At 65.8% G+C, this 136,906-nt stretch overlaps 4 protein-coding genes across 4 annotated transcripts; 3 read left to right on the top strand and 1 right to left on the bottom strand.

The window, feature by feature from the left end:
- The first annotated feature begins 15,252 nt into the window (after positions 1–15,252).
- LOC140596772 (uncharacterized) lies at positions 15,253–18,839 on the top strand. The gene is made up of 6 exons (XM_072745261.1): positions 15,253–15,418; positions 16,087–16,181; positions 16,402–16,467; positions 17,026–17,125; positions 17,396–17,548; positions 17,847–18,839. Exons 1-6 carry the CDS (start codon positions 15,319–15,321, stop codon positions 18,761–18,763), a joined length of 1,431 nt encoding a protein of 476 aa, XP_072601362.1. The 5' UTR covers positions 15,253–15,318; the 3' UTR covers positions 18,764–18,839.
- Positions 18,840–31,281: 12,442 nt separating this feature from the next.
- Positions 31,282–35,637, top strand: LOC140596771 (uncharacterized). Its single transcript, XM_072745260.1, has 7 exons — positions 31,282–31,321; positions 32,096–32,216; positions 32,885–32,979; positions 33,200–33,265; positions 33,824–33,923; positions 34,194–34,346; positions 34,645–35,637. The coding sequence occupies exons 2-7, from the start codon at positions 32,117–32,119 to the stop codon at positions 35,559–35,561; spliced, it is 1,431 nt and encodes a 476-aa protein (XP_072601361.1). The 5' UTR covers positions 31,282–31,321; positions 32,096–32,116; the 3' UTR covers positions 35,562–35,637.
- Positions 35,638–48,876: 13,239 nt separating this feature from the next.
- LOC140596773 (uncharacterized) lies at positions 48,877–118,087 on the top strand. Its single transcript, XM_072745262.1, has 31 exons — positions 48,877–49,042; positions 49,711–49,805; positions 50,026–50,091; positions 50,648–50,747; positions 51,018–51,170; positions 51,468–51,666; positions 64,915–64,963; positions 65,738–65,858; positions 66,527–66,621; positions 66,842–66,907; positions 67,457–67,556; positions 67,827–67,979; positions 68,277–68,513; positions 82,508–82,726; positions 83,395–83,489; positions 83,710–83,775; positions 84,332–84,431; positions 84,702–84,854; positions 85,153–85,351; positions 98,595–98,643; positions 99,418–99,538; positions 100,207–100,301; positions 100,522–100,587; positions 101,144–101,243; positions 101,514–101,666; positions 101,965–102,163; positions 115,431–115,479; positions 116,254–116,374; positions 117,043–117,137; positions 117,358–117,423; positions 117,980–118,087. Exons 1-31 carry the CDS (start codon positions 48,943–48,945, stop codon positions 118,085–118,087), a joined length of 3,588 nt encoding a protein of 1,195 aa, XP_072601363.1. The 5' UTR covers positions 48,877–48,942.
- Positions 118,088–128,310: 10,223 nt separating this feature from the next.
- LOC140596774 (vomeronasal type-1 receptor 1-like) lies at positions 128,311–129,586 on the bottom strand. Its single transcript, XM_072745263.1, has one exon. It carries the CDS (start codon positions 129,359–129,361, stop codon positions 128,444–128,446), a length of 918 nt encoding a protein of 305 aa, XP_072601364.1. The 5' UTR covers positions 129,362–129,586; the 3' UTR covers positions 128,311–128,443.
- Between the last annotated feature and the right edge of the window lie 7,320 nt (positions 129,587–136,906).

Raw genomic sequence — 136,906 nt, 5'->3', positions numbered from 1 at the left:
CGGGGTCGGAACCCGGAGCGGCCGGGAGTCCCTGATCTCCCTGGGAGGAGGGCACGGACGGGGAGGCGGGGGGCGGGGGGCGGGGGGCGGGGGGGGGGCGCTGCGGGGCCTCGTCGCAGGCAGCCGGGGGCCAGATGGCAGGCCTAGCCTAGCCCCAGCCGAGCCCCCCAGGGGCCCTGCTCAGGCCGCTCCTCCCACCCCGCCGTCCCCCTAGACCCCCTTCTCGCTCACCCTGAAGCTGTGGGATGCCTACGTGTTGGATGGGGAGAGGGTGCTCACGGCCATGGCCTATACCATCCTCAAGGTGCACAGGAGTAAGTGAGCCCCCGGGAGCCCAGGTGTGCCGGGGGCGGGGGGCAGGGGCGGTGACCCTGGGCTCTGAGCAGCACCCAGACCTGGGGCGGGGGGACGGCGGGGCAGGCGGGTGCAGCGGGGCTCCCCGAGGGGAGCAGCGGGCAGGGGCCACCCCGGCCAGCGCACTGCCCGCGGCGCTCCTGGGCACAGCGGGACCCCAGCCGCTGGCCTGGGGGCCCCGGGGGCCCCAGGGCGGGGCCCTCTGGGTCTGACTCTCGCCCACCGCCCAGAGCGCCTCCTGAAGCTGCCCCTGGAAGGGCTCCGGGAGTTCCTCCAGGACTCTCTGGCCCAGCCCTGGGCCCTGGAGGACGAGGCCGTGCTGAGACACCTTCGGGCCTCCATGACCCAGCTCCGCAGGATGCGGTGCGACCTGCCCCCGCCAGGTGGGCTCAGGGTCCCGGCCCCTCCCGACTCGGCCTGCTGGGGCCGCCCACAGGGGACAGAGCCCCCGGGGCCCCCGTCCTCATCTCTGGGGCTCTCCTCTTCTGCTCCAGCCTCGGGGACCCCAGGCCAGGGCTGGGCGGGCGGGTACCCACTGCAGGGCCCGGGCAGCAGTGTGGGGGGCTGAGCACAGGGTCAGGCCGGGGGGGTCACGCGGGAGCCGTGAGGACCCCCGGGGCCCCCAGCGGGGGACACACAGCCTGCTGGAGACGCTGACCCCGTCGGCCTCTTTCCAGCGGGACCTGAGGAGTTCCCCACGAGGCCCCTGGGCCTGGAGCCAGTGTCCCCGGCGCCCGGGCCTCTCCTCCCTTCTCCGGCCTCTGAGCCACCGCCCAGGCTGGAGGAGCCGGCCTCCCCGGGCCCAGCCGCCCGGCCTGAGCCGCCCGGACCCCCTCCCGGCCAGGCCATCGTCCAACTTGCCCCCCAGCCCCGGCGGTGGAACTCCCTCCCCACCCTCCCGGGGCAACAAGGCGGTGCAGGCAGGCGGCCCCGGGACACGGCGGGCTTCAAGACCGAAAACGGGGTCTCCTTCCATTTGGCACCTGCCTGGGCCACCCCAGAGGCCCCGCGACGGACCGGGCCCTGGAGCACCCCCGGGACTCCCATCACGCGGTCCCCCCAGCCCCCTAGGGATGACGCTGTCGGGCCCAGGACACCCTTCCTGCCCCGCGGCCACTGCAGCTCGTGCCCCTCGCTGGGCAGTGACGGGCACAGCCAGGGCAGAGCCAGGGCGGCGCTGAGCCCGCTGCCCCGAGGCCCCGCACAGGCCCGGGACCCTCTGCCCCCCGCGTCCACGGGGCAGCTCGATGCTCGCGGGCCTCGGGGGCAGAGCGTGGCGGTGAGGGCGGGGGCCCGGAGGCTCCGGCCCGCCGTCACCGTGCCCTGCCTCGTCTCGCTGTGCCTCCCGGAGGGCGGCACCGCCCGCACGGGACACCAGCCCCTGACCCAGAGGGACCTGGGCTGGCCTGGCCCCGGGCTCTGTGGGGGCAGGGGCGACTCGAGCGCCTGCCCCAGGCCCAGCGCTAATGGGATCCAGCGCCCCGGGGCCCTGGCCAGGCCTGCGTTCTGGCCCCGGGCCGAACGAGCCCTCTCACAGCAGGATGGGGCCTCCTGGGCCCTGGGCGTGCCCCACAGATCCAGGTCGCTGACCTAGGGCAGCCCTGGGGATCCCGGGACACCCCAGGGCAGGGCAGCGGGGGCAGGCCCGTGGGCCCCACCCACACCCCCACCCCCACCCCCACCCCCACCCACACCCACACCAGGAGGCAGGCTCCTCCACGCGCTGGGGCTCCAGCAGTCAGTCACCCGGCCCCAGGGGGCCCGAGGCCGGGGTCCAGCTGCCCTGCGGGGACCCAGCGCAGGAGCCCATGGGCCGCAGGTCCACGTCAGCCCTGCCGCCCCCAGAACCGCCTCTCACCGCCCCGACCTCAGGACACGCGCCCCCACCCGGAGTCGAGTCCGCACAGGCTCCCAGGCGGGGGACTCCAGCACCCGCACCCCTGTGGGATTCCCGCTTTCCTCTAAGGACAGGAAGGTCTCCCAGGGGAAGGCGCGCACCCTCGGCTCTGAGCCCCTGTTTGCTGTTGCAAGTTCAATAAAGTGTTGTTGTGTGAGAGGGCACGGCCGGCTCGTTTCTGCGTCTCCCGGAGCTCTGTGCACGGGGTGCGGAGACACCCCCAGAGAGGAGGAGGGGGCGCCGCCCAGGCCCCGACCAGCCCCTGCGGGGGCGCCGCCAGGCACACACGGCTGACGTCCCCACGTGCCTTCCCGGGGCGGCCAGACGCCAGGGTCAGGACCCCGCAGACTCTACTGCGACTCAGCCTGCGCCCGCGGCCAGGACGGGCCTGGGACAGAGTGACAGCCGGGGAGCCTCAGGTCACCAGGGTCTGTGCTAAGCGCCCTGGGAGGTCTGTGCCCCCTCTGTCCAGGGGGCCTGGGCTGCCCGGGCTCCGGGGCGCTTCCTCCCCTCCCCGCCCCGGGCCTGTGCGCCTGGGGCACAGAGGGCCTGCGGGGCGGTCAGCGTGGCCCCGGAGCGGACGTCAGGACAGCAGGCCCTTGCAGCTCTCACACCTGGGCCACCCTCACCGGGCGGGCTCAGCGTGCACACCCGGTGCTGCTGGATCCCTCGCACCAGAGTGTGGAGGGCACCCTGCACGCCCTGGAGAGTAGGGGCTGGGTGAGCGCGGGGCTCGGCCTGGGGGCAGGCAGCGCAGGGGACCGAGGGACCCCGGCCCCGTCCCCACCCCGACTCCCACACACACACACACACAGGCAGCCCCAGGGCTCCCCCCACGGGCAGCCGGCCCCTCAGGAGCTCCCCCCAGGGCGGCCCCGAGGTCTGGCTCCCCGCTGGAGAGGCATCGGGGAGAAGAGAAGCGGCCGGCGCTCGGCGGGGACCCGCTGCCACCCACGGGAATGTGGCCGAGCCGGACCTTCCAGCTCAGCCGACCCCCCGGCGGGACGGGACGGCACGGGACGGGACGGCACGGGACGGCACGAGGGGGCCCGGGTCGGCCGGGAGAACCCAGCTAGCCGCCCAGCGCCAGCACCGGAAATGATGGTGTTTCAACCGTTTCGGCGTCAGGACGACGCGGCCCGAGGATCAGATCGCGGCACGGCGACAGACAGGCACACACCCCAAACCCAACAAACGTCGGAATCCCCCGACTGTTGTCAGACAGCAGCCGGACGGTTACAGACGGGACGCTGGGGTCCCCGGTAGGACACACGGAGGACGCTCCAGACCACGGCTGCAGAGGCGCTGGAGGCCCGGGGATGCGCCTGCGGGTGCCCACGGGGAGCGCGGGGCGGCGGGAAGCACCCTACAGAGGGGGGCCCCTCCTGGGAAAGGACGCCGGGTCCCCGCGAAGGCTCCCGATGCTGACAGCTGTCCCCCTCTCCTTCAGCTTCTGGTTCCCCCCCGCCCCATTTTGCTCTTCCTGATTCTCCGTCGGCCTCCGCCCTGCATCCGAGCCACTGACCACACGGGCTTCTTTAGGACGTCGGGTCCCAAAAGGAGGCCGAGCTCTGGCTCCCGGGATCGGGAAGGACCATCGCCGAGGTTTATGCTGATCCCCCCGAGCTCGTGCCTTCCCGGCTCTTCTGTCCTGCAGAACGAGGGGAGGCACGGGCCTTACGGGGAAGGAGGCCCACTCCCACTCGGGCGGGACCGTCCCTCGTGGGGGACCCCGTCATCTGGGCCCGGGAGAGCGAGCGGGGCCATCAAGAACAGGTCGCAGGCTAGACATGGTCCGCTCTGAGGTTTGTCCTGAAGCGAGCACTCCCCTTCCACGTCACGCTGTCTTAGTTCATCCATTTATTATTTGTTAAAGGTTTTACGTTTATGTCCTCTCTACACCCAACACGGAGTTCCAGCTCACAGTCCTGACATCAAGGTCCCCCGACCAGGCCGGCCAGGCGCCCCAGGGCCATGTTTCTCATCTCTTTGCTGGCTCGCCTATCTCTGCACCCAGCTGGGACATCGAGTCCACGACGGGGGAGCTTTAGCTACCTCCGAACCCGCAAGAACCCGGAACGTTCTCGCTGTGTCCCCATCCTAGAACGACCTTCGCCGTCGAATAGCAACTCAAATAAATCGGCAGCCAGCCCAATGACTCCTGGCCAAGGAAACGGCCAACTTGTCACGTGTGTGGGCCCCGCTCCCTGGGCTCCCGGGGCTCCCGGGGAGGCTCCGCTTTCTTTAACATCGACCAAGGTCCCAATGACTCCACCGCACCTCGACGCCGGGGCTCAGTTTCTGCCCTGACACGACACAGGCAGCACGTCGGCTTCAGTTACTCCCTGTCAATCAATCAAAGGGAGCCTGGCCGCTCTCGGGGTGGTTGGGGTGGTTGGTAAGAACACGCGACTCTTGTTCTTGGGGCGGAGAGTTCAAGCCCCATGTGGGTGTAGAGATGACAGAAAAATAAAATCTTAAAAAGAAAATCAGTCAGTCGGTCTGGGGGAGACACAGCCCCGGATCCCACAGGGGCAGGGAGCCAGCTGACGGGTCTACGCACACTATTAGAAGCAGCAGAGCACAAAGTCAGAACTTCCAGAAGTCTGCTAGAGGGGGGGACACGCCGGCCTCGACGGTGCTCGGGAGGCGAAGTGGGGGGCGGCCCCTGGAGCGACAGGGTGGGCTCAGGGTCCCCGGGGTCCCAAGGACGGTGGCGCCAACGGTTCCCAGGCCCAGGAGCGGGGACCCCGGCCGAGGGCCGCGGGACTAGGGCCAGCTGTCTGCCCTGTGTGGCCACAAACTGCAAACCCCTGTGCGGTCACGGGGCCGCGTCCCTGGGCCGGGCCAGCAAAGGCCAGAAGTGGGAGGAGACCCTCCCGGGCGGGAGGAGCACGGGTCTCCGCGGGAGGAGCACGGGTCTCCCCCAGGCAGCCCCTAAAACTTGGAGGTTTGAAACTCAGTCACTCGTCCGAGATAAAAGAAAAAAAACAAAACAAAACAAAACTCGGACACAGGCAGGGTGAACGCAGGGTTCTGACAGACAGAAACGGTGGAGACAAGAGGGCTTGATGGCACATCAGAAACTATATGCCAATAGGACAACCTACAAGAAATGGACACCATGACACTATATATAGAAAACTACAAAAATGAACAAACAAAAAATTGTTAGAACCGGTAAATGAATTCAGTAAAGTCACAGGATACATAATTAATGCACAGAATTCTGTTGCATTCCTATACCTCAGTAAGAAGGTAAGAAAAAGAGAAACTAAGACATTAATAAAAATAAATTAAATGAAACAAAAAATAATATTATACTTAAGAAAAAACCTAAGGAAACAGCTATAAAAACTTACTCTGAGACGATGATGGAAAGAAATCGATGACACAAAGAAACGGGAAGAGACGCTCCACACTCGTGGACTGAAAGGGTACGAAGTGTCTTCACAACCGAGAGCAGCCCAGACATTCCTATGAACCCTATCAAAATGCCCCAGCATTTCTCACAGAGCTAAGATAAATGATCTTCACTTTGCATGGAACCTCAAAGACCCCAGACAGGCGAAGCAGCCTTGCAAAAGAAAAGCAAAGTAGGAAGCTTCACATCGCTAGATTTCCAGTTATGTCACAAAACTGTTGTGATGAAGACAGTACGTCCTGGCACGACAACGGACACACAGACCGAGAGCACAGAGCAGACCTCCCAGAAATGAACCCACAACTATGTCGTCGTTTAATCCTTGATAAGCTGGAAAGAATATCAGTGGGGAAAAAAATCTACAAATGGTGTTGGAAAAACTGGATAGACACAAGCCAAAGAATGAAATTTCTAGTTTTTGATTTTACTTTTGTGTGTGGCTAAATTCCTAGAAAATATATAACCTACCAAAACTGACACATAGAGAAATAGAAAATTTGAATAGACCAATTCTCAGCGAAGCTGTTGAGTAATAGGAAAAAAATTCCCAAAACGCAGAAGTCCACGACCAGATGGCTTCATGAGTGAATTCTATGAAACATTTAAAGAAGTATTAAAGCCTAGAAAGAGTATTATGCTAAGCACAATATGCCAACCCTAACCCTAACCCTGACCCTGACCCTGACCCTGACCCTGACCCTGACCCTGACCCGGAAGCCTCCCCGCGGGTCCTGAGGAGGCCGGGCCCCTGTGGGCGTGGACGCGACCCCCACACGGCTGTTTCCCGTCTGTTGACTACGTGGGACTCCCAGCGCTGAGAGGGCACCTCCGTGGCTTGTTCCTGCTCTCGGGGGAGACGATTTCAGGTCGTCACCCTCGGGGATGACGTCAGCTGCGGGCCTTCCTTCGCGGCCTCTCCTCTGTGACAGACCTTTCCTAAAACCCCCTGTGCTTTTCATGCTTTGTTCTGTCAAATGCGTTTTCTGCGACTCTTGAGGGGATCGTCTCCTTTCTCTTTGTTTTTGTTGTTTTTTTAAAGATTTTATTTATATATCCTTGAGAGACACCGAGAGACGAGAGAGAGAGAGAGAGAGAGGCAGAGACACGGGCAGAGGGAGAAGAAGGCTCCGTGCAGGGAGCCCGATGTGGGACTCGATCCCGGGACTCCAGGATCACGCCCTGGGCTGAAGGGAAGGCAGGCGCTGAAGCGCTGAGCCCCGCCGCCCCCCTCCGCCCCGGGCCGCCCATGTCCTTTCTCTGGTTAACGGGATGGATCGTGCTGAGTGATCAGAGGGGCCGCGGGGGGCAGGTGGGCAACGTGGATGAACAAATAGGGAAAGCTACAAGCGTGTGGTTCTAAATAAAGGAATCCCGGAAATTAGAAAGTACGGCCTGGCAATAGAGTCAGGACCGTGGGGACAACTCGGTACGGGGACAGACGGTGACGCCGCTTCTCGCGGGAGAGCTGAGCGAGGCACAGAATTGTCAAGTCGCCAGCTGTAGCCCTGAAACTACTGTCCCCTTGGGTGTCGACGGCACCTCAATAGATACCAAGGAAAAGGGGTTTCGGTGGGAATCCCGGTGGGTCCGTGAAAGGCATTTACACGGTCGTGACGCACACGAAGGCGCCTCTGCAGAGGGGATCCAGATGCTCACGTGTCTTCATGTTAATGTTTAGAAGATGTACTTGGGAGACGGTGCGGGGGCAGGGGCGGAGGGACAGGGGGAACCTGGAGCGGACTCCTCACCCACCGGAGACCGAGCCCCACCCGAGCTCCACGCCACAACCTGGAGATCCTGGCTTGAGCCAAACTCAAGAGTCGACGTGGAACCGACGGACGGAACCACCCAGGAGCCCCTCAAATGCTCCTAACTGCAACCCCACGCTGTGAACCCTGGGGGGCGGAGGGGGCATCTGTGACCCCCAGTCTGCCTTGAAGGGCGGGAGGCCTGCAGGGCCCGAGGATGGGAACTGAGGATGCGGGAGGCTGCCTGCATCGCCTTCCCGCCCGGCGTGGGGACAGGACCCTCCCCCGGGACCCTCGGCCACCAGGGTGAGGGCTGAGTGCTGATTGGACCCCGCCTGCCCACAGTGATGATGCGGGACCCCGCTCTGGGCGGAACTGTGGTGCCCCCGGGTTCCACCGCTGCCTGGTGCCCACTCTGCGTCCGCAGACCTTCGGAGGCACCGGTGCTCCGGATCTGGCTCGCAGCGACCCGACTCTCCTGCTCTCCCCAGTAGCCCAGGACTCGTCTCTCCTCAGTACCCCCACCCTCCCACTCTCCCCAGTACCCCGCTACTCCCACTCTCCCCAGTACCCCCACCCTCCCTCTCTCCCAGTACCCCCACCCTCCCACTCTCCCCAGTACCCCGCTACTCCCACTCTCCCCAGTACCCCCACCCTCCACTCTCCCCAGTACCCCCACCCTCCCACACTCCCCAGTACCCCAGTGCATAAAGAGGAGGCGCCCACACAGCGACAGGTCACAGGTGAGTGGCAGCTGATCCCTGATCCCCGCGGGGGCCACAGTGGGGCCTGTGGATCCGCGTGGGGGCACAGGCCTCCCGCGCTGGGGTCCACAACACCCCGACCCCCATGCGATGACCGTGAGCAGCTCCCACAGCCCTTCCACAGCCCCACGGGGTGAGAGCGGCCACCCTGCTGCCCCCGTCCAGGGAAGGAGGCTGCAGTCGGAACTCAGGCAGCTCCCCCGGGACCCCCGCTCCCCTGTAAGCCCTCTGCTGTGCAGGCACCCAAGCCATGACCTTTCCAGCCTGTCCTAGACGCATGGACCCCGACAGGGGTGACTGTCACCCCCCCATCCCGCCCTGCGCCCGCTGGGTCCCCCTGGCCCGTGAGCAGGCTTGCTCTTCAGGCTCCAAAGAACGTGGAGTCCCTCGTGCTCCCCCAGGGCCCCCCTCAGGCTATTCACACATCGCTGCCCTCAGGGTGGGGAGTTCGGTCGCACTCTTGCTGGCATCAGGTTTTAATTTTGATGAAGTCCAGTCCGTCGCTTTCTCCCCTTGGTCGTGTGCTTGTGGAATCTCGGAGAAACCTTCCATTCCCGCCCCCCCCCCCCCCAAGCCCGCAGGGACACTCGCTGGCCGGCCCACCCACCACCATCTCTGCGCCGGCCCCGGGCTGGGAGACGTCACCCCCGAGCATCAGGTGGGCAGTTCCCCGGAGCCCCTGGGTCCCCCGCCCGTGTGCTCCTGATACCGGGGTGGGAGCGCTCTGTGACCCCAGCGTGACGGCGTGCCCTGGGACAGTGGCTGGGAAGGTGGACTGTCGGTGGGCGACGGACAGACAGGCAGCGAGGGCCCGTGTGTGATGCCTGTGCCCCTCGGGGCTACGGGGTTGTCTCCGGCTCCGGTCAGACAGAGGGGCGCCCGCCCACGGGGAGCACCCGGACGCATGTGTCCTCGGAAGGTTCTCACGCGCCGTCATCCTTGGATGTGTTTGGATTGCAGCACGATGCAGGAGGACCCGGAGACCCTGCTGGCCTTGCAAAGGGCCAATATCGTGGCCCAGTACCATCAGGTGAGGCCCAGAAGGGACCATAGACACTACACACCCACGACAGGGGGGACCGTACCTGCAAGAGCAGGTGAGGCTCAAGAGGGGATCAGAGCCAAGGATGAGCCAGGTCAGCCCAGGCAAGGACCACAGTCACCAGGAACAAGTGAGACCCTGGGGATGGTCCCGGTGTCAGTAGCAACTAAGGGTCCATCCTGGATCCTCGTCATTGGTAGCGGAGGAGCCCAGGCACCAGGTACAGGTGAGGCCCGGGTGGGGACCAGAGTCACCAGGTCCAGATGAAGACCACAGCTACCAGGTCCAGGTGAGCCCAGGTGGGGACCAGAGTCACCAGGTTCAGGTGAGGCCAAGGTGGGGACCACAGTCGCAGATCCACATGAGGCTCAGGTGGAGACCAGAGTCACCTGGGTGAAGCCCACTTGGGGACTAGAGTCACCAGGCCTGGGTGAGGGCCAGGTAGGGATCAGAGTCACCAGGTCAAGTGAGGCCCAGGTGGGGACCACAGTCGCCGGGTCCGGGTGAGGCCCAGGGGGGGATCGTCACTGATAGACAGAAGCAGGTGAGGCTGCCAGGCTGCGCCCACTCTGGCGCCCGGCCAATCTCAGAGGGTCGGCGCTCCCTCAGGATCCAGGGGAGGGAGGAGCCCTTCTGCTCCCTCCTGTCTCTGTCCCCACTCCCCTGCTCTGATCGGTCCCCACCACGGAGCCCCCTCTGTTGCAGGCGCCCCAAGCAGGGTCTCCGCAGGACCTGTCACTGTGCAAGGTCGCCGACCACCAGGGCTTTCTGCAGTGAGTCCCCTGGACACCCCTCATCCATCCCAGGGCGGGTGGCCTTTGCAGGAACACCTCTCTGGAGGCTGACCCCCCCGCCCCCAGGTCGGGACCTGGTCCCCCGGAGCCCTCTGAGGGCCATGTCTGCGCTGGGTTGCAGCTGAGACACCCCGGAGGCCGACCCGGGACGTGGGCAGGAAGGGAGCTGGGCCCGGGGGAGGCCCCTGGACACTCAGAGGAGGGGCCCCCACGCCTGCTTTGGGCAGGCCCAGGTGTCAGCCTGCTGCATCCGGGGGTGGTGGTGGGGTGGGGTGTCCAGTCCCTTCAGCAGGGGATCCCGCCCGTGAGGGGCTCTGGGGCCGGGGCGTGCTCTCCGTAGGGGGACGGCCTGGTCTGGGCCGAGTCCGCAGGGGTGCTCTCGCCCACACCCGAAGGCTTTTGCGGGGCTGCAGGTGGATGCCGGGGACCAGGCCAGCGCAGGGAGGGGGGGGGGCCGCAGAGGGAGGCCCCGACCAGGCAGGAGGAGGCAAGAGGAGGAGGGGGCTGCCCTGGGCGGGAAGGAGGGAGGGGACAGCCCAGTGGCCTAGGTCGCAGGGGACGAGGCTGATGGGTCAACAGCCCCACGAGAACCTGACGGACGCTGGAGACCCCAGGTGGGGCCCCCTCGGCCCTGCTCACGGCCCAGTGTCTGCTGGGATGGCTCAGGGGTGGTCGTGCTCAGGGGCTCCGACAGGACGGGAGGTGAAATGGGCCAGGGTGGCAGAGGGGACAGCAGAGAGGGGAGCCCGGGGACAGCAGGGGGACGGCCAGGGGGCAGGGGGAGGCCGGCTGGACGCTGGGCAGTCAGGCCCTGGGGAGGCGGGGGGACCTCAGCGGGACGGTCACGGGGCACCCGGGCCACGCTGACAGCTCTCGGGCTGGTCCATCGAGGAGGGGGGCAGGTCACCCCCTGGGGGCGCCGAGGGGTCCCCGCCCAGCCCACCACCGGCAAACACCCTCCTCAGACCCCCCAGACGCCGCCCCCGCCCGCCCTCAGGCCGCTGGCAGCCCCTGCCCTCCCCGGGGGAGCCCTGCCCTCCCCAGGACGCTGGGTGCAGACGGGGTGTGTGTGTGTGTGTGTGTGTGTGTGTGTGTGGCTGTGGGGCCGGGGCCTCAGGGCTCTGCGTCTCCTGCCTTCCAGGGACAGGGAGCTGCCCGACCCCAGCCCCCGCGAGGCCAAGGTGAGAGCCCGTCCTGGGCCCCGGGCAGGACGTGGGGGGGAGCTGGGGCCAGCTGTCTGCACCGCGTCCCCCAGGACATCCCCGGGCGTCTCCCCAGTCCCCCGTCCCAGCGCTGCACGGGCCGCCGGGAACGCACCCGAGACCCGGAGCCGCGGTCCGCGGGGGGCCCTGTGCCTTCCTGGCTCCTCCGGGTCCCGCGGGGCACTGGACGCGGCCCGAGCGCCCACCTCCCGCGGCGGGAGCCTCACCTGCGGCCCCCGCCTGTCCTCTCCCAGAAACTCCGCCAGGAGACCCGGCGCGCGGACAAATGGATAAAAATGCTCAAGCGATGGGACCACTACCTCCCCAGCGAGAAGGTGGGGCGCTGGGTGCCCCCGAGGGCTCTCCGTCCTGACGGGGCTGGGGGGCCGCCCTCAGTGTCCTCCTGCCCCGTCCTCGGGGGAGCCCCCTGCCTGGGGAGAGTCTGCTGGGAGCCCGGGCCTCCCTCCCCAGGCCCCGGGACGGCGGTGGGGGAGCGTCAGGTCGGGGCCAGGGTCCCTGCTCCTCGCGGGGGACGGGGGGGGGGGGGGCCCAGATCCAGGGAGACCCAGCCTCTCTGCAGACACCCTGGAGCCGACGCCGGAACCTTCTAGATGCCTCGTGTTCCCTGGGCTCCAAGGGGCCGCCCTGGGCCCCTCTCACCAGCACTGCCTTCCTCCCCGCAGCTGCGACGCAGGGTCTACAAGGGGGTCCCGCCCCAGGTGCGGGGACAGGTGTGGCTGCGATTGCTGAACGTCGACCAGGTTAAGGCCAGCAATGCCGGGAAATACCAGGTGGGACCCGACCCGTCTACTCCCCGTGGACCCTCGGTCCCCTCCCTGCCCAGGGCTGACCCTCCGTGACCCCTCCCCACCCGGGGCTGAACTCCCGTGTCCCCTCCCCACCCGGGCTGATCCTCCACGTCCCCTCCCTGTCCAGGGCTGACCCTCAGTCCCCTCCCCGCCCACGACAGCTGGGCACAGGCCCTCACGCAGGCCCCGCGGGCACGGTGGGCACTCCCGCCGTCCCCGGCCTCCCAGGGGAAGGGTGGAGGTTCCTGCAGGACACACTCCTGTGGTGGCCCCGGGGCTCCCTGCCCAGGACGGCAGCTGCTGACAGGTCGGGGTCTGTGTCCCTGACGCCGGCTCCTCCTCCCGGGGTCTCCCCGCAGGCAATGAAGGAGGCGGCCCTGGTCTCCTCCCGGGACATCGTGCAGATCGACCTGGACGTCAACCGCACGTTCCGCAGTCACACCATGTTCTGGGACCGCTACGGGGTCGGGTGAGGCTGCTGGGCCAGCGGGGTTCGGGGGTCGGGGGCCCGGCCTGGGAGAGGCCCGGGGGCTTCTGTGCCGGGGACACGGGGTCTCCGAGGCCGGGGGGAGCGACGGCAGCAAACAACACACTGCCACGTGGTAGGTGCTGGGGATGACCCCCGTGCCCCCAACCCCAGGGTCTCGGGGATGGGGAGGCCGCAGGACGGGGCCTCCAGGGGTCACCGTCTGAGCTGAACCCCAAGGGGGTGAGGGGCGGCCCCGTGAAGAGCAGGGGGCCGGGGTGGGGGCGTGGGGGGCACGAAGGGGACCTGGGGCCAGGGTGCATGGCCGCGGCTGGACCGGGACACGTGGACCCGACGAGGGTCGGACAGGTCAGGGTGACACCCACCCTCCGGTGCTTTATGTACTTCTGAATTCTGGGCATTTTGTTTTAGACAATTTGCACTTGGTGAGCACACACGGCATGACGCCCCCCCCCCCCCCCCCAGACGCCGCCCCGGTCCAGGCAGGCCCTGCGCGGAGCACACGGGGCCCCAGGGGCAGGGGCAGGGGTCACAGCAAACCCCAGACTGGGGTCGCCTTTATCTGTAGACGTCTCCGTGTGCACCTTAGAGAAGGGGGTGCCCTGTGTCCGCAGCCCCCCACCCCATCCCCTCACCCACCGCCCCCACGCCATCCCCCTGCATCACCCCCCACACCATCCCCCACAACCCCAGACCCCCACCCCTACACTATCGGTCCCGCCCCCACCCCCACCCCACCCCACCCCCACGAGGACGCGGTGCAGCTGCCCCCTGTGGGACATGCTCAGCCTCCCCGGCCACCTTGGGGTTCTCTGGACGGCCTGCTCCCGTCAGAAGCCCGGGTGTCCCGCAGAGTCCCCAGGGGCCGCGGGGAGGTGGGGAAGGCAGGGAGCCCCCCGACAGGGGCTTGCAGGTGGGTGGAGCATAGGGTGCAGCTACCTGTGTGTGCAGCGGGCGGGGTGTGTGGGAGCCCGGGACCCCAGGGGTGACCTGCAGGGGCGCCAGGGGCGGGGCTGGGGATACGCCAGGCATGGGTGGCTGGGCTTCCCGGGCGGGCCGCTCGGACCGTCTCCCCACGAGAACTCGGTGCTCCTCCCTGCAGGGAACCTGCTGCCCCCCGGGGCCCCCGCGGCCCTCAGAGCGCGGCCGGGTCAGGCTGACCTGTGACCCCCGGCCCGCGGGGAGCCGGCCTCCAGCAGCCCGGGCCCGGGGGCCGCGGAGCCGGGGTGCAGACTCAGGCCGCCGTGCGGGGGGGCATCGGGCGGCTCCTGGCAGCGCTGAGGGGGCCGCACCCCGTACCCCCCCGTGCTCACATAGTGACCCCAGGGGTTCGCAGCCTGTATCGGGGTCACACCTGCACGACGTTCCCTGCTCTCCTCACGGCGGCTCAGACCTGGAGCCCCGAGATGCTCTGGGATGGGCGGGCCCGGGGTGCCCCCCACAGAGTCCAGCCCAGGGACACCTGGGAAGACCTGGGGGTGCGCTCAGGGCCACGGATGCCCCGGCTGCGTGGGCTCGGGGCAGGGGTCACGTGGGGCTGGTGGTGTTCCCGGGACACGGGGCCGGGCCAGGCCAGGGCAGCGGAGGAGAGGCGTCAGGGGCTGCGGGGACCGGGGCAGGGGGAGCGCTGGCTCCCATGGGGGCGTGTGGGGGGGGGGGGGGCCGCTCCAGGGCTGGAGGCCCGGGGCGCTGGCGGCGCTGGGGGAGCCCGGAGCTGCACACCCCACGGCGGGAGCCGCTCGGAGGCGTCGGACACCCCAGGGTGCACTGAACCCCCGGCACGCTGCACGTGTGAGGTCGCCGCCTGTCCCTGTGCGCAGACCTGACCCCGGAGATCGGCCCCCGCGGAGGGGCCCTGCGGGCCGCGGGGCCTGCGGGGCGGGTGTCGGCACCTCGGCGGCCTCGCTGGGCGGGGGCTGACTGAGCAGAGCCCCCCACTGTCCCCCCTCCTAGGCAGCGAGCCCTGTTCTGCGTACTGGCAGCCTACTCGCTGTACGACACGGTGAGTGTCCCTGCCCCCGCCTCCTGCCCCGCGGGCGGCCTTGTCCTGAGTGGTGGTGACCAGCGGGACTCACAGTGATGGCCCCGGCTCCACGGCCCCCGAGATGCCGGGGAGGGTCTCTCTCCTCCGGGACGGGCAGGGGGCGGGGTGCAGACCTCCCAGGGGAGGCAGGGCCTGCGTGCCCGAGGGCCGGGGCTGCCCGGGGCCCCCGCGTGCACCGCGGCCGTCCTAGAGCTCGGGTCTGGACCCTGACAGACGGCACTACCGACGAGAGCCCGGGCGGGGAAGGCTCCCACTCCCCCGAAGGGAACGAGGCCGAGGCGCCCAGGAGGCCGCCCCCTTCCACGGCGCATTCCAGAAGGGTCCCCGAGGACCCCAGCTCACACGCTCCCCGGGCCCCGCGGGGTGTCCTGGCCCAGCTCCCCTCGTGGGACCTGCCAGGGGCCACAGTCAGGCCCCCCCACCCCCCCGCCGACCTGCCCTCTGGGGGTTCTCCAGACCTGGCGGGTCCCCTACAGCCTGGCACAGCTCACGGAGGCCCCTCCTGCTGGCCTGAGGACGGGGGTCCTGGCACGGCGGCCGCAGGGCTCGGTAGCGGGGCCCGGGGTGCTCGCGCCCCAGCTGGTCCGGGTGGCCCTCACCTGCTCCCCCGCCCTCTGGGAGCCCCCTCCGGGAGCCCGGGCTGGGAGGGAGCCGGGGGAGCCTGACGCCCGCGGGGAGGGCTCAGAGGGGGCCTCGGGGCGCACGCCCTCCGTGGGGCTCTGGCTCTTGCAGGAGGTGGGCTACTGCCAGGGCATGAGCGAGATCGCGGCCGTCCTCCTCATGTTCCTGCCCGAGGAGGACGCCTTCTGGGCGCTGGCCCAGCTGATGGTGGGCGACCGGCACTCCATGCACGGTAGGGGCCCGCCGGGGAGCTCAGGAGGGCCTCCCTGCAGGCTGCTGCACCGGGGGGCAGGCGGGGACCCCCCAGCTCGCCCCCCCACGGGCAAGGGCCCCGCCTCCCCGGTGGCCTCGGGGTCCCGGAGCCACGGCCACCCGCCCCACCGTCTGCAGGCCAGGCACGCACTCCCGTTGCTCCCCCAGCCTCCCGCCGGGCTGCCGGCTTGTCCCCCAGGCCCCCCTGCCAGCCCACGGCCACACGGGGCCCAGGGGGCAGCGTCTCCCCCTCCCGGGGGCCCCCAGCCTCACTCCCAAGCCCCACAGCAGAGGGCCGTGCACGCCCATCACCCTCCCCGTGGCCTGCACCCGCTGCCCCTCGGGGCTGGGGACCCGCCTGTCCCCGCGGCGGCCCCCGCAGGAGAGAGGGTGCTGGGTCAGCCGGGCCCGGTCCTCAGCCCCCAGCCCACGCCCCGCGGGGTCTCTGTGAGGACGAGGGTCCCCGGGCCCCGCGCCCCCGGCCTGGGAGGCAGGCCCTGCCCTCTGGGAAGAGCGGATCCAGCCAGGGCTCCGAGGGCGGTGGGCGCACGGGGGTCAGGGCGTGGCGGGGAGGCCCCTGCCCCGACACCCCCCACCCCGCCTGGTGCAGGAGGAGGCCCTGACCGTGGGGGCCTGGGGCCTTCTCAGGCTTCTTCGTCCCGGGCTTCCCGAAGCTCCTCAGGTTCCAGAGACATCACGAGCGGGTCCTCCAAAGAGCTCTCCCGGACCTGAGGAAGCACATGGCGAGTGGGGGCGAGTGGGAGCTCCTGAGGCTCCGTCCCCGGAGCCCGGGGCAGGGGGTGGGGGGCATGGCCCTCCCTCCGAGCTGCCCAGAGTTGGGGTCACGTTCCTCCCCCTGGGGCCCGGGGGCGCCCTCGGGGCTGGGCTGGGCCGTGGGGAGCGCGTCCACCCGGCTCCAGGGGCCGCGGCGTGGGGCCTGAGCACCCCCTGCCCTCCCGCCAGGACGAGGAGCAGATGTCCACCGGCATCTACAGCCCCAAATGGTTTCTCCAGTGCTTCCTCGGCCGGGTGAGGCCCGCCCCCGGGACCCCCGCTCCCGGACCTGCCCCCTGCCCCCGGGGAGGGCCCAGCTCAGCCCCACCCTCCAGACGAGCCAGGCCCGACCCCGGGGTCCTGAGGCTGAGGCTGAGGCTCGCAGCCCAGCCCGTCCTGGAGAAGCCCAGAGGGTCCCTGGACGAGGTCCCGGGGGGCGGCCCGTCTCTGCCTCAGCTCCCCCGGGGGAGGCCGGGTCAGCCCGGGGTGTGGACGGGCCCTCGGCCCATCGGGCGGCCAGCCTGGGGTCCTCTCGAGGCGTGGTGTCTGTCGTCAAGTGCGGGCAGAGTCTGTGCCCCCAGGGGTGCGGGAGGTGCTGGCCGGGGTCGGAACCCGGAGCGGCCGGGAGTCCCTGATCTCCCTGGGAGGAGGGCACGGACGGGGAGGCGGGGGGCGGGGGGCGGGGGGCGGGGGGGGGCGCTGCGGGGCCTCGTCGCAGGCAGCCGGGGGCCAGATGGCAGGCCTAGCCTAGCCCCAGCCGAGCCCCCCAGGGGCCCTGCTCAGGCCGCTCCTCCCACCCCGCCGTCCCCCTAGACCCCCTTCTCGCTCACCCTGAAGCTGTGGGATGCCTACGTGTTGGATGGGGAGAGGGTGCTCACGGCCATGGCCTATACCATCCTCAAGGTGCACAGGAGTAAGTGAGCCCCCGGGAGCCCAGGTGTGCCGGGGGCGGGGGGCAGGGGCGGTGACCCTGGGCTCTGAGCAGCACCCAGACCTGGGGCGGGGGGACGGCGGGGCAGGCGGGTGCAGCGGGGCTCCCCGAGTGGAGCAGCGGGCAGGGGCCACCGCGGCCAGCGCACTGCCCGCGGCGCTCCTGGGCACAGCGGGACCCCAGCCGCTGGCCTGGGGGCCCCGGGGGCCCCAGGGCGGGGCCCTCTGGGTCTGACTCTCGCCCACCGCCCAGAGCGCCTCCTGAAGCTGCCCCTGGAAGGGCTCCGGGAGTTCCTCCAGGACTCTCTGGCCCAGCCCTGGGCCCTGGAGGACGAGGCCGTGCTGAGACACCTTCGGGCCTCCATGACCCAGCTCCGCAGGATGCGGTGCGACCTGCCCCCGCCAGGTGGGCTCAGGGCCCCGGCCCCTCCCGACTCGGCCTGCTGGGGCCGCCCACAGGGGACAGAGCCCCCGGGGCCCCCGTCCTCATCTCTGGGGCTCTCCTCTTCTGCTCCAGCCTCGGGGACCCCAGGCCAGGGCTGGGCGGGCGGGTACCCACTGCAGGGCCCGGGCAGCAGTGTGGGGGGCTGAGCACAGGGTCAGGCCGGGGGGGGGGGTCACGCGGGAGCCGTGAGGACCCCCGGGGCCCCCAGCGGGGGACACACAGCCTGCTGGAGACGCTGACCCCGTCGGCCTCTTTCCAGCGGGACCTGAGGAGTTCCCCACGAGGCCCCTGGGCCTGGAGCCAGTGTCCCCGGCGCCCGGGCCTCTCCTCCCTTCTCCGGCCTCTGAGCCACCGCCCAGGGTGGAGGAGCCGGCCTCCCCGGGCCCAGCCGCCCGGCCTGAGCCGCCCGGACCCCCTCCCGGCCAGGCCATCGTCCAACTTGCCCCCCAGCCCCGGCGGTGGAACTCCCTCCCCACCCTCCCGGGGCAACAAGGCGGTGCAGGCAGGCGGCCCCGGGACACGGCGGGCTTCAAGACAGAAAACGGGGTCTCCTTCCATTTGGCACCTGCCTGGGCCACCCCAGAGGCCCCGCGACGGACCGGGCCCTGGAGCACCCCCGGGACTCCCATCACGCGGTCCCCCCAGCCCCCTAGGGATGACGCTGTCGGGCCCAGGACACCCTTCCTGCCCCGCGGCCACTGCAGCTCGTGCCCCTCGCTGGGCAGTGACGGGCACAGCCAGGGCAGAGCCAGGGCGGCGCTGAGCCCGCTGCCCCGAGGCCCCGCACAGGCCCGGGACCCTCTGCCCCCCGCGTCCACGGGGCAGCTCGATGCTCGCGGGCCTCGGGGGCAGAGCGTGGCGGTGAGGGCGGGGGCCCGGAGGCTCCGGCCCGCCGTCACCGTGCCCTGCCTCGTCTCGCTGTGCCTCCCGGAGGGCGGCACCGCCCGCACGGGACACCAGCCCCTGACCCAGAGGGACCTGGGCTGGCCTGGCCCCGGGCTCTGTGGGGGCAGGGGCGACTCGAGCGCCTGCCCCAGGCCCAGCGCTAATGGGATCCAGCGCCCCGGGGCCCTGGCCAGGCCTGCGTTCTGGCCCCGGGCCGAACGAGCCCTCTCACAGCAGGATGGGGCCTCCTGGGCCCTGGGCGTGCCCCACAGATCCAGGTCGCTGACCTAGGGCAGCCCTGGGGATCCCGGGACACCCCAGGGCAGGGCAGCGGGGGCAGGCCCGTGGGCCCCACCCACACCCCCACCCCCACCCCCACCCCCACCCACACCCACACCAGGAGGCAGGCTCCTCCACGCGCTGGGGCTCCAGCAGTCAGTCACCCGGCCCCAGGGGGCCCGAGGCCGGGGTCCAGCTGCCCTGCGGGGACCCAGCGCAGGAGCCCATGGGCCGCAGGTCCACGTCAGCCCTGCCGCCCCCAGAACCGCCTCTCACCGCCCCGACCTCAGGACACGCGCCCCCACCCGGAGTCGAGTCCGCACAGGCTCCCAGGCGGGGGACTCCAGCACCCGCACCCCTGTGGGATTCCCGCTTTCCTCTAAGGACAGGAAGGTCTCCCAGGGGAAGGCGCGCACCCTCGGCTCTGAGCCCCTGTTTGCTGTTGCAAGTTCAATAAAGTGTTGTTGTGTGAGAGGGCACGGCCGGCTCGTTTCTGCGTCTCCCGGAGCTCTGTGCACGGGGTGCGGAGACACCCCCAGAGAGGAGGAGGGGGCGCCGCCCAGGCCCCGACCAGCCCCTGCGGGGGCGCCGCCAGGCACACACGGCTGACGTCCCCACGTGCCTTCCCGGGGCGGCCAGACGCCAGGGTCAGGACCCCGCAGACTCTACTGCGACTCAGCCTGCGCCCGCGGCCAGGACGGGCCTGGGACAGAGTGACAGCCGGGGAGCCTCAGGTCACCAGGGTCTGTGCTAAGCGCCCTGGGAGGTCTGTGCCCCCTCTGTCCAGGGGGCCTGGGCTGCCCGGGCTCCGGGGCGCTTCCTCCCCTCCCCGCCCCGGGCCTGTGCGCCTGGGGCACAGAGGGCCTGCGGGGCGGTCAGCGTGGCCCCGGAGCGGACGTCAGGACAGCAGGCCCTTGCAGCTCTCACACCTGGGCCACCCTCACCGGGCGGGCTCAGCGTGCACACCCGGTGCTGCTGGATCCCTCGCACCAGAGTGTGGAGGGCACCCTGCACGCCCTGGAGAGTAGGGGCTGGGTGAGCGCGGGGCTCGGCCTGGGGGCAGGCAGCGCAGGGGACCGAGGGACCCCGGCCCCGTCCCCACCCCGACTCCCACACACACACACACACAGGCAGCCCCAGGGCTCCCCCCACGGGCAGCCGGCCCCTCAGGAGCTCCCCCCAGGGCGGCCCCGAGGTCTGGCTCCCCGCTGGAGAGGCATCGGGGAGAAGAGAAGCGGCCGGCGCTCGGCGGGGACCCGCTGCCACCCACGGGAATGTGGCCGAGCCGGACCTTCCAGCTCAGCCGACCCCCCGGCGGGACGGGACGGCACGGGACGGGACGGCACGGGACGGCACGAGGGGGCCCGGGTCGGCCGGGAGAACCCAGCTAGCCGCCCAGCGCCAGCACCGGAAATGATGGTGTTTCAACCGTTTCGGCGTCAGGACGACGCGGCCCGAGGATCAGATCGCGGCACGGCGACAGACAGGCACACACCCCAAACCCAACAAACGTCGGAATCCCCCGACTGTTGTCAGACAGCAGCCGGACGGTTACAGACGGGACGCTGGGGTCCCCGGTAGGACACACGGAGGACGCTCCAGACCACGGCTGCAGAGGCGCTGGAGGCCCGGGGATGCGCCTGCGGGTGCCCACGGGGAGCGCGGGGCGGCGGGAAGCACCCTACAGAGGGGGGCCCCTCCTGGGAAAGGACGCCGGGTCCCCGCGAAGGCTCCCGATGCTGACAGCTGTCCCCCTCTCCTTCAGCTTCTGGTTCCCCCCCGCCCCATTTTGCTCTTCCTGATTCTCCGTCGGCCTCCGCCCTGCATCCGAGCCACTGACCACACGGGCTTCTTTAGGACGTCGGGTCCCAAAAGGAGGCCGAGCTCTGGCTCCCGGGATCGGGAAGGACCATCGCCGAGGTTTATGCTGATCCCCCCGAGCTCGTGCCTTCCCGGCTCTTCTGTCCTGCAGAACGAGGGGAGGCACGGGCCTTACGGGGAAGGAGGCCCACTCCCACTCGGGCGGGACCGTCCCTCGTGGGGGACCCCGTCATCTGGGCCCGGGAGAGCGAGCGGGGCCATCAAGAACAGGTCGCAGGCTAGACATGGTCCGCTCTGAGGTTTGTCCTGAAGCGAGCACTCCCCTTCCACGTCACGCTGTCTTAGTTCATCCATTTATTATTTGTTAAAGGTTTTACGTTTATGTCCTCTCTACACCCAACACGGAGTTCCAGCTCACAGTCCTGACATCAAGGTCCCCCGACCAGGCCGGCCAGGCGCCCCAGGGCCATGTTTCTCATCTCTTTGCTGGCTCGCCTATCTCTGCACCCAGCTGGGACATCGAGTCCACGACGGGGGAGCTTTAGCTACCTCCGAACCCGCAAGAACCCGGAACGTTCTCGCTGTGTCCCCATCCTAGAACGACCTTCGCCGTCGAATAGCAACTCAAATAAATCGGCAGCCAGCCCAATGACTCCTGGCCAAGGAAACGGCCAACTTGTCACGTGTGTGGGCCCCGCTCCCTGGGCTCCCGGGGCTCCCGGGGAGGCTCCGCTTTCTTTAACATCGACCAAGGTCCCAATGACTCCACCGCACCTCGACGCCGGGGCTCAGTTTCTGCCCTGACACGACACAGGCAGCACGTCGGCTTCAGTTACTCCCTGTCAATCAATCAAAGGGAGCCTGGCCGCTCTCGGGGTGGTTGGGGTGGTTGGTAAGAACACGCGACTCTTGTTCTTGGGGCGGAGAGTTCAAGCCCCATGTGGGTGTAGAGATGACAGAAAAATAAAATCTTAAAAAGAAAATCAGTCAGTCGGTCTGGGGGAGACACAGCCCCGGATCCCACAGGGGCAGGGAGCCAGCTGACGGGTCTACGCACACTATTAGAAGCAGCAGAGCACAAAGTCAGAACTTCCAGAAGTCTGCTAGAGGGGGGGACACGCCGGCCTCGACGGTGCTCGGGAGGCGAAGTGGGGGGCGGCCCCTGGAGCGACAGGGTGGGCTCAGGGTCCCCGGGGTCCCAAGGACGGTGGCGCCAACGGTTCCCAGGCCCAGGAGCGGGGACCCCGGCCGAGGGCCGCGGGACTAGGGCCAGCTGTCTGCCCTGTGTGGCCACAAACTGCAAACCCCTGTGCGGTCACGGGGCCGCGTCCCTGGGCCGGGCCAGCAAAGGCCAGAAGTGGGAGGAGACCCTCCCGGGCGGGAGGAGCACGGGTCTCCCCCAGGGCAGCCCCTAAAACTTGGAGGTTTGAAACTCAGTCACTCGTCCGAGATAAAAAGAAAAAAAACAAAACAAAACAAAACTCGGACACAGGCAGGGTGAACGCAGGGTTCTGACAGACAGAAACGGTGGAGACAAGAGGGCTTGATGGCACATCAGAAACTATATGCCAATAGGACAACCTACAAGAAATGGACACCATGACACTATATATAGAAAACTACAAAAATGAACAAACAAAAAATTGTTAGAACCGGTAAATGAATTCAGTAAAGTCACAGGATACATAATTAATGCACAGAATTCTGTTGCATTCCTATACCTCAGTAAGAAGGTAAGAAAAAGAGAAACTAAGACATTAATAAAAATAAATTTAAAATGAAACAAAAAATAATATTATACTTAAGAAAAAACCTAAGGAAACAGCTATAAAAACTTACTCTGAAGACGATGATGGAAAGAAATCGATGACACAAAGAAACGGGAAGAGACGCTCCACACTCGTGGACTGAAAGGGTACGAAGTGTCTTCACAACCGAGAGCAGCCCAGACATTCCTATGAACCCTATCAAAATGCCCCCAGCATTTCTCACAGAGCTAAGATAAATGATCTTCAACTTTGCATGGAACCTCAAAAGACCCCAGACAGGCGAAGCAGCCTTGCAAAAGAAAAGCAAAGTAGGAAGCTTCACATCGCTAGATTTCCAGTTATGTCACAAAACTGTTGTGATGAAGACAGTACGGTCCTGGCACGACAACGGACACACAGACCGAGAGCACAGAGCAGACCTCCCAGAAATGAACCCACAACTATGTCGTCGTTTAATCCTTGATAAAGCTGGAAAGAATATCCAGTGGGGAAAAAAATCTACAAATGGTGTTGGAAAAACTGGATAGACACAAGCCAAAGAATGAAATTTCTAGTTTTTGATTTTACTTTTGTGTGTGGCTAAATTCCTAGAAAATATATAACCTACCAAAACTGACACATAGAGAAATAGAAAATTTGAATAGACCAATTCTCAGCGAAGCTGTTGAGTAATAGGAAAAAAATTCCCAAAACGCAGAAGTCCACGACCAGATGGCTTCATGAGTGAATTCTATGAAACATTTAAAGAAGTATTAAAGCCTAGAAAGAGTATTATGCTAAGCACAATATGCCAACCCTAACCCTAACCCTGACCCTGACCCTGACCCTGACCCTGACCCTGACCCTGACCCGGAAGCCTCCCCGCGGGTCCTGAGGAGGCCGGGCCCCTGTGGGCGTGGACGCGACCCCCACACGGCTGTTTCCCGTCTGTTGACTACGTGGGACTCCCAGCGCTGAGAGGGCACCTCCGTGGCTTGTTCCTGCTCTCGGGGGAGACGATTTCAGGTCGTCACCCTCGGGGATGACGTCAGCTGCGGGCCTTCCTTCGCGGCCTCTCCTCTGTTGACAGACCTTTCCTAAAACCCCCTGTGCTTTTCATGCTTTGTTCTGTCAAATGCGTTTTCTGCGACTCTTGAGGGGATCGTCTCCTTTCTCTTTGTTTTTGTTGTTTTTTTAAAGATTTTATTTATATATCCTTGAGAGACACCGAGAGACGAGAGAGAGAGAGAGAGAGAGGCAGAGACACGGGCAGAGGGAGAAGAAGGCTCCGTGCAGGGAGCCCGATGTGGGACTCGATCCCGGGACTCCAGGATCACGCCCTGGGCCGAAGGGAAGGCAGGCGCTGAAGCGCTGAGCCCCGCCGCCCCCCTCCGCCCCGGGCCGCCCCATGTCCTTTCTCTGGTTAACGGGATGGATCGTGCTGAGTGATCAGAGGGGCCGCGGGGGGCAGGTGGGCAACGTGGATGAACAAATAGGGAAAGCTACAAGCGTGTGGTTCTAAATAAAGGAATCCCGGAAATTTAGAAAGTACGGCCTGGCAATAGAGTCAGGACCGTGGGGACAACTCGGTACGGGGACAGACGGTGACGCCGCTTCTCGCGGGGAGAGCTGAGCGAGGCACAGAATTGTCAAGTCGCCAGCTGTAGCCCTGAAACTACTGTCCCCTTGGGTGTCGACGGCACCTCAATAGATACCAAGGAAAAGGGGTTTCCGGTGGGAATCCCGGTGGGTCCGTGAAAGGCATTTACACGGTCGTGACGCACACGAAGGCGCCTCTGCAGAGGGGATCCAGATGCTCACGTGTCTTCATGTTAATGTTTAGAAGATGTACTTGGGAGACGGTGCGGGGGGCAGGGGCGGAGGGACAGGGGGAACCTGGAGCGGACTCCTCACCCACCGGAGACCGAGCCCCACCCGAGGCTCCACGCCACAACCTGGAGATCCTGGCTTGAGCCAAACTCAAGAGTCGACGTGGAACCGACGGACGGAACCACCCAGGAGCCCCTCAAATGCTCCTAACTGCAACCCCACGCTGTGAACCCTGGGGGGCGGAGGGGGGCATCTGTGACCCCCAGTCTGCCTTGAAGGGCGGGAGGCCTGCAGGGCCCGAGGATGGGAACTGAGGATGCGGGAGGCTGCCTGCATCGCCTTCCCGCCCGGCGTGGGGACAGGACCCTCCCCCGGGACCCTCGGCCACCAGGGTGAGGGCTGAGTGCTGATTGGACCCCGCCTGCCCACAGTGATGATGCGGGACCCCGCTCTGGGCGGAACTGTGGTGCCCCCGGGTTCCACCGCTGCCTGGTGCCCACTCTGCGTCCGCAGACCTTCGGAGGCACCGGTGCTCCGGATCTGGCTCGCAGCGACCCGACTCTCCTGCTCTCCCCAGTAGCCCAGGACTCGTCTCTCCTCAGTACCCCCACCCTCCCACTCTCCCCAGTACCCCGCTACTCCCACTCTCCCCAGTACCCCCACCCTCCCACTCTCCCCAGTACCCCCACCCTCCCACTCTCCCCAGTACCCCGCTACTCCCACTCTCCCCAGTACCCCCACCCTCCCACACTCCCCAGTACCCCAGTGCATAAAGAGGAGGCGCCCACACAGCGACAGGTCACAGGTGAGTGGCAGCTGATCCCTGATCCCCGCGGGGGCCACAGTGGGGCCTGTGGATCCGCGTGGGGGCACAGGCCTCCCGCGCTGGGGTCCACAACACCCCGACCCCCATGCGATGACCGTGAGCAGCTCCCACAGCCCTTCCACAGCCCCACGGGGTGAGAGCGGCCACCCTGCTGCCCCCGTCCAGGGAAGGAGGCTGCAGTCGGAACTCAGGCAGCTCCCCCGGGACCCCCGCTCCCCTGTAAGCCCTCTGCTGTGCAGGCACCCAAGCCATGACCTTTCCAGCCTGTCCTAGACGCATGGACCCCGACAGGGGTGACTGTCACCCCCCCATCCCGCCCTGCGCCCGCTGGGTCCCCCTGGCCCGTGAGCAGGCTTGCTCTTCAGGCTCCAAAGAACGTGGAGTCCCTCGTGCTCCCCCAGGGCCCCCCTCAGGCTATTCACACATCGCTGCCCTCAGGGTGGGGAGTTCGGTCGCACTCTTGCTGGCATCAGGTTTTAATTTTGATGAAGTCCAGTCCGTCGCTTTCTCCCCTTGGTCGTGTGCTTGTGGAATCTCGGAGAAACCTTCCATTCCCGCCCCCCCCCCCCCAAGCCCGCAGGGACACTCGCTGGCCGGCCCACCCACCACCATCTCTGCGCCGGCCCCGGGCTGGGAGACGTCACCCCCGAGCATCAGGTGGGCAGTTCCCCGGAGCCCCTGGGTCCCCCGCCCGTGTGCTCCTGATACCGGGGTGGGAGCGCTCTGTGACCCCAGCGTGACGGCGTGCCCTGGGACAGTGGCTGGGAAGGTGGACTGTCGGTGGGCGACGGACAGACAGGCAGCGAGGGCCCGTGTGTGATGCCTGTGCCCCTCGGGGCTACGGGGTTGTCTCCGGCTCCGGTCAGACAGAGGGGCGCCCGCCCACGGGGAGCACCCGGACGCATGTGTCCTCGGAAGGTTCTCACGCGCCGTCATCCTTGGATGTGTTTGGATTGCAGCACGATGCAGGAGGACCCGGAGACCCTGCTGGCCTTGCAAAGGGCCAATATCGTGGCCCAGTACCATCAGGTGAGGCCCAGAAGGGACCATAGACACTACACACCCACGACAGGGGGGACCGTACCTGCAAGAGCAGGTGAGGCTCAAGAGGGGATCAGAGCCAAGGATGAGCCAGGTCAGCCCAGGCAAGGACCACAGTCACCAGGAACAAGTGAGACCCTGGGGATGGTCCCGGTGTCAGTAGCAACTAAGGGTCCATCCTGGATCCTCGTCATTGGTAGCGGAGGAGCCCAGGCACCAGGTACAGGTGAGGCCCGGGTGGGGACCAGAGTCACCAGGTCCAGATGAAGACCACAGCTACCAGGTCCAGGTGAGCCCAGGTGGGGACCAGAGTCACCAGGTTCAGGTGAGGCCAAGGTGGGGACCACAGTCGCAGATCCACATGAGGCTCAGGTGGAGACCAGAGTCACCTGGGTGAAGCCCACTTGGGGACTAGAGTCACCAGGCCTGGGTGAGGGCCAGGTAGGGATCAGAGTCACCAGGTCAAGTGAGGCCCAGGTGGGGACCACAGTCGCCGGGTCCGGGTGAGGCCCAGGGGGGGATCGTCACTGATAGACAGAAGCAGGTGAGGCTGCCAGGCTGCGCCCACTCTGGCGCCCGGCCAATCTCAGAGGGTCGGCGCTCCCTCAGGATCCAGGGGAGGGAGGAGCCCTTCTGCTCCCTCCTGTCTCTGTCCCCACTCCCCTGCTCTGATCGGTCCCCACCACGGAGCCCCCCTCTGTTGCAGGCGCCCCAAGCAGGGTCTCCGCAGGACCTGTCACTGTGCAAGGTCGCCGACCACCAGGGCTTTCTGCAGTGAGTCCCCTGGACACCCCTCATCCATCCCAGGGCGGGTGGCCTTTGCAGGAACACCTCTCTGGAGGCTGACCCCCCCGCCCCCAGGTCGGGACCTGGTCCCCTGGAGCCCTCTGAGGGCCATGTCTGCGCTGGGTTGCAGCTGAGACACCCCGGAGGCCGACCCGGGACGTGGGCAGGAAGGGAGCTGGGCCCGGGGGAGGCCCCTGGACACTCAGAGGAGGGGCCCCCACGCCTGCTTTGGGCAGGCCCAGGTGTCAGCCTGCTGCATCCGGGGGTGGTGGTGGGGTGGGGTGTCCAGTCCCTTCAGCAGGGGATCCCGCCCGTGAGGGGCTCTGGGGCCGGGGCGTGCTCTCCGTAGGGGGACGGCCTGGTCTGGGCCGAGTCCGCAGGGGTGCTCTCGCCCACACCCGAAGGCTTTTGCGGGGCTGCAGGTGGATGCCGGGGACCAGGCCAGCGCAGGGAGGGGGGGGGGGGCCGCAGAGGGAGGCCCCGACCAGGCAGGAGGAGGCAAGAGGAGGAGGGGGCTGCCCTGGGCGGGAAGGAGGGAGGGGACAGCCCAGTGGCCTAGGTCGCAGGGGACGAGGCTGATGGGTCAACAGCCCCACGAGAACCTGACGGACGCTGGAGACCCCAGGTGGGGCCCCCTCGGCCCTGCTCACGGCCCAGTGTCTGCTGGGATGGCTCAGGGGTGGTCGTGCTCAGGGGCTCCGACAGGACGGGAGGTGAAATGGGCCAGGGTGGCAGAGGGGACAGCAGAGAGGGGAGCCCGGGGACAGCAGGGGGACGGCCAGGGGGCAGGGGGAGGCCGGCTGGACGCTGGGCAGTCAGGCCCTGGGGAGGCGGGGGGACCTCAGCGGGACGGTCACGGGGCACCCGGGCCACGCTGACAGCTCTCGGGCTGGTCCATCGAGGAGGGGGGCAGGTCACCCCCTGGGGGCGCCGAGGGGTCCCCGCCCAGCCCACCACCGGCAAACACCCTCCTCAGACCCCCCAGACGCCGCCCCCGCCCGCCCTCAGGCCGCTGGCAGCCCCTGCCCTCCCCGGGGGAGCCCTGCCCTCCCCAGGACGCTGGGTGCAGACGGGGTGTGTGTGTGTGTGTGTGTGTGTGTGTGTGTGTGTGGCTGTGGGGCCGGGGCCTCAGGGCTCTGCGTCTCCTGCCTTCCAGGGACAGGGAGCTGCCCGACCCCAGCCCCCGCGAGGCCAAGGTGAGAGCCCGTCCTGGGCCCCGGGCAGGACGTGGGGGGGAGCTGGGGCCAGCTGTCTGCACCGCGTCCCCCAGGACATCCCCGGGCGTCTCCCCAGTCCCCCGTCCCAGCGCTGCACGGGCCGCCGGGAACGCACCCGAGACCCGGAGCCGCGGTCCGCGGGGGGCCCTGTGCCTTCCTGGCTCCTCCGGGTCCCGCGGGGCACTGGACGCGGCCCGAGCGCCCACCTCCCGCGGCGGGAGCCTCACCTGCGGCCCCCGCCTGTCCTCTCCCAGAAACTCCGCCAGGAGACCCGGCGCGCGGACAAATGGATAAAAATGCTCAAGCGATGGGACCACTACCTCCCCAGCGAGAAGGTGGGGCGCTGGGTGCCCCCGAGGGCTCTCCGTCCCGACGGGGCTGGGGGGCCGCCCTCAGTGTCCTCCTGCCCCGTCCTCGGGGGAGCCCCCTGCCTGGGGAGAGTCTGCTGGGAGCCCGGGCCTCCCTCCCCAGGCCCCGGGACGGCGGTGGGGGAGCGTCAGGTCGGGGCCAGGGTCCCTGCTCCTCGCGGGGGACGGGGGGGGGGCGGGGGCCCAGATCCAGGGAGACCCAGCCTCTCTGCAGACACCCTGGAGCCGACGCCGGAACCTTCTAGATGCCTCGTGTTCCCTGGGCTCCAAGGGGCCGCCCTGGGCCCCTCTCACCAGCACTGCCTTCCTCCCCGCAGCTGCGACGCCGGGTGTACAAGGGGGTCCCGCCCCAGGTGCGGGGACAGGTGTGGCTGCGATTGCTGAACGTCGACCAGGTTAAGGCCAGCAATGCCGGGAAATACCAGGTGGGACCCGACCCGTCTACTCCCCGTGGACCCTCGGTCCCCTCCCTGCCCAGGGCTGACCCTCCGTGACCCCTCCCCCCCCGGGGCTGAACTCCCGTGTCCCCTCCCCACCCGGGCTGATCCTCCACGTCCCCTCCCTGTCCAGGGCTGACCCTCAGTCCCCTCCCCGCCCACGACAGCTGGGCACAGGCCCTCACGCAGGCCCCGCGGGCACGGTGGGCACTCCCGCCGTCCCCGGCCTCCCAGGGGAAGGGTGGAGGTTCCTGCAGGACACACTCCTGTGGTGGCCCCGGGGCTCCCTGCCCAGGACGGCAGCTGCTGACAGGTCGGGGTCTGTGTCCCTGACGCCGGCTCCTCCTCCCGGGGTCTCCCCGCAGGCAATGAAGGAGGCGGCCCTGGTCTCCTCCCGGGACATCGTGCAGATCGACCTGGACGTCAACCGCACGTTCCGCAGTCACACCATGTTCTGGGACCGCTACGGGGTCGGGTGAGGCTGCTGGGCCAGCGGGGTTCGGGGGTCGGGGGCCCGGCCTGGGAGAGGCCCGGGGGCTTCTGTGCCGGGGACACGGGGTCTCCGAGGCCGGGGGGAGCGACGGCAGCAAACAACACACTGCCACGTGGTAGGGTGCTGGGGATGACCCCCGTGCCCCCAACCCCAGGGTCTCGGGGATGGGGAGGCCGCAGGACGGGGCCTCCAGGGGTCACCGTCTGAGCTGAACCCCAAGGGGGTGAGGGGCGGCCCCGTGAAGAGCAGGGGGCCGGGGTGGGGGCGTGGGGGGCACGAAGGGGACCTGGGGCCAGGGTGCATGGCCGCGGCTGGACCGGGACACGTGGACCCGACGAGGGTCGGACAGGTCAGGGTGACACCCACCCTCCGGTGCTTTATGTACTTCTGAATTCTGGGCATTTTGTTTTAGACAATTTGCACTTGGTGAGCACACACGGCATGACGCCCCCCCCCCCCCCCCCCAGACGCCGCCCCGGTCCAGGCAGGCCCTGCGCGGAGCACACGGGGCCCCAGGGGCAGGGGCAGGGGTCACAGCAAACCCCAGACTGGGGTCGCCTTTATCTGTAGACGTCTCCGTGTGCACCTTAGAGAAGGGGGTGCCCTGTGTCCGCAGCCCCCCACCCCATCCCCTCACCCACCGCCCCCACGCCATCCCCCTGCATCACCCCCCACACCATCCCCCACAACCCCAGACCCCCACCCCTACACTATCGGTCCCGCCCCCACCCCCACCCCACCCCACCCCCACGAGGACGCGGTGCAGCTGCCCCCTGTGGGACATGCTCAGCCTCCCCGGCCACCTTGGGGTTCTCTGGACGGCCTGCTCCCGTCAGAAGCCCGGGTGTCCCGCAGAGTCCCCAGGGGCCGCGGGGGGGTGGGGAAGGCAGGGAGCCCCCCGACAGGGGCTTGCAGGTGGGTGGAGCATAGGGTGCAGCTACCTGTGTGTGCAGCGGGCGGGGTGTGTGGGAGCCCGGGACCCCAGGGGTGACCTGCAGGGGCGCCAGGGGCGGGGCTGGGGATACGCCAGGCATGGGTGGCTGGGCTTCCCGGGCGGGCCGCTCGGACCGTCTCCCCACGAGAACTCGGTGCTCCTCCCTGCAGGGAACCTGCTGCCCCCCGGGGCCCCCGCGGCCCTCAGAGCGCGGCCGGGTCAGGCTGACCTGTGACCCCCGGCCCGCGGGGAGCCGGCCTCCAGCAGCCCGGGCCCGGGGGCCGCGGAGCCGGGGTGCAGACTCAGGCCGCCGTGCGGGGGGGCATCGGGCGGCTCCTGGCAGCGCTGAGGGGGCCGCACCCCGTACCCCCCCGTGCTCACATAGTGACCCCAGGGGTTCGCAGCCTGTATCGGGGTCACACCTGCACGACGTTCCCTGCTCTCCTCACGGCGGCTCAGACCTGGAGCCCCGAGATGCTCTGGGATGGGCGGGCCCGGGGTGCCCCCCACAGAGTCCAGCCCAGGGACACCTGGGAAGACCTGGGGGTGCGCTCAGGGCCACGGATGCCCCGGCTGCGTGGGCTCGGGGCAGGGGTCACGTGGGGCTGGTGGTGTTCCCGGGACACGGGGCCGGGCCAGGCCAGGGCAGCGGAGGAGAGGCGTCAGGGGCTGCGGGGACCGGGGCAGGGGGAGCGCTGGCTCCCATGGGGGCGTGCGGGGGGGGGGGGGCCGCTCCAGGGCTGGAGGCCCGGGGCGCTGGCGGCGCTGGGGGAGCCCGGAGCTGCACACCCCACGGCGGGAGCCGCTCGGAGGCGTCGGACACCCCAGGGTGCACTGAACCCCCGGCACGCTGCACGTGTGAGGTCGCCGCCTGTCCCCGTGCGCAGACCTGACCCCGGAGATCGGCCCCCGCGGAGGGGCCCTGCGGGCCGCGGGGCCTGCGGGGCGGGTGTCGGCACCTCGGCGGCCTCGCTGGGCGGGGGCTGACTGAGCAGAGCCCCCCACTGTCCCCCCTCCTAGGCAGCGAGCCCTGTTCTGCGTACTGGCAGCCTACTCGCTGTACGACACGGTGAGTGTCCCTGCCCCCGCCTCCTGCCCCGCGGGCGGCCTTGTCCTGAGTGGTGGTGACCAGCGGGACTCACAGTGATGGCCCCGGCTCCACGGCCCCCGAGATGCCGGGGAGGGTCTCTCTCCTCCGGGACGGGCAGGGGGCGGGGTGCAGACCTCCCAGGGGAGGCAGGGCCTGCGTGCCCGAGGGCCGGGGCTGCCCGGGGCCCCCGCGTGCACCGCGGCCGTCCTAGAGCTCGGGTCTGGACCCTGACAGACGGCACTACCGACGAGAGCCCGGGCGGGGAAGGCTCCCACTCCCCCGAAGGGAACGAGGCCGAGGCGCCCAGGAGGCCGCCCCCTTCCACGGCGCATTCCAGAAGGGTCCCCGAGGACCCCAGCTCACACGCTCCCCGGGCCCCGCGGGGTGTCCTGGCCCAGCTCCCCTCGTGGGACCTGCCAGGGGCCACAGTCAGGCCCCCCCACCCCCCCGCCGACCTGCCCTCTGGGGGGTCTCCAGACCTGGCGGGTCCCCTACAGCCTGGCACAGCTCACGGAGGCCCCTCCTGCTGGCCTGAGGACGGGGGTCCTGGCACGGCGGCCGCAGGGCTCGGTAGCGGGGCCCGGGGTGCTCGCGCCCCAGCTGGTCCGGGTGGCCCTCACCTGCTCCCCCGCCCTCTGGGAGCCCCCTCCGGGAGCCCGGGCTGGGAGGGAGCCGGGGGAGCCTGACGCCCGCGGGGAGGGCTCAGAGGGGGCCTCGGGGCGCACGCCCTCCGTGGGGCTCTGGCTCTTGCAGGAGGTGGGCTACTGCCAGGGCATGAGCGAGATCGCGGCCGTCCTCCTCATGTTCCTGCCCGAGGAGGACGCCTTCTGGGCGCTGGCCCAGCTGATGGTGGGCGACCGGCACTCCATGCACGGTAGGGGCCCGCCGGGGAGCTCAGGAGGGCCTCCCTGCAGGCTGCTGCACCGGGGGGCAGGCGGGGACCCCCCAGCTCGCCCCCCCACGGGCAAGGGCCCCGCCTCCCCGGTGGCCTCGGGGTCCCGGAGCCACGGCCACCCGCCCCACCGTCTGCAGGCCAGGCACGCACTCCCGTTGCTCCCCCAGCCTCCCGCCGGGCTGCCGGCTTGTCCCCCAGGCCCCCCTGCCAGCCCACGGCCACACGGGGCCCAGGGGGCAGCGTCTCCCCCTCCCGGGGGCCCCCAGCCTCACTCCCAAGCCCCACAGCAGAGGGCCGTGCACGCCCATCACCCTCCCCGTGGCCTGCACCCGCTGCCCCTCGGGGCTGGGGACCCGCCTGTCCCCGCGGCGGCCCCCGCAGGAGAGAGGGTGCTGGGTCAGCCGGGCCCGGTCCTCAGCCCCCAGCCCACGCCCCGCGGGGTCTCTGTGAGGACGAGGGTCCCCGGGCCCCGCGCCCCCGGCCTGGGAGGCAGGCCCTGCCCTCTGGGAAGAGCGGATCCAGCCAGGGCTCCGAGGGCGGTGGGCGCACGGGGGTCAGGGCGTGGCGGGGAGGCCCCTGCCCCGACACCCCCCACCCCGCCTGGTGCAGGAGGAGGCCCTGACCGTGGGGGCCTGGGGCCTTCTCAGGCTTCTTCGTCCCGGGCTTCCCGAAGCTCCTCAGGTTCCAGAGACATCACGAGCGGGTCCTCCAAAGAGCTCTCCCGGACCTGAGGAAGCACATGGCGAGTGGGGGCGAGTGGGAGCTCCTGAGGCTCCGTCCCCGGAGCCCGGGGCAGGGGGTGGGGGGCATGGCCCTCCCTCCGAGCTGCCCAGAGTTGGGGTCACGTTCCTCCCCCTGGGGCCCGGGGGCGCCCTCGGGGCTGGGCTGGGCCGTGGGGAGCGCGTCCACCCGGCTCCAGGGGCCGCGGCGTGGGGCCTGAGCACCCCCTGCCCTCCCGCCAGGACGAGGAGCAGATGTCCACCGGCATCTACAGCCCCAAATGGTTTCTCCAGTGCTTCCTCGGCCGGGTGAGGCCCGCCCCCGGGACCCCCGCTCCCGGACCTGCCCCCTGCCCCCGGGGAGGGCCCAGCTCAGCCCCACCCTCCAGACGAGCCAGGCCCGACCCCGGGGTCCTGAGGCTGAGGCTGAGGCTCGCAGCCCAGCCCGTCCTGGAGAAGCCCAGAGGGTCCCTGGACGAGGTCCCGGGGGGCGGCCCGTCTCTGCCTCAGCTCCCCCGGGGGAGGCCGGGTCAGCCCGGGGTGTGGACGGGCCCTCGGCCCATCGGGCGGCCAGCCTGGGGTCCTCTCGAGGCGTGGTGTCTGTCGTCAAGTGCGGGCAGAGTCTGTGCCCCCAGGGGTGCGGGAGGTGCTGGCCGGGGTCGGAACCCGGAGCGGCCGGGAGTCCCTGATCTCCCTGGGAGGAGGGCACGGACGGGGAGGCGGGGGGCGGGGGGCGGGGGGCGGGGGGGGGCGCTGCGGGGCCTCGTCGCAGGCAGCCGGGGGCCAGATGGCAGGCCTAGCCTAGCCCCAGCCGAGCCCCCCAGGGGCCCTGCTCAGGCCGCTCCTCCCACCCCGCCGTCCCCCTAGACCCCCTTCTCGCTCACCCTGAAGCTGTGGGATGCCTACGTGTTGGATGGGGAGAGGGTGCTCACGGCCATGGCCTATACCATCCTCAAGGTGCACAGGAGTAAGTGAGCCCCCGGGAGCCCAGGTGTGCCGGGGGCGGGGGGCAGGGGCGGTGACCCTGGGCTCTGAGCAGCACCCAGACCTGGGGCGGGGGGACGGCGGGGCAGGCGGGTGCAGCGGGGCTCCCCGAGTGGAGCAGCGGGCAGGGGCCACCGCGGCCAGCGCACTGCCCGCGGCGCTCCTGGGCACAGCGGGACCCCAGCCGCTGGCCTGGGGGCCCCGGGGGCCCCAGGGCGGGGCCCTCTGGGTCTGACTCTCGCCCACCGCCCAGAGCGCCTCCTGAAGCTGCCCCTGGAAGGGCTCCGGGAGTTCCTCCAGGACTCTCTGGCCCAGCCCTGGGCCCTGGAGGACGAGGCCGTGCTGAGACACCTTCGGGCCTCCATGACCCAGCTCCGCAGGATGCGGTGCGACCTGCCCCCGCCAGGTGGGCTCAGGGCCCCGGCCCCTCCCGACTCGGCCTGCTGGGGCCGCCCACAGGGGACAGAGCCCCCGGGGCCCCCGTCCTCATCTCTGGGGCTCTCCTCTTCTGCTCCAGCCTCGGGGACCCCAGGCCAGGGCTGGGCGGGCGGGTACCCACTGCAGGGCCCGGGCAGCAGTGTGGGGGGCTGAGCACAGGGTCAGGCCGGGGGGGGGGGTCACGCGGGAGCCGTGAGGACCCCCGGGGCCCCCAGCGGGGGACACACAGCCTGCTGGAGACGCTGACCCCGTCGGCCTCTTTCCAGCGGGACCTGAGGAGTTCCCCACGAGGCCCCTGGGCCTGGAGCCAGTGTCCCCGGCGCCCGGGCCTCTCCTCCCTTCTCCGGCCTCTGAGCCACCGCCCAGGGTGGAGGAGCCGGCCTCCCCGGGCCCAGCCGCCCGGCCTGAGCCGCCCGGACCCCCTCCCGGCCAGGCCATCGTCCAACTTGCCCCCCAGCCCCGGCGGTGGAACTCCCTCCCCACCCTCCCGGGGCAACAAGGCGGTGCAGGCAGGCGGCCCCGGGACACGGCGGGCTTCAAGACAGAAAACGGGGTCTCCTTCCATTTGGCACCTGCCTGGGCCACCCCAGAGGCCCCGCGACGGACCGGGCCCTGGAGCACCCCCGGGACTCCCATCACGCGGTCCCCCCAGCCCCCTAGGGATGACGCTGTCGGGCCCAGGACACCCTTCCTGCCCCGCGGCCACTGCAGCTCGTGCCCCTCGCTGGGCAGTGACGGGCACAGCCAGGGCAGAGCCAGGGCGGCGCTGAGCCCGCTGCCCCGAGGCCCCGCACAGGCCCGGGACCCTCTGCCCCCCGCGTCCACGGGGCAGCTCGATGCTCGCGGGCCTCGGGGGCAGAGCGTGGCGGTGAGGGCGGGGGCCCGGAGGCTCCGGCCCGCCGTCACCGTGCCCTGCCTCGTCTCGCTGTGCCTCCCGGAGGGCGGCACCGCCCGCACGGGACACCAGCCCCTGACCCAGAGGGACCTGGGCTGGCCTGGCCCCGGGCTCTGTGGGGGCAGGGGCGACTCGAGCGCCTGCCCCAGGCCCAGCGCTAATGGGATCCAGCGCCCCGGGGCCCTGGCCAGGCCTGCGTTCTGGCCCCGGGCCGAACGAGCCCTCTCACAGCAGGATGGGGCCTCCTGGGCCCTGGGCGTGCCCCACAGATCCAGGTCGCTGACCTAGGGCAGCCCTGGGGATCCCGGGACACCCCAGGGCAGGGCAGCGGGGGCAGGCCCGTGGGCCCCACCCACACCCCCACCCCCACCCCCACCCCCACCCACACCCACACCAGGAGGCAGGCTCCTCCACGCGCTGGGGCTCCAGCAGTCAGTCACCCGGCCCCAGGGGGCCCGAGGCCGGGGTCCAGCTGCCCTGCGGGGACCCAGCGCAGGAGCCCATGGGCCGCAGGTCCACGTCAGCCCTGCCGCCCCCAGAACCGCCTCTCACCGCCCCGACCTCAGGACACGCGCCCCCACCCGGAGTCGAGTCCGCACAGGCTCCCAGGCGGGGGACTCCAGCACCCGCACCCCTGTGGGATTCCCGCTTTCCTCTAAGGACAGGAAGGTCTCCCAGGGGAAGGCGCGCACCCTCGGCTCTGAGCCCCTGTTTGCTGTTGCAAGTTCAATAAAGTGTTGTTGTGTGAGAGGGCACGGCCGGCTCGTTTCTGCGTCTCCCGGAGCTCTGTGCACGGGGTGCGGAGACACCCCCAGAGAGGAGGAGGGGGCGCCGCCCAGGCCCCGACCAGCCCCTGCGGGGGCGCCGCCAGGCACACACGGCTGACGTCCCCACGTGCCTTCCCGGGGCGGCCAGACGCCAGGGTCAGGACCCCGCAGACTCTACTGCGACTCAGCCTGCGCCCGCGGCCAGGACGGGCCTGGGACAGAGTGACAGCCGGGGAGCCTCAGGTCACCAGGGTCTGTGCTAAGCGCCCTGGGAGGTCTGTGCCCCCTCTGTCCAGGGGGCCTGGGCTGCCCGGGCTCCGGGGCGCTTCCTCCCCTCCCCGCCCCGGGCCTGTGCGCCTGGGGCACAGAGGGCCTGCGGGGCGGTCAGCGTGGCCCCGGAGCGGACGTCAGGACAGCAGGCCCTTGCAGCTCTCACACCTGGGCCACCCTCACCGGGCGGGCTCAGCGTGCACACCCGGTGCTGCTGGATCCCTCGCACCAGAGTGTGGAGGGCACCCTGCACGCCCTGGAGAGTAGGGGCTGGGTGAGCGCGGGGCTCGGCCTGGGGGCAGGCAGCGCAGGGGACCGAGGGACCCCGGCCCCGTCCCCACCCCGACTCCCACACACACACACACACAGGCAGCCCCAGGGCTCCCCCCACGGGCAGCCGGCCCCTCAGGAGCTCCCCCCAGGGCGGCCCCGAGGTCTGGCTCCCCGCTGGAGAGGCATCGGGGAGAAGAGAAGCGGCCGGCGCTCGGCGGGGACCCGCTGCCACCCACGGGAATGTGGCCGAGCCGGACCTTCCAGCTCAGCCGACCCCCCGGCGGGACGGGACGGCACGGGACGGGACGGCACGGGACGGCACGAGGGGGCCCGGGTCGGCCGGGAGAACCCAGCTAGCCGCCCAGCGCCAGCACCGGAAATGATGGTGTTTCAACCGTTTCGGCGTCAGGACGACGCGGCCCGAGGATCAGATCGCGGCACGGCGACAGACAGGCACACACCCCAAACCCAACAAACGTCGGAATCCCCCGACTGTTGTCAGACAGCAGCCGGACGGTTACAGACGGGACGCTGGGGTCCCCGGTAGGACACACGGAGGACGCTCCAGACCACGGCTGCAGAGGCGCTGGAGGCCCGGGGATGCGCCTGCGGGTGCCCACGGGGAGCGCGGGGCGGTGGGAAGCACCCTACAGAGGGGGGCCCCTCCTGGGAAAGGACGCCGGGTCCCCGCGAAGGCTCCCGATGCTGACAGCTGTCCCCCTCTCCTTCAGCTTCTGGTTCCCCCCCGCCCCATTTTGCTCTTCCTGATTCTCCGTCGGCCTCCGCCCTGCATCCGAGCCACTGACCACACGGGCTTCTTTAGGACGTCGGGTCCCAAAAGGAGGCCGAGCTCTGGCTCCCGGGATCGGGAAGGACCATCGCCGAGGTTTATGCTGATCCCCCCGAGCTCGTGCCTTCCCGGCTCTTCTGTCCTGCAGAACGAGGGGAGGCACGGGCCTTACGGGGAAGGAGGCCCACTCCCACTCGGGCGGGACCGTCCCTCGTGGGGGACCCCGTCATCTGGGCCCGGGAGAGCGAGCGGGGCCATCAAGAACAGGTCGCAGGCTAGACATGGTCCGCTCTGAGGTTTGTCCTGAAGCGAGCACTCCCCTTCCACGTCACGCTGTCTTAGTTCATCCATTTATTATTTGTTAAAGGTTTTACGTTTATGTCCTCTCTACACCCAACACGGAGTTCCAGCTCACAGTCCTGACATCAAGGTCCCCCGACCAGGCCGGCCAGGCGCCCCAGGGCCATGTTTCTCATCTCTTTGCTGGCTCGCCTATCTCTGCACCCAGCTGGGACATCGAGTCCACGACGGGGGAGCTTTAGCTACCTCCGAACCCGCAAGAACCCGGAACGTTCTCGCTGTGTCCCCATCCTAGAACGACCTTCGCCGTCGAATAGCAACTCAAATAAATCGGCAGCCAGCCCAATGACTCCTGGCCAAGGAAACGGCCAACTTGTCACGTGTGTGGGCCCCGCTCCCTGGGCTCCCGGGGCTCCCGGGGAGGCTCCGCTTTCTTTAACATCGACCAAGGTCCCAATGACTCCACCGCACCTCGACGCCGGGGCTCAGTTTCTGCCCTGACACGACACAGGCAGCACGTCGGCTTCAGTTACTCCCTGTCAATCAATCAAAGGGAGCCTGGCCGCTCTCGGGGTGGTTGGGGTGGTTGGTAAGAACACGCGACTCTTGTTCTTGGGGCGGAGAGTTCAAGCCCCATGTGGGTGTAGAGATGACAGAAAAATAAAATCTTAAAAAGAAAATCAGTCAGTCGGTCTGGGGGAGACACAGCCCCGGATCCCACAGGGGCAGGGAGCCAGCTGACGGGTCTACGCACACTATTAGAAGCAGCAGAGCACAAAGTCAGAACTTCCAGAAGTCTGCTAGAGGGGGGGACACGCCGGCCTCGACGGTGCTCGGGAGGCGAAGTGGGGGGCGGCCCCTGGAGCGACAGGGTGGGCTCAGGGTCCCCGGGGTCCCAAGGACGGTGGCGCCAACGGTTCCCAGGCCCAGGAGCGGGGACCCCGGCCGAGGGCCGCGGGACTAGGGCCAGCTGTCTGCCCTGTGTGGCCACAAACTGCAAACCCCTGTGCGGTCACGGGGCCGCGTCCCTGGGCCGGGCCAGCAAAGGCCAGAAGTGGGAGGAGACCCTCCCGGGCGGGAGGAGCACGGGTCTCCCCCAGGGCAGCCCCTAAAACTTGGAGGTTTGAAACTCAGTCACTCGTCCGAGATAAAAAGAAAAAAAACAAAACAAAACAAAACTCGGACACAGGCAGGGTGAACGCAGGGTTCTGACAGACAGAAACGGTGGAGACAAGAGGGCTTGATGGCACATCAGAAACTATATGCCAATAGGACAACCTACAAGAAATGGACACCATGACACTATATATAGAAAACTACAAAAATGAACAAACAAAAAATTGTTAGAACCGGTAAATGAATTCAGTAAAGTCACAGGATACATAATTAATGCACAGAATTCTGTTGCATTCCTATACCTCAGTAAGAAGGTAAGAAAAAGAGAAACTAAGACATTAATAAAAATAAATTTAAAATGAAACAAAAAATAATATTATACTTAAGAAAAAACCTAAGGAAACAGCTATAAAAACTTACTCTGAAGACGATGATGGAAAGAAATCGATGACACAAAGAAACGGGAAGAGACGCTCCACACTCGTGGACTGAAAGGGTACGAAGTGTCTTCACAACCGAGAGCAGCCCAGACATTCCTATGAACCCTATCAAAATGCCCCCAGCATTTCTCACAGAGCTAAGATAAATGATCTTCAACTTTGCATGGAACCTCAAAAGACCCCAGACAGGCGAAGCAGCCTTGCAAAAGAAAAGCAAAGTAGGAAGCTTCACATCGCTAGATTTCCAGTTATGTCACAAAACTGTTGTGATGAAGACAGTACGGTCCTGGCACGACAACGGACACACAGACCGAGAGCACAGAGCAGACCTCCCAGAAATGAACCCACAACTATGTCGTCGTTTAATCCTTGATAAAGCTGGAAAGAATATCCAGTGGGGAAAAAAATCTACAAATGGTGTTGGAAAAACTGGATAGACACAAGCCAAAGAATGAAATTTCTAGTTTTTGATTTTACTTTTGTGTGTGGCTAAATTCCTAGAAAATATATAACCTACCAAAACTGACACATAGAGAAATAGAAAATTTGAATAGACCAATTCTCAGCGAAGCTGTTGAGTAATAGGAAAAAAATTCCCAAAACGCAGAAGTCCACGACCAGATGGCTTCATGAGTGAATTCTATGAAACATTTAAAGAAGTATTAAAGCCTAGAAAGAGTATTATGCTAAGCACAATATGCCAACCCTAACCCTAACCCTGACCCTGACCCTGACCCTGACCCTGACCCTGACCCTGACCCGGAAGCCTCCCCGCGGGTCCTGAGGAGGCCGGGCCCCTGTGGGCGTGGACGCGACCCCCACACGGCTGTTTCCCGTCTGTTGACTACGTGGGACTCCCAGCGCTGAGAGGGCACCTCCGTGGCTTGTTCCTGCTCTCGGGGGAGACGATTTCAGGTCGTCACCCTCGGGGATGACGTCAGCTGCGGGCCTTCCTTCGCGGCCTCTCCTCTGTTGACAGACCTTTCCTAAAACCCCCTGTGCTTTTCATGCTTTGTTCTGTCAAATGCGTTTTCTGCGACTCTTGAGGGGATCGTCTCCTTTCTCTTTGTTTTTGTTGTTTTTTTAAAGATTTTATTTATATATCCTTGAGAGACACCGAGAGACGAGAGAGAGAGAGAGAGAGAGAGGCAGAGACACGGGCAGAGGGAGAAGAAGGCTCCGTGCAGGGAGCCCGATGTGGGACTCGATCCCGGGACTCCAGGATCACGCCCTGGGCCGAAGGGAAGGCAGGCGCTGAAGCGCTGAGCCCCGCCGCCCCCCTCCGCCCCGGGCCGCCCCATGTCCTTTCTCTGGTTAACGGGATGGATCGTGCTGAGTGATCAGAGGGGCCGCGGGGGGCAGGTGGGCAACGTGGATGAACAAATAGGGAAAGCTACAAGCGTGTGGTTCTAAATAAAGGAATCCCGGAAATTTAGAAAGTACGGCCTGGCAATAGAGTCAGGACCGTGGGGACAACTCGGTACGGGGACAGACGGTGACGCCGCTTCTCGCGGGGAGAGCTGAGCGAGGCACAGAATTGTCAAGTCGCCAGCTGTAGCCCTGAAACTACTGTCCCCTTGGGTGTCGACGGCACCTCAATAGATACCAAGGAAAAGGGGTTTCCGGTGGGAATCCCGGTGGGTCCGTGAAAGGCATTTACACGGTCGTGACGCACACGAAGGCGCCTCTGCAGAGGGGATCCAGATGCTCACGTGTCTTCATGTTAATGTTTAGAAGATGTACTTGGGAGACGGTGCGGGGGGCAGGGGCGGAGGGACAGGGGGAACCTGGAGCGGACTCCTCACCCACCGGAGACCGAGCCCCACCCGAGGCTCCACGCCACAACCTGGAGATCCTGGCTTGAGCCAAACTCAAGAGTCGACGTGGAACCGACGGACGGAACCACCCAGGAGCCCCTCAAATGCTCCTAACTGCAACCCCACGCTGTGAACCCTGGGGGGCGGAGGGGGGCATCTGTGACCCCCAGTCTGCCTTGAAGGGCGGGAGGCCTGCAGGGCCCGAGGATGGGAACTGAGGATGCGGGAGGCTGCCTGCATCGCCTTCCCGCCCGGCGTGGGGACAGGACCCTCCCCCGGGACCCTCGGCCACCAGGGTGAGGGCTGAGTGCTGATTGGACCCCGCCTGCCCACAGTGATGATGCGGGACCCCGCTCTGGGCGGAACTGTGGTGCCCCCGGGTTCCACCGCTGCCTGGTGCCCACTCTGCGTCCGCAGACCTTCGGAGGCACCGGTGCTCCGGATCTGGCTCGCAGCGACCCGACTCTCCTGCTCTCCCCAGTAGCCCAGGACTCGTCTCTCCTCAGTACCCCCACCCTCCCACTCTCCCCAGTACCCCGCTACTCCCACTCTCCCCAGTACCCCCACCCTCCCACTCTCCCCAGTACCCCCACCCTCCCACTCTCCCCAGTACCCCGCTACTCCCACTCTCCCCAGTACCCCCACCCTCCCACTCTCCCCAGTACCCCCACCCTCCCACACTCCCCAGTACCCCAGTGCATAAAGAGGAGGCGCCCACACAGCGACAGGTCACAGGTGAGTGGCAGCTGATCCCTGATCCCCGCGGGGGCCACAGTGGGGCCTGTGGATCCGCGTGGGGGCACAGGCCTCCCGCGCTGGGGTCCACAACACCCCGACCCCCATGCGATGACCGTGAGCAGCTCCCACAGCCCTTCCACAGCCCCACGGGGTGAGAGCGGCCACCCTGCTGCCCCCGTCCAGGGAAGGAGGCTGCAGTCGGAACTCAGGCAGCTCCCCCGGGACCCCCGCTCCCCTGTAAGCCCTCTGCTGTGCAGGCACCCAAGCCATGACCTTTCCAGCCTGTCCTAGACGCATGGACCCCGACAGGGGTGACTGTCACCCCCCCATCCCGCCCTGCGCCCGCTGGGTCCCCCTGGCCCGTGAGCAGGCTTGCTCTTCAGGCTCCAAAGAACGTGGAGTCCCTCGTGCTCCCCCAGGGCCCCCCTCAGGCTATTCACACATCGCTGCCCTCAGGGTGGGGAGTTCGGTCGCACTCTTGCTGGCATCAGGTTTTAATTTTGATGAAGTCCAGTCCGTCGCTTTCTCCCCTTGGTCGTGTGCTTGTGGAATCTCGGAGAAACCTTCCATTCCCGCCCCCCCCCCCCCAAGCCCGCAGGGACACTCGCTGGCCGGCCCACCCACCACCATCTCTGCGCCGGCCCCGGGCTGGGAGACGTCACCCCCGAGCATCAGGTGGGCAGTTCCCCGGAGCCCCTGGGTCCCCCGCCCGTGTGCTCCTGATACCGGGGTGGGAGCGCTCTGTGACCCCAGCGTGACGGCGTGCCCTGGGACAGTGGCTGGGAAGGTGGACTGTCGGTGGGCGACGGACAGACAGGCAGCGAGGGCCCGTGTGTGATGCCTGTGCCCCTCGGGGCTACGGGGTTGTCTCCGGCTCCGGTCAGACAGAGGGGCGCCCGCCCACGGGGAGCACCCGGACGCATGTGTCCTCGGAAGGTTCTCACGCGCCGTCATCCTTGGATGTGTTTGGATTGCAGCACGATGCAGGAGGACCCGGAGACCCTGCTGGCCTTGCAAAGGGCCAATATCGTGGCCCAGTACCATCAGGTGAGGCCCAGAAGGGACCATAGACACTACACACCCACGACAGGGGGGACCGTACCTGCAAGAGCAGGTGAGGCTCAAGAGGGGATCAGAGCCAAGGATGAGCCAGGTCAGCCCAGGCAAGGACCACAGTCACCAGGAACAAGTGAGACCCTGGGGATGGTCCCGGTGTCAGTAGCAACTAAGGGTCCATCCTGGATCCTCGTCATTGGTAGCGGAGGAGCCCAGGCACCAGGTACAGGTGAGGCCCGGGTGGGGACCAGAGTCACCAGGTCCAGATGAAGACCACAGCTACCAGGTCCAGGTGAGCCCAGGTGGGGACCAGAGTCACCAGGTTCAGGTGAGGCCAAGGTGGGGACCACAGTCGCAGATCCACATGAGGCTCAGGTGGAGACCAGAGTCACCTGGGTGAAGCCCACTTGGGGACTAGAGTCACCAGGCCTGGGTGAGGGCCAGGTAGGGATCAGAGTCACCAGGTCAAGTGAGGCCCAGGTGGGGACCACAGTCGCCGGGTCCGGGTGAGGCCCAGGGGGGGATCGTCACTGATAGACAGAAGCAGGTGAGGCTGCCAGGCTGCGCCCACTCTGGCGCCCGGCCAGTCTCAGAGGGTCGGCGCTCCCTCAGGATCCAGGGGAGGGAGGAGCCCTTCTGCTCCCTCCTGTCTCTGTCCCCACTCCCCTGCTCTGATCGGTCCCCACCACGGAGCCCCCTCTGTTGCAGGCGCCCCAAGCAGGGTCTCCGCAGGACCTGTCACTGTGCAAGGTCGCCGACCACCAGGGCTTTCTGCAGTGAGTCCCCTGGACACCCCTCATCCATCCCAGGGCGGGTGGCCTTTGCAGGAACACCTCTCTGGAGGCTGACCCCCCCGCCCCCAGGTCGGGACCTGGTCCCCTGGAGCCCTCTGAGGGCCATGTCTGCGCTGGGTTGCAGCTGAGACACCCCGGAGGCCGACCCGGGACGTGGGCAGGAAGGGAGCTGGGCCCGGGGGAGGCCCCTGGACACTCAGAGGAGGGGCCCCCACGCCTGCTTTGGGCAGGCCCAGGTGTCAGCCTGCTGCATCCGGGGGTGGTGGTGGGGTGGGGTGTCCAGTCCCTTCAGCAGGGGATCCCGCCCGTGAGGGGCTCTGGGGCCGGGGCGTGCTCTCCGTAGGGGGACGGCCTGGTCTGGGCCGAGTCCGCAGGGGTGCTCTCGCCCACACCCGAAGGCTTTTGCGGGGCTGCAGGTGGATGCCGGGGACCAGGCCAGCGCAGGGAGGGGGGGGGGGGCCGCAGAGGGAGGCCCCGACCAGGCAGGAGGAGGCAAGAGGAGGAGGGGGCTGCCCTGGGCGGGAAGGAGGGAGGGGACAGCCCAGTGGCCTAGGTCGCAGGGGACGAGGCTGATGGGTCAACAGCCCCACGAGAACCTGACGGACGCTGGAGACCCCAGGTGGGGCCCCCTCGGCCCTGCTCACGGCCCAGTGTCTGCTGGGATGGCTCAGGGGTGGTCGTGCTCAGGGGCTCCGACAGGACGGGAGGTGAAATGGGCCAGGGTGGCAGAGGGGACAGCAGAGAGGGGAGCCCGGGGACAGCAGGGGGACGGCCAGGGGGCAGGGGGAGGCCGGCTGGACGCTGGGCAGTCAGGCCCTGGGGAGGCGGGGGGACCTCAGCGGGACGGTCACGGGGCACCCGGGCCACGCTGACAGCTCTCGGGCTGGTCCATCGAGGAGGGGGGCAGGTCACCCCCTGGGGGCGCCGAGGGGTCCCCGCCCAGCCCACCACCGGCAAACACCCTCCTCAGACCCCCCAGACGCCGCCCCCGCCCGCCCTCAGGCCGCTGGCAGCCCCTGCCCTCCCCGGGGGAGCCCTGCCCTCCCCAGGACGCTGGGTGCAGACGGGGTGTGTGTGTGTGTGTGTGTGTGTGTGTGTGTGTGTGGCTGTGGGGCCGGGGCCTCAGGGCTCTGCGTCTCCTGCCTTCCAGGGACAGGGAGCTGCCCGACCCCAGCCCCCGCGAGGCCAAGGTGAGAGCCCGTCCTGGGCCCCGGGCAGGACGTGGGGGGGAGCTGGGGCCAGCTGTCTGCACCGCGTCCCCCAGGACATCCCCGGGCGTCTCCCCAGTCCCCCGTCCCAGCGCTGCACGGGCCGCCGGGAACGCACCCGAGACCCGGAGCCGCGGTCCGCGGGGGGCCCTGTGCCTTCCTGGCTCCTCCGGGTCCCGCGGGGCACTGGACGCGGCCCGAGCGCCCACCTCCCGCGGCGGGAGCCTCACCTGCGGCCCCCGCCTGTCCTCTCCCAGAAACTCCGCCAGGAGACCCGGCGCGCGGACAAATGGATAAAAATGCTCAAGCGATGGGACCACTACCTCCCCAGCGAGAAGGTGGGGCGCTGGGTGCCCCCGAGGGCTCTCCGTCCCGACGGGGCTGGGGGGCCGCCCTCAGTGTCCTCCTGCCCCGTCCTCGGGGGAGCCCCCTGCCTGGGGAGAGTCTGCTGGGAGCCCGGGCCTCCCTCCCCAGGCCCCGGGACGGCGGTGGGGGAGCGTCAGGTCGGGGCCAGGGTCCCTGCTCCTCGCGGGGGACGGGGGGGGGGCGGGGGCCCAGATCCAGGGAGACCCAGCCTCTCTGCAGACACCCTGGAGCCGACGCCGGAACCTTCTAGATGCCTCGTGTTCCCTGGGCTCCAAGGGGCCGCCCTGGGCCCCTCTCACCAGCACTGCCTTCCTCCCCGCAGCTGCGACGCCGGGTGTACAAGGGGGTCCCGCCCCAGGTGCGGGGACAGGTGTGGCTGCGATTGCTGAACGTCGACCAGGTTAAGGCCAGCAATGCCGGGAAATACCAGGTGGGACCCGACCCGTCTACTCCCCGTGGACCCTCGGTCCCCTCCCTGCCCAGGGCTGACCCTCCGTGACCCCTCCCCCCCCGGGGCTGAACTCCCGTGTCCCCTCCCCACCCGGGCTGATCCTCCACGTCCCCTCCCTGTCCAGGGCTGACCCTCAGTCCCCTCCCCGCCCACGACAGCTGGGCACAGGCCCTCACGCAGGCCCCGCGGGCACGGTGGGCACTCCCGCCGTCCCCGGCCTCCCAGGGGAAGGGTGGAGGTTCCTGCAGGACACACTCCTGTGGTGGCCCCGGGGCTCCCTGCCCAGGACGGCAGCTGCTGACAGGTCGGGGTCTGTGTCCCTGACGCCGGCTCCTCCTCCCGGGGTCTCCCCGCAGGCAATGAAGGAGGCGGCCCTGGTCTCCTCCCGGGACATCGTGCAGATCGACCTGGACGTCAACCGCACGTTCCGCAGTCACACCATGTTCTGGGACCGCTACGGGGTCGGGTGAGGCTGCTGGGCCAGCGGGGTTCGGGGGTCGGGGGCCCGGCCTGGGAGAGGCCCGGGGGCTTCTGTGCCGGGGACACGGGGTCTCCGAGGCCGGGGGGAGCGACGGCAGCAAACAACACACTGCCACGTGGTAGGGTGCTGGGGATGACCCCCGTGCCCCCAACCCCAGGGTCTCGGGGATGGGGAGGCCGCAGGACGGGGCCTCCAGGGGTCACCGTCTGAGCTGAACCCCAAGGGGGTGAGGGGCGGCCCCGTGAAGAGCAGGGGGCCGGGGTGGGGGCGTGGGGGGCACGAAGGGGACCTGGGGCCAGGGTGCATGGCCGCGGCTGGACCGGGACACGTGGACCCGACGAGGGTCGGACAGGTCAGGGTGACACCCACCCTCCGGTGCTTTATGTACTTCTGAATTCTGGGCATTTTGTTTTAGACAATTTGCACTTGGTGAGCACACACGGCATGACGCCCCCCCCCCCCCCCCCCAGACGCCGCCCCGGTCCAGGCAGGCCCTGCGCGGAGCACACGGGGCCCCAGGGGCAGGGGCAGGGGTCACAGCAAACCCCAGACTGGGGTCGCCTTTATCTGTAGACGTCTCCGTGTGCACCTTAGAGAAGGGGGTGCCCTGTGTCCGCAGCCCCCCACCCCATCCCCTCACCCACCGCCCCCACGCCATCCCCCTGCATCACCCCCCACACCATCCCCCACAACCCCAGACCCCCACCCCTACACTATCGGTCCCGCCCCCACCCCCACCCCACCCCACCCCCACGAGGACGCGGTGCAGCTGCCCCCTGTGGGACATGCTCAGCCTCCCCGGCCACCTTGGGGTTCTCTGGACGGCCTGCTCCCGTCAGAAGCCCGGGTGTCCCGCAGAGTCCCCAGGGGCCGCGGGGGGGTGGGGAAGGCAGGGAGCCCCCCGACAGGGGCTTGCAGGTGGGTGGAGCATAGGGTGCAGCTACCTGTGTGTGCAGCGGGCGGGGTGTGTGGGAGCCCGGGACCCCAGGGGTGACCTGCAGGGGCGCCAGGGGCGGGGCTGGGGATACGCCAGGCATGGGTGGCTGGGCTTCCCGGGCGGGCCGCTCGGACCGTCTCCCCACGAGAACTCGGTGCTCCTCCCTGCAGGGAACCTGCTGCCCCCCGGGGCCCCCGCGGCCCTCAGAGCGCGGCCGGGTCAGGCTGACCTGTGACCCCCGGCCCGCGGGGAGCCGGCCTCCAGCAGCCCGGGCCCGGGGGCCGCGGAGCCGGGGTGCAGACTCAGGCCGCCGTGCGGGGGGGCATCGGGCGGCTCCTGGCAGCGCTGAGGGGGCCGCACCCCGTACCCCCCCGTGCTCACATAGTGACCCCAGGGGTTCGCAGCCTGTATCGGGGTCACACCTGCACGACGTTCCCTGCTCTCCTCACGGCGGCTCAGACCTGGAGCCCCGAGATGCTCTGGGATGGGCGGGCCCGGGGTGCCCCCCACAGAGTCCAGCCCAGGGACACCTGGGAAGACCTGGGGGTGCGCTCAGGGCCACGGATGCCCCGGCTGCGTGGGCTCGGGGCAGGGGTCACGTGGGGCTGGTGGTGTTCCCGGGACACGGGGCCGGGCCAGGCCAGGGCAGCGGAGGAGAGGCGTCAGGGGCTGCGGGGACCGGGGCAGGGGGAGCGCTGGCTCCCATGGGGGCGTGCGGGGGGGGGGGGGGCCGCTCCAGGGCTGGAGGCCCGGGGCGCTGGCGGCGCTGGGGGAGCCCGGAGCTGCACACCCCACGGCGGGAGCCGCTCGGAGGCGTCGGACACCCCAGGGTGCACTGAACCCCCGGCACGCTGCACGTGTGAGGTCGCCGCCTGTCCCCGTGCGCAGACCTGACCCCGGAGATCGGCCCCCGCGGAGGGGCCCTGCGGGCCGCGGGGCCTGCGGGGCGGGTGTCGGCACCTCGGCGGCCTCGCTGGGCGGGGGCTGACTGAGCAGAGCCCCCCACTGTCCCCCCTCCTAGGCAGCGAGCCCTGTTCTGCGTACTGGCAGCCTACTCGCTGTACGACACGGTGAGTGTCCCTGCCCCCGCCTCCTGCCCCGCGGGCGGCCTTGTCCTGAGTGGTGGTGACCAGCGGGACTCACAGTGATGGCCCCGGCTCCACGGCCCCCGAGATGCCGGGGAGGGTCTCTCTCCTCCGGGACGGGCAGGGGGCGGGGTGCAGACCTCCCAGGGGAGGCAGGGCCTGCGTGCCCGAGGGCCGGGGCTGCCCGGGGCCCCCGCGTGCACCGCGGCCGTCCTAGAGCTCGGGTCTGGACCCTGACAGACGGCACTACCGACGAGAGCCCGGGCGGGGAAGGCTCCCACTCCCCCGAAGGGAACGAGGCCGAGGCGCCCAGGAGGCCGCCCCCTTCCACGGCGCATTCCAGAAGGGTCCCCGAGGACCCCAGCTCACACGCTCCCCGGGCCCCGCGGGGTGTCCTGGCCCAGCTCCCCTCGTGGGACCTGCCAGGGGCCACAGTCAGGCCCCCCCACCCCCCCGCCGACCTGCCCTCTGGGGGGTCTCCAGACCTGGCGGGTCCCCTACAGCCTGGCACAGCTCACGGAGGCCCCTCCTGCTGGCCTGAGGACGGGGGTCCTGGCACGGCGGCCGCAGGGCTCGGTAGCGGGGCCCGGGGTGCTCGCGCCCCAGCTGGTCCGGGTGGCCCTCACCTGCTCCCCCGCCCTCTGGGAGCCCCCTCCGGGAGCCCGGGCTGGGAGGGAGCCGGGGGAGCCTGACGCCCGCGGGGAGGGCTCAGAGGGGGCCTCGGGGCGCACGCCCTCCGTGGGGCTCTGGCTCTTGCAGGAGGTGGGCTACTGCCAGGGCATGAGCGAGATCGCGGCCGTCCTCCTCATGTTCCTGCCCGAGGAGGACGCCTTCTGGGCGCTGGCCCAGCTGATGGTGGGCGACCGGCACTCCATGCACGGTAGGGGCCCGCCGGGGAGCTCAGGAGGGCCTCCCTGCAGGCTGCTGCACCGGGGGGCAGGCGGGGACCCCCCAGCTCGCCCCCCCACGGGCAAGGGCCCCGCCTCCCCGGTGGCCTCGGGGTCCCGGAGCCACGGCCACCCGCCCCACCGTCTGCAGGCCAGGCACGCACTCCCGTTGCTCCCCCAGCCTCCCGCCGGGCTGCCGGCTTGTCCCCCAGGCCCCCCTGCCAGCCCACGGCCACACGGGGCCCAGGGGGCAGCGTCTCCCCCTCCCGGGGGCCCCCAGCCTCACTCCCAAGCCCCACAGCAGAGGGCCGTGCACGCCCATCACCCTCCCCGTGGCCTGCACCCGCTGCCCCTCGGGGCTGGGGACCCGCCTGTCCCCGCGGCGGCCCCCGCAGGAGAGAGGGTGCTGGGTCAGCCGGGCCCGGTCCTCAGCCCCCAGCCCACGCCCCGCGGGGTCTCTGTGAGGACGAGGGTCCCCGGGCCCCGCGCCCCCGGCCTGGGAGGCAGGCCCTGCCCTCTGGGAAGAGCGGATCCAGCCAGGGCTCCGAGGGCGGTGGGCGCACGGGGGTCAGGGCGTGGCGGGGAGGCCCCTGCCCCGACACCCCCCACCCCGCCTGGTGCAGGAGGAGGCCCTGACCGTGGGGGCCTGGGGCCTTCTCAGGCTTCTTCGTCCCGGGCTTCCCGAAGCTCCTCAGGTTCCAGAGACATCACGAGCGGGTCCTCCAAAGAGCTCTCCCGGACCTGAGGAAGCACATGGCGAGTGGGGGCGAGTGGGAGCTCCTGAGGCTCCGTCCCCGGAGCCCGGGGCAGGGGGTGGGGGGCATGGCCCTCCCTCCGAGCTGCCCAGAGTTGGGGTCACGTTCCTCCCCCTGGGGCCCGGGGGCGCCCTCGGGGCTGGGCTGGGCCGTGGGGAGCGCGTCCACCCGGCTCCAGGGGCCGCGGCGTGGGGCCTGAGCACCCCCTGCCCTCCCGCCAGGACGAGGAGCAGATGTCCACCGGCATCTACAGCCCCAAATGGTTTCTCCAGTGCTTCCTCGGCCGGGTGAGGCCCGCCCCCGGGACCCCCGCTCCCGGACCTGCCCCCTGCCCCCGGGGAGGGCCCAGCTCAGCCCCACCCTCCAGACGAGCCAGGCCCGACCCCGGGGTCCTGAGGCTGAGGCTGAGGCTCGCAGCCCAGCCCGTCCTGGAGAAGCCCAGAGGGTCCCTGGACGAGGTCCCGGGGGGCGGCCCGTCTCTGCCTCAGCTCCCCCGGGGGAGGCCGGGTCAGCCCGGGGTGTGGACGGGCCCTCGGCCCATCGGGCGGCCAGCCTGGGGTCCTCTCGAGGCGTGGTGTCGTCAAGTGCGGGCAGAGTCTGTGCCCCCAGGGGTGCGGGAGGTGCTGGCCGGGGTCGGAACCCGGAGCGGCCGGGAGTCCCTGATCTCCCTGGGAGGAGGGCACGCACGGGGAGGCGGGGGGCGGGGGGCGGGGGGCGGGGGGCGGGGCGCTGCGGGGCCTCGTCGCAGGCAGCCGGGGGCCAGATGGCAGGCCTAGCCTAGCCCCAGCCGAGCCCCCCAGGGGCCCTGCTCAGGCCGCTCCTCCCACCCCGCCGTCCCCCTAGACCCCCTTCTCGCTCACCCTGAAGCTGTGGGATGCCTACGTGTTGGATGGGGAGAGGGTGCTCACGGCCATGGCCTATACCATCCTCAAGGTGCACAGGAGTAAGTGAGCCCCCGGGAGCCCAGGTGTGCCGGGGGCGGGGGGCAGGGGCGGTGACCCTGGGCTCTGAGCAGCACCCAGACCTGGGGCGGGGGGACGGCGGGGCAGGCGGGTGCAGCGGGGCTCCCCGAGTGGAGCAGCGGGCAGGGGCCACCGCGGCCAGCGCACTGCCCGCGGCGCTCCTGGGCACAGCGGGACCCCAGCCGCTGGCCTGGGGGCCCCGGGGGCCCCAGGGCGGGGCCCTCTGGGTCTGACTCTCGCCCACCGCCCAGAGCGCCTCCTGAAGCTGCCCCTGGAAGGGCTCCGGGAGTTCCTCCAGGACTCTCTGGCCCAGCCCTGGGCCCTGGAGGACGAGGCCGTGCTGAGACACCTTCGGGCCTCCATGACCCAGCTCCGCAGGATGCGGTGCGACCTGCCCCCGCCAGGTGGGCTCAGGGCCCCGGCCCCTCCCGACTCGGCCTGCTGGGGCCGCCCACAGGGGACAGAGCCCCCGGGGCCCCCGTCCTCATCTCTGGGGCTCTCCTCTTCTGCTCCAGCCTCGGGGACCCCAGGCCAGGGCTGGGCGGGCGGGTACCCACTGCAGGGCCCGGGCAGCAGTGTGGGGGGCTGAGCACAGGGTCAGGCCGGGGGGGGGGTCACGCGGGAGCCGTGAGGACCCCCGGGGCCCCCAGCGGGGGACACACAGCCTGCTGGAGACGCTGACCCCGTCGGCCTCTTTCCAGCGGGACCTGAGGAGTTCCCCACGAGGCCCCTGGGCCTGGAGCCAGTGTCCCCGGCGCCCGGGCCTCTCCTCCCTTCTCCGGCCTCTGAGCCACCGCCCAGGGTGGAGGAGCCGGCCTCCCCGGGCCCAGCCGCCCGGCCTGAGCCGCCCGGACCCCCTCCCGGCCAGGCCATCGTCCAACTTGCCCCCCAGCCCCGGCGGTGGAACTCCCTCCCCACCCTCCCGGGGCAACAAGGCGGTGCAGGCAGGCCGCCCCGGGACACGGCGGGCTTCAAGACAGAAAACGGGGTCTCCTTCCATTTGGCACCTGCCTGGGCCACCCCAGAGGCCCCGCGACGGACCGGGCCCTGGAGCACCCCCGGGACTCCCATCACGCGGTCCCCCCAGCCCCCTAGGGATGACGCTGTCGGGCCCAGGACACCCTTCCTGCCCCGCGGCCACTGCAGCTCGTGCCCCTCGCTGGGCAGTGACGGGCACAGCCAGGGCAGAGCCAGGGCGGCGCTGAGCCCGCTGCCCCGAGGCCCCGCACAGGCCCGGGACCCTCTGCCCCCCGCGTCCACGGGGCAGCTCGATGCTCGCGGGCCTCGGGGGCAGAGCGTGGCGGTGAGGGCGGGGGCCCGGAGGCTCCGGCCCGCCGTCACCGTGCCCTGCCTCGTCTCGCTGTGCCTCCCGGAGGGCGGCACCGCCCGCACGGGACACCAGCCCCTGACCCAGAGGGACCTGGGCTGGCCTGGCCCCGGGCTCTGTGGGGGCAGGGGCGACTCGAGCGCCTGCCCCAGGCCCAGCGCTAATGGGATCCAGCGCCCCGGGGCCCTGGCCAGGCCTGCGTTCTGGCCCCGGGCCGAGCGAGCCCTCTCACAGCAGGATGTGGCCTCCTGGGCCCTGGGCGTGCCCCACAGACCCAGGTCGCTGACCTAGGGCAGCCCTGGGGATCCCGGGACACCCCAGGGCAGGGCAGGGCAGCGGGGAGAGGCCCGTGGGCCCCACCCACACCCCCACCCCCACCCCCACCCACACCCACACCCACACCAGGAGGCAGGCTCCTCCACGCGCTGGGGCTCCAGCAGTCAGTCACCCGGCCCCAGGGGGCCCGAGGCCGGGGTCCAGCTGCCCTGCGGGGACCCAGCGCAGGAGCCCATGGGCCGCAGGTCCACGTCAGCCCTGCCGCCCCCAGAACCGCCTCTCACCGCCCCGACCTCAGGACACGCGCCCCCACCCGGAGTCGAGTCCGCACAGGCTCCCAGGCGGGGGACTCCAGCACCCGCACCCCTGTGGGATTCCCGCTTTCCTCTAAGGACAGGAAGGTCTCCCAGGGGAAGGCGCGCACCCTCGGCTCTGAGCCCCTGTTTGCTGTTGCAAGTTCAATAAAGTGTTGTTGTGTGAGAGGGCACGGCCGGCTCGTTTCTGCGTCTCCCGGAGCTCTGTGCACGGGGTGCGGAGACACCCCCAGAGAGGAGGAGGGGGCGCCGCCCAGGCCCCGACCAGCCCCTGCGGGGGCGCCGCCAGGCACACACGGCTGACGTCCCCACGTGCCTTCCCGGGGCGGCCAGACGCCAGGGTCAGGACCCCGCAGACTCTACTGCGACTCAGCCTGCGCCCGCGGCCAGGACGGGCCTGGGACAGAGTGACAGCCGGGGAGCCTCAGGTCACCAGGGTCTGTGCTAAGCGCCCTGGGAGGTCTGTGCCCCCTCTGTCCAGGGGGCCTGGGCTGCCCGGGCTCCGGGGCGCTTCCTCCCCTCCCCGCCCCGGGCCTGTGCGCCTGGGGCACAGAGGGCCCGCGGGGCGGTCAGCGTGGCCCCGGAGCGGACGTCAGGACAGCAGGCCCTTGCAGCTCTCACACCTGGGCCACCCTCACCGGGCGGGCTCAGCGTGCACACCCGGTGCTGCTGGATCCCTCGCACCAGAGTGTGGAGGGCACCCTGCACGCCCTGGAGAGTAGGGGCTGGGTGAGCGCGGGGCTCGGCCTGGGGGCAGGCAGCGCAGGGGACCGAGGGACCCCGGCCCCGTCCCCACCCCGACTCCCACACACACACACACACACAGGCAGCCCCAGGGCTCCCCCCACGGGCAGCCGGCCCCTCAGGAGCTCCCCCCAGGGCGGCCCCGAGGTCTGGCTCCCCGCTGGAGAGGCATCGGGGAGAAGAGAAGCGGCCGGCGCTCGGCGGGGACCCGCTGCCACCCACGGGAATGTGGCCGAGCCGGACCTTCCAGCTCAGCCGACCCCCCGGCGGGACGGGACGGCACGGGACGGCACGGGACGGCACGAGGGGGCCCGGGTCGGCCGGGAGAACCCAGCTAGCCGCCCAGCGCCAGCACCGGAAATGATGGTGTTTCAACCGTTTCGGCGTCAGGACGACGCGGCCCGAGGATCAGATCGCGGCACGGCGACAGACAGGCACACACCCCAAACCCAACAAACGTCGGAATCCCCCGACTGTTGTCAGACAGCAGCCGGACGGTTACAGACGTGACGCTGGGGTCCCCGGTAGGACACACGGAGGACGCTCCAGACCACGGCTGCGGAGGCGCTGGAGGCCCGGGGATGCGCCTGCGGGTGCCCACGGGGAGCGCGGGGCGGCGGGAAGCACCCTACAGAGGGGGGCCCCTCCTGGGAAAGGACGCCGGGTCCCCGCGAAGGCTCCCGATGCTGACAGCTGTCCCCCTCTCCTTCAGCTTCTGGTTCCCCCCCCCGCCCCATTTTGCTCTTCCTGATTCTCCGTCGGCCTCCGCCCTGCATCCGAGCCACTGACCACACGGGCTTCTTTAGGACGTCGGGTCCCAAAAGGAGGCCGAGCTCTGGCTCCCGGGATCGGGAAGGACCATCGCCGAGGTTTATGCTGATCCCCCCGAGCTCGTGCCTTCCCGGCTCTTCTGTCCTGCAGAACGAGGGGAGGCACGGGCCTTACGGGGAAGGAGGCCCACTCCCACTCGGGCGGGACCGTCCCTCGTGGGGGACCCCGTCATCTGGGCCCGGGAGAGCGAGCGGGGCCATCAAGAACAGGTCGCAGGCTAGACGTGGTCCGCTCTGAGGTTTGTCCTGAAGCGAGCACTCCCCTTCCACGTCACGCTGTCTTAGTTCATCCATTTATTATTTGTTAAAGGTTTTACGTTTATGTCCTCTCTACACCCAACACGGAGTTCCAGCTCACAGTCCTGACATCAAGGTCCCCCGACCAGGCCGGCCAGGCACCCCAGGGCCATGTTTCTCATCTCTTTGCTGGCTCGCCTATCTCTGCACCCAGCTGGGACATCGAGTCCACGACGGGGGAGCTTTAGCTACCTCCGAACCCGCAAGAACCCGGAACGTTCTCGCTGTGTCCCCATCCTAGAACGACCTTCGCCGTCGAATAGCAACTCAAATAAATCGGCAGCCAGCCCAATGACTCCTGGTCAAGGAAACGGCCAACTTGTCACGTGTGTGGGCCCCGCTCCCTGGGCTCCCGGGGCTCCCGGGGAGGCTCCGCTTTCTTTAACATCGACCAAGGTCCCAATGACTCCACCGCACCTCGACGCCGGGGCTCAGTTTCTGCCCTGACACGACACAGGCAGCACGTCGGCTTCAGTTACTCCCTGTCAATCAATCAAAGGGAGCCTGGCCGCTCTCGGGGTGGTTGGGGTGGTTGGTAAGAACACGCGACTCTTGTTCTTGGGGCGGAGAGTTCAAGCCCCATGTGGGTGTAGAGATGACAGAAAAATAAAATCTTAAAAAGAAAATCAGTCAGTCGGTCTGGGGGAGACACAGCCCCGGATCCCACAGGGGCAGGGAGCCAGCTGACGGGTCTACGCACACTATTAGAAGCAGCAGAGCACAAAGTCAGAACTTCCAGAAGTCTGCTAGAGGGGGGGACACGCCGGCCTCGACGGTGCTCGGGAGGCGAAGTGGGGGGCGGCCCCTGGAGCGACAGGGTGGGCTCAGGGTCCCCGGGGTCCCAAGGACGGTGGCGCCAACGGTTCCCAGGCCCAGGAGCGGGGACCCCGGCCGAGGGCCGCGGGACTAGGGCCAGCTGTCTGCCCTGTGTGGCCACAAACTGCAAACCCCTGTGCGGTCACGGGGCCGCGTCCCTGGGCCGGGCCAGCAAAGGCCAGAAGTGGGAGGAGACCCTCCCGGGCGGGAGGAGCACGGGTCTCCCCCAGGGCAGCCCCTAAAACTTGGAGGTTTGAAACTCAGTCACTCGTCCGAGATAAAAAGAAAAAAAACAAAACAAAACAAAACTCGGACACAGGCAGGGTGAACGCAGGGTTCTGACAGACAGAAACGGTGGAGACAAGAGGGCTTGATGGCACATCAGAAACTATATGCCAATAGGACAACCTACAAGAAATGGACACCATGACACTATATATAGAAAACTACAAAAATGAACAAACAAAAAATTGTTAGAACCGGTAAATGAATTCAGTAAAGTCACAGGATACATAATTAATGCACAGAATTCTGTTGCATTCCTATACCTCAGTAAGAAGGTAAGAAAAAGAGAAACTAAGACATTAATAAAAATAAATTTAAAATGAAACAAAAAATAATATTATACTTAAGAAAAAACCTAAGGAAACAGCTATAAAAACTTACTCTGAAGACGATGATGGAAAGAAATCGATGACACAAAGAAACGGGAAGAGACGCTCCACACTCGTGGACTGAAAGGGTACGAAGTGTCTTCACAACCGAGAGCAGCCCAGACATTCCTATGAACCCTATCAAAATGCCCCCAGCATTTCTCACAGAGCTAAGATAAATGATCTTCAACTTTGCATGGAACCTCAAAAGACCCCAGACAGGCGAAGCAGCCTTGCAAAAGAAAAGCAAAGTAGGAAGCTTCACATCGCTAGATTTCCAGTTATGTCACAAAACTGTTGTGATGAAGACAGTACGGTCCTGGCACGACAACGGACACACAGACCGAGAGCACAGAGCAGACCTCCCAGAAATGAACCCACAACTATGTCGTCGTTTAATCCTTGATAAAGCTGGAAAGAATATCCAGTGGGGAAAAAAATCTACAAATGGTGTTGGAAAAACTGGATAGACACAAGCCAAAGAATGAAATTTCTAGTTTTTGATTTTACTTTTGTGTGTGGCTAAATTCCTAGAAAATATATAACCTACCAAAACTGACACATAGAGAAATAGAAAATTTGAATAGACCAATTCTCAGCGAAGCTGTTGAGTAATAGGAAAAAAATTCCCAAAACGCAGAAGTCCACGACCAGATGGCTTCATGAGTGAATTCTATGAAACATTTAAAGAAGTATTAAAGCCTAGAAAGAGTATTATGCTAAGCACAATATGCCAACCCTAACCCTAACCCTGACCCTGACCCTGACCCTGACCCTGACCCTGACCCTGACCCGGAAGCCTCCCCGCGGGTCCTGAGGAGGCCGGGCCCCTGTGGGCGTGGACGCGACCCCCACACGGCTGTTTCCCGTCTGTTGACTACGTGGGACTCCCAGCGCTGAGAGGGCACCTCCGTGGCTTGTTCCTGCTCTCGGGGGAGACGATTTCAGGTCGTCACCCTCGGGGATGACGTCAGCTGCGGGCCTTCCTTCGCGGCCTCTCCTCTGTTGACAGACCTTTCCTAAAACCCCCTGTGCTTTTCATGCTTTGTTCTGTCAAATGCGTTTTCTGCGACTCTTGAGGGGATCGTCTCCTTTCTCTTTGTTTTTGTTGTTTTTTTAAAGATTTTATTTATATATCCTTGAGAGACACCGAGAGACGAGAGAGAGAGAGAGAGAGAGGCAGAGACACGGGCAGAGGGAGAAGAAGGCTCCGTGCAGGGAGCCCGATGTGGGACTCGATCCCGGGACTCCAGGATCACGCCCTGGGCCGAAGGGAAGGCAGGCGCTGAAGCGCTGAGCCCCGCCGCCCCCCTCCGCCCCGGGCCGCCCCATGTCCTTTCTCTGGTTAACGGGATGGATCGTGCTGAGTGATCAGAGGGGCCGCGGGGGGCAGGTGGGCAACGTGGATGAACAAATAGGGAAAGCTACAAGCGTGTGGTTCTAAATAAAGGAATCCCGGAAATTTAGAAAGTACGGCCTGGCAATAGAGTCAGGACCGTGGGGACAACTCGGTACGGGGACAGACGGTGACGCCGCTTCTCGCGGGGAGAGCTGAGCGAGGCACAGAATTGTCAAGTCGCCAGCTGTAGCCCTGAAACTACTGTCCCCTTGGGTGTCGACGGCACCTCAATAGATACCAAGGAAAAGGGGTTTCCGGTGGGAATCCCGGTGGGTCCGTGAAAGGCATTTACACGGTCGTGACGCACACGAAGGCGCCTCTGCAGAGGGGATCCAGATGCTCACGTGTCTTCATGTTAATGTTTAGAAGATGTACTTGGGAGACGGTGCGGGGGGCAGGGGCGGAGGGACAGGGGGAACCTGGAGCGGACTCCTCACCCACCGGAGACCGAGCCCCACCCGAGGCTCCACGCCACAACCTGGAGATCCTGGCTTGAGCCAAACTCAAGAGTCGACGTGGAACCGACGGACGGAACCACCCAGGAGCCCCTCAAATGCTCCTAACTGCAACCCCACGCTGTGAACCCTGGGGGGCGGAGGGGGGCATCTGTGACCCCCAGTCTGCCTTGAAGGGCGGGAGGCCTGCAGGGCCCGAGGATGGGAACTGAGGATGCGGGAGGCTGCCTGCATCGCCTTCCCGCCCGGCGTGGGGACAGGACCCTCCCCCGGGACCCTCGGCCACCAGGGTGAGGGCTGAGTGCTGATTGGACCCCGCCTGCCCACAGTGATGATGCGGGACCCCGCTCTGGGCGGAACTGTGGTGCCCCCGGGTTCCACCGCTGCCTGGTGCCCACTCTGCGTCCGCAGACCTTCGGAGGCACCGGTGCTCCGGATCTGGCTCGCAGCGACCCGACTCTCCTGCTCTCCCCAGTAGCCCAGGACTCGTCTCTCCTCAGTACCCCCACCCTCCCACTCTCCCCAGTACCCCGCTACTCCCACTCTCCCCAGTACCCCCACCCTCCCACTCTCCCCAGTACCCCCACCCTCCCACTCTCCCCAGTACCCCCACCCTCCCACTCTCCCCAGTACCCCGCTACTCCCACTCTCCCCAGTACCCCCACCCTCCCACACTCCCCAGTACCCCAGTGCATAAAGAGGAGGCGCCCACACAGCGACAGGTCACAGGTGAGTGGCAGCTGATCCCTGATCCCCGCGGGGGCCACAGTGGGGCCTGTGGATCCGCGTGGGGGCACAGGCCTCCCGCGCTGGGGTCCACAACACCCCGACCCCCATGCGATGACCGTGAGCAGCTCCCACAGCCCTTCCACAGCCCCACGGGGTGAGAGCGGCCACCCTGCTGCCCCCGTCCAGGGAAGGAGGCTGCAGTCGGAACTCAGGCAGCTCCCCCGGGACCCCCGCTCCCCTGTAAGCCCTCTGCTGTGCAGGCACCCAAGCCATGACCTTTCCAGCCTGTCCTAGACGCATGGACCCCGACAGGGGTGACTGTCACCCCCCCATCCCGCCCTGCGCCCGCTGGGTCCCCCTGGCCCGTGAGCAGGCTTGCTCTTCAGGCTCCAAAGAACGTGGAGTCCCTCGTGCTCCCCCAGGGCCCCCCTCAGGCTATTCACACATCGCTGCCCTCAGGGTGGGGAGTTCGGTCGCACTCTTGCTGGCATCAGGTTTTAATTTTGATGAAGTCCAGTCCGTCGCTTTCTCCCCTTGGTCGTGTGCTTGTGGAATCTCGGAGAAACCTTCCATTCCCGCCCCCCCCCCCCCCCAAGCCCGCAGGGACACTCGCTGGCCGGCCCACCCACCACCATCTCTGCGCCGGCCCCGGGCTGGGAGACGTCACCCCCGAGCATCAGGTGGGCAGTTCCCCGGAGCCCCTGGGTCCCCCGCCCGTGTGCTCCTGATACCGGGGTGGGAGCGCTCTGTGACCCCAGCGTGACGGCGTGCCCTGGGACAGTGGCTGGGAAGGTGGACTGTCGGTGGGCGACGGACAGACAGGCAGCGAGGGCCCGTGTGTGATGCCTGTGCCCCTCGGGGCTACGGGGTTGTCTCCGGCTCCGGTCAGACAGAGGGGCGCCCGCCCACGGGGAGCACCCGGACGCATGTGTCCTCGGAAGGTTCTCACGCGCCGTCATCCTTGGATGTGTTTGGATTGCAGCACGATGCAGGAGGACCCGGAGACCCTGCTGGCCTTGCAAAGGGCCAATATCGTGGCCCAGTACCATCAGGTGAGGCCCAGAAGGGACCATAGACACTACACACCCACGACAGGGGGGACCGTACCTGCAAGAGCAGGTGAGGCTCAAGAGGGGATCAGAGCCAAGGATGAGCCAGGTCAGCCCAGGCAAGGACCACAGTCACCAGGAACAAGTGAGACCCTGGGGATGGTCCCGGTGTCAGTAGCAACTAAGGGTCCATCCTGGATCCTCGTCATTGGTAGCGGAGGAGCCCAGGCACCAGGTACAGGTGAGGCCCGGGTGGGGACCAGAGTCACCAGGTCCAGATGAAGACCACAGCTACCAGGTCCAGGTGAGCCCAGGTGGGGACCAGAGTCACCAGGTTCAGGTGAGGCCAAGGTGGGGACCACAGTCGCAGATCCACATGAGGCTCAGGTGGAGACCAGAGTCACCTGGGTGAAGCCCAGTTGGGGACTAGAGTCACCAGGCCTGGGTGAGGGCCAGGTAGGGATCAGAGTCACCAGGTCAAGTGAGGCCCAGGTGGGGACCACAGTCGCCGGGTCCGGGTGAGGCCCAGGGGGGGATCGTCACTGATAGACAGAAGCAGGTGAGGCTGCCAGGCTGCGCCCACTCTGGCGCCCGGCCAGTCTCAGAGGGTCGGCGCTCCCTCAGGATCCAGGGGAGGGAGGAGCCCTTCTGCTCCCTCCTGTCTCTGTCCCCACTCCCCTGCTCTGATCGGTCCCCACCACGGAGCCCCCTCTGTTGCAGGCGCCCCAAGCAGGGTCTCCGCAGGACCTGTCACTGTGCAAGGTCGCCGACCACCAGGGCTTTCTGCAGTGAGTCCCCTGGACACCCCTCATCCATCCCAGGGCGGGTGGCCTTTGCAGGAACACCTCTCTGGAGGCTGACCCCCCCGCCCCCAGGTCGGGACCTGGTCCCCTGGAGCCCTCTGAGGGCCATGTCTGCGCTGGGTTGCAGCTGAGACACCCCGGAGGCCGACCCGGGACGTGGGCAGGAAGGGAGCTGGGCCCGGGGGAGGCCCCTGGACACTCAGAGGAGGGGCCCCCACGCCTGCTTTGGGCAGGCCCAGGTGTCAGCCTGCTGCATCCGGGGGTGGTGGTGGGGTGGGGTGTCCAGTCCCTTCAGCAGGGGATCCCGCCCGTGAGGGGCTCTGGGGCCGGGGCGTGCTCTCCGTAGGGGGACGGCCTGGTCTGGGCCGAGTCCGCAGGGGTGCTCTCGCCCACACCCGAAGGCTTTTGCGGGGCTGCAGGTGGATGCCGGGGACCAGGCCAGCGCAGGGAGGGGGGGGGGCCGCAGAGGGAGGCCCCGACCAGGCAGGAGGAGGCAAGAGGAGGAGGGGGCTGCCCTGGGCGGGAAGGAGGGAGGGGACAGCCCAGTGGCCTAGGTCGCAGGGGACGAGGCTGATGGGTCAACAGCCCCACGAGAACCTGACGGACGCTGGAGACCCCAGGTGGGGCCCCCTCGGCCCTGCTCACGGCCCAGTGTCTGCTGGGATGGCTCAGGGGTGGTCGTGCTCAGGGGCTCCGACAGGACGGGAGGTGAAATGGGCCAGGGTGGCAGAGGGGACAGCAGAGAGGGGAGCCCGGGGACAGCAGGGGGACGGCCAGGGGGCAGGGGGAGGCCGGCTGGACGCTGGGCAGTCAGGCCCTGGGGAGGCGGGGGGACCTCAGCGGGACGGTCACGGGGCACCCGGGCCACGCTGACAGCTCTCGGGCTGGTCCATCGAGGAGGGGGGCAGGTCACCCCCTGGGGGCGCCGAGGGGTCCCCGCCCAGCCCACCACCGGCAAACACCCTCCTCAGACCCCCCAGACGCCGCCCCCGCCCGCCCTCAGGCCGCTGGCAGCCCCTGCCCTCCCCGGGGGAGCCCTGCCCTCCCCAGGACGCTGGGTGCAGACGGGGTGTGTGTGTGTGTGTGTGTGTGTGTGTGTGTGGCTGTGGGGCCGGGGCCTCAGGGCTCTGCGTCTCCTGCCTTCCAGGGACAGGGAGCTGCCCGACCCCAGCCCCCGCGAGGCCAAGGTGAGAGCCCGTCCTGGGCCCCGGGCAGGACGTGGGGGGGAGCTGGGGCCAGCTGTCTGCACCGCGTCCCCCAGGACATCCCCGGGCGTCTCCCCAGTCCCCCGTCCCAGCGCTGCACGGGCCGCCGGGAACGCACCCGAGACCCGGAGCCGCGGTCCGCGGGGGGCCCTGTGCCTTCCTGGCTCCTCCGGGTCCCGCGGGGCACTGGACGCGGCCCGAGCGCCCACCTCCCGCGGCGGGAGCCTCACCTGCGGCCCCCGCCTGTCCTCTCCCAGAAACTCCGCCAGGAGACCCGGCGCGCGGACAAATGGATAAAAATGCTCAAGCGATGGGACCACTACCTCCCCAGCGAGAAGGTGGGGCGCTGGGTGCCCCCGAGGGCTCTCCGTCCTGACGGGGCTGGGGGGCCGCCCTCAGTGTCCTCCTGCCCCGTCCTCGGGGGAGCCCCCTGCCTGGGGAGAGTCTGCTGGGAGCCCGGGCCTCCCTCCCCAGGCCCCGGGACGGCGGTGGGGGAGCGTCAGGTCGGGGCCAGGGTCCCTGCTCCTCGCGGGGGACGGGGGGGGGGGGGCCCAGATCCAGGGAGACCCAGCCTCTCTGCAGACACCCTGGAGCCGACGCCGGAACCTTCTAGATGCCTCGTGTTCCCTGGGCTCCAAGGGGCCGCCCTGGGCCCCTCTCACCAGCACTGCCTTCCTCCCCGCAGCTGCGACGCCGGGTGTACAAGGGGGTCCCGCCCCAGGTGCGGGGACAGGTGTGGCTGCGATTGCTGAACGTCGACCAGGTTAAGGCCAGCAATGCCGGGAAATACCAGGTGGGACCCGACCCGTCTACTCCCCGTGGACCCTCGGTCCCCTCCCTGCCCAGGGCTGACCCTCCGTGACCCCTCCCCACCCGGGGCTGAACTCCCGTGTCCCCTCCCCACCCGGGCTGATCCTCCACGTCCCCTCCCTGTCCAGGGCTGACCCTCAGTCCCCTCCCCGCCCACGACAGCTGGGCACAGGCCCTCACGCAGGCCCCGCGGGCACGGTGGGCACTCCCGCCGTCCCCGGCCTCCCAGGGGAAGGGTGGAGGTTCCTGCAGGACACACTCCTGTGGTGGCCCCGGGGCTCCCTGCCCAGGACGGCAGCTGCTGACAGGTCGGGGTCTGTGTCCCTGACGCCGGCTCCTCCTCCCGGGGTCTCCCCGCAGGCAATGAAGGAGGCGGCCCTGGTCTCCTCCCGGGACATCGTGCAGATCGACCTGGACGTCAACCGCACGTTCCGCAGTCACACCATGTTCTGGGACCGCTACGGGGTCGGGTGAGGCTGCTGGGCCAGCGGGGTTCGGGGGTCGGGGGCCCGGCCTGGGAGAGGCCCGGGGGCTTCTGTGCCGGGGACACGGGGTCTCCGAGGCCGGGGGGAGCGACGGCAGCAAACAACACACTGCCACGTGGTAGGGTGCTGGGGATGACCCCCGTGCCCCCAACCCCAGGGTCTCGGGGATGGGGAGGCCGCAGGACGGGGCCTCCAGGGGTCACCGTCTGAGCTGAACCCCAAGGGGGTGAGGGGCGGCCCCGTGAAGAGCAGGGGGCCGGGGTGGGGGCGTGGGGGGCACGAAGGGGACCTGGGGCCAGGGTGCATGGCCGCGGCTGGACCGGGACACGTGGACCCGACGAGGGTCGGACAGGTCAGGGTGACACCCACCCTCCGGTGCTTTATGTACTTCTGAATTCTGGGCATTTTGTTTTAGACAATTTGCACTTGGTGAGCACACACGGCATGACGCCCCCCCCCCCCCCCCCAGACGCCGCCCCGGTCCAGGCAGGCCCTGCGCGGAGCACACGGGGCCCCAGGGGCAGGGGCAGGGGTCACAGCAAACCCCAGACTGGGGTCGCCTTTATCTGTAGACGTCTCCGTGTGCACCTTAGAGAAGGGGGTGCCCTGTGTCCGCAGCCCCCCACCCCATCCCCTCACCCACCGCCCCCACGCCATCCCCCTGCATCACCCCCCACACCATCCCCCACAACCCCAGACCCCCACCCCTACACTATCGGTCCCGCCCCCACCCCCACCCCACCCCACCCCCACGAGGACGCGGTGCAGCTGCCCCCTGTGGGACATGCTCAGCCTCCCCGGCCACCTTGGGGTTCTCTGGACGGCCTGCTCCCGTCAGAAGCCCGGGTGTCCCGCAGAGTCCCCAGGGGCCGCGGGGAGGTGGGGAAGGCAGGGAGCCCCCCGACAGGGGCTTGCAGGTGGGTGGAGCATAGGGTGCAGCTACCTGTGTGTGCAGCGGGCGGGGTGTGTGGGAGCCCGGGACCCCAGGGGTGACCTGCAGGGGCGCCAGGGGCGGGGCTGGGGATACGCCAGGCATGGGTGGCTGGGCTTCCCGGGCGGGCCGCTCGGACCGTCTCCCCACGAGAACTCGGTGCTCCTCCCTGCAGGGAACCTGCTGCCCCCCGGGGCCCCCGCGGCCCTCAGAGCGCGGCCGGGTCAGGCTGACCTGTGACCCCCGGCCCGCGGGGAGCCGGCCTCCAGCAGCCCGGGCCCGGGGGCCGCGGAGCCGGGGTGCAGACTCAGGCCGCCGTGCGGGGGGGCATCGGGCGGCTCCTGGCAGCGCTGAGGGGGCCGCACCCCGTACCCCCCCGTGCTCACATAGTGACCCCAGGGGTTCGCAGCCTGTATCGGGGTCACACCTGCACGACGTTCCCTGCTCTCCTCACGGCGGCTCAGACCTGGAGCCCCGAGATGCTCTGGGATGGGCGGGCCCGGGGTGCCCCCCACAGAGTCCAGCCCAGGGACACCTGGGAAGACCTGGGGGTGCGCTCAGGGCCACGGATGCCCCGGCTGCGTGGGCTCGGGGCAGGGGTCACGTGGGGCTGGTGGTGTTCCCGGGACACGGGGCCGGGCCAGGCCAGGGCAGCGGAGGAGAGGCGTCAGGGGCTGCGGGGACCGGGGCAGGGGGAGCGCTGGCTCCCATGGGGGCGTGCGGGGGGGGGGGGGCCGCTCCAGGGCTGGAGGCCCGGGGCGCTGGCGGCGCTGGGGGAGCCCGGAGCTGCACACCCCACGGCGGGAGCCGCTCGGAGGCGTCGGACACCCCAGGGTGCACTGAACCCCCGGCACGCTGCACGTGTGAGGTCGCCGCCTGTCCCCGTGCGCAGACCTGACCCCGGAGATCGGCCCCCGCGGAGGGGCCCTGCGGGCCGCGGGGCCTGCGGGGCGGGTGTCGGCACCTCGGCGGCCTCGCTGGGCGGGGGCTGACTGAGCAGAGCCCCCCACTGTCCCCCCTCCTAGGCAGCGAGCCCTGTTCTGCGTACTGGCAGCCTACTCGCTGTACGACACGGTGAGTGTCCCTGCCCCCGCCTCCTGCCCCGCGGGCGGCCTTGTCCTGAGTGGTGGTGACCAGCGGGACTCACAGTGATGGCCCCGGCTCCACGGCCCCCGAGATGCCGGGGAGGGTCTCTCTCCTCCGGGACGGGCAGGGGGCGGGGTGCAGACCTCCCAGGGGAGGCAGGGCCTGCGTGCCCGAGGGCCGGGGCTGCCCGGGGCCCCCGCGTGCACCGCGGCCGTCCTAGAGCTCGGGTCTGGACCCTGACAGACGGCACTACCGACGAGAGCCCGGGCGGGGAAGGCTCCCACTCCCCCGAAGGGAACGAGGCCGAGGCGCCCAGGAGGCCGCCCCCTTCCACGGCGCATTCCAGAAGGGTCCCCGAGGACCCCAGCTCACACGCTCCCCGGGCCCCGCGGGGTGTCCTGGCCCAGCTCCCCTCGTGGGACCTGCCAGGGGCCACAGTCAGGCCCCCCCACCCCCCCGCCGACCTGCCCTCTGGGGGGTCTCCAGACCTGGCGGGTCCCCTACAGCCTGGCACAGCTCACGGAGGCCCCTCCTGCTGGCCTGAGGACGGGGGTCCTGGCACGGCGGCCGCAGGGCTCGGTAGCGGGGCCCGGGGTGCTCGCGCCCCAGCTGGTCCGGGTGGCCCTCACCTGCTCCCCCGCCCTCTGGGAGCCCCCTCCGGGAGCCCGGGCTGGGAGGGAGCCGGGGGAGCCTGACGCCCGCGGGGAGGGCTCAGAGGGGGCCTCGGGGCGCACGCCCTCCGTGGGGCTCTGGCTCTTGCAGGAGGTGGGCTACTGCCAGGGCATGAGCGAGATCGCGGCCGTCCTCCTCATGTTCCTGCCCGAGGAGGACGCCTTCTGGGCGCTGGCCCAGCTGATGGTGGGCGACCGGCACTCCATGCACGGTAGGGGCCCGCCGGGGAGCTCAGGAGGGCCTCCCTGCAGGCTGCTGCACCGGGGGGCAGGCGGGGACCCCCCAGCTCGCCCCCCCACGGGCAAGGGCCCCGCCTCCCCGGTGGCCTCGGGGTCCCGGAGCCACGGCCACCCGCCCCACCGTCTGCAGGCCAGGCACGCACTCCCGTTGCTCCCCCAGCCTCCCGCCGGGCTGCCGGCTTGTCCCCCAGGCCCCCCTGCCAGCCCACGGCCACACGGGGCCCAGGGGGCAGCGTCTCCCCCTCCCGGGGGCCCCCAGCCTCACTCCCAAGCCCCACAGCAGAGGGCCGTGCACGCCCATCACCCTCCCCGTGGCCTGCACCCGCTGCCCCTCGGGGCTGGGGACCCGCCTGTCCCCGCGGCGGCCCCCGCAGGAGAGAGGGTGCTGGGTCAGCCGGGCCCGGTCCTCAGCCCCCAGCCCACGCCCCGCGGGGTCTCTGTGAGGACGAGGGTCCCCGGGCCCCGCGCCCCCGGCCTGGGAGGCAGGCCCTGCCCTCTGGGAAGAGCGGATCCAGCCAGGGCTCCGAGGGCGGTGGGCGCACGGGGGTCAGGGCGTGGCGGGGAGGCCCCTGCCCCGACACCCCCCACCCCGCCTGGTGCAGGAGGAGGCCCTGACCGTGGGGGCCTGGGGCCTTCTCAGGCTTCTTCGTCCCGGGCTTCCCGAAGCTCCTCAGGTTCCAGAGACATCACGAGCGGGTCCTCCAAAGAGCTCTCCCGGACCTGAGGAAGCACATGGCGAGTGGGGGCGAGTGGGAGCTCCTGAGGCTCCGTCCCCGGAGCCCGGGGCAGGGGGTGGGGGGCATGGCCCTCCCTCCGAGCTGCCCAGAGTTGGGGTCACGTTCCTCCCCCTGGGGCCCGGGGGCGCCCTCGGGGCTGGGCTGGGCCGTGGGGAGCGCGTCCACCCGGCTCCAGGGGCCGCGGCGTGGGGCCTGAGCACCCCCTGCCCTCCCGCCAGGACGAGGAGCAGATGTCCACCGGCATCTACAGCCCCAAATGGTTTCTCCAGTGCTTCCTCGGCCGGGTGAGGCCCGCCCCCGGGACCCCCGCTCCCGGACCTGCCCCCTGCCCCCGGGGAGGGCCCAGCTCAGCCCCACCCTCCAGACGAGCCAGGCCCGACCCCGGGGTCCTGAGGCTGAGGCTGAGGCTCGCAGCCCAGCCCGTCCTGGAGAAGCCCAGAGGGTCCCTGGACGAGGTCCCGGGGGGCGGCCCGTCTCTGCCTCAGCTCCCCCGGGGGAGGCCGGGTCAGCCCGGGGTGTGGACGGGCCCTCGGCCCATCGGGCGGCCAGCCTGGGGTCCTCTCGAGGCGTGGTGTCGTCAAGTGCGGGCAGAGTCTGTGCCCCCAGGGGTGCGGGAGGTGCTGGCCGGGGTCGGAACCCGGAGCGGCCGGGAGTCCCTGATCTCCCTGGGAGGAGGGCACGCACGGGGAGGCGGGGGGCGGGGGGCGGGGGGCGGGGCGCTGCGGGGCCTCGTCGCAGGCAGCCGGGGGCCAGATGGCAGGCCTAGCCTAGCCCCAGCCGAGCCCCCCAGGGGCCCTGCTCAGGCCGCTCCTCCCACCCCGCCGTCCCCCTAGACCCCCTTCTCGCTCACCCTGAAGCTGTGGGATGCCTACGTGTTGGATGGGGAGAGGGTGCTCACGGCCATGGCCTATACCATCCTCAAGGTGCACAGGAGTAAGTGAGCCCCCGGGAGCCCAGGTGTGCCGGGGGCGGGGGGCAGGGGCGGTGACCCTGGGCTCTGAGCAGCACCCAGACCTGGGGCGGGGGGACGGCGGGGCAGGCGGGTGCAGCGGGGCTCCCCGAGTGGAGCAGCGGGCAGGGGCCACCGCGGCCAGCGCACTGCCCGCGGCGCTCCTGGGCACAGCGGGACCCCAGCCGCTGGCCTGGGGGCCCCGGGGGCCCCAGGGCGGGGCCCTCTGGGTCTGACTCTCGCCCACCGCCCAGAGCGCCTCCTGAAGCTGCCCCTGGAAGGGCTCCGGGAGTTCCTCCAGGACTCTCTGGCCCAGCCCTGGGCCCTGGAGGACGAGGCCGTGCTGAGACACCTTCGGGCCTCCATGACCCAGCTCCGCAGGATGCGGTGCGACCTGCCCCCGCCAGGTGGGCTCAGGGCCCCGGCCCCTCCCGACTCGGCCTGCTGGGGCCGCCCACAGGGGACAGAGCCCCCGGGGCCCCCGTCCTCATCTCTGGGGCTCTCCTCTTCTGCTCCAGCCTCGGGGACCCCAGGCCAGGGCTGGGCGGGCGGGTACCCACTGCAGGGCCCGGGCAGCAGTGTGGGGGGCTGAGCACAGGGTCAGGCCGGGGGGGGGGTCACGCGGGAGCCGTGAGGACCCCCGGGGCCCCCAGCGGGGGACACACAGCCTGCTGGAGACGCTGACCCCGTCGGCCTCTTTCCAGCGGGACCTGAGGAGTTCCCCACGAGGCCCCTGGGCCTGGAGCCAGTGTCCCCGGCGCCCGGGCCTCTCCTCCCTTCTCCGGCCTCTGAGCCACCGCCCAGGGTGGAGGAGCCGGCCTCCCCGGGCCCAGCCGCCCGGCCTGAGCCGCCCGGACCCCCTCCCGGCCAGGCCATCGTCCAACTTGCCCCCCAGCCCCGGCGGTGGAACTCCCTCCCCACCCTCCCGGGGCAACAAGGCGGTGCAGGCAGGCCGCCCCGGGACACGGCGGGCTTCAAGACAGAAAACGGGGTCTCCTTCCATTTGGCACCTGCCTGGGCCACCCCAGAGGCCCCGCGACGGACCGGGCCCTGGAGCACCCCCGGGACTCCCATCACGCGGTCCCCCCAGCCCCCTAGGGATGACGCTGTCGGGCCCAGGACACCCTTCCTGCCCCGCGGCCACTGCAGCTCGTGCCCCTCGCTGGGCAGTGACGGGCACAGCCAGGGCAGAGCCAGGGCGGCGCTGAGCCCGCTGCCCCGAGGCCCCGCACAGGCCCGGGACCCTCTGCCCCCCGCGTCCACGGGGCAGCTCGATGCTCGCGGGCCTCGGGGGCAGAGCGTGGCGGTGAGGGCGGGGGCCCGGAGGCTCCGGCCCGCCGTCACCGTGCCCTGCCTCGTCTCGCTGTGCCTCCCGGAGGGCGGCACCGCCCGCACGGGACACCAGCCCCTGACCCAGAGGGACCTGGGCTGGCCTGGCCCCGGGCTCTGTGGGGGCAGGGGCGACTCGAGCGCCTGCCCCAGGCCCAGCGCTAATGGGATCCAGCGCCCCGGGGCCCTGGCCAGGCCTGCGTTCTGGCCCCGGGCCGAGCGAGCCCTCTCACAGCAGGATGTGGCCTCCTGGGCCCTGGGCGTGCCCCACAGACCCAGGTCGCTGACCTAGGGCAGCCCTGGGGATCCCGGGACACCCCAGGGCAGGGCAGGGCAGCGGGGAGAGGCCCGTGGGCCCCACCCACACCCCCACCCCCACCCCCACCCACACCCACACCCACACCAGGAGGCAGGCTCCTCCACGCGCTGGGGCTCCAGCAGTCAGTCACCCGGCCCCAGGGGGCCCGAGGCCGGGGTCCAGCTGCCCTGCGGGGACCCAGCGCAGGAGCCCATGGGCCGCAGGTCCACGTCAGCCCTGCCGCCCCCAGAACCGCCTCTCACCGCCCCGACCTCAGGACACGCGCCCCCACCCGGAGTCGAGTCCGCACAGGCTCCCAGGCGGGGGACTCCAGCACCCGCACCCCTGTGGGATTCCCGCTTTCCTCTAAGGACAGGAAGGTCTCCCAGGGGAAGGCGCGCACCCTCGGCTCTGAGCCCCTGTTTGCTGTTGCAAGTTCAATAAAGTGTTGTTGTGTGAGAGGGCACGGCCGGCTCGTTTCTGCGTCTCCCGGAGCTCTGTGCACGGGGTGCGGAGACACCCCCAGAGAGGAGGAGGGGGCGCCGCCCAGGCCCCGACCAGCCCCTGCGGGGGCGCCGCCAGGCACACACGGCTGACGTCCCCACGTGCCTTCCCGGGGCGGCCAGACGCCAGGGTCAGGACCCCGCAGACTCTACTGCGACTCAGCCTGCGCCCGCGGCCAGGACGGGCCTGGGACAGAGTGACAGCCGGGGAGCCTCAGGTCACCAGGGTCTGTGCTAAGCGCCCTGGGAGGTCTGTGCCCCCTCTGTCCAGGGGGCCTGGGCTGCCCGGGCTCCGGGGCGCTTCCTCCCCTCCCCGCCCCGGGCCTGTGCGCCTGGGGCACAGAGGGCCCGCGGGGCGGTCAGCGTGGCCCCGGAGCGGACGTCAGGACAGCAGGCCCTTGCAGCTCTCACACCTGGGCCACCCTCACCGGGCGGGCTCAGCGTGCACACCCGGTGCTGCTGGATCCCTCGCACCAGAGTGTGGAGGGCACCCTGCACGCCCTGGAGAGTAGGGGCTGGGTGAGCGCGGGGCTCGGCCTGGGGGCAGGCAGCGCAGGGGACCGAGGGACCCCGGCCCCGTCCCCACCCCGACTCCCACACACACACACACACACAGGCAGCCCCAGGGCTCCCCCCACGGGCAGCCGGCCCCTCAGGAGCTCCCCCCAGGGCGGCCCCGAGGTCTGGCTCCCCGCTGGAGAGGCATCGGGGAGAAGAGAAGCGGCCGGCGCTCGGCGGGGACCCGCTGCCACCCACGGGAATGTGGCCGAGCCGGACCTTCCAGCTCAGCCGACCCCCCGGCGGGACGGGACGGCACGGGACGGCACGGGACGGCACGAGGGGGCCCGGGTCGGCCGGGAGAACCCAGCTAGCCGCCCAGCGCCAGCACCGGAAATGATGGTGTTTCAACCGTTTCGGCGTCAGGACGACGCGGCCCGAGGATCAGATCGCGGCACGGCGACAGACAGGCACACACCCCAAACCCAACAAACGTCGGAATCCCCCGACTGTTGTCAGACAGCAGCCGGACGGTTACAGACGTGACGCTGGGGTCCCCGGTAGGACACACGGAGGACGCTCCAGACCACGGCTGCGGAGGCGCTGGAGGCCCGGGGATGCGCCTGCGGGTGCCCACGGGGAGCGCGGGGCGGCGGGAAGCACCCTACAGAGGGGGGCCCCTCCTGGGAAAGGACGCCGGGTCCCCGCGAAGGCTCCCGATGCTGACAGCTGTCCCCCTCTCCTTCAGCTTCTGGTCCCCCCCACCCCCGCCCCATTTTGCTCTTCCTGATTCTCCGTCGGCCTCCGCCCTGCATCCGAGCCACTGACCACACGGGCTTCTTTAGGACGTCGGGTCCCAAAAGGAGGCCGAGCTCTGGCTCCCGGGATCGGGAAGGACCATCGCCGAGGTTTATGCTGATCCCCCCGAGCTCGTGCCTTCCCGGCTCTTCTGTCCTGCAGAACGAGGGGAGGCACGGGCCTTACGGGGAAGGAGGCCCACTCCCACTCGGGCGGGACCGTCCCTCGTGGGGGACCCCGTCATCTGGGCCCGGGAGAGCGAGCGGGGCCATCAAGAACAGGTCGCAGGCTAGACGTGGTCCGCTCTGAGGTTTGTCCTGAAGCGAGCACTCCCCTTCCACGTCACGCTGTCTTAGTTCATCCATTTATTATTTGTTAAAGGTTTTACGTTTATGTCCTCTCTACACCCAACACGGAGTTCCAGCTCACAGTCCTGACATCAAGGTCCCCCGACCAGGCCGGCCAGGCACCCCAGGGCCATGTTTCTCATCTCTTTGCTGGCTCGCCTATCTCTGCACCCAGCTGGGACATCGAGTCCACGACGGGGGAGCTTTAGCTACCTCCGAACCCGCAAGAACCCGGAACGTTCTCGCTGTGTCCCCATCCTAGAACGACCTTCGCCGTCGAATAGCAACTCAAATAAATCGGCAGCCAGCCCAATGACTCCTGGTCAAGGAAACGGCCAACTTGTCACGTGTGTGGGCCCCGCTCCCTGGGCTCCCGGGGCTCCCGGGGAGGCTCCGCTTTCTTTAACATCGACCAAGGTCCCAATGACTCCACCGCACCTCGACGCCGGGGCTCAGTTTCTGCCCTGACACGACACAGGCAGCACGTCGGCTTCAGTTACTCCCTGTCAATCAATCAAAGGGAGCCTGGCCGCTCTCGGGGTGGTTGGGGTGGTTGGTAAGAACACGCGACTCTTGTTCTTGGGGCGGAGAGTTCAAGCCCCATGTGGGTGTAGAGATGACAGAAAAATAAAATCTTAAAAAGAAAATCAGTCAGTCGGTCTGGGGGAGACACAGCCCCGGATCCCACAGGGGCAGGGAGCCAGCTGACGGGTCTACGCACACTATTAGAAGCAGCAGAGCACAAAGTCAGAACTTCCAGAAGTCTGCTAGAGGGGGGGACACGCCGGCCTCGACGGTGCTCGGGAGGCGAAGTGGGGGGCGGCCCCTGGAGCGACAGGGTGGGCTCAGGGTCCCCGGGGTCCCAAGGACGGTGGCGCCAACGGTTCCCAGGCCCAGGAGCGGGGACCCCGGCCGAGGGCCGCGGGACTAGGGCCAGCTGTCTGCCCTGTGTGGCCACAAACTGCAAACCCCTGTGCGGTCACGGGGCCGCGTCCCTGGGCCGGGCCAGCAAAGGCCAGAAGTGGGAGGAGACCCTCCCGGGCGGGAGGAGCACGGGTCTCCCCCAGGGCAGCCCCTAAAACTTGGAGGTTTGAAACTCAGTCACTCGTCCGAGATAAAAAGAAAAAAAACAAAACAAAACAAAACTCGGACACAGGCAGGGTGAACGCAGGGTTCTGACAGACAGAAACGGTGGAGACAAGAGGGCTTGATGGCACATCAGAAACTATATGCCAATAGGACAACCTACAAGAAATGGACACCATGACACTATATATAGAAAACTACAAAAATGAACAAACAAAAAATTGTTAGAACCGGTAAATGAATTCAGTAAAGTCACAGGATACATAATTAATGCACAGAATTCTGTTGCATTCCTATACCTCAGTAAGAAGGTAAGAAAAAGAGAAACTAAGACATTAATAAAAATAAATTTAAAATGAAACAAAAAATAATATTATACTTAAGAAAAAACCTAAGGAAACAGCTATAAAAACTTACTCTGAAGACGATGATGGAAAGAAATCGATGACACAAAGAAACGGGAAGAGACGCTCCACACTCGTGGACTGAAAGGGTACGAAGTGTCTTCACAACCGAGAGCAGCCCAGACATTCCTATGAACCCTATCAAAATGCCCCCAGCATTTCTCACAGAGCTAAGATAAATGATCTTCAACTTTGCATGGAACCTCAAAAGACCCCAGACAGGCGAAGCAGCCTTGCAAAAGAAAAGCAAAGTAGGAAGCTTCACATCGCTAGATTTCCAGTTATGTCACAAAACTGTTGTGATGAAGACAGTACGGTCCTGGCACGACAACGGACACACAGACCGAGAGCACAGAGCAGACCTCCCAGAAATGAACCCACAACTATGTCGTCGTTTAATCCTTGATAAAGCTGGAAAGAATATCCAGTGGGGAAAAAAATCTACAAATGGTGTTGGAAAAACTGGATAGACACAAGCCAAAGAATGAAATTTCTAGTTTTTGATTTTACTTTTGTGTGTGGCTAAATTCCTAGAAAATATATAACCTACCAAAACTGACACATAGAGAAATAGAAAATTTGAATAGACCAATTCTCAGCGAAGCTGTTGAGTAATAGGAAAAAAATTCCCAAAACGCAGAAGTCCACGACCAGATGGCTTCATGAGTGAATTCTATGAAACATTTAAAGAAGTATTAAAGCCTAGAAAGAGTATTATGCTAAGCACAATATGCCAACCCTAACCCTAACCCTGACCCTGACCCTGACCCTGACCCTGACCCTGACCCTGACCCGGAAGCCTCCCCGCGGGTCCTGAGGAGGCCGGGCCCCTGTGGGCGTGGACGCGACCCCCACACGGCTGTTTCCCGTCTGTTGACTACGTGGGACTCCCAGCGCTGAGAGGGCACCTCCGTGGCTTGTTCCTGCTCTCGGGGGAGACGATTTCAGGTCGTCACCCTCGGGGATGACGTCAGCTGCGGGCCTTCCTTCGCGGCCTCTCCTCTGTTGACAGACCTTTCCTAAAACCCCCTGTGCTTTTCATGCTTTGTTCTGTCAAATGCGTTTTCTGCGACTCTTGAGGGGATCGTCTCCTTTCTCTTTGTTTTTGTTGTTTTTTTAAAGATTTTATTTATATATCCTTGAGAGACACCGAGAGACGAGAGAGAGAGAGAGAGAGAGGCAGAGACACGGGCAGAGGGAGAAGAAGGCTCCGTGCAGGGAGCCCGATGTGGGACTCGATCCCGGGACTCCAGGATCACGCCCTGGGCCGAAGGGAAGGCAGGCGCTGAAGCGCTGAGCCCCGCCGCCCCCCTCCGCCCCGGGCCGCCCCATGTCCTTTCTCTGGTTAACGGGATGGATCGTGCTGAGTGATCAGAGGGGCCGCGGGGGGCAGGTGGGCAACGTGGATGAACAAATAGGGAAAGCTACAAGCGTGTGGTTCTAAATAAAGGAATCCCGGAAATTTAGAAAGTACGGCCTGGCAATAGAGTCAGGACCGTGGGGACAACTCGGTACGGGGACAGACGGTGACGCCGCTTCTCGCGGGGAGAGCTGAGCGAGGCACAGAATTGTCAAGTCGCCAGCTGTAGCCCTGAAACTACTGTCCCCTTGGGTGTCGACGGCACCTCAATAGATACCAAGGAAAAGGGGTTTCCGGTGGGAATCCCGGTGGGTCCGTGAAAGGCATTTACACGGTCGTGACGCACACGAAGGCGCCTCTGCAGAGGGGATCCAGATGCTCACGTGTCTTCATGTTAATGTTTAGAAGATGTACTTGGGAGACGGTGCGGGGGGCAGGGGCGGAGGGACAGGGGGAACCTGGAGCGGACTCCTCACCCACCGGAGACCGAGCCCCACCCGAGGCTCCACGCCACAACCTGGAGATCCTGGCTTGAGCCAAACTCAAGAGTCGACGTGGAACCGACGGACGGAACCACCCAGGAGCCCCTCAAATGCTCCTAACTGCAACCCCACGCTGTGAACCCTGGGGGGCGGAGGGGGGCATCTGTGACCCCCAGTCTGCCTTGAAGGGCGGGAGGCCTGCAGGGCCCGAGGATGGGAACTGAGGATGCGGGAGGCTGCCTGCATCGCCTTCCCGCCCGGCGTGGGGACAGGACCCTCCCCCGGGACCCTCGGCCACCAGGGTGAGGGCTGAGTGCTGATTGGACCCCGCCTGCCCACAGTGATGATGCGGGACCCCGCTCTGGGCGGAACTGTGGTGCCCCCGGGTTCCACCGCTGCCTGGTGCCCACTCTGCGTCCGCAGACCTTCGGAGGCACCGGTGCTCCGGATCTGGCTCGCAGCGACCCGACTCTCCTGCTCTCCCCAGTAGCCCAGGACTCGTCTCTCCTCAGTACCCCCACGCTCCCACTCTCCCCAGTACCCCGCTACTCCCACTCTCCCCAGTACCCCGCTACTCCCACTCTCCCCAGTACCCCCACCCTCCCACTCTCCCCAGTACCCCGCTACTCCCACTCTCCCCAGTACCCCCACCCTCCCACTCTCCCCAGTACCCCCACCCTCCCACTCTCCCCAGTACCCCGCTACTCCCACTCTCCCCAGTACCCCCACCCTCCCACTCTCCCCAGTACCCCAGTGCATAAAGAGGAGGCGCCCACACAGCGACAGGTCACAGGTGAGTGGCAGCTGATCCCTGATCCCCGCGGGCCACAGTGGGGCCTGTGGATCCGCGTGGGGGCACAGGCCTCCCGCGCTGGGGTCCACAACACCCCGACACCCATGCGATGACCGTGAGCAGCTCCCACAGCCCTTCCACAGCCCCACGGGGTGAGAGCGGCCACCCTGCTGCCCCCCGTCCAGGGAAGGAGGCTGCAGTCGGAACTCAGGCAGCTCCCCCGGGACCCCCGCTCCCCTGTAAGCCCTCTGCTGTGCAGGCACCCAAGCCATGACCTTTCCAGCCTGTCCTAGACGCATGGACCCCGACAGGGGTGACTGTCACCCCCCCATCCCGCCCTGCGCCCGCTGGGTCCCCCTGGCCCGTGAGCAGGCTTGCTCTTCAGGCTCCAAAGAACGTGGAGTCCCTCGTGCTCCCCCAGGGCCCCCCTCAGGCTATTCACACATCGCTGCCCTCAGGGTGGGGAGTTCGGTCGCACTCTTGCTGGCATCAGGTTTTAATTTTGATGAAGTCCAGTCCGTCGCTTTCTCCCCTTGGTCGTGTGCTTGTGGAATCTCGGAGAAACCTTCCATTCCCGCCCCCCCCCCCCCAAGCCCGCAGGGACACTCGCTGGCCGGCCCACCCACCACCATCTCTGCGCCGGCCCCGGGCTGGGAGACGTCACCCCCGAGCATCAGGTGGGCAGTTCCCCGGAGCCCCTGGGTCCCCCGCCCGTGTGCTCCTGATACCGGGGTGGGAGCGCTCTGTGACCCCAGCGTGACGGCGTGCCCTGGGACAGTGGCTGGGAAGGTGGACTGTCGGTGGGCGACGGACAGACAGACAGGCAGCGAGGGCCCGTGTGTGATGCCTGTGCCCCTCGGGGCTACGGGGTTGTCTCCGGCTCCGGTCAGACAGAGGGGCGCCCGCCCACGGGGAGCACCCGGACGCATGTGTCCTCGGAAGGTTCTCACGCGCCGTCATCCTTGGATGTGTTTGGATTGCAGCACGATGCAGGAGGACCCGGAGACCCTGCTGGCCTTGCAAAGGGCCAATATCGTGGCCCAGTACCATCAGGTGAGGCCCAGAAGGGACCATAGACACTACACACCCACGACAGGGGGGACCGTACCTGCAAGAGCAGGTGAGGCTCAAGAGGGGATCAGAGCCAAGGATGAGCCAGGTCAGCCCAGGCAAGGACCACAGTCACCAGGAACAAGTGAGACCCTGGGGATGGTCCCGGTGTCAGTAGCAACTAAGGGTCCATCCTGGATCCTCGTCATTGGTAGCGGAGGAGCCCAGGCACCAGGTACAGGTGAGGCCCGGGTGGGGACCAGAGTCACCAGGTCCAGATGAAGACCACAGCTACCAGGTCCAGGTGAGCCCAGGTGGGGACCAGAGTCACCAGGTTCAGGTGAGGCCAAGGTGGGGACCACAGTCGCAGATCCACATGAGGCTCAGGTGGAGACCAGAGTCACCTGGGTGAAGCCCACTTGGGGACTAGAGTCACCAGGCCTGGGTGAGGGCCAGGTAGGGATCAGAGTCACCAGGTCAAGTGAGGCCCAGGTGGGGACCACAGTCGCCGGGTCCGGGTGAGGCCCAGGGGGGGATCGTCACTGATAGACAGAAGCAGGTGAGGCTGCCAGGCTGCGCCCACTCTGGCGCCCGGCCAATCTCAGAGGGTCGGCGCTCCCTCAGGATCCAGGGGAGGGAGGAGCCCTTCTGCTCCCTCCTGTCTCTGTCCCCACTCCCCTGCTCTGATCGGTCCCCACCACGGAGCCCCCTCTGTTGCAGGCGCCCCAAGCAGGGTCTCCGCAGGACCTGTCACTGTGCAAGGTCGCCGACCACCAGGGCTTTCTGCAGTGAGTCCCCTGGACACCCCTCATCCATCCCAGGGCGGGTGGCCTTTGCAGGAACACCTCTCTGGAGGCTGACCCCCCCGCCCCCAGGTCGGGACCTGGTCCCCCGGAGCCCTCTGAGGGCCATGTCTGCGCTGGGTTGCAGCTGAGACACCCCGGAGGCCGACCCGGGACGTGGGCAGGAAGGGAGCTGGGCCCGGGGGAGGCCCCTGGACACTCAGAGGAGGGGCCCCCACGCCTGCTTTGGGCAGGCCCAGGTGTCAGCCTGCTGCATCCGGGGGTGGTGGTGGGGTGGGGTGTCCAGTCCCTTCAGCAGGGGATCCCGCCCGTGAGGGGCTCTGGGGCCGGGGCGTGCTCTCCGTAGGGGGACGGCCTGGTCTGGGCCGAGTCCGCAGGGGTGCTCTCGCCCACACCCGAAGGCTTTTGCGGGGCTGCAGGTGGATGCCGGGGACCAGGCCAGCGCAGGGAGGGGGGGGGGGCCGCAGAGGGAGGCCCCGACCAGGCAGGAGGAGGCAAGAGGAGGAGGGGGCTGCCCTGGGCGGGAAGGAGGGAGGGGACAGCCCAGTGGCCTAGGTCGCAGGGGACGAGGCTGATGGGTCAACAGCCCCACGAGAACCTGACGGACGCTGGAGACCCCAGGTGGGGCCCCCTCGGCCCTGCTCACGGCCCAGTGTCTGCTGGGATGGCTCAGGGGTGGTCGTGCTCAGGGGCTCCGACAGGACGGGAGGTGAAATGGGCCAGGGTGGCAGAGGGGACAGCAGAGAGGGGAGCCCGGGGACAGCAGGGGGACGGCCAGGGGGCAGGGGGAGGCCGGCTGGACGCTGGGCAGTCAGGCCCTGGGGAGGCGGGGGGACCTCAGCGGGACGGTCACGGGGCACCCGGGCCACGCTGACAGCTCTCGGGCTGGTCCATCGAGGAGGGGGGCAGGTCACCCCCTGGGGGCGCCGAGGGGTCCCCGCCCAGCCCACCACCGGCAAACACCCTCCTCAGACCCCCCAGACGCCGCCCCCGCCCGCCCTCAGGCCGCTGGCAGCCCCTGCCCTCCCCGGGGGAGCCCTGCCCTCCCCAGGACGCTGGGTGCAGACGGGGTGTGTGTGTGTGTGTGTGTGTGTGTGTGTGTGTGTGGCTGTGGGGCCGGGGCCTCAGGGCTCTGCGTCTCCTGCCTTCCAGGGACAGGGAGCTGCCCGACCCCAGCCCCCGCGAGGCCAAGGTGAGAGCCCGTCCTGGGCCCCGGGCAGGACGTGGGGGGGAGCTGGGGCCAGCTGTCTGCACCGCGTCCCCCAGGACATCCCCGGGCGTCTCCCCAGTCCCCCGTCCCAGCGCTGCACGGGCCGCCGGGAACGCACCCGAGACCCGGAGCCGCGGTCCGCGGGGGGCCCTGTGCCTTCCTGGCTCCTCCGGGTCCCGCGGGGCACTGGACGCGGCCCGAGCGCCCACCTCCCGCGGCGGGAGCCTCACCTGCGGCCCCCGCCTGTCCTCTCCCAGAAACTCCGCCAGGAGACCCGGCGCGCGGACAAATGGATAAAAATGCTCAAGCGATGGGACCACTACCTCCCCAGCGAGAAGGTGGGGCGCTGGGTGCCCCCGAGGGCTCTCCGTCCCGACGGGGCTGGGGGGCCGCCCTCAGTGTCCTCCTGCCCCGTCCTCGGGGGAGCCCCCTGCCTGGGGAGAGTCTGCTGGGAGCCCGGGCCTCCCTCCCCAGGCCCCGGGACGGCGGTGGGGGAGCGTCAGGTCGGGGCCAGGGTCCCTGCTCCTCGCGGGGGACGGGGGGGGGGCGGGGGCCCAGATCCAGGGAGACCCAGCCTCTCTGCAGACACCCTGGAGCCGACGCCGGAACCTTCTAGATGCCTCGTGTTCCCTGGGCTCCAAGGGGCCGCCCTGGGCCCCTCTCACCAGCACTGCCTTCCTCCCCGCAGCTGCGACGCCGGGTGTACAAGGGGGTCCCGCCCCAGGTGCGGGGACAGGTGTGGCTGCGATTGCTGAACGTCGACCAGGTTAAGGCCAGCAATGCCGGGAAATACCAGGTGGGACCCGACCCGTCTACTCCCCGTGGACCCTCGGTCCCCTCCCTGCCCAGGGCTGACCCTCCGTGACCCCTCCCCACCCGGGGCTGAACTCCCGTGTCCCCTCCCCACCCGGGCTGATCCTCCACGTCCCCTCCCTGTCCAGGGCTGACCCTCAGTCCCCTCCCCGCCCACGACAGCTGGGCACAGGCCCTCACGCAGGCCCCGCGGGCACGGTGGGCACTCCCGCCGTCCCCGGCCTCCCAGGGGAAGGGTGGAGGTTCCTGCAGGACACACTCCTGTGGTGGCCCCGGGGCTCCCTGCCCAGGACGGCAGCTGCTGACAGGTCGGGGTCTGTGTCCCTGACGCCGGCTCCTCCTCCCGGGGTCTCCCCGCAGGCAATGAAGGAGGCGGCCCTGGTCTCCTCCCGGGACATCGTGCAGATCGACCTGGACGTCAACCGCACGTTCCGCAGTCACACCATGTTCTGGGACCGCTACGGGGTCGGGTGAGGCTGCTGGGCCAGCGGGGTTCGGGGGTCGGGGGCCCGGCCTGGGAGAGGCCCGGGGGCTTCTGTGCCGGGGACACGGGGTCTCCGAGGCCGGGGGGAGCGACGGCAGCAAACAACACACTGCCACGTGGTAGGGTGCTGGGGATGACCCCCGTGCCCCCAACCCCAGGGTCTCGGGGATGGGGAGGCCGCAGGACGGGGCCTCCAGGGGTCACCGTCTGAGCTGAACCCCAAGGGGGTGAGGGGCGGCCCCGTGAAGAGCAGGGGGCCGGGGTGGGGGCGTGGGGGGCACGAAGGGGACCTGGGGCCAGGGTGCATGGCCGCGGCTGGACCGGGACACGTGGACCCGACGAGGGTCGGACAGGTCAGGGTGACACCCACCCTCCGGTGCTTTATGTACTTCTGAATTCTGGGCATTTTGTTTTAGACAATTTGCACTTGGTGAGCACACACGGCATGACGCCCCCCCCCCCCCCAGACGCCGCCCCGGTCCAGGCAGGCCCTGCGCGGAGCACACGGGGCCCCAGGGGCAGGGGCAGGGGTCACAGCAAACCCCAGACTGGGGTCGCCTTTATCTGTAGACGTCTCCGTGTGCACCTTAGAGAAGGGGGTGCTCTGTGTCCGCAGCCCCCCACCCCATCCCCTCACCCACCGCCCCCATGCCATCCCCCTGCATCACCCCCCACACCATCCCCCACAACCCCAGACCCCCACCCCTACACTATCGGTCCCGCCCCCACCCCCACCCCACCCCACCCCCACGAGGACGCGGTGCAGCTGCCCCCTGTGGGACATGCTCAGCCTCCCCGGCCACCTTGGGGTTCTCTGGACGGCCTGCTCCCGTCAGAAGCCCGGGTGTCCCGCAGAGTCCCCAGGGGCCGCGGGGAGGTGGGGAAGGCAGGGAGCCCCCCGACAGGGGCTTGCAGGTGGGTGGAGCATAGGGTGCAGCTACCTGTGTGTGCAGCGGGCGGGGTGTGTGGGAGCCCGGGACCCCAGGGGTGACCTGCAGGGGCGCCAGGGGCGGGGCTGGGGATACGCCAGGCATGGGTGGCTGGGCTTCCCGGGCGGGCCGCTCGGACCGTCTCCCCACGAGAACTCGGTGCTCCTCCCTGCAGGGAACCTGCTGCCCCCCGGGGCCCCCGCGGCCCTCAGAGCGCGGCCGGGTCAGGCTGACCTGTGACCCCCGGCCCGCGGGGAGCCGGCCTCCAGCAGCCCGGGCCCGGGGGCCGCGGAGCCGGGGTGCAGACTCAGGCCGCCGTGCGGGGGGGCATCGGGCGGCTCCTGGCAGCGCTGAGGGGGCCGCACCCCGTACCCCCCCGTGCTCATAGTGACCCCAGGGGTTCGCAGCCTGTATCGGGGTCACACCTGCACGACGTTCCCTGCTCTCCTCACGGCGGCTCAGACCTGGAGCCCCGAGATGCTCTGGGATGGGCGGGCCCGGGGTGCCCCCCACAGAGTCCAGCCCAGGGACACCTGGGAAGACCTGGGGGTGCGCTCAGGGCCACGGATGCCCCGGCTGCGTGGGCTCGGGGCAGGGGTCACGTGGGGCTGGTGGTGTTCCCGGGACACGGGGCCGGGCCAGGCCAGGGCAGCGGAGGAGAGGCGTCAGGGGCTGCGGGGACCGGGGCAGGGGGAGCGCTGGCTCCCATGGGGGCGTGCGGGGGGGGGGGGGCCGCTCCAGGGCTGGAGGCCCGGGGCGCTGGCGGCGCTGGGGGAGCCCGGAGCTGCACACCCCACGGCGGGAGCCGCTCGGAGGCGTCGGACACCCCAGGGTGCACTGAACCCCCGGCACGCTGCACGTGTGAGGTCGCCGCCTGTCCCCGTGCGCAGACCTGACCCCGGAGATCGGCCCCCGCGGAGGGGCCCTGCGGGCCGCGGGGCCTGCGGGGCGGGTGTCGGCACCTCGGCGGCCTCGCTGGGCGGGGGCTGACTGAGCAGAGCCCCCCACTGTCCCCCCTCCTAGGCAGCGAGCCCTGTTCTGCGTACTGGCAGCCTACTCGCTGTACGACACGGTGAGTGTCCCTGCCCCCGCCTCCTGCCCCGCGGGCGGCCTTGTCCTGAGTGGTGGTGACCAGCGGGACTCACAGTGATGGCCCCGGCTCCACGGCCCCCGAGATGCCGGGGAGGGTCTCTCTCCTCCGGGACGGGCAGGGGGCGGGGTGCAGACCTCCCAGGGGAGGCAGGGCCTGCGTGCCCGAGGGCCGGGGCTGCCCGGGGCCCCCGCGTGCACCGCGGCCGTCCTAGAGCTCGGGTCTGGACCCTGACAGACGGCACTACCGACGAGAGCCCGGGCGGGGAAGGCTCCCACTCCCCCGAAGGGAACGAGGCCGAGGCGCCCAGGAGGCCGCCCCCTTCCACGGCGCATTCCAGAAGGGTCCCCGAGGACCCCAGCTCACACGCTCCCCGGGCCCCGCGGGGTGTCCTGGCCCAGCTCCCCTCGTGGGACCTGCCAGGGGCCACAGTCAGGCCCCCCCACCCCCCCGCCGACCTGCCCTCTGGGGGGTCTCCAGACCTGGCGGGTCCCCTACAGCCTGGCACAGCTCACGGAGGCCCCTCCTGCTGGCCTGAGGACGGGGGTCCTGGCACGGCGGCCGCAGGGCTCGGTAGCGGGGCCCGGGGTGCTCGCGCCCCAGCTGGTCCGGGTGGCCCTCACCTGCTCCCCCGCCCTCTGGGAGCCCCCTCCGGGAGCCCGGGCTGGGAGGGAGCCGGGGGAGCCTGACGCCCGCGGGGAGGGCTCAGAGGGGGCCTCGGGGCGCACGCCCTCCGTGGGGCTCTGGCTCTTGCAGGAGGTGGGCTACTGCCAGGGCATGAGCGAGATCGCGGCCGTCCTCCTCATGTTCCTGCCCGAGGAGGACGCCTTCTGGGCGCTGGCCCAGCTGATGGTGGGCGACCGGCACTCCATGCACGGTAGGGGCCCGCCGGGGAGCTCAGGAGGGCCTCCCTGCAGGCTGCTGCACCGGGGGGCAGGCGGGGACCCCCCAGCTCGCCCCCCCACGGGCAAGGGCCCCGCCTCCCCGGTGGCCTCGGGGTCCCGGAGCCACGGCCACCCGCCCCACCGTCTGCAGGCCAGGCACGCACTCCCGTTGCTCCCCCAGCCTCCCGCCGGGCTGCCGGCTTGTCCCCCAGGCCCCCCTGCCAGCCCACGGCCACACGGGGCCCAGGGGGCAGCGTCTCCCCCTCCCGGGGGCCCCCAGCCTCACTCCCAAGCCCCACAGCAGAGGGCCGTGCACGCCCATCACCCTCCCCGTGGCCTGCACCCGCTGCCCCTCGGGGCTGGGGACCCGCCTGTCCCCGCGGCGGCCCCCGCAGGAGAGAGGGTGCTGGGTCAGCCGGGCCCGGTCCTCAGCCCCCAGCCCACGCCCCGCGGGGTCTCTGTGAGGACGAGGGTCCCCGGGCCCCGCGCCCCCGGCCTGGGAGGCAGGCCCTGCCCTCTGGGAAGAGCGGATCCAGCCAGGGCTCCGAGGGCGGTGGGCGCACGGGGGTCAGGGCGTGGCGGGGAGGCCCCTGCCCCGACACCCCCCACCCCGCCTGGTGCAGGAGGAGGCCCTGACCGTGGGGGCCTGGGGCCTTCTCAGGCTTCTTCGTCCCGGGCTTCCCGAAGCTCCTCAGGTTCCAGAGACATCACGAGCGGGTCCTCCAAAGAGCTCTCCCGGACCTGAGGAAGCACATGGCGAGTGGGGGCGAGTGGGAGCTCCTGAGGCTCCGTCCCCGGAGCCCGGGGCAGGGGGTGGGGGGCATGGCCCTCCCTCCGAGCTGCCCAGAGTTGGGGTCACGTTCCTCCCCCTGGGGCCCGGGGGCGCCCTCGGGGCTGGGCTGGGCCGTGGGGAGCGCGTCCACCCGGCTCCAGGGGCCGCGGCGTGGGGCCTGAGCACCCCCTGCCCTCCCGCCAGGACGAGGAGCAGATGTCCACCGGCATCTACAGCCCCAAATGGTTTCTCCAGTGCTTCCTCGGCCGGGTGAGGCCCGCCCCCGGGACCCCCGCTCCCGGACCTGCCCCCTGCCCCCGGGGAGGGCCCAGCTCAGCCCCACCCTCCAGACGAGCCAGGCCCGACCCCGGGGTCCTGAGGCTGAGGCTGAGGCTCGCAGCCCAGCCCGTCCTGGAGAAGCCCAGAGGGTCCCTGGACGAGGTCCCGGGGGGCGGCCCGTCTCTGCCTCAGCTCCCCCGGGGGAGGCCGGGTCAGCCCGGGGTGTGGACGGGCCCTCGGCCCATCGGGCGGCCAGCCTGGGGTCCTCTCGAGGCGTGGTGTCGTCAAGTGCGGGCAGAGTCTGTGCCCCCAGGGGTGCGGGAGGTGCTGGCCGGGGTCGGAACCCGGAGCGGCCGGGAGTCCCTGATCTCCCTGGGAGGAGGGCACGCACGGGGAGGCGGGGGGCGGGGGGCGGGGGGCGGGGGGCGGGGCGCTGCGGGGCCTCGTCGCAGGCAGCCGGGGGCCAGATGGCAGGCCTAGCCTAGCCCCAGCCGAGCCCCCCAGGGGCCCTGCTCAGGCCGCTCCTCCCACCCCGCCGTCCCCCTAGACCCCCTTCTCGCTCACCCTGAAGCTGTGGGATGCCTACGTGTTGGATGGGGAGAGGGTGCTCACGGCCATGGCCTATACCATCCTCAAGGTGCACAGGAGTAAGTGAGCCCCCGGGAGCCCAGGTGTGCCGGGGGCGGGGGGCAGGGGCGGTGACCCTGGGCTCTGAGCAGCACCCAGACCTGGGGCGGGGGGACGGCGGGGCAGGCGGGTGCAGCGGGGCTCCCCGAGTGGAGCAGCGGGCAGGGGCCACCGCGGCCAGCGCACTGCCCGCGGCGCTCCTGGGCACAGCGGGACCCCAGCCGCTGGCCTGGGGGCCCCGGGGGCCCCAGGGCGGGGCCCTCTGGGTCTGACTCTCGCCCACCGCCCAGAGCGCCTCCTGAAGCTGCCCCTGGAAGGGCTCCGGGAGTTCCTCCAGGACTCTCTGGCCCAGCCCTGGGCCCTGGAGGACGAGGCCGTGCTGAGACACCTTCGGGCCTCCATGACCCAGCTCCGCAGGATGCGGTGCGACCTGCCCCCGCCAGGTGGGCTCAGGGCCCCGGCCCCTCCCGACTCGGCCTGCTGGGGCCGCCCACAGGGGACAGAGCCCCCGGGGCCCCCGTCCTCATCTCTGGGGCTCTCCTCTTCTGCTCCAGCCTCGGGGACCCCAGGCCAGGGCTGGGCGGGCGGGTACCCACTGCAGGGCCCGGGCAGCAGTGTGGGGGGCTGAGCACAGGGTCAGGCCGGGGGGGGGGGTCACGCGGGAGCCGTGAGGACCCCCGGGGCCCCCAGCGGGGGACACACAGCCTGCTGGAGACGCTGACCCCGTCGGCCTCTTTCCAGCGGGACCTGAGGAGTTCCCCACGAGGCCCCTGGGCCTGGAGCCAGTGTCCCCGGCGCCCGGGCCTCTCCTCCCTTCTCCGGCCTCTGAGCCACCGCCCAGGGTGGAGGAGCCGGCCTCCCCGGGCCCAGCCGCCCGGCCTGAGCCGCCCGGACCCCCTCCCGGCCAGGCCATCGTCCAACTTGCCCCCCAGCCCCGGCGGTGGAACTCCCTCCCCACCCTCCCGGGGCAACAAGGCGGTGCAGGCAGGCCGCCCCGGGACACGGCGGGCTTCAAGACAGAAAACGGGGTCTCCTTCCATTTGGCACCTGCCTGGGCCACCCCAGAGGCCCCGCGACGGACCGGGCCCTGGAGCACCCCCGGGACTCCCATCACGCGGTCCCCCCAGCCCCCTAGGGATGACGCTGTCGGGCCCAGGACACCCTTCCTGCCCCGCGGCCACTGCAGCTCGTGCCCCTCGCTGGGCAGTGACGGGCACAGCCAGGGCAGAGCCAGGGCGGCGCTGAGCCCGCTGCCCCGAGGCCCCGCACAGGCCCGGGACCCTCTGCCCCCCGCGTCCACGGGGCAGCTCGATGCTCGCGGGCCTCGGGGGCAGAGCGTGGCGGTGAGGGCGGGGGCCCGGAGGCTCCGGCCCGCCGTCACCGTGCCCTGCCTCGTCTCGCTGTGCCTCCCGGAGGGCGGCACCGCCCGCACGGGACACCAGCCCCTGACCCAGAGGGACCTGGGCTGGCCTGGCCCCGGGCTCTGTGGGGGCAGGGGCGACTCGAGCGCCTGCCCCAGGCCCAGCGCTAATGGGATCCAGCGCCCCGGGGCCCTGGCCAGGCCTGCGTTCTGGCCCCGGGCCGAGCGAGCCCTCTCACAGCAGGATGTGGCCTCCTGGGCCCTGGGCGTGCCCCACAGACCCAGGTCGCTGACCTAGGGCAGCCCTGGGGATCCCGGGACACCCCAGGGCAGGGCAGGGCAGCGGGGAGAGGCCCGTGGGCCCCACCCACACCCCCACCCCCACCCCCACCCCCACCCACACCCACACCAGGAGGCAGGCTCCTCCACGCGCTGGGGCTCCAGCAGTCAGTCACCCGGCCCCAGGGGGCCCGAGGCCGGGGTCCAGCTGCCCTGCGGGGACCCAGCGCAGGAGCCCATGGGCCGCAGGTCCACGTCAGCCCTGCCGCCCCCAGAACCGCCTCTCACCGCCCCGACCTCAGGACACGCGCCCCCACCCGGAGTCGAGTCCGCACAGGCTCCCAGGCGGGGGACTCCAGCACCCGCACCCCTGTGGGATTCCCGCTTTCCTCTAAGGACAGGAAGGTCTCCCAGGGGAAGGCGCGCACCCTCGGCTCTGAGCCCCTGTTTGCTGTTGCAAGTTCAATAAAGTGTTGTTGTGTGAGAGGGCACGGCCGGCTCGTTTCTGCGTCTCCCGGAGCTCTGTGCACGGGGTGCGGAGACACCCCCAGAGAGGAGGAGGGGGCGCCGCCCAGGCCCCGACCAGCCCCTGCGGGGGCGCCGCCAGGCACACACGGCTGACGTCCCCACGTGCCTTCCCGGGGCGGCCAGACGCCAGGGTCAGGACCCCGCAGACTCTACTGCGACTCAGCCTGCGCCCGCGGCCAGGACGGGCCTGGGACAGAGTGACAGCCGGGGAGCCTCAGGTCACCAGGGTCTGTGCTAAGCGCCCTGGGAGGTCTGTGCCCCCTCTGTCCAGGGGGCCTGGGCTGCCCGGGCTCCGGGGCGCTTCCTCCCCTCCCCGCCCCGGGCCTGTGCGCCTGGGGCACAGAGGGCCCGCGGGGCGGTCAGCGTGGCCCCGGAGCGGACGTCAGGACAGCAGGCCCTTGCAGCTCTCACACCTGGGCCACCCTCACCGGGCGGGCTCAGCGTGCACACCCGGTGCTGCTGGATCCCTCGCACCAGAGTGTGGAGGGCACCCTGCACGCCCTGGAGAGTAGGGGCTGGGTGAGCGCGGGGCTCGGCCTGGGGGCAGGCAGCGCAGGGGACCGAGGGACCCCGGCCCCGTCCCCACCCCGACTCCCACACACACACACACACAGGCAGCCCCAGGGCTCCCCCCACGGGCAGCCGGCCCCTCAGGAGCTCCCCCCAGGGCGGCCCCGAGGTCTGGCTCCCCGCTGGAGCTGGAGAGGCATCGGGGAGAAGAGAAGCGGCCGGCGCTCGGCGGGGACCCGCTGCCACCCACGGGAATGTGGCCGAGCCGGACCTTCCAGCTCAGCTGACCCCCCGGCGGGACGGGACGGCACGGGACGGCACGGGACGGCACGAGGGGGCCCGGGTCGGCCGGGAGAACCCAGCTAGCCGCCCAGCGCCAGCACCGGAAATGATGGTGCTTCTTCAACCGTTTCGGCGTCAGGACGACGCGGCCCGAGGATCAGATCGCGGCACGGCGACAGACAGGCACACACCCCAAACCCAACAAACGTCGGAATCCCCCGACTGTTGTCAGACAGCAGCCGGACGGTTACAGACGTGACGCTGGGGTCCCCGGTAGGACACACGGAGGACGCTCCAGACCACGGCTGCAGAGGCGCTGGAGGCCCAGGGATGCGCCTGCGGGTGCCCACGGGGAGCGCGGGGCGGCGGGAAGCACCCTACAGAGGGGGGCCCCTCCTGGGAAAGGACGCCGGGTCCCCGCGAAGGCTCCCGATGCTGACAGCTGTCCCCCTCTCCTTCAGCTTCTGGTTCCCCCCCCGCCCCATTTTGCTCTTCCTGATTCTCCGTCGGCCTCCGCCCTGCATCCGAGCCACTGACCACACGGGCTTCTTTAGGACGTCGGGTCCCAAAAGGAGGCCGAGCTCTGGCTCCCGGGATCGGGAAGGACCATCGCCGAGGTTTATGCTGATCCCCCCGAGCTCGTGCCTTCCCGGCTCTTCTGTCCTGCAGAACGAGGGGAGGCACGGGCCTTACGGGGAAGGAGGCCCACTCCCACTCGGGCGGGACCGTCCCTCGTGGGGGACCCCGTCATCTGGGCCCGGGAGAGCGAGCGGGGCCATCAAGAACAGGTCGCAGGCTAGACATGGTCCGCTCTGAGGTTTGTCCTGAAGCGAGCACTCCCCTTCCACGTCACGCTGTCTTAGTTCATCCATTTATTATTTGTTAAAGGTTTTACGTTTATGTCCTCTCTACACCCAACACGGAGTTCCAGCTCACAGTCCTGACATCAAGGTCCCCCGACCAGGCCGGCCAGGCACCCCAGGGCCATGTTTCTCATCTCTTTGCTGGCTCGCCTATCTCTGCACCCAACTGGGACATCGAGTCCACGACGGGGGAGCTTTAGCTACCTCCGAACCCGCAAGAACCCGGAACGTTCTCGCTGTGTCCCCATCCTAGAACGACCTTCGCCGTCGAACAGCAACTCAAATAAATCGGCAGCCAGCCCAATGACTCCTGGTCAAGGAAACGGCCAACTTGTCACGTGTGTGGGCCCCGCTCCCTGGGCTCCCGGGGCTCCCGGGGAGGCTCCGCTTTCTTTAACATCGACCAAGGTCCCAATGACTCCACCGCACCTCGACGCCGGGGCTCAGTTTCTGCCCTGACACGACACAGGCAGCTCGTCGGCTTCAGTTACTCCCTGTCAATCAATCAAAGGGAGCCTGGCCGCTCTCGGGGTGGTTGGGGTGGTTGGTAAGAACACGCGACTCTTGTTCTTGGGGCGGAGAGTTCAAGCCCCATGTGGGTGTAGAGATGACAGAAAAATAAAATCTTAAAAAGAAAATCAGTCAGTCGGTCTGGGGGAGACACAGCCCCGGATCCCACAGGGGCAGGGAGCCAGCTGACGGGTCTACGCACACTATTAGAAGCAGCAGAGCACAAAGTCAGAACTTCCAGAAGTCTGCTAGAGGGGGCGACACGCCGGCCTCGACGGTGCTCGGGAGGCGAAGTGGGGGGCGGCCCCTGGAGCGACAGGGTGGGCTCAGGGTCCCCGGGGTCCCAAGGACGGTGGCGCCAACGGTTCCCAGGCCCAGGAGCGGGGACCCCGGCCGAGGGCCGCGGGACTAGGGCCAGCTGTCTGCCCTGTGTGGCCACAAACTGCAAACCCCTGTGCGGTCACGGGGCCGCGTCCCTGGGCCGGGCCAGCAAAGGCCAGAAGTGGGAGGAGACCCTCCCGGGCGGGAGGAGCACGGGTCTCCCCCAGGGCAGCCCCTAAAACTTGGAGGTTTGAAACTCAGTCACTTGTCCGAGATAAAAAGAAAAAAAACAAAACAAAACAAAACTCGGACACAGGCAGGGTGAACGCAGGGTTCTGACAGAAACGGTGGAGACAAGAGGGCTTGATGGCACATCAGAAACTATATGCCAATAGGACAACCTACAAGAAATGGACACCATGACACTATATATAGAAAACTACAAAAATGAACAAACAAAAAAATGTTAGAACCGGTAAATGAATTCAGTAAAGTCACAGGATACATAATTAATGCACAGAATTCTGTTGCATTCCTATACCTCAGTAAGAAGGTAAGAAAAAGAGAAACTAAGACATTAATAAAAATAAATTTAAAATGAAACAAAAAATAATATTATACTTAAGAAAAAACCTAAGGAAACAGCTATAAAAACTTACTCTGAAGACGATGATGGAAAGAAATCGATGACACAAAGAAACGGGAAGAGACACTCCACACTCGTGGACTGAAAGGGTACGAAGTGTCTTCACAACCGAGAGCAGCCCAGACATTCCTATAAACCCTATCAAAATGCCCCCAGTATTTCTCACAGAGCTAAGATAAATGATCTTCAACTTTGCATGGAACCTCAAAAGACCCCAGACAGGCGAAGCAGCCTTGCAAAAGAAAAGCAAAGTAGGAAGCTTCACATCGCTAGATTTCCAGTTATGTCACAAAACTGTTGTGATGAAGACAGTACGGTCCTGGCACGACAACGGACACACAGACCAAGAGCACAGAGCAGACCTCCCAGAAATGAACCCACAACTATGTCGTCGTTTAATCCTTGATAAAGCTGGAAAGAATATCCAGTGGGGAAAAAAATCTACAAATGGTGTTGGAAAAACTGGATAGACACAAGCCAAAGAATGAAATTTCTAGTTTTTGATTTTACTTTTGTGTGTGGCTAAATTCCTAGAAAATATATAACCCACCAAAACTGACACATAGAGAAATAGAAAATTTGAATAGACCAATTCTCAGCGAAGCTGTTGAGTAATAGAAAAAAAATTCCCAAAACGCAGAAGTCCACGACCAGATGGCTTCATGAGTGAATTCTATGAAACATTTAAAGAAGTATTAAAGCCTAGAAAGAGTATTATGCTAAGCACAATATGCCAACCCTAACCCTAACCCTAACCCTGACCCTGACCCTGACCCTGACCCTGACCCGGAAGCCTCCCCGCGGGTCCTGAGGAGGCCGGGCCCCTGTGGGCGTGGACGCGACCCCCACACGGCTGTTTCCCGTCTGTTGACTACGTGGGACTCCCAGCGCTGAGAGGGCACCTCCGTGGCTTGTTCCTGCTCTCGGGGGAGACGATTTCAGGTCGTCACCCTCGGGGATGACGTCAGCTGCGGGCCTTCCTACGCGGCCTCTCCTCTGTTGACAGACCTTTCCTAAAACCCCCTGTGCTTTTCATGCTTTGTTCTGTCAAATGCGTTTTCTGCGACTCTTGAGGGGATCGTCTCCTTTCTCTTTGTTTTTGTTGTTTTTTTAAAGATTTTATTTATATATCCTTGAGAGACACCGAGAGACGAGAGAGAGAGAGAGAGAGAGAGAGAGAGAGAGAGAGGCAGAGACACGGGCAGAGGGAGAAGAAGGCTCCGTGCAGGGAGCCCGATGTGGGACTCGATCCCGGGACTCCAGGATCACGCCCTGGGCCGAAGGGAAGGCAGGCGCTGAAGCGCTGAGCCCCGCCGCCCCCCTCCGCCCCGGGCCGCCCCATGTCCTTTCTCTGGTTAACGGGATGGATCGTGCTGAGTGATCAGAGGGGCCGCGGGGGGCAGGTGGGCAACGTGGATGAACAAATAGGGAAAGCTACAAGCGTGTGGTTCTAAATAAAGGAATCCCGGAAATTTAGAAAGTACGGCCTGGCAATAGAGTCAGGACCGTGGGGACAACTCGGTACGGGGACAGACGGTGACGCCGCTTCTCGCGGGGAGAGCTGAGCGAGGCACAGAATTGTCAAGTCGCCAGCTGTAGCCCTGAAACTACTGTCCCCTTGGGTGTCGACGGCACTTCAATAGATACCAAGGAAAAGGGGTTTCCGGTGGGAATCCCGGTGGGTCCGTGAAAGGCATTTACACGGTCGTGACGCACACGAAGGCGCCTCTGCAGAGGGGATCCAGATGCTCACGTGTCTTCATGTTAATGTTTAGAAGATGTACTTGGGAGACGGTGCGGGGGGCAGGGGCGGAGGGACAGGGGGAACCTGGAGCGGACTCCTCACCCACCGGAGACCGAGCCCCACCCGAGGCTCCACGCCACAACCTGGAGATCCTGGCTTGAGCCAAACTCAAGAGTCGACGTGGAACCGACGGACGGAACCACCCAGGAGCCCCTCAAATGCTCCTAACTGCAACCCCACGCTGTGAACCCTGGGGGGCGGGGGGGGGCATCTGTGACCCCCAGTCTGCCTTGAAGGGCGGGAGGCCTGCAGGGCCCGAGGATGGGAACTGAGGATGCGGGAGGCTGCCTGCATCGCCTTCCCGCCCGGCGTGGGGACAGGACCCTCCCCCGGGACCCTCGGCCACCAGGGTGAGGGCTGAGTGCTGATTGGACCCCGCCTGCCCACAGTGATGATGCGGGACCCCGCTCTGGGCGGAACTGTGGTGCCCCCGGGTTCCACCGCTGCCTGGTGCCCACTCTGCGTCCGCAGACCTTCGGAGGCACCGGTGCTCCGGATCTGGCTCGCAGCGACCCGACTCTCCTGCTCTCCCCAGTAGCCCAGGACTCGTCTCTCCTCAGTACCCCCACGCTCCCACTCTCCCCAGTACCCCGCTACTCCCACTCTCCCCAGTACCCCGCTACTCCCACTCTCCCCAGTACCCCCACCCTCCCACTCTCCCCAGTACCCCGCTACTCCCACTCTCCCCAGTACCCCCACCCTCCCACTCTCCCCAGTACCCCAGTGCATAAAGAGGAGGCGCCCACACAGCGACAGGTCACAGGTGAGTGGCAGCTGATCCCTGATCCCCGCGGGCCACAGTGGGGCCTGTGGATCCGCGTGGGGGCACAGGCCTCCCGCGCTGGGGTCCACAACACCCCGACCCCCATGCGATGACCGTGAGCAGCTCCCACAGCCCTTCCACAGCCCCACGGGGTGAGAGCGGCCACCCTGCTGCCCCCGTCCAGGGAAGGAGGCTGCAGTCGGAACTCAGGCAGCTCCCCCGGGACCCCCGCTCCCCTGTAAGCCCTCTGCTGTGCAGGCACCCAAGCCATGACCTTTCCAGCCTGTCCTAGACGCATGGACCCCGACAGGGGTGACTGTCACCCCCCCATCCCGCCCTGCGCCCGCTGGGTCCCCCTGGCCCGTGAGCAGGCTTGCTCTTCAGGCTCCAAAGAACGTGGAGTCCCTCGTGCTCCCCCAGGGCCCCCCTCAGGCTATTCACACATCGCTGCCCTCAGGGTGGGGAGTTCGGTCGCACTCTTGCTGGCATCAGGTTTTAATTTTGATGAAGTCCAGTCCGTCGCTTTCTCCCCTTGGTCGTGTGCTTGTGGAATCTCGGAGAAACCTTCCATTCCCGCCCCCCCCCCCCCCAAGCCCGCAGGGACACTCGCTGGCCGGCCCACCCACCACCATCTCTGCGCCGGCCCCGGGCTGGGAGACGTCACCCCCGAGCATCAGGTGGGCAGTTCCCCGGAGCCCCTGGGTCCCCCGCCCGTGTGCTCCTGATACCGGGGTGGGAGCGCTCTGTGACCCCAGCGTGACGGCGTGCCCTGGGACAGTGGCTGGGAAGGTGGACTGTCGGTGGGCGACGGACAGACAGACAGGCAGCGAGGGCCCGTGTGTGATGCCTGTGCCCCTCGGGGCTACGGGGTTGTCTCCGGCTCCGGTCAGACAGAGGGGCGCCCGCCCACGGGGAGCACCCGGACGCATGTGTCCTCGGAAGGTTCTCACGCGCCGTCATCCTTGGATGTGTTTGGATTGCAGCACGATGCAGGAGGACCCGGAGACCCTGCTGGCCTTGCAAAGGGCCAATATCGTGGCCCAGTACCATCAGGTGAGGCCCAGAAGGGACCATAGACACTACACACCCACGACAGGGGGGACCGTACCTGCAAGAGCAGGTGAGGCTCAAGAGGGGATCAGAGCCAAGGATGAGCCAGGTCAGCCCAGGCAAGGACCACAGTCACCAGGAACAAGTGAGACCCTGGGGATGGTCCCGGTGTCAGTAGCAACTAAGGGTCCATCCTGGATCCTCGTCATTGGTAGCGGAGGAGCCCAGGCACCAGGTACAGGTGAGGCCCGGGTGGGGACCAGAGTCACCAGGTCCAGATGAAGACCACAGCTACCAGGTCCAGGTGAGCCCAGGTGGGGACCAGAGTCACCAGGTTCAGGTGAGGCCAAGGTGGGGACCACAGTCGCAGATCCACATGAGGCTCAGGTGGAGACCAGAGTCACCTGGGTGAAGCCCAGTTGGGGACTAGAGTCACCAGGCCTGGGTGAGGGCCAGGTAGGGATCAGAGTCACCAGGTCAAGTGAGGCCCAGGTGGGGACCACAGTCGCCGGGTCCGGGTGAGGCCCAGGGGGGGATCGTCACTGATAGACAGAAGCAGGTGAGGCTGCCAGGCTGCGCCCACTCTGGCGCCCGGCCAGTCTCAGAGGGTCGGCGCTCCCTCAGGATCCAGGGGAGGGAGGAGCCCTTCTGCTCCCTCCTGTCTCTGTCCCCACTCCCCTGCTCTGATCGGTCCCCACCACGGAGCCCCCTCTGTTGCAGGCGCCCCAAGCAGGGTCTCCGCAGGACCTGTCACTGTGCAAGGTCGCCGACCACCAGGGCTTTCTGCAGTGAGTCCCCTGGACACCCCTCATCCATCCCAGGGCGGGTGGCCTTTGCAGGAACACCTCTCTGGAGGCTGACCCCCCCGCCCCCAGGTCGGGACCTGGTCCCCTGGAGCCCTCTGAGGGCCATGTCTGCGCTGGGTTGCAGCTGAGACACCCCGGAGGCCGACCCGGGACGTGGGCAGGAAGGGAGCTGGGCCCGGGGGAGGCCCCTGGACACTCAGAGGAGGGGCCCCCACGCCTGCTTTGGGCAGGCCCAGGTGTCAGCCTGCTGCATCCGGGGGTGGTGGTGGGGTGGGGTGTCCAGTCCCTTCAGCAGGGGATCCCGCCCGTGAGGGGCTCTGGGGCCGGGGCGTGCTCTCCGTAGGGGGACGGCCTGGTCTGGGCCGAGTCCGCAGGGGTGCTCTCGCCCACACCCGAAGGCTTTTGCGGGGCTGCAGGTGGATGCCGGGGACCAGGCCAGCGCAGGGAGGGGGGGGGGCCGCAGAGGGAGGCCCCGACCAGGCAGGAGGAGGCAAGAGGAGGAGGGGGCTGCCCTGGGCGGGAAGGAGGGAGGGGACAGCCCAGTGGCCTAGGTCGCAGGGGACGAGGCTGATGGGTCAACAGCCCCACGAGAACCTGACGGACGCTGGAGACCCCAGGTGGGGCCCCCTCGGCCCTGCTCACGGCCCAGTGTCTGCTGGGATGGCTCAGGGGTGGTCGTGCTCAGGGGCTCCGACAGGACGGGAGGTGAAATGGGCCAGGGTGGCAGAGGGGACAGCAGAGAGGGGAGCCCGGGGACAGCAGGGGGACGGCCAGGGGGCAGGGGGAGGCCGGCTGGACGCTGGGCAGTCAGGCCCTGGGGAGGCGGGGGGACCTCAGCGGGACGGTCACGGGGCACCCGGGCCACGCTGACAGCTCTCGGGCTGGTCCATCGAGGAGGGGGGCAGGTCACCCCCTGGGGGCGCCGAGGGGTCCCCGCCCAGCCCACCACCGGCAAACACCCTCCTCAGACCCCCCAGACGCCGCCCCCGCCCGCCCTCAGGCCGCTGGCAGCCCCTGCCCTCCCCGGGGGAGCCCTGCCCTCCCCAGGACGCTGGGTGCAGACGGGGTGTGTGTGTGTGTGTGTGTGTGTGTGTGTGTGTGTGGCTGTGGGGCCGGGGCCTCAGGGCTCTGCGTCTCCTGCCTTCCAGGGACAGGGAGCTGCCCGACCCCAGCCCCCGCGAGGCCAAGGTGAGAGCCCGTCCTGGGCCCCGGGCAGGACGTGGGGGGGAGCTGGGGCCAGCTGTCTGCACCGCGTCCCCCAGGACATCCCCGGGCGTCTCCCCAGTCCCCCGTCCCAGCGCTGCACGGGCCGCCGGGAACGCACCCGAGACCCGGAGCCGCGGTCCGCGGGGGGCCCTGTGCCTTCCTGGCTCCTCCGGGTCCCGCGGGGCACTGGACGCGGCCCGAGCGCCCACCTCCCGCGGCGGGAGCCTCACCTGCGGCCCCCGCCTGTCCTCTCCCAGAAACTCCGCCAGGAGACCCGGCGCGCGGACAAATGGATAAAAATGCTCAAGCGATGGGACCACTACCTCCCCAGCGAGAAGGTGGGGCGCTGGGTGCCCCCGAGGGCTCTCCGTCCCGACGGCCCTGGGGGGCCGCCCTCAGTGTCCTCCTGCCCCGTCCTCGGGGGAGCCCCCTGCCTGGGGAGAGTCTGCTGGGAGCCCGGGCCTCCCTCCCCAGGCCCCGGGACGGCGGTGGGGGAGCGTCAGGTCGGGGCCAGGGTCCCTGCTCCTCGCGGGGGACGGGGGGGGGGCGGGGGCCCAGATCCAGGGAGACCCAGCCTCTCTGCAGACACCCTGGAGCCGACGCCGGAACCTTCTAGATGCCTCGTGTTCCCTGGGCTCCAAGGGGCCGCCCTGGGCCCCTCTCACCAGCACTGCCTTCCTCCCCGCAGCTGCGACGCAGGGTCTACAAGGGGGTCCCGCCCCAGGTGCGGGGACAGGTGTGGCTGCGATTGCTGAACGTCGACCAGGTTAAGGCCAGCAATGCCGGGAAATACCAGGTGGGACCCGACCCGTCTACTCCCCGTGGACCCTCGGTCCCCTCCCTGCCCAGGGCTGACCCTCCGTGACCCCTCCCCACCCGGGGCTGAACTCCCGTGTCCCCTCCCCACCCGGGCTGATCCTCCACGTCCCCTCCCTGTCCAGGGCTGACCCTCAGTCCCCTCCCCGCCCACGACAGCTGGGCACAGGCCCTCACGCAGGCCCCGCGGGCACGGTGGGCACTCCCGCCGTCCCCGGCCTCCCAGGGGAAGGGTGGAGGTTCCTGCAGGACACACTCCTGTGGTGGCCCCGGGGCTCCCTGCCCAGGACGGCAGCTGCTGACAGGTCGGGGTCTGTGTCCCTGACGCCGGCTCCTCCTCCCGGGGTCTCCCCGCAGGCAATGAAGGAGGCGGCCCTGGTCTCCTCCCGGGACATCGTGCAGATCGACCTGGACGTCAACCGCACGTTCCGCAGTCACACCATGTTCTGGGACCGCTACGGGGTCGGGTGAGGCTGCTGGGCCAGCGGGGTTCGGGGGTCGGGGGCCCGGCCTGGGAGAGGCCCGGGGGCTTCTGTGCCGGGGACACGGGGTCTCCGAGGCCGGGGGGAGCGACGGCAGCAAACAACACACTGCCACGTGGTAGGGTGCTGGGGATGACCCCCGTGCCCCCAACCCCAGGGTCTCGGGGATGGGGAGGCCGCAGGACGGGGCCTCCAGGGGTCACCGTCTGAGCTGAACCCCAAGGGGGTGAGGGGCGGCCCCGTGAAGAGCAGGGGGCCGGGGTGGGGGCGTGGGGGGCACGAAGGGGACCTGGGGCCAGGGTGCATGGCCGCGGCTGGACCGGGACACGTGGACCCGACGAGGGTCGGACAGGTCAGGGTGACACCCACCCTCCGGTGCTTTATGTACTTCTGAATTCTGGGCATTTTGTTTTAGACAATTTGCACTTGGTGAGCACACACGGCATGACGCCCCCCCCCCCCCCCCCCAGACGCCGCCCCGGTCCAGGCAGGCCCTGCGCGGAGCACACGGGGCCCCAGGGGCAGGGGCAGGGGTCACAGCAAACCCCAGACTGGGGTCGCCTTTATCTGTAGACGTCTCCGTGTGCACCTTAGAGAAGGGGGTGCCCTGTGTCCGCAGCCCCCCACCCCATCCCCTCACCCACCGCCCCCACGCCATCCCCCTGCATCACCCCCCACACCATCCCCCACAACCCCAGACCCCCACCCCTACACTATCGGTCCCGCCCCCACCCCCACCCCACCCCACCCCCACGAGGACGCGGTGCAGCTGCCCCCTGTGGGACATGCTCAGCCTCCCCGGCCACCTTGGGGTTCTCTGGACGGCCTGCTCCCGTCAGAAGCCCGGGTGTCCCGCAGAGTCCCCAGGGGCCGCGGGGGGGTGGGGAAGGCAGGGAGCCCCCCGACAGGGGCTTGCAGGTGGGTGGAGCATAGGGTGCAGCTACCTGTGTGTGCAGCGGGCGGGGTGTGTGGGAGCCCGGGACCCCAGGGGTGACCTGCAGGGGCGCCAGGGGCGGGGCTGGGGATACGCCAGGCATGGGTGGCTGGGCTTCCCGGGCGGGCCGCTCGGACCGTCTCCCCACGAGAACTCGGTGCTCCTCCCTGCAGGGAACCTGCTGCCCCCCGGGGCCCCCGCGGCCCTCAGAGCGCGGCCGGGTCAGGCTGACCTGTGACCCCCGGCCCGCGGGGAGCCGGCCTCCAGCAGCCCGGGCCCGGGGGCCGCGGAGCCGGGGTGCAGACTCAGGCCGCCGTGCGGGGGGGCATCGGGCGGCTCCTGGCATCGCTGAGGGGGCCGCACCCCGTACCCCCCCGTGCTCACATAGTGACCCCAGGGGTTCGCAGCCTGTATCGGGGTCACACCTGCACGACGTTCCCTGCTCTCCTCACGGCGGCTCAGACCTGGAGCCCCGAGATGCTCTGGGATGGGCGGGCCCGGGGTGCCCCCCACAGAGTCCAGCCCAGGGACACCTGGGAAGACCTGGGGGTGCGCTCAGGGCCACGGATGCCCCGGCTGCGTGGGCTCGGGGCAGGGGTCACGTGGGGCTGGTGGTGTTCCCGGGACACGGGGCCGGGCCAGGCCAGGGCAGCGGAGGAGAGGCGTCAGGGGCTGCGGGGACCGGGGCAGGGGGAGCGCTGGCTCCCATGGGGGCGTGCGGGGGGGGGGGGGCCGCTCCAGGGCTGGAGGCCCGGGGCGCTGGCGGCGCTGGGGGAGCCCGGAGCTGCACACCCCACGGCGGGAGCCGCTCGGAGGCGTCGGACACCCCAGGGTGCACTGAACCCCCGGCACGCTGCACGTGTGAGGTCGCCGCCTGTCCCCGTGCGCAGACCTGACCCCGGAGATCGGCCCCCGCGGAGGGGCCCTGCGGGCCGCGGGGCCTGCGGGGCGGGTGTCGGCACCTCGGCGGCCTCGCTGGGCGGGGGCTGACTGAGCAGAGCCCCCCACTGTCCCCCCTCCTAGGCAGCGAGCCCTGTTCTGCGTACTGGCAGCCTACTCGCTGTACGACACGGTGAGTGTCCCTGCCCCCGCCTCCTGCCCCGCGGGCGGCCTTGTCCTGAGTGGTGGTGACCAGCGGGGCTCACAGTGATGGCCCCGGCTCCACGGCCCCCGAGATGCCGGGGAGGGTCTCTCTCCTCCGGGACGGGCAGGGGGCGGGGTGCAGACCTCCCAGGGGAGGCAGGGCCTGCGTGCCCGAGGGCCGGGGCTGCCCGGGGCCCCCGCGTGCACCGCGGCCGTCCTAGAGCTCGGGTCTGGACCCTGACAGACGGCACTACCGACGAGAGCCCGGGCGGGGAAGGCTCCCACTCCCCCGAAGGGAACGAGGCCGAGGCGCCCAGGAGGCCGCCCCCTTCCACGGCGCATTCCAGAAGGGTCCCCGAGGACCCCAGCTCACACGCTCCCCGGGCCCCGCGGGGTGTCCTGGCCCAGCTCCCCTCGTGGGACCTGCCAGGGGCCACAGTCAGGCCCCCCCACCCCCCCGCCGACCTGCCCTCTGGGGGGTCTCCAGACCTGGCGGGTCCCCTACAGCCTGGCACAGCTCACGGAGGCCCCTCCTGCTGGCCTGAGGACGGGGGTCCTGGCACGGCGGCCGCAGGGCTCGGTAGCGGGGCCCGGGGTGCTCGCGCCCCAGCTGGTCCGGGTGGCCCTCACCTGCTCCCCCGCCCTCTGGGAGCCCCCTCCGGGAGCCCGGGCTGGGAGGGAGCCGGGGGAGCCTGACGCCCGCGGGGAGGGCTCAGAGGGGGCCTCGGGGCGCACGCCCTCCGTGGGGCTCTGGCTCTTGCAGGAGGTGGGCTACTGCCAGGGCATGAGCGAGATCGCGGCCGTCCTCCTCATGTTCCTGCCCGAGGAGGACGCCTTCTGGGCGCTGGCCCAGCTGATGGTGGGCGACCGGCACTCCATGCACGGTAGGGGCCCGCCGGGGAGCTCAGGAGGGCCTCCCTGCAGGCTGCTGCACCGGGGGGCAGGCGGGGACCCCCCAGCTCGCCCCCCCACGGGCAAGGGCCCCGCCTCCCCGGTGGCCTCGGGGTCCCGGAGCCACGGCCACCCGCCCCACCGTCTGCAGGCCAGGCACGCACTCCCGTTGCTCCCCCAGCCTCCCGCCGGGCTGCCGGCTTGTCCCCCAGGCCCCCCTGCCAGCCCACGGCCACACGGGGCCCAGGGGGCAGCGTCTCCCCCTCCCGGGGGCCCCCAGCCTCACTCCCAAGCCCCACAGCAGAGGGCCGTGCACGCCCATCACCCTCCCCGTGGCCTGCACCCGCTGCCCCTCGGGGCTGGGGACCCGCCTGTCCCCGCGGCGGCCCCCGCAGGAGAGAGGGTGCTGGGTCAGCCGGGCCCGGTCCTCAGCCCCCAGCCCACGCCCCGCGGGGTCTCTGTGAGGACGAGGGTCCCCGGGCCCCGCGCCCCCGGCCTGGGAGGCAGGCCCTGCCCTCTGGGAAGAGCGGATCCAGCCAGGGCTCCGAGGGCGGTGGGCGCACGGGGGTCAGGGCGTGGCGGGGAGGCCCCTGCCCCGACACCCCCCACCCCGCCTGGTGCAGGAGGAGGCCCTGACCGTGGGGGCCTGGGGCCTTCTCAGGCTTCTTCGTCCCGGGCTTCCCGAAGCTCCTCAGGTTCCAGAGACATCACGAGCGGGTCCTCCAAAGAGCTCTCCCGGACCTGAGGAAGCACATGGCGAGTGGGGGCGAGTGGGAGCTCCTGAGGCTCCGTCCCCGGAGCCCGGGGCAGGGGGTGGGGGGCATGGCCCTCCCTCCGAGCTGCCCAGAGTTGGGGTCACGTTCCTCCCCCTGGGGCCCGGGGGCGCCCTCGGGGCTGGGCTGGGCCGTGGGGAGCGCGTCCACCCGGCTCCAGGGGCCGCGGCGTGGGGCCTGAGCACCCCCTGCCCTCCCGCCAGGACGAGGAGCAGATGTCCACCGGCATCTACAGCCCCAAATGGTTTCTCCAGTGCTTCCTCGGCCGGGTGAGGCCCGCCCCCGGGACCCCCGCTCCCGGACCTGCCCCCTGCCCCCGGGGAGGGCCCAGCTCAGCCCCACCCTCCAGACGAGCCAGGCCCGACCCCGGGGTCCTGAGGCTGAGGCTGAGGCTCGCAGCCCAGCCCGTCCTGGAGAAGCCCAGAGGGTCCCTGGACGAGGTCCCGGGGGGCGGCCCGTCTCTGCCTCAGCTCCCCCGGGGGAGGCCGGGTCAGCCCGGGGTGTGGACGGGCCCTCGGCCCATCGGGCGGCCAGCCTGGGGTCCTCTCGAGGCGTGGTGTCGTCAAGTGCGGGCAGAGTCTGTGCCCCCAGGGGTGCGGGAGGTGCTGGCCGGGGTCGGAACCCGGAGCGGCCGGGAGTCCCTGATCTCCCTGGGAGGAGGGCACGCACGGGGAGGCGGGGGGCGGGGGGCGGGGGGCGGGGGGCGGGGCGCTGCGGGGCCTCGTCGCAGGCAGCCGGGGGCCAGATGGCAGGCCTAGCCTAGCCCCAGCCGAGCCCCCCAGGGGCCCTGCTCAGGCCGCTCCTCCCACCCCGCCGTCCCCCTAGACCCCCTTCTCGCTCACCCTGAAGCTGTGGGATGCCTACGTGTTGGATGGGGAGAGGGTGCTCACGGCCATGGCCTATACCATCCTCAAGGTGCACAGGAGTAAGTGAGCCCCCGGGAGCCCAGGTGTGCCGGGGGCGGGGGGCAGGGGCGGTGACCCTGGGCTCTGAGCAGCACCCAGACCTGGGGCGGGGGGACGGCGGGGCAGGCGGGTGCAGCGGGGCTCCCCGAGTGGAGCAGCGGGCAGGGGCCACCGCGGCCAGCGCACTGCCCGCGGCGCTCCTGGGCACAGCGGGACCCCAGCCGCTGGCCTGGGGGCCCCGGGGGCCCCAGGGCGGGGCCCTCTGGGTCTGACTCTCGCCCACCGCCCAGAGCGCCTCCTGAAGCTGCCCCTGGAAGGGCTCCGGGAGTTCCTCCAGGACTCTCTGGCCCAGCCCTGGGCCCTGGAGGACGAGGCCGTGCTGAGACACCTTCGGGCCTCCATGACCCAGCTCCGCAGGATGCGGTGCGACCTGCCCCCGCCAGGTGGGCTCAGGGCCCCGGCCCCTCCCGACTCGGCCTGCTGGGGCCGCCCACAGGGGACAGAGCCCCCGGGGCCCCCGTCCTCATCTCTGGGGCTCTCCTCTTCTGCTCCAGCCTCGGGGACCCCAGGCCAGGGCTGGGCGGGCGGGTACCCACTGCAGGGCCCGGGCAGCAGTGTGGGGGGCTGAGCACAGGGTCAGGCCGGGGGGGGGGGTCACGCGGGAGCCGTGAGGACCCCCGGGGCCCCCAGCGGGGGACACACAGCCTGCTGGAGACGCTGACCCCGTCGGCCTCTTTCCAGCGGGACCTGAGGAGTTCCCCACGAGGCCCCTGGGCCTGGAGCCAGTGTCCCCGGCGCCCGGGCCTCTCCTCCCTTCTCCGGCCTCTGAGCCACCGCCCAGGGTGGAGGAGCCGGCCTCCCCGGGCCCAGCCGCCCGGCCTGAGCCGCCCGGACCCCCTCCCGGCCAGGCCATCGTCCAACTTGCCCCCCAGCCCCGGCGGTGGAACTCCCTCCCCACCCTCCCGGGGCAACAAGGCGGTGCAGGCAGGCCGCCCCGGGACACGGCGGGCTTCAAGACAGAAAACGGGGTCTCCTTCCATTTGGCACCTGCCTGGGCCACCCCAGAGGCCCCGCGACGGACCGGGCCCTGGAGCACCCCCGGGACTCCCATCACGCGGTCCCCCCAGCCCCCTAGGGATGACGCTGTCGGGCCCAGGACACCCTTCCTGCCCCGCGGCCACTGCAGCTCGTGCCCCTCGCTGGGCAGTGACGGGCACAGCCAGGGCAGAGCCAGGGCGGCGCTGAGCCCGCTGCCCCGAGGCCCCGCACAGGCCCGGGACCCTCTGCCCCCCGCGTCCACGGGGCAGCTCGATGCTCGCGGGCCTCGGGGGCAGAGCGTGGCGGTGAGGGCGGGGGCCCGGAGGCTCCGGCCCGCCGTCACCGTGCCCTGCCTCGTCTCGCTGTGCCTCCCGGAGGGCGGCACCGCCCGCACGGGACACCAGCCCCTGACCCAGAGGGACCTGGGCTGGCCTGGCCCCGGGCTCTGTGGGGGCAGGGGCGACTCGAGCGCCTGCCCCAGGCCCAGCGCTAATGGGATCCAGCGCCCCGGGGCCCTGGCCAGGCCTGCGTTCTGGCCCCGGGCCGAGCGAGCCCTCTCACAGCAGGATGTGGCCTCCTGGGCCCTGGGCGTGCCCCACAGACCCAGGTCGCTGACCTAGGGCAGCCCTGGGGATCCCGGGACACCCCAGGGCAGGGCAGGGCAGCGGGGAGAGGCCCGTGGGCCCCACCCACACCCCCACCCCCACCCCCACCCACACCCACACCCACACCAGGAGGCAGGCTCCTCCACGCGCTGGGGCTCCAGCAGTCAGTCACCCGGCCCCAGGGGGCCCGAGGCCGGGGTCCAGCTGCCCTGCGGGGACCCAGCGCAGGAGCCCATGGGCCGCAGGTCCACGTCAGCCCTGCCGCCCCCAGAACCGCCTCTCACCGCCCCGACCTCAGGACACGCGCCCCCACCCGGAGTCGAGTCCGCACAGGCTCCCAGGCGGGGGACTCCAGCACCCGCACCCCTGTGGGATTCCCGCTTTCCTCTAAGGACAGGAAGGTCTCCCAGGGGAAGGCGCGCACCCTCGGCTCTGAGCCCCTGTTTGCTGTTGCAAGTTCAATAAAGTGTTGTTGTGTGAGAGGGCACGGCCGGCTCGTTTCTGCGTCTCCCGGAGCTCTGTGCACGGGGTGCGGAGACACCCCCAGAGAGGAGGAGGGGGCGCCGCCCAGGCCCCGACCAGCCCCTGCGGGGGCGCCGCCAGGCACACACGGCTGACGTCCCCACGTGCCTTCCCGGGGCGGCCAGACGCCAGGGTCAGGACCCCGCAGACTCTACTGCGACTCAGCCTGCGCCCGCGGCCAGGACGGGCCTGGGACAGAGTGACAGCCGGGGAGCCTCAGGTCACCAGGGTCTGTGCTAAGCGCCCTGGGAGGTCTGTGCCCCCTCTGTCCAGGGGGCCTGGGCTGCCCGGGCTCCGGGGCGCTTCCTCCCCTCCCCGCCCCGGGCCTGTGCGCCTGGGGCACAGAGGGCCCGCGGGGCGGTCAGCGTGGCCCCGGAGCGGACGTCAGGACAGCAGGCCCTTGCAGCTCTCACACCTGGGCCACCCTCACCGGGCGGGCTCAGCGTGCACACCCGGTGCTGCTGGATCCCTCGCACCAGAGTGTGGAGGGCACCCTGCACGCCCTGGAGAGTAGGGGCTGGGTGAGCGCGGGGCTCGGCCTGGGGGCAGGCAGCGCAGGGGACCGAGGGACCCCGGCCCCGTCCCCACCCCGACTCCCACACACACACACACACAGGCAGCCCCAGGGCTCCCCCCACGGGCAGCCGGCCCCTCAGGAGCTCCCCCCAGGGCGGCCCCGAGGTCTGGCTCCCCGCTGGAGCTGGAGAGGCATCGGGGAGAAGAGAAGCGGCCGGCGCTCGGCGGGGACCCGCTGCCACCCACGGGAATGTGGCCGAGCCGGACCTTCCAGCTCAGCTGACCCCCCGGCGGGACGGGACGGCACGGGACGGCACGGGACGGCACGAGGGGGCCCGGGTCGGCCGGGAGAACCCAGCTAGCCGCCCAGCGCCAGCACCGGAAATGATGGTGCTTCTTCAACCGTTTCGGCGTCAGGACGACGCGGCCCGAGGATCAGATCGCGGCACGGCGACAGACAGGCACACACCCCAAACCCAACAAACGTCGGAATCCCCCGACTGTTGTCAGACAGCAGCCGGACGGTTACAGACGTGACGCTGGGGTCCCCGGTAGGACACACGGAGGACGCTCCAGACCACGGCTGCAGAGGCGCTGGAGGCCCAGGGATGCGCCTGCGGGTGCCCACGGGGAGCGCGGGGCGGCGGGAAGCACCCTACAGAGGGGGGCCCCTCCTGGGAAAGGACGCCGGGTCCCCGCGAAGGCTCCCGATGCTGACAGCTGTCCCCCTCTCCTTCAGCTTCTGGTTCCCCCCCCGCCCCATTTTGCTCTTCCTGATTCTCCGTCGGCCTCCGCCCTGCATCCGAGCCACTGACCACACGGGCTTCTTTAGGACGTCGGGTCCCAAAAGGAGGCCGAGCTCTGGCTCCCGGGATCGGGAAGGACCATCGCCGAGGTTTATGCTGATCCCCCCGAGCTCGTGCCTTCCCGGCTCTTCTGTCCTGCAGAACGAGGGGAGGCACGGGCCTTACGGGGAAGGAGGCCCACTCCCACTCGGGCGGGACCGTCCCTCGTGGGGGACCCCGTCATCTGGGCCCGGGAGAGCGAGCGGGGCCATCAAGAACAGGTCGCAGGCTAGACATGGTCCGCTCTGAGGTTTGTCCTGAAGCGAGCACTCCCCTTCCACGTCACGCTGTCTTAGTTCATCCATTTATTATTTGTTAAAGGTTTTACGTTTATGTCCTCTCTACACCCAACACGGAGTTCCAGCTCACAGTCCTGACATCAAGGTCCCCCGACCAGGCCGGCCAGGCACCCCAGGGCCATGTTTCTCATCTCTTTGCTGGCTCGCCTATCTCTGCACCCAACTGGGACATCGAGTCCACGACGGGGGAGCTTTAGCTACCTCCGAACCCGCAAGAACCCGGAACGTTCTCGCTGTGTCCCCATCCTAGAACGACCTTCGCCGTCGAACAGCAACTCAAATAAATCGGCAGCCAGCCCAATGACTCCTGGTCAAGGAAACGGCCAACTTGTCACGTGTGTGGGCCCCGCTCCCTGGGCTCCCGGGGCTCCCGGGGAGGCTCCGCTTTCTTTAACATCGACCAAGGTCCCAATGACTCCACCGCACCTCGACGCCGGGGCTCAGTTTCTGCCCTGACACGACACAGGCAGCTCGTCGGCTTCAGTTACTCCCTGTCAATCAATCAAAGGGAGCCTGGCCGCTCTCGGGGTGGTTGGGGTGGTTGGTAAGAACACGCGACTCTTGTTCTTGGGGCGGAGAGTTCAAGCCCCATGTGGGTGTAGAGATGACAGAAAAATAAAATCTTAAAAAGAAAATCAGTCAGTCGGTCTGGGGGAGACACAGCCCCGGATCCCACAGGGGCAGGGAGCCAGCTGACGGGTCTACGCACACTATTAGAAGCAGCAGAGCACAAAGTCAGAACTTCCAGAAGTCTGCTAGAGGGGGCGACACGCCGGCCTCGACGGTGCTCGGGAGGCGAAGTGGGGGGCGGCCCCTGGAGCGACAGGGTGGGCTCAGGGTCCCCGGGGTCCCAAGGACGGTGGCGCCAACGGTTCCCAGGCCCAGGAGCGGGGACCCCGGCCGAGGGCCGCGGGACTAGGGCCAGCTGTCTGCCCTGTGTGGCCACAAACTGCAAACCCCTGTGCGGTCACGGGGCCGCGTCCCTGGGCCGGGCCAGCAAAGGCCAGAAGTGGGAGGAGACCCTCCCGGGCGGGAGGAGCACGGGTCTCCCCCAGGGCAGCCCCTAAAACTTGGAGGTTTGAAACTCAGTCACTTGTCCGAGATAAAAAGAAAAAAAACAAAACAAAACAAAACTCGGACACAGGCAGGGTGAACGCAGGGTTCTGACAGAAACGGTGGAGACAAGAGGGCTTGATGGCACATCAGAAACTATATGCCAATAGGACAACCTACAAGAAATGGACACCATGACACTATATATAGAAAACTACAAAAATGAACAAACAAAAAAATGTTAGAACCGGTAAATGAATTCAGTAAAGTCACAGGATACATAATTAATGCACAGAATTCTGTTGCATTCCTATACCTCAGTAAGAAGGTAAGAAAAAGAGAAACTAAGACATTAATAAAAATAAATTTAAAATGAAACAAAAAATAATATTATACTTAAGAAAAAACCTAAGGAAACAGCTATAAAAACTTACTCTGAAGACGATGATGGAAAGAAATCGATGACACAAAGAAACGGGAAGAGACACTCCACACTCGTGGACTGAAAGGGTACGAAGTGTCTTCACAACCGAGAGCAGCCCAGACATTCCTATAAACCCTATCAAAATGCCCCCAGTATTTCTCACAGAGCTAAGATAAATGATCTTCAACTTTGCATGGAACCTCAAAAGACCCCAGACAGGCGAAGCAGCCTTGCAAAAGAAAAGCAAAGTAGGAAGCTTCACATCGCTAGATTTCCAGTTATGTCACAAAACTGTTGTGATGAAGACAGTACGGTCCTGGCACGACAACGGACACACAGACCAAGAGCACAGAGCAGACCTCCCAGAAATGAACCCACAACTATGTCGTCGTTTAATCCTTGATAAAGCTGGAAAGAATATCCAGTGGGGAAAAAAATCTACAAATGGTGTTGGAAAAACTGGATAGACACAAGCCAAAGAATGAAATTTCTAGTTTTTGATTTTACTTTTGTGTGTGGCTAAATTCCTAGAAAATATATAACCCACCAAAACTGACACATAGAGAAATAGAAAATTTGAATAGACCAATTCTCAGCGAAGCTGTTGAGTAATAGAAAAAAAATTCCCAAAACGCAGAAGTCCACGACCAGATGGCTTCATGAGTGAATTCTATGAAACATTTAAAGAAGTATTAAAGCCTAGAAAGAGTATTATGCTAAGCACAATATGCCAACCCTAACCCTAACCCTAACCCTGACCCTGACCCTGACCCTGACCCTGACCCGGAAGCCTCCCCGCGGGTCCTGAGGAGGCCGGGCCCCTGTGGGCGTGGACGCGACCCCCACACGGCTGTTTCCCGTCTGTTGACTACGTGGGACTCCCAGCGCTGAGAGGGCACCTCCGTGGCTTGTTCCTGCTCTCGGGGGAGACGATTTCAGGTCGTCACCCTCGGGGATGACGTCAGCTGCGGGCCTTCCTACGCGGCCTCTCCTCTGTTGACAGACCTTTCCTAAAACCCCCTGTGCTTTTCATGCTTTGTTCTGTCAAATGCGTTTTCTGCGACTCTTGAGGGGATCGTCTCCTTTCTCTTTGTTTTTGTTGTTTTTTTAAAGATTTTATTTATATATCCTTGAGAGACACCGAGAGACGAGAGAGAGAGAGAGAGAGAGAGAGAGAGAGAGAGAGAGGCAGAGACACGGGCAGAGGGAGAAGAAGGCTCCGTGCAGGGAGCCCGATGTGGGACTCGATCCCGGGACTCCAGGATCACGCCCTGGGCCGAAGGGAAGGCAGGCGCTGAAGCGCTGAGCCCCGCCGCCCCCCTCCGCCCCGGGCCGCCCCATGTCCTTTCTCTGGTTAACGGGATGGATCGTGCTGAGTGATCAGAGGGGCCGCGGGGGGCAGGTGGGCAACGTGGATGAACAAATAGGGAAAGCTACAAGCGTGTGGTTCTAAATAAAGGAATCCCGGAAATTTAGAAAGTACGGCCTGGCAATAGAGTCAGGACCGTGGGGACAACTCGGTACGGGGACAGACGGTGACGCCGCTTCTCGCGGGGAGAGCTGAGCGAGGCACAGAATTGTCAAGTCGCCAGCTGTAGCCCTGAAACTACTGTCCCCTTGGGTGTCGACGGCACTTCAATAGATACCAAGGAAAAGGGGTTTCCGGTGGGAATCCCGGTGGGTCCGTGAAAGGCATTTACACGGTCGTGACGCACACGAAGGCGCCTCTGCAGAGGGGATCCAGATGCTCACGTGTCTTCATGTTAATGTTTAGAAGATGTACTTGGGAGACGGTGCGGGGGGCAGGGGCGGAGGGACAGGGGGAACCTGGAGCGGACTCCTCACCCACCGGAGACCGAGCCCCACCCGAGGCTCCACGCCACAACCTGGAGATCCTGGCTTGAGCCAAACTCAAGAGTCGACGTGGAACCGACGGACGGAACCACCCAGGAGCCCCTCAAATGCTCCTAACTGCAACCCCACGCTGTGAACCCTGGGGGGCGGGGGGGGGCATCTGTGACCCCCAGTCTGCCTTGAAGGGCGGGAGGCCTGCAGGGCCCGAGGATGGGAACTGAGGATGCGGGAGGCTGCCTGCATCGCCTTCCCGCCCGGCGTGGGGACAGGACCCTCCCCCGGGACCCTCGGCCACCAGGGTGAGGGCTGAGTGCTGATTGGACCCCGCCTGCCCACAGTGATGATGCGGGACCCCGCTCTGGGCGGAACTGTGGTGCCCCCGGGTTCCACCGCTGCCTGGTGCCCACTCTGCGTCCGCAGACCTTCGGAGGCACCGGTGCTCCGGATCTGGCTCGCAGCGACCCGACTCTCCTGCTCTCCCCAGTAGCCCAGGACTCGTCTCTCCTCAGTACCCCCACGCTCCCACTCTCCCCAGTACCCCGCTACTCCCACTCTCCCCAGTACCCCGCTACTCCCACTCTCCCCAGTACCCCCACCCTCCCACTCTCCCCAGTACCCCGCTACTCCCACTCTCCCCAGTACCCCCACCCTCCCACTCTCCCCAGTACCCCAGTGCATAAAGAGGAGGCGCCCACACAGCGACAGGTCACAGGTGAGTGGCAGCTGATCCCTGATCCCCGCGGGCCACAGTGGGGCCTGTGGATCCGCGTGGGGGCACAGGCCTCCCGCGCTGGGGTCCACAACACCCCGACCCCCATGCGATGACCGTGAGCAGCTCCCACAGCCCTTCCACAGCCCCACGGGGTGAGAGCGGCCACCCTGCTGCCCCCGTCCAGGGAAGGAGGCTGCAGTCGGAACTCAGGCAGCTCCCCCGGGACCCCCGCTCCCCTGTAAGCCCTCTGCTGTGCAGGCACCCAAGCCATGACCTTTCCAGCCTGTCCTAGACGCATGGACCCCGACAGGGGTGACTGTCACCCCCCCATCCCGCCCTGCGCCCGCTGGGTCCCCCTGGCCCGTGAGCAGGCTTGCTCTTCAGGCTCCAAAGAACGTGGAGTCCCTCGTGCTCCCCCAGGGCCCCCCTCAGGCTATTCACACATCGCTGCCCTCAGGGTGGGGAGTTCGGTCGCACTCTTGCTGGCATCAGGTTTTAATTTTGATGAAGTCCAGTCCGTCGCTTTCTCCCCTTGGTCGTGTGCTTGTGGAATCTCGGAGAAACCTTCCATTCCCGCCCCCCCCCCCCCCAAGCCCGCAGGGACACTCGCTGGCCGGCCCACCCACCACCATCTCTGCGCCGGCCCCGGGCTGGGAGACGTCACCCCCGAGCATCAGGTGGGCAGTTCCCCGGAGCCCCTGGGTCCCCCGCCCGTGTGCTCCTGATACCGGGGTGGGAGCGCTCTGTGACCCCAGCGTGACGGCGTGCCCTGGGACAGTGGCTGGGAAGGTGGACTGTCGGTGGGCGACGGACAGACAGACAGGCAGCGAGGGCCCGTGTGTGATGCCTGTGCCCCTCGGGGCTACGGGGTTGTCTCCGGCTCCGGTCAGACAGAGGGGCGCCCGCCCACGGGGAGCACCCGGACGCATGTGTCCTCGGAAGGTTCTCACGCGCCGTCATCCTTGGATGTGTTTGGATTGCAGCACGATGCAGGAGGACCCGGAGACCCTGCTGGCCTTGCAAAGGGCCAATATCGTGGCCCAGTACCATCAGGTGAGGCCCAGAAGGGACCATAGACACTACACACCCACGACAGGGGGGACCGTACCTGCAAGAGCAGGTGAGGCTCAAGAGGGGATCAGAGCCAAGGATGAGCCAGGTCAGCCCAGGCAAGGACCACAGTCACCAGGAACAAGTGAGACCCTGGGGATGGTCCCGGTGTCAGTAGCAACTAAGGGTCCATCCTGGATCCTCGTCATTGGTAGCGGAGGAGCCCAGGCACCAGGTACAGGTGAGGCCCGGGTGGGGACCAGAGTCACCAGGTCCAGATGAAGACCACAGCTACCAGGTCCAGGTGAGCCCAGGTGGGGACCAGAGTCACCAGGTTCAGGTGAGGCCAAGGTGGGGACCACAGTCGCAGATCCACATGAGGCTCAGGTGGAGACCAGAGTCACCTGGGTGAAGCCCACTTGGGGACTAGAGTCACCAGGCCTGGGTGAGGGCCAGGTAGGGATCAGAGTCACCAGGTCAAGTGAGGCCCAGGTGGGGACCACAGTCGCCGGGTCCGGGTGAGGCCCAGGGGGGGATCGTCACTGATAGACAGAAGCAGGTGAGGCTGCCAGGCTGCGCCCACTCTGGCGCCCGGCCAATCTCAGGGGTCGGCGCTCCCTCAGGATCCAGGGGAGGGAGGAGCCCTTCTGCTCCCTCCTGTCTCTGTCCCCACTCCCCTGCTCTGATCGGTCCCCACCACGGAGCCCCCTCTGTTGCAGGCGCCCCAAGCAGGGTCTCCGCAGGACCTGTCACTGTGCAAGGTCGCCGACCACCAGGGCTTTCTGCAGTGAGTCCCCTGGACACCCCTCATCCATCCCAGGGCGGGTGGCCTTTGCAGGAACACCTCTCTGGAGGCTGACCCCCCCGCCCCCAGGTCGGGACCTGGTCCCCTGGAGCCCTCTGAGGGCCATGTCTGCGCTGGGTTGCAGCTGAGACACCCCGGAGGCCGACCCGGGACGTGGGCAGGAAGGGAGCTGGGCCCGGGGGAGGCCCCTGGACACTCAGAGGAGGGGCCCCCACGCCTGCTTTGGGCAGGCCCAGGTGTCAGCCTGCTGCATCCGGGGGTGGTGGTGGGGTGGGGTGTCCAGTCCCTTCAGCAGGGGATCCCGCCCGTGAGGGGCTCTGGGGCCGGGGCGTGCTCTCCGTAGGGGGACGGCCTGGTCTGGGCCGAGTCCGCAGGGGTGCTCTCGCCCACACCCGAAGGCTTTTGCGGGGCTGCAGGTGGATGCCGGGGACCAGGCCAGCGCAGGGAGGGGGGGGGGCCGCAGAGGGAGGCCCCGACCAGGCAGGAGGAGGCAAGAGGAGGAGGGGGCTGCCCTGGGCGGGAAGGAGGGAGGGGACAGCCCAGTGGCCTAGGTCGCAGGGGACGAGGCTGATGGGTCAACAGCCCCACGAGAACCTGACGGACGCTGGAGACCCCAGGTGGGGCCCCCTCGGCCCTGCTCACGGCCCAGTGTCTGCTGGGATGGCTCAGGGGTGGTCGTGCTCAGGGGCTCCGACAGGACGGGAGGTGAAATGGGCCAGGGTGGCAGAGGGGACAGCAGAGAGGGGAGCCCGGGGACAGCAGGGGGACGGCCAGGGGGCAGGGGGAGGCCGGCTGGACGCTGGGCAGTCAGGCCCTGGGGAGGCGGGGGGACCTCAGCGGGACGGTCACGGGGCACCCGGGCCACGCTGACAGCTCTCGGGCTGGTCCATCGAGGAGGGGGGCAGGTCACCCCCTGGGGGCGCCGAGGGGTCCCCGCCCAGTCCACCACCGGCAAACACCCTCCTCAGACCCCCCAGACGCCGCCCCCGCCCGCCCTCAGGCCGCTGGCAGCCCCTGCCCTCCCCGGGGGAGCCCTGCCCTCCCCAGGACGCTGGGTGCAGACGGGGTGTGTGTGTGTGTGTGTGTGTGTGTGTGTGTGTGTGTGTGTGTGTGTGTGTGTGTGTGTGGCTGTGGGGCCGGGGCCTCAGGGCTCTGCGTCTCCTGCCTTCCAGGGACAGGGAGCTGCCCGACCCCAGCGCCCGCGAGGCCAAGGTGAGAGCCCGTCCTGGGCCCCGGGCAGGACGTGGGGGGGAGCTGGGGCCAGCTGTCTGCACCGCGTCCCCCAGGACATCCCCGGGCGTCTCCCCAGTCCCCCGTCCCAGCGCTGCACGGGCCGCCGGGAACGCACCCGAGACCCGGAGCCGCGGTCCGCGGGGGGCCCTGTGCCTTCCTGGCTCCTCCGGGTCCCGCGGGGCACTGGACGCGGCCCGAGCGCCCACCTCCCGCGGCGGGAGCCTCACCTGCGGCCCCCGCCTGTCCTCTCCCAGAAACTCCGCCAGGAGACCCGGCGCGCGGACAAATGGATAAAAATGCTCAAGCGATGGGACCACTACCTCCCCAGCGAGAAGGTGGGGCGCTGGGTGCCCCCGAGGGCTCTCCGTCCCGACGGCCCTGGGGGGCCGCCCTCAGTGTCCTCCTGCCCCGTCCTCGGGGGAGCCCCCTGCCTGGGGAGAGTCTGCTGGGAGCCCGGGCCTCCCTCCCCAGGCCCCGGGACGGCGGTGGGGGAGCGTCAGGTCGGGGCCAGGGTCCCTGCTCCTCGCGGGGGACGGGGGGGGGGCGGGGGCCCAGATCCAGGGAGACCCAGCCTCTCTGCAGACACCCTGGAGCCGACGCCGGAACCTTCTAGATGCCTCGTGTTCCCTGGGCTCCAAGGGGCCGCCCTGGGCCCCTCTCACCAGCACTGCCTTCCTCCCCGCAGCTGCGACGCAGGGTCTACAAGGGGGTCCCGCCCCAGGTGCGGGGACAGGTGTGGCTGCGATTGCTGAACGTCGACCAGGTTAAGGCCAGCAATGCCGGGAAATACCAGGTGGGACCCGACCCGTCTACTCCCCGTGGACCCTCGGTCCCCTCCCTGCCCAGGGCTGACCCTCCGTGACCCCTCCCCACCCGGGGCTGAACTCCCGTGTCCCCTCCCCACCCGGGCTGATCCTCCACGTCCCCTCCCTGTCCAGGGCTGACCCTCAGTCCCCTCCCCGCCCACGACAGCTGGGCACAGGCCCTCACGCAGGCCCCGCGGGCACGGTGGGCACTCCCGCCGTCCCCGGCCTCCCAGGGGAAGGGTGGAGGTTCCTGCAGGACACACTCCTGTGGTGGCCCCGGGGCTCCCTGCCCAGGACGGCAGCTGCTGACAGGTCGGGGTCTGTGTCCCTGACGCCGGCTCCTCCTCCCGGGGTCTCCCCGCAGGCAATGAAGGAGGCGGCCCTGGTCTCCTCCCGGGACATCGTGCAGATCGACCTGGACGTCAACCGCACGTTCCGCAGTCACACCATGTTCTGGGACCGCTACGGGGTCGGGTGAGGCTGCTGGGCCAGCGGGGTTCGGGGGTCGGGGGCCCGGCCTGGGAGAGGCCCGGGGGCTTCTGTGCCGGGGACACGGGGTCTCCGAGGCCGGGGGGAGCGACGGCAGCAAACAACACACTGCCACGTGGTAGGGTGCTGGGGATGACCCCCGTGCCCCCAACCCCAGGGTCTCGGGGATGGGGAGGCCGCAGGACGGGGCCTCCAGGGGTCACCGTCTGAGCTGAACCCCAAGGGGGTGAGGGGCGGCCCCGTGAAGAGCAGGGGGCCGGGGTGGGGGCGTGGGGGGCACGAAGGGGACCTGGGGCCAGGGTGCATGGCCGCGGCTGGACCGGGACACGTGGACCCGACGAGGGTCGGACAGGTCAGGGTGACACCCACCCTCCGGTGCTTTATGTACTTCTGAATTCTGGGCATTTTGTTTTAGACAATTTGCACTTGGTGAGCACACACGGCATGACGCCCCCCCCCCCCCCCCCAGACGCCGCCCCGGTCCAGGCAGGCCCTGCGCGGAGCACACGGGGCCCCAGGGGCAGGGGCAGGGGTCACAGCAAACCCCAGACTGGGGTCGCCTTTATCTGTAGACGTCTCCGTGTGCACCTTAGAGAAGGGGGTGCCCTGTGTCCGCAGCCCCCCACCCCATCCCCTCACCCACCGCCCCCACGCCATCCCCCTGCATCACCCCCCACACCATCCCCCACAACCCCAGACCCCCACCCCTACACTATCGGTCCCGCCCCCACCCCCACCCCACCCCACCCCCACGAGGACGCGGTGCAGCTGCCCCCTGTGGGACATGCTCAGCCTCCCCGGCCACCTTGGGGTTCTCTGGACGGCCTGCTCCCGTCAGAAGCCCGGGTGTCCCGCAGAGTCCCCAGGGGCCGCGGGGGGGTGGGGAAGGCAGGGAGCCCCCCGACAGGGGCTTGCAGGTGGGTGGAGCATAGGGTGCAGCTACCTGTGTGTGCAGCGGGCGGGGTGTGTGGGAGCCCGGGACCCCAGGGGTGACCTGCAGGGGCGCCAGGGGCGGGGCTGGGGATACGCCAGGCATGGGTGGCTGGGCTTCCCGGGCGGGCCGCTCGGACCGTCTCCCCACGAGAACTCGGTGCTCCTCCCTGCAGGGAACCTGCTGCCCCCCGGGGCCCCCGCGGCCCTCAGAGCGCGGCCGGGTCAGGCTGACCTGTGACCCCCGGCCCGCGGGGAGCCGGCCTCCAGCAGCCCGGGCCCGGGGGCCGCGGAGCCGGGGTGCAGACTCAGGCCGCCGTGCGGGGGGGCATCGGGCGGCTCCTGGCAGCGCTGAGGGGGCCGCACCCCGTACCCCCCCGTGCTCACATAGTGACCCCAGGGGTTCGCAGCCTGTATCGGGGTCACACCTGCACGACGTTCCCTGCTCTCCTCACGGCGGCTCAGACCTGGAGCCCCGAGATGCTCTGGGATGGGCGGGCCCGGGGTGCCCCCCACAGAGTCCAGCCCAGGGACACCTGGGAAGACCTGGGGGTGCGCTCAGGGCCACGGATGCCCCGGCTGCGTGGGCTCGGGGCAGGGGTCACGTGGGGCTGGTGGTGTTCCCGGGACACGGGGCCGGGCCAGGCCAGGGCAGCGGAGGAGAGGCGTCAGGGGCTGCGGGGACCGGGGCAGGGGGAGCGCTGGCTCCCATGGGGGCGTGCGGGGGGGGGGGGGCCGCTCCAGGGCTGGAGGCCCGGGGCGCTGGCGGCGCTGGGGGAGCCCGGAGCTGCACACCCCACGGCGGGAGCCGCTCGGAGGCGTCGGACACCCCAGGGTGCACTGAACCCCCGGCACGCTGCACGTGTGAGGTCGCCGCCTGTCCCCGTGCGCAGACCTGACCCCGGAGATCGGCCCCCGCGGAGGGGCCCTGCGGGCCGCGGGGCCTGCGGGGCGGGTGTCGGCACCTCGGCGGCCTCGCTGGGCGGGGGCTGACTGAGCAGAGCCCCCCACTGTCCCCCCTCCTAGGCAGCGAGCCCTGTTCTGCGTACTGGCAGCCTACTCGCTGTACGACACGGTGAGTGTCCCTGCCCCCGCCTCCTGCCCCGCGGGCGGCCTTGTCCTGAGTGGTGGTGACCAGCGGGACTCACAGTGATGGCCCCGGCTCCACGGCCCCCGAGATGCCGGGGAGGGTCTCTCTCCTCCGGGACGGGCAGGGGGCGGGGTGCAGACCTCCCAGGGGAGGCAGGGCCTGCGTGCCCGAGGGCCGGGGCTGCCCGGGGCCCCCGCGTGCACCGCGGCCGTCCTAGAGCTCGGGTCTGGACCCTGACAGACGGCACTACCGACGAGAGCCCGGGCGGGGAAGGCTCCCACTCCCCCGAAGGGAACGAGGCCGAGGCGCCCAGGAGGCCGCCCCCTTCCACGGCGCATTCCAGAAGGGTCCCCGAGGACCCCAGCTCACACGCTCCCCGGGCCCCGCGGGGTGTCCTGGCCCAGCTCCCCTCGTGGGACCTGCCAGGGGCCACAGTCAGGCCCCCCCACCCCCCCGCCGACCTGCCCTCTGGGGGGTCTCCAGACCTGGCGGGTCCCCTACAGCCTGGCACAGCTCACGGAGGCCCCTCCTGCTGGCCTGAGGACGGGGGTCCTGGCACGGCGGCCGCAGGGCTCGGTAGCGGGGCCCGGGGTGCTCGCGCCCCAGCTGGTCCGGGTGGCCCTCACCTGCTCCCCCGCCCTCTGGGAGCCCCCTCCGGGAGCCCGGGCTGGGAGGGAGCCGGGGGAGCCTGACGCCCGCGGGGAGGGCTCAGAGGGGGCCTCGGGGCGCACGCCCTCCGTGGGGCTCTGGCTCTTGCAGGAGGTGGGCTACTGCCAGGGCATGAGCGAGATCGCGGCCGTCCTCCTCATGTTCCTGCCCGAGGAGGACGCCTTCTGGGCGCTGGCCCAGCTGATGGTGGGCGACCGGCACTCCATGCACGGTAGGGGCCCGCCGGGGAGCTCAGGAGGGCCTCCCTGCAGGCTGCTGCACCGGGGGGCAGGCGGGGACCCCCCAGCTCGCCCCCCCACGGGCAAGGGCCCCGCCTCCCCGGTGGCCTCGGGGTCCCGGAGCCACGGCCACCCGCCCCACCGTCTGCAGGCCAGGCACGCACTCCCGTTGCTCCCCCAGCCTCCCGCCGGGCTGCCGGCTTGTCCCCCAGGCCCCCCTGCCAGCCCACGGCCACACGGGGCCCAGGGGGCAGCGTCTCCCCCTCCCGGGGGCCCCCAGCCTCACTCCCAAGCCCCACAGCAGAGGGCCGTGCACGCCCATCACCCTCCCCGTGGCCTGCACCCGCTGCCCCTCGGGGCTGGGGACCCGCCTGTCCCCGCGGCGGCCCCCGCAGGAGAGAGGGTGCTGGGTCAGCCGGGCCCGGTCCTCAGCCCCCAGCCCACGCCCCGCGGGGTCTCTGTGAGGACGAGGGTCCCCGGGCCCCGCGCCCCCGGCCTGGGAGGCAGGCCCTGCCCTCTGGGAAGAGCGGATCCAGCCAGGGCTCCGAGGGCGGTGGGCGCACGGGGGTCAGGGCGTGGCGGGGAGGCCCCTGCCCCGACACCCCCCACCCCGCCTGGTGCAGGAGGAGGCCCTGACCGTGGGGGCCTGGGGCCTTCTCAGGCTTCTTCGTCCCGGGCTTCCCGAAGCTCCTCAGGTTCCAGAGACATCACGAGCGGGTCCTCCAAAGAGCTCTCCCGGACCTGAGGAAGCACATGGCGAGTGGGGGCGAGTGGGAGCTCCTGAGGCTCCGTCCCCGGAGCCCGGGGCAGGGGGTGGGGGGCATGGCCCTCCCTCCGAGCTGCCCAGAGTTGGGGTCACGTTCCTCCCCCTGGGGCCCGGGGGCGCCCTCGGGGCTGGGCTGGGCCGTGGGGAGCGCGTCCACCCGGCTCCAGGGGCCGCGGCGTGGGGCCTGAGCACCCCCTGCCCTCCCGCCAGGACGAGGAGCAGATGTCCACCGGCATCTACAGCCCCAAATGGTTTCTCCAGTGCTTCCTCGGCCGGGTGAGGCCCGCCCCCGGGACCCCCGCTCCCGGACCTGCCCCCTGCCCCCGGGGAGGGCCCAGCTCAGCCCCACCCTCCAGACGAGCCAGGCCCGACCCCGGGGTCCTGAGGCTGAGGCTGAGGCTCGCAGCCCAGCCCGTCCTGGAGAAGCCCAGAGGGTCCCTGGACGAGGTCCCGGGGGGCGGCCCGTCTCTGCCTCAGCTCCCCCGGGGGAGGCCGGGTCAGCCCGGGGTGTGGACGGGCCCTCGGCCCATCGGGCGGCCAGCCTGGGGTCCTCTCGAGGCGTGGTGTCGTCAAGTGCGGGCAGAGTCTGTGCCCCCAGGGGTGCGGGAGGTGCTGGCCGGGGTCGGAACCCGGAGCGGCCGGGAGTCCCTGATCTCCCTGGGAGGAGGGCACGCACGGGGAGGCGGGGGGCGGGGGGCGGGGGGCGGGGGGCGGGGCGCTGCGGGGCCTCGTCGCAGGCAGCCGGGGGCCAGATGGCAGGCCTAGCCTAGCCCCAGCCGAGCCCCCCAGGGGCCCTGCTCAGGCCGCTCCTCCCACCCCGCCGTCCCCCTAGACCCCCTTCTCGCTCACCCTGAAGCTGTGGGATGCCTACGTGTTGGATGGGGAGAGGGTGCTCACGGCCATGGCCTATACCATCCTCAAGGTGCACAGGAGTAAGTGAGCCCCCGGGAGCCCAGGTGTGCCGGGGGCGGGGGGCAGGGGCGGTGACCCTGGGCTCTGAGCAGCACCCAGACCTGGGGCGGGGGGACGGCGGGGCAGGCGGGTGCAGCGGGGCTCCCCGAGTGGAGCAGCGGGCAGGGGCCACCGCGGCCAGCGCACTGCCCGCGGCGCTCCTGGGCACAGCGGGACCCCAGCCGCTGGCCTGGGGGCCCCGGGGGCCCCAGGGCGGGGCCCTCTGGGTCTGACTCTCGCCCACCGCCCAGAGCGCCTCCTGAAGCTGCCCCTGGAAGGGCTCCGGGAGTTCCTCCAGGACTCTCTGGCCCAGCCCTGGGCCCTGGAGGACGAGGCCGTGCTGAGACACCTTCGGGCCTCCATGACCCAGCTCCGCAGGATGCGGTGCGACCTGCCCCCGCCAGGTGGGCTCAGGGCCCCGGCCCCTCCCGACTCGGCCTGCTGGGGCCGCCCACAGGGGACAGAGCCCCCGGGGCCCCCGTCCTCATCTCTGGGGCTCTCCTCTTCTGCTCCAGCCTCGGGGACCCCAGGCCAGGGCTGGGCGGGCGGGTACCCACTGCAGGGCCCGGGCAGCAGTGTGGGGGGCTGAGCACAGGGTCAGGCCGGGGGGGGGGTCACGCGGGAGCCGTGAGGACCCCCGGGGCCCCCAGCGGGGGACACACAGCCTGCTGGAGACGCTGACCCCGTCGGCCTCTTTCCAGCGGGACCTGAGGAGTTCCCCACGAGGCCCCTGGGCCTGGAGCCAGTGTCCCCGGCGCCCGGGCCTCTCCTCCCTTCTCCGGCCTCTGAGCCACCGCCCAGGGTGGAGGAGCCGGCCTCCCCGGGCCCAGCCGCCCGGCCTGAGCCGCCCGGACCCCCTCCCGGCCAGGCCATCGTCCAACTTGCCCCCCAGCCCCGGCGGTGGAACTCCCTCCCCACCCTCCCGGGGCAACAAGGCGGTGCAGGCAGGCGGCCCCGGGACACGGCGGGCTTCAAGACAGAAAACGGGGTCTCCTTCCATTTGGCACCTGCCTGGGCCACCCCAGAGGCCCCGCGACGGACCGGGCCCTGGAGCACCCCCGGGACTCCCATCACGCGGTCCCCCCAGCCCCCTAGGGATGACGCTGTCGGGCCCAGGACACCCTTCCTGCCCCGCGGCCACTGCAGCTCGTGCCCCTCGCTGGGCAGTGACGGGCACAGCCAGGGCAGAGCCAGGGCGGCGCTGAGCCCGCTGCCCCGAGGCCCCGCACAGGCCCGGGACCCTCTGCCCCCCGCGTCCACGGGGCAGCTCGATGCTCGCGGGCCTCGGGGGCAGAGCGTGGCGGTGAGGGCGGGGGCCCGGAGGCTCCGGCCCGCCGTCACCGTGCCCTGCCTCGTCTCGCTGTGCCTCCCGGAGGGCGGCACCGCCCGCACGGGACACCAGCCCCTGACCCAGAGGGACCTGGGCTGGCCTGGCCCCGGGCTCTGTGGGGGCAGGGGCGACTCGAGCGCCTGCCCCAGGCCCAGCGCTAATGGGATCCAGCGCCCCGGGGCCCTGGCCAGGCCTGCGTTCTGGCCCCGGGCCGAGCGAGCCCTCTCACAGCAGGATGTGGCCTCCTGGGCCCTGGGCGTGCCCCACAGACCCAGGTCGCTGACCTAGGGCAGCCCTGGGGATCCCGGGACACCCCAGGGCAGGGCAGGGCAGCGGGGAGAGGCCCGTGGGCCCCACCCACACCCCCACCCCCACCCCCACCCACACCCACACCCACACCAGGAGGCAGGCTCCTCCACGCGCTGGGGCTCCAGCAGTCAGTCACCCGGCCCCAGGGGGCCCGAGGCCGGGGTCCAGCTGCCCTGCGGGGACCCAGCGCAGGAGCCCATGGGCCGCAGGTCCACGTCAGCCCTGCCGCCCCCAGAACCGCCTCTCACCGCCCCGACCTCAGGACACGCGCCCCCACCCGGAGTCGAGTCCGCACAGGCTCCCAGGCGGGGGACTCCAGCACCCGCACCCCTGTGGGATTCCCGCTTTCCTCTAAGGACAGGAAGGTCTCCCAGGGGAAGGCGCGCACCCTCGGCTCTGAGCCCGTTTGCTGTTGCAAGTTCAATAAAGTGTTGTTGTGTGAGAGGGCACGGCCGGCTCGTTTCTGCGTCTCCCGGAGCTCTGTGCACGGGGTGCGGAGACACCCCCAGAGAGGAGGAGGGGGCGCCGCCCAGGCCCCGACCAGCCCCTGCGGGGGCGCCGCCAGGCACACACGGCTGACGTCCCCACGTGCCTTCCCGGGGCGGCCAGACGCCAGGGTCAGGACCCCGCAGACTCTACTGCGACTCAGCCTGCGCCCGCGGCCAGGACGGGCCTGGGACAGAGTGACAGCCGGGGAGCCTCAGGTCACCAGGGTCTGTGCTAAGCGCCCTGGGAGGTCTGTGCCCCCTCTGTCCAGGGGGCCTGGGCTGCCCGGGCTCCGGGGCGCTTCCTCCCCTCCCCGCCCCGGGCCTGTGCGCCTGGGGCACAGAGGGCCCGCGGGGCGGTCAGCGTGGCCCCGGAGCGGACGTCAGGACAGCAGGCCCTTGCAGCTCTCACACCTGGGCCACCCTCACCGGGCGGGCTCAGCGTGCACACCCGGTGCTGCTGGATCCCTCGCACCAGAGTGTGGAGGGCACCCTGCACGCCCTGGAGAGTAGGGGCTGGGTGAGCGCGGGGCTCGGCCTGGGGGCAGGCAGCGCAGGGGACCGAGGGACCCCGGCCCCGTCCCCACCCCGACTCCCACACACACACACACACACAGGCAGCCCCAGGGCTCCCCCCACGGGCAGCCGGCCCCTCAGGAGCTCCCCCCAGGGCGGCCCCGAGGTCTGGCTCCCCGCTGGAGAGGCATCGGGGAGAAGAGAAGCGGCCGGCGCTCGGCGGGGACCCGCTGCCACCCACGGGAATGTGGCCGAGCCGGACCTTCCAGCTCAGCCGACCCCCCGGCGGGACGGGACGGCACGGGACGGCACGGGACGGCACGAGGGGGCCCGGGTCGGCCGGGAGAACCCAGCTAGCCGCCCAGCGCCAGCACCGGAAATGATGGTGTTTCAACCGTTTCGGCGTCAGGACGACGCGGCCCGAGGATCAGATCGCGGCACGGCGACAGACAGGCACACACCCCAAACCCAACAAACGTCGGAATCCCCCGACTGTTGTCAGACAGCAGCCGGACGGTTACAGACGGGACGCTGGGGTCCCCGGTAGGACACACGGAGGACGCTCCAGACCACGGCTGCAGAGGCGCTGGAGGCCCGGGGATGCGCCTGCGGGTGCCCACGGGGAGCGCGGGGCGGCGGGAAGCACCCTACAGAGGGGGGCCCCTCCTGGGAAAGGACGCCGGGTCCCCGCGAAGGCTCCCGATGCTGACAGCTGTCCTCCTCTCCTTCAGCTTCTGGTTCCCCCCCCGCCCCATTTTGCTCTTCCTGATTCTCCGTCGGCCTCCGCCCTGCATCCGAGCCACTGACCACACGGGCTTCTTTAGGACGTCGGGTCCCAAAAGGAGGCCGAGCTCTGGCTCCCGGGATCGGGAAGGACCATCGCCGAGGTTTATGCTGATCCCCCCCGAGCTCGTGCCTTCCCGGCTCTTCTGTCCTGCAGAACGAGGGGAGGCACGGGCCTTACGGGGAAGGAGGCCCACTCCCACTCGGGCGGGACCGTCCCTCGTGGGGGACCCCGTCATCTGGGCCCGGGAGAGCGAGCGGGGCCATCAAGAACAGGTCGCAGGCTAGACGTGGTCCGCTCTGAGGTTTGTCCTGAAGCGAGGACTCCCCTTCCACGTCACGCTGTCTTAGTTCATCCATTTATTATTTGTTAAAGGTTTTACGTTTATGTCCTCTCTACACCCAACACGGAGTTCCAGCTCACAGTCCTGACATCAAGGTCCCCCGACCAGGCCGGCCAGGCACCCCAGGGCCATGTTTCTCATCTCTTTGCTGGCTCGCCTATCTCTGCACCCAACTGGGACATCGAGTCCACGACGGGGGAGCTTTAGCTACCTCCGAACCCGCAAGAACCCGGAACGTTCTCGCTGTGTCCCCATCCTAGAACGACCTTCGCCGTCGAACGGCAACTCAAATAAATCGGCAGCCAGCCCAATGACTCCTGGTCAAGGAAACGGCCAACTTGTCACGTGTGTGGGCCCCGCTCCCTGGGCTCCCGGGGCTCCCGGGGAGGCTCCGCTTTCTTTAACATCGACCAAGGTCCCAATGACTCCACCGCACCTCGACGCCGGGGCTCAGTTTCTGCCCTGACACGACACAGGCAGCACGTCGGCTTCAGTTACTCCCTGTCAATCAATCAAAGGGAGCCTGGCCGCTCTCGGGGTGGTTGGGGTGGTTGGTAAGAACACGCGACTCTTGTTCTTGGGGCGGAGAGTTCAAGCCCCATGTGGGTGTAGAGATGACAGAAAAATAAAATCTTAAAAAGAAAATCAGTCAGTCGGTCTGGGGGAGACACAGCCCCGGATCCCACAGGGGCAGGGAGCCAGCTGACGGGTCTACGCACACTATTAGAAGCAGCAGAGCACAAAGTCAGAACTTCCAGAAGTCTGCTGGGGGCGGGTACACGCCGGCCTCGACGGTGCTCGGGAGGCGAAGTGGGGGGCGGCCCCTGGAGCGACAGGGTGGGCTCAGGGTCCCCGGGGTCCCAAGGACGGTGGCGCCAACGGTTCCCAGGCCCAGGAGCGGGGACCCCGGCCGAGGGCCGCGGGACTAGGGCCAGCTGTCTGCCCTGTGTGGCCACAAACTGCAAACCCCTGTGCGGTCACGGGGCCGTGTCCCTGGGCTGGGCTAGCAAAGGCCAGAAGTCGGAGGAGACCCTCCTGGGCGGGAGGAGCACAGGTCTCCCCCAGGGTAGCCCCTAAAACTTGGAGGTGTGAAACTCAGTCACTTGTCTGAGATAAAAAGAAAAAAAACAAAAAAACAAAACTCAGACAGGCAGGGTTAATGCAGGGTCTGTAGAAGCGGTGGAGGCCCGGGGCCCGGGGGCTCCTCTGTGGAGGCCCCTGCAGACCGGGGCGCGGATGCTCAGCCCCCGGCCCAGGGGACTTGGCGCCCCCACCCACATCCCGCTCTCAGGCTCGGGGGCAGTACAGCACTGCCCGTGGGAGGCAGACCCCGCCTCTGACCCGCAGGTGCATTGCTCCGGAGGCAGGTGCTTCGCCCCCGAGGCAGCTGCGCACCTGACATCAGCGCCGAGGCTCGAGGAGTAGCATGGCGCTGCCCGCGGGAGGCCAGACCCTGCCTCTGATCCGCAGGTGCATCGTCCCCGAGGCAGGTGCGCACCTGAAGTCAGTGCGGCGGCCCCGCCTCCAGACCCCGACTGGACCTCTGGCTGCTGCCAGATTGAGGTACCGCAGAGGCCGCAGAGCTCCAGCTCCGGAAGGAGAGCGGGGTCGAGCTTCCTCTGTACTTTGGGCTTGCTTTATTTTCATTTCTTTTCTTCAATTCTTTTTTATTAATTGCTTGATTTTAGTTTTTATGTATATACCTTACATATTAGTTTTGTTTACTTTCATTGTACTTTGAGCTGAAAAAGGACAGCAACAAAGCCTAAAGCCTGCAGCAGAAGGGAAATAATAAAGATGAGAGCAGAAATAGACAATACAGAAACAACAAAACAGTAGAATGGAATAGCGAAACTAAGAGCCGGTTCTTCAAATACTTAATAAAATGGATCAAGCCCTAGCCAGCCTCATCAACAAGAAAAGAGAAGGGACCTTCTCTAAATAAAATCACAAATGAGAGAGGAGAGATCACAATCAACACCAGAAAAATAAGACAATTATAAGGGAATACTATGAAAGATTATATGCTAACAAACTGGGAGACCTGGAAGAAATGGACAAATCCCTAGAAATGTGCAAACGAGCAAAACTGAAATAGGAAGAAATAGAAAATGTGAACAGACCCATAACTAGCAAAGGAATTGAATCAGCAAGGCACCTGGGTGCCTCGGTGGTTGAGCAATTGCTTTGGCTCCAGTCAGGATCCCGGGGTCCTAGGGGATTGAGTCCCACATCAGGCTCCCCACATGGAGCCTGATTTTCTCTCTGCATGTGTCTCTTCCTCTCTCTGTGTCTTTCATGAAAAAATAAATACAATCTTTTTTAAAAAAAGGAAAGAGGACCCAAATAAAATCACAAATAAGAGAAATAACAACAAACACCACAGAAATACCAACGATTATAAGAGAACATTATGAAAAATTATATGCCAACAACTTAGAACCTGGAAGAAATAGATCAATTCCTAGAATTGGATAACATAGCAGAAATGAAAAAGGAAGAAATAAGAAACTGGAACAGACAGATAACCAGCAAAGAAATTGAATCAGCAACCAAAAATCTCCCAAGAAACAAAGTCCAGGACCAGATGGCCTTCCCGGGGCAATTCTACCGGATATCTAAAGAAGAGTTAATATCCATTCTTCTCAAATTATGCTCAAAGCAATCTATACATTTAATGTGATCCCCATCAACATAGCAATGGTATTTTTCACAGAACTGGAACAAATGATCCTAAAATTTGTATAGAACCACGGAAGATGGGCTGCCCTGGATCTCTGCCCCTCTCTCTCTCTCTCTCCCTCTCTCTCTCTCTCTCTCTCTCTCTCTCTGTCCCTTCTCTGTGTATTCTCATGAATAAATAAATAAAATCTTTAACAAAACAAAAACAAACCACGGAAGATTGAAAATAGCCAAAGCAGTGTTGAAACAAAACCAAAAAAAAAAAAAAAAAAAAAAACCAAAGCTGGGGTTCCAGATTTCAAGTTATATCACCGAGCTCTAGCGATCCAAAGAGTATGGTGCGGGCACAAGAAAGAGAGCCTTAGATCAATAGAATAGAATGGAAAACCGGAACAAGACACACACCTGTAACTCTATGATCAATTAATCTTCAACAAAGCAGGAAAGAATATCCAACAGCAAAAAGTCTCTTCAACAAACGGTGTTGGGAAAACTAGGCAGTCACGTGCAGAAGAATGAAACAGGACCACTTTCTTACACCATGTATGTAAAAAATAAATTCAAAATGGATTAGGGACCTAAATGTGAGACCTAAAACCATAAAAAGAAGAAAAGATAGGCAGCAATGTCTTGGACATGGGCCATTGGATCTTCTTTCAAGACACGCCTCTGAGGCGAGGGAAACAAAAGCAAAAATAAACTATTGGGACTTCATCAAGTTGAAAAGGTTCCGCACAGTGGAGGAAACAACCGTAGTGAAAAGGCAACGTACAAAATGAGAGGAGATATTTGTAAACGACGCATCCGATAAAGAGTTAGTGTCCAAAATAGATAAAGCAAATATAAATCTCAGCATCCTAAACACAAATTACCAACCGAAAATGGGCAGAAAACATGAATGGACATTGTCTCTGACAGGACATCCAGATGGCCACCAGACACACGGAAAGTCACTCAGCATCACTCATCACCAGGGAAATGCAGACCCAAACCACAATGAGATGTCACCTGACAGCCGTCAGAATGGCTAAAATTCACAACACGAGAAACAACAGGTGTTGGTGAGGCTGGGGAGAAGGGGGAGCCCCCTTGCACTCCTGGTGGGAATGCGAACAGGTGCGGCCACTGTGGAGAACGGTGCGGAGGGACCTCAAGAAGTTAAAAGTAGAGCGACCCTACGATCCTGGAATTGCGCAGCAAGGTACTTGCCCCGAGGATACAGAAGTACAGATCCTAAGGGGGACGTGCAGCCCAGTGTCTGCAGCAGCGTCATCAACAGCAGCCGAACAGCGGACCGGGCCCAGGCGTCCACCGACAGATGAGTGGGCACAGACGATGGGGGAAATACAGTCACTGCGACGTCACTCGGTCATCAGAAGGGATGGAATGAAGCCATTGACAACGATGTGGGAGAACCGGAAAGGACTGATGCTAAATGAACTAAGTCAGTCAGAGAAAGACAAATACCATACGATTGCGTTCACGTGTGGATTTTAAGAAACCAATCAAACTGCAAAGGGGCGGGGGGCGGGGGGAGATGAGAGAAGCAAACCAAGAAACACATTTAACCATACAGAATAAAGTAATAAATACCAGAGGAATGGGGGGGGGTGGATAGGGAAATGGGATGGGGATGACGGAGGGCACCTGTGACGAGTACCAGGCATTGTAGCCAATGGCTGAATCACTATGTGGTACACTGAAACTATGTTATACTGTGTTAACAAACCAAAACAAGCCTGAAAAAATATGGTCTACATCCTCTATCATTAGGAAGTTACCAATGAGAACAGCAGCGAGATAGTGCTACACACCATTTAGAGATGCTAAAGTCCAAAAAAAAGGATCCCAGTTGCTGGAGGGTTGTATATGACAGGAATGCTCCTTTATGCTGGGGATGTGCATACGGTTGCTTTGGAAGACAGTTTAGCAGTTTTTTCCAAGGCTAAATAAATCTCTCCTGAGGGCCCAACATTCATACTTCTAGTATTTAGACAATTGTTTTGAAAAAACTGTTTCCACGCAAAAACTAGCATGCGAGTATGCGCGGTAGCTCTATTCATCGTAGCTAAAACCTTAAAGAGATCAGGATGTCCTTCAGTACATGAACCCATAAGCAAACTGCGGTGCATCCAAGTGAAGGGTGCCAGGAAGGCCACACCAGCCTGCGAGAAGGGTGCACATGGGGCCGGCTGGGCCCGTGCACACAGTCCTGTATGAATCCATGCGTGTCCCCCGAGTGCCCTCACCGGTCAGGGCTGTGCTGGTCCCTGGAGCCGCCCGGGCAGAATGGGGCCAGGAGCACTCTTCCCAGGTGGGGCAGTGGAAAGAACAATACATAACCTCTGACACCCTCCACAAGCCTTGACTGGGGTTGGGTTGGATTTGAAACAGTAAGTGACCAGGTAAACACTTCATTCTTCTATTAGAGCCTCTATTAGAGGACCAAAGGGCAGAAAACCAATGCTTCAGCTCAAGTCTGGACTCACATGTGACCCTGGGCAAGTCCTGTCCACCCTGGGGGCCCAGGCAGATGGAGGAGAGGAAGAGAGCCAGTTATGTTTAAACTTAACTCTGACCCTGACCCCGACCCCAAACCCCTAACCCCAGACTTTGACCCTAAGCCCAAACCTGAATCTATACCTTATTTCCTAACTACATACCAGAACCATCTGACCTGCATTATCCTACTACGCCATAAGCTGAGCATGCAGCCCTTTGTAATAAGCTGTAATTGTGACAAGCTGCCTTACTTTCTCTGGTGTGGGAGATACCTAGTTCTTGGGTGTTGGCCTTTTTGCCCCCTTCTTTCTTTTTTTTTTTAAGATTTTATTTGTTTACTTGAAACAGGGAGCACAAGTGGACAGAGTGGGAGGCAGAGGGAGAGGGAGAAGCAGGCTTTCCACTGAGCACACAGGCTTTCCATGCAGGGCTCAGTCCCAGGACCCTGCGTTCATGTCCTGAGCCGAAGGCAGATGCTTCACCAACTGAGTCACCCAGGTGCCCCTGCCCCCTTCTTCTTTCACTCTTCAATTCAAACCTCAAGTCATCTATATGTTCAACAGTTCTCAGGACAATAATATTTCTGGTGTTTTGAGATCTTGTATATTTCTTAGTGTTTCTTCTTCATCTTAAATGTTGGTAAAAAATTATTGCAAATTTGAACACATTTCTGAATTTATATGAGAATATTAATAATTCTACTTTTAAAATTAAATATGACATATTTCTGACACACAAAGTATAGAGCACAATTTAATAAGCACACACATTTCATCACTTTGCTTAGAGCTAAGGTTACCTTACACAAAAAAAGTAACCACTACCCTTTTGTAGGTTTATTGATTTCTATAATTGTATGATAATGTTTCCAATATTATAAAACATTCTACATTACATACCTGTTGCTATTTTATAAAGTTTAAAACTTATATCCATGGTATCATAATCTAAACCTTACATTTAATCTTTAAAATGTTTTTTAAACATTTTAAACAATAATTTGTAAACATTTGAAAACAATAATTTTTTTTTTTTTATTTTTTTATTTTTTTTTTTTTTTATATTTATTTATGATAGTCACAGAGAGAGAGAGAGAGGGGCAGAGACACAGGCAGAGGGAGAAGCAGGCTCCATGCACGGGGAGCCCGACGTGGGATTCGATCCCGGGTCTCCAGGATCGGGCCCTGGGCCAAAGGCAGGCGCCAAACCGCTGCGCCACCCAGGGATCCCTGAAAACAATAATTTAATTACAGTTCTTTGGATTGTTAACTCAGTTCAATGGGGACGATAAATGTAACTCATGTCATCGATAAGCATGTTAATCTATATTCATACAAATGACTCCTGTGGTGCAGAAGAATGCTAAAGAGTGTTCTATGATCAATGAATTTTCTTTAAGAAGAGAAAAATCTTTTTGGGGGTTTCATGAAATTTATTCTATTTTCATTTTTAATTAGAAAGAAAGAACAGATAGTTGGGTAACATGATGAAAAAAAGTTATTAAATTTCTCCAGTTGCTCCTTTTTCTTACTTGTATAAACTAAATAAACAGTAAGAAAGGTGTTGGTCCAGTAAAAGAAAACAAAGCAGCTCACCAGTATGAGAATGACGTGAGTAGCCTTGTTTTCAGGAGAGCGTGAAGACTGGATGGTACTGCGAACATTCTGAGCTGCTCTGTGATGTCTGTAAAGGATATTCACCATGTAGATGCTACTACATGTCATCAGAGAGAGAAAGGACAAATCTCGAAGGAATACCGTACTTAGAAATATTGATGATATCTGGCCATCATGTGCACTGCTTTTACAATAAGCAATCTGATACCCAAGTCTATCATCGGTGATATTCCTGTTGGCCACAGTTCGTAAAAGGACCACAGAATAGATGGCCATGTTGATCATCCAGAAGAAAAGTAAGGAGGGTTGAAGGAATGCAGGGATTTTGTATTTGAGCCAGGCCCATTTATGACTACTTGGAGTAATAGTCACTGCCTGAAATGTACTCTGGAGGGCGGTTGTGCACAGAGAAATGCTCCGGGTAACTCTCTGAATATAGAGCACTGTTTTACATCCAGTATCGCCCATCTCCACTCTAATTCCAAAAGATGTAATTATATTTGGAATCCCTCTGAATATGAGCGTCAGAGCATTAGCCAAAGTTAAGTGGGCAAGAATCATATCTACAGGCTTCTTCTTATGAGGAAAAATTAAACATGTGTACATATATAATGTAAATAACAAAGAATTCCCCATGAAACCAATACAAGTTTGAAAGATAAAGAAAATCCCCCAAATTATGTCACTGGAAATCATTGTCTTTCAGTCTCTCTTAGATCTTCAAACCAAGTCCAGTACATCCTATAGACAAATAATTTAATTATGAATATAAATAGTAAAGGTAATTGAGACTGAGGGCTAAGCTATCAAGTTTCAGGGAGTCTTCCTGCAGAATTGGCAACTACGTAGCTATACGAGGGATCATCCAGGTTCTTAAAGAACAGAACTGTCAAGGAACAGAATTCAATTTTTATGAAGACAGAGTATCATATGTTCTGTGCCAATTAATAAAAGTAAAAGCTCATGCTTTCTCTAAAATAAATTAAAATTTTTTAAAAAGAAATGTGTTGTTCAATTTATTTATTAAGTTTTTATTTAAATTCCAGTTAGTTAATATAGAGTGTAGTATTAGTTTCAGGTATACAACACAGTAACCCAACACTTCCATACATCATCCAGTGCACAACATGACAAGTGCACTCCCTAATATTTATTCTGTATTTTACCCATCCTCCTCACCCACCTCTGATAACCATCACTTTGTTCTCTATAGTTAAGAGTTTGTTTCTTGATTTACCTACCTCTCTCCCTTTTTTCCCTTTAGCTTGTTTGTTTTGTTTCTTAAATTCCACATATGAGTGAAATTGTATGGTATTTGTCTTTCTCTGACTTATCTCACTTAGCATAATACTCTCTAGCTCCATCCAGGGCATTGCAACTGGCAAGATTTCATTCTTTTTCTATAACTGAGAAATACATAAATATGAATATGAATGTGAATATATATGCCACTTCTTTATCCATTCATGAGTCAATGAACACTTGGACTGTTATAAACAATGCTGCTGGAAGCATCAGGGTGCATTGTGTCCCTTTGAATCAGTATTTTTGTATCCTTTGGGCAAATACCTAGTAGTGCAATTGCTTGATCGTAGGCAGTTTCATTTTTAACTTTTTGAGGGAACACAACTGGCTCCACAGGTTTGTATTCTCACCAAAATACAAGAGGTTCCCCTTATCTTCACATCCTCACCTATTGTTTCTTGTGTTCTTGATTTTAGACATTCAGACAGATGTGAGATAATGTCTCGTAGTTTTTTTTTTTTAATTTTTATTTACTTATGATAGGGACACAGTAAGAGAGAGAGAGAGAGAGGCAGAGACACAGGCAGAGGGAGAAGCAGGCTCCATGCACTGGGAGCCCGACGTGGGACTCGATCCCGGGTCTCCAGGATCGCGCCCTGGGCCAAAGGCAGGCGCCAAACCGCTGCGCCACCCAGGGATCCCTGTCTCGTAGTTTTGATATGAATTTCCCTGATGATCAGTGACATTGAGCATCTTTTCATGTGTCATGTTGATGAATTCATTTATCAGTTCTAACTCTGAGCATTTTCTGAATTTTATCTTTGGCCTATTGGTTGTTTTATAATATATTGTTTATTTTGCTTAAAATTTGAAATTTATCACTGTAAATGTTCATATTTAAAAGGAAGATAGAACACAACACAATAATATCGTTTTATATATAAAGACACTAGAAAAAGAGGAGCAAATTTACCCTAAGTAGCAGAAGGAAAATGATAATAAAGATTAGGACAGAGAAACAAAACAGAGAGTAAGAATACAATAAATTCTGTAAAACAAAATGTTTGTTCCTTTCAAAGATTGACAAAATTGACTAATCTTAGATGGATTAAGAAAAAAAGAAGATTCAAAGCACTAAAATCAGAAAAGTGGGCACATGACTAACAATATTACAGAAAAAAATATTATGTAAGAATATTATGAAGTTTTATATCAGCAAACTAGATAACTTAGATGAAATTGACAAATTCCTAAAAACATAAAATTTACCAAACCTACTCAAGAAAATATAGAAAATATGGATTCCTGGGTGGCTCAGCAGTTTGGCGCCTGCCTTTGGCCCAGGGTGCCATCCTGGAGTCCCAGGATCAAGTCCCACGTCAGGCTTCCGGCATGGAGCCTGCCTCTCCCTCTGCCTGTGTCTCTGCCTCTCTCTCTCCCTATGTCTATCATAAATAAATAAAATCTTTAAAAAAAGAAAACATAGAAAATAAATCTAAACAGCCCTAAACAAATATAGAGCTTAAATTAGTAGTCAAGAACCTTTCCCTTCAAAAGAGCTCAGGATCACGTGGCTTAACTAGTGAATTTCCAATAAAAAATTTATCCTAATGCCTCTCAAATTCTTCCAAAGAATAGGAGGGAACAGTGCCTAACATATTCCATGAAGTCAGCATTATACTGATATCATAGCCAGACAAAGGCATCACAAGGAAAATAAAAGGGGGGGAACAAAATCCCTTATGAACATAAATGCATAATTCCCCAACAAAATACTAGCAAACTAAATCCAGTATCATATTAAAAGGAGGACATACTATGATCAAGTGAAATTTATCCTAGGAATGCAACGGTGGTTCAACATATAAAATCAAATACTGTAATACAGCACATTAATGGAATAAGGGGAAAATCCATACCATCATTTCAGTGCATTTGGGAGGGAAAAAAAGCATCCTTTCATGATAAAAAAAAAAAAACTCAATATTCTAGGAATAGAGGGTAACTTCCTCAACATGAGAAAGGGCATATATGAAAACCCCAAAAGTAGCACCATACTAAATGGTGCCTGAAAGACTGAAAGCTCCCCTCCTAAGATCAAGCACAAGACAAAGATGCCTGCTTTCACTGCTTCCCTTCGGTATTATCCTGGAATTTTCAATCATAGCAATTAGTTTTAAAAAAAAAAAATCCTCAAAATGGGCAGGAAAAAGTAAAATTATCATATGGTTTCACTCACATGCCAAATATAAGAAATAGTGCAAGGGACTGTATGGGAAGAAGGGGAAACTGAATGGGGAAAAATTAGAGAGGAAGACAAACCATGAGAGACTCATGTCTGGGAAACAAACCGAGGGTTGCTGGAGGTGGGTGGTGAAGGGGTAACTGGGTGATGGGCATTAAGGATACCCGTGATGGAATGAGCACTGGGTGTTATACACAACTGATGAATTATTGAAAACTCCATCTGAAACTAATGATATACTATATGTCAGGAAATTGAATTTAAATTAAAAAAATAAATTAGTAAAAAAAAAATCAAATAAGTCAATAAAATTAACTATATTCACAACTTAAACTATGACTACCTCAATACTTGTATCAAAATTCCTTGATAAAATTCAAAGTGCATTCAAAATTAAAACAAATGGTAGGAAACCAAGAACAAAATGGTACATGCTTAACTTAGGAAAATAATTATTATCTGGGCCTGTGATCATCCTGCAAAATGACTAAATACTGCAACCTCTCTTTGAACGGGAAAATACCAGGTTGACTCACCATTTTTTGTACCAGAGGAGATGATCTACAAGCTAAGGCAAGAAAATGACTAGTACACATTTTGGAAAGGAAAGAAACCCCACAATTTTCTCATTAGACGGTATCATTTTCTAAGTATAAACTGCAAAGAATCTAGAGTTTAAAAATTACAAATAAGAATTTTACAAGGTAAATGGATAAAAATATCACTATACTATAACCATTTGCATTTATATACCAGAAACAAACTCCTTCTATAAAATAAAGTTTAAGGTTGAGATACTACCTAAACAGTATAAAAATATCAAGTAAGTATAAATAAAAACAAAAGACATGTGAAAGCAGTAAGAGAAAAAGCATATAATTTTTCATGTTCAAAGCCTCAAAGATATAATATGCAAATAACGTCCATGTTTCCACAATGATGCATAAGTATTATAGAATCCAGGTCTGATTCTCAAGATGATTTTTTCACCTGTACAAATGTCTATGATACTCACAATGTCAAAAATAATCAAAGCAATTTTAAAGGAAGAAAAGAATGTAAAGAATTTTTCCATGAAGTATCAAGGTAAATCAGTATGAAGCTACATCATTAAGATATGATGGGTTTGGTGCCAGGAGCACCTTATGAAACAAATTAGAGTTCCCAGCAGTCAATCAACACAGTTTTTTAGTCCCGATACATGTGATCAAGTAAAGAAGTATGGTTTACAACCGTACTGTAGGTTCTTTTCTAAGTATGACCTGAGATATTTCTGATATCATGTCACATAAAATATCATTTTCATATGCACTGAACACCTAATTGTAGAAACAAATCTATTAAATATTTTATAGAATAATTATCTTCAAGAGATTAGACCCAATATATTTTTCTTGAATTTTTTAAAAGCCCAAGTGTAAATAAAAATATTAAAAGATTTTTATGTCTCTAAAATTAAGACATAAAGTGAGTGTGCTAACAAGCCCTAGGGAGGAGGAGTTCTTTGCCACAAACATAACCGCAAATTCTGGTATGCAGAATGTATTTGGATATGTGCATTGTACTCAGGCTAGAAGAAGGAATATTGACTATAAGAGAAACAAAGGAAAAGGGGAAGAAATGCAAAAGGACAACAAATGTACTTCTGGAAATAGGGTATGGTAGTGAAGATCTTGGAAACAGCAGAAATACCGTGATTATTAACAGAAAGGGAGAGTGACAGGGTTGCAGAAGCAGATAAATGGAATGAGAAAAATTACATAAAATACTAACCTGGGGGAAAACGATTAGGTACATAATTAAAAGAAATAAAAGACTGTAGAGTATCTTTAAAAACGGCTTAAAAACAAGTGCATACAGGGCACCTGGGTGGTGCAGTTGGTTAAGTGTCCAACTCTTGGTTTTGGCTCAGATCATAACCTCATGGGTCCTGAGTTGGAGCCGGGTCCTGCTCCACACTCAAAGCAGAGTCTACTTAAGACTCTCTTTCCTTCTCCCCCTGCCCCTCTCACACCCCACACTTGCTCACACTCTCTCTCTCTCAAATAAATAAATAAATCCTTAAAAACAACAAAAAGTGCATAAAAGCTGAAGAGAAAGTGCAACCAATAAAAGAAAGCAAGAAATGGGAATAGAAGTAGTAAGTTGGATGAGCTCCAAAGTGTGAAGGACCAGGAAGGAATACGGAGGAAAGGCAAAGACTAGGCTACGCAATCAGTACATGGTATATGTCAATCTATCATCAAGTATACGTAAGACCATGTGCACTAATAATGTTATCTCAATTAAACGTAGAGATTTTTTTTTAATACATGCAATTAAAGAAGAAAGATGGAGATAGCCAGGAAAGCCAAAGGAGAAATTTAAGAATTTAATGAGTGGGGAATTAACTAATATAACAGCAAAAGAAAATAATAGAACAATTTTTAAAAAGTGATATAGTAGGGGCACCTGGGTGGCTCAGCATTTGAGCATCCGCCTTCAGCTCAGGTCGTGATCCCCAAGTCCCTGGATTGAGTCCTGCATCGGGGACCCTGCTCCATGGGGAGCCTGCCTGTCCCTCTGCCTCCCTCTCTCTGTGTCTCATGAGTAAATAGATAAAATCTTTTTTATAAAGTGGTATAGCAAAACCAAAATGCTTATCATACCATAAAAAATTAATACAAAGAAGAAATAAAGGGGAAATTTTAAGAGATAGAAGATCAAGTTTAGATTTGAAAAGAAGAGAATAAAATGAGTAGCAGAGTTCAGGAAAGGACTTAGTATCTCCTTTGCAGCCCTGAGACCCCAGTCACAGCAGCATCCTTACCAAAGCCCGTCTCTGTGGCTCCAGGGCAGGAGGACAACGCTCATGGGCCGTGCTGAAGAGCAATGGCAGGATGTCAGGGTTATGGGGAAGGGGCCATGTGACTTCATCTCCCCCCTGGGCACTAACTGCTTTGTTATCCAAAATGGAATTGGCCTTGTGTACAGGGACTCAGCCCGGCATGTACAGCATGTACACAGGAGCCTGAGCGGGACTCGGTGGTGCCGGGTGTCTCCTGTTAGGGTCATTAAGAGTGTCAGTCACAAGTGCACAATTACCTTCTGATGTAACAGACGGCTCCCAGGTTGGCCTAGTTGTAAATTATTCCTCAGGGTTCCAGAGTAATGATGGGATGCTAATCAGAAGTTCAGTTCTCTCAGCGGACCAAACTATGCGGACACTGGCCACAGTGCAGCATCCCTGAGGCTGGGGTGGTGACTATTCAGAGTTGAATTTCAGGTTTCTGAAATTTCCATATAAAACAAGCATATTGCTTTGTCTTGTTCAGTGACCAAATCAATCCAGTTTTTATTTTAATTCTCAATACAGGGTCAGTGATATAATGTACACAACTTTAAATACAGGAAAAAATCTCTTTTATTTAAATGTTTCTTTTTGAAATAATTATAGATTCACAGGAGGTTATCAGGGCAGAAAAGTCATATTAACCCTTCACCAAGTTTCCCCTAATGATTATTATATCTTTCACAATAGGGTACGATATAGAACAATTTGATGATGATGCAATGTATATGTACAGTATTTGGCTCATGTGTAGGTTCATGTAACCGCTACCTCCCTCAAGATACAAAACTATTCCACCCAGAGATGCCTGAGTGGCTCAGTGGTTGAGTGTCTGCCTTCAGCTCAGGGTGTGACCCCAGGGTTCTGGGATCGAGCCCCACATCGGGCTCCCCGCAGGAGCCTGCTTCTCCCCCTGCCTGTGTCTCTGCCTCTCTCTGTGTGCCTCTCATGAATAAATAAAAATAATAAAAATCTTTACAAAAAAACCTATTCCATCTACATAAATGTTCCCTCTTGCTACTTCTTCATACTCACATTCACCCCACCACCACATATCTGTTTTCCATCACTTTATTTTTGCTATTTCTAGATTGCTATATAAATATCATGTAATTATACAGCATATAATCTTCTGGGATTTGGTTTTTATCACTGAGCATTAGTCTCTGGATCCATCCACGTTGTGCAGGCATCAGTAGCTAAATTCTTTTCACTGTGGAATAAAATTCCTGATATCAGTGGCCCACAGTTCATTTAACGTTTGCCTACTGACAAACTCTATAGTTGTTTTGCAGTATGGCTACCACAAACAGACAACAGTTTTGCATTACTCTGAACAACTGTATACGAATCTTTGTGTAAACATAAGTTTCCATTTCTCCGAAACAAAGCCCAGAAGCACAACTGATGTACTGTGTGATACAGGTATATTCAATGTTTAAAGTAACTGCGAAACTGTTTTCCAGAGTGGCTGGGACATTTACAACCCTACCACAGTGTAGGAGCAATCCAGTTGCTGTACATCCTCCCCAATATTTAGTATGTGGTTATCTTCTTAAAAATTGTGGTACACTACAAATAATGTAAAATCTACCATCTTCACTGTTTATAAGCATATAGCTCAGAGGTGTTAAGTATATTCATGTTGTTGTGCAATGGATCTCCAGAACTTTTCCATCTTTCAAATCTGAAATTCTATGCCCATTAACCAATGCCCTCCTTCTCCCCTTAATCCCAACCATTCTTTCTATTGCTATGAATTTGGCTACTTAAGATACCTCATTAACTGGAATCATATAGTATTTGTCATATTGTGACTGGTTCATAGTACTAGGCTTAATGTCCATTCTGTAGTGTGTGACAGGATTGCCGTTTAAGGTTGAATGACATGCCAGTAGATGTATATACCACACTCTGTATA

Source organism: Vulpes vulpes, unplaced genomic scaffold, assembly GCF_048418805.1.
Source record: "Vulpes vulpes isolate BD-2025 unplaced genomic scaffold, VulVul3 u000000714, whole genome shotgun sequence".
Lineage (NCBI taxonomy): Eukaryota > Metazoa > Chordata > Mammalia > Carnivora > Canidae > Vulpes > Vulpes vulpes.
Note: the sequence above shows the minus strand (reverse complement) of the source record. Positions and strands in the feature narration are given on the sequence as shown.

Bases quoted from the DNA above. Each gene is read 5' to 3' on its own strand.
- LOC140596773 (XM_072745262.1), top strand. From the start codon at position 48,943: ATGAGCGAGATCGCGGCCGTCCTCCTCATGTTCCTGCCCGAGGAGGAC. The intron at 67,980-68,276 runs GTGGGCTCAGGG...GCCTCTTTCCAG, and splicing joins GTGCGACCTGCCCCCGCCAG to CGGGACCTGAGGAGTTCCCC. The intron at 117,424-117,979 runs GTGAGGCCCGCC...CCGTCCCCCTAG, and splicing joins TCCAGTGCTTCCTCGGCCGG to ACCCCCTTCTCGCTCACCCT.
- LOC140596771 (XM_072745260.1), top strand. From the start codon at position 32,117: ATGAGCGAGATCGCGGCCGTCCTCCTCATGTTCCTGCCCGAGGAGGAC. The intron at 32,217-32,884 runs GTAGGGGCCCGC...GGGCCTTCTCAG, and splicing joins CGACCGGCACTCCATGCACG to GCTTCTTCGTCCCGGGCTTC. The intron at 32,980-33,199 runs GCGAGTGGGGGC...CCCTCCCGCCAG, and splicing joins CGGACCTGAGGAAGCACATG to GACGAGGAGCAGATGTCCAC.
- LOC140596774 (XM_072745263.1), bottom strand. From the start codon at position 129,361: ATGATTTCCAGTGACATAATTTGGGGGATTTTCTTTATCTTTCAAACT.
- LOC140596772 (XM_072745261.1), top strand. From the start codon at position 15,319: ATGAGCGAGATCGCGGCCGTCCTCCTCATGTTCCTGCCCGAGGAGGAC. The intron at 16,468-17,025 runs GTGAGGCCCGCC...CCGTCCCCCTAG, and splicing joins TCCAGTGCTTCCTCGGCCGG to ACCCCCTTCTCGCTCACCCT. The intron at 17,126-17,395 runs GTAAGTGAGCCC...CCCACCGCCCAG, and splicing joins CATCCTCAAGGTGCACAGGA to AGCGCCTCCTGAAGCTGCCC.